This window comes from Anabrus simplex, chromosome 14, assembly GCF_040414725.1.
Source record: "Anabrus simplex isolate iqAnaSimp1 chromosome 14, ASM4041472v1, whole genome shotgun sequence".
NCBI lineage: Eukaryota > Metazoa > Arthropoda > Insecta > Orthoptera > Tettigoniidae > Anabrus > Anabrus simplex.
Window position 1 is genome coordinate 11,845,343 of NC_090278.1, and position 144,179 is coordinate 11,989,521.

The 144,179-nt window shown below is 39.7% G+C and overlaps 1 protein-coding gene across 1 annotated transcript; it reads left to right on the forward strand.

The window, feature by feature from the left end:
• The first annotated feature begins 38,524 nt into the window (after nt 1–38,524).
• On the forward strand, nt 38,525–109,508 carry LOC136886168 (uncharacterized). The gene is made up of 6 exons (XM_068230251.1): nt 38,525–38,615; nt 61,910–61,992; nt 104,444–104,562; nt 106,861–106,956; nt 107,403–107,521; nt 109,280–109,508. The coding sequence occupies exons 3-6, from the start codon at nt 104,497–104,499 to the stop codon at nt 109,506–109,508; spliced, it is 510 nt and encodes a 169-aa protein (XP_068086352.1). The 5' UTR covers nt 38,525–38,615; nt 61,910–61,992; nt 104,444–104,496.
• The last annotated feature ends 34,671 nt before the right edge of the window (nt 109,509–144,179 follow it).

Genomic DNA, 144,179 nt, shown 5'->3' on the forward strand with positions numbered 1-144,179 from the left:
TCAACGTTATAAATATAATCGAGGAATGCATGAATAATACTATCCATGAATCAACTAATCAGATACCCCGTATGATACACTTGAATGAACAACCACAAAGACCTTGGGATAAAGTTATAGGGGAAAATGATGAACCCAACCCCAGTAGCGTCGAGATCAACCAGATGGTGACAGCCAAACTCGTAGAGCAAGCAAATAAACGGTTAAAAAGGGTCCAGAATAAAAAGTTCCATCTACCCTTTAAGACTAATGACAAAGTATTGATTCGAAAAGCACCTAATTCCAATGTATCAGAACGAATATTCGCAAAATTTGTTCATTTGTATGATGGTCCATACGTAATAAGGAAAGCGTTAGGCAACAACGCATATGTAGTCGAGAACTTAACTGGAACCTACAGAAATGTATATAACGCATCTAGTCTAAAATTGTATTATGATGAAGACCAGGAATAGAATCTATATATTAAAGAAAACGCGTTATTAAGTTTATGTGGGACGATCTGAAACAAAAGGGTCAATGATAGCTCCATTTTTTATACAGAAGAAGAAACGAAATAAATATACTGCGAGCAGTACATTTATTTACCTTTTGACGGGGAAGTAAAATGTACCATTTCATTGCCCGATTTTGCGTCATGATCGGGAGTTGCATCCCTGATACTTGCCATGCATCGCGATAAAAATTACGGAGGTTATATAATGAAAGAGAAAATGCAGATATAACCAGTCAAGTAGGCCATGAGTTGATATTGCGACGATCGGACCTTAGCAATCCAAATGGCCGTGATAAAAGAATCAGATTGTTGTCCCGAGTAAAAAAAAGACGACACTTTTAAAAAAATCGTATTGATCATCGGAACGAAATTGTGAGCAAGAATTGGTATTCAAGAAAAGAAGAGGTTGAATTCACAGAAGAAATCTGCTAATAGTATAATTACGGCGGTATATAAACCATAAAGTACGAAGTAAAAGCATCGGGCGTGAAAGAAGTGAATCGCCCATAAGATTTGCCAACACGAACTCATAGCCGAAATATTAAAGAAGATTTAGAGATCGGCAGCTTATTCTTTAAGCTAGCGACAAACAAGAAATACCTAAAGTATTGGGCTAAATATTGCATCTTCACGAATAACTTACTAGATAGCTAAAATATATATTCAAAATTATTTATTCCCTAATGCTATCCTTCATTATGTTTTTACCGCACGTAATCGACGGAGATACGATGGCTGACTAAACCAGAGAATGGGATCACAATCCGGTGGGAGCCCTTGCCAGCCGTCATCACCCACACCCGAGGCCAGTCACCAGTAACCAACGATGACGTGAACCGCAACTCGAGTCGGGAGCCAAGGGAGATCCAGAATGAAGACCATCCCAGTCGAATAACGAAAGCAAGATAAGTCAAGTTCCTTATATTTAAATTTTGGTAGTTAAAATTACGTATATTTGAATGAACGATAGTAAATATTTAATTTAATATATGATTGCAATATGGTTAATGTTTAATTCTTCAAGATAAAAATTCTATGAGTAGGGTCATTAAAAAGGATTCCTTATAGCTTATTTAAGATATGGAGTTAGGTAGTCTTTGACGTTTCAAATCTATAATCAACGAGTAGGAGTGCTTGTTTATTTTATGTGAAGCTTTGAAAACCGACGTTATCGATGTAATTCTGAAGATTTATGCCTTTCATTGGGTAATTCAACTCCAGTGCAATGCAGAATGGTATTAGACCGTCTTCTAGATTAATAGAAATTCATCTGACGATAACTTGACACCAAAAGTAAGTAAGTAGAACCTGAAATTTTAACACTCGCATTGTTTTGCTGAGAATATGTGATTGCTTATGTTACGGAATACCGTAAAACCATGATAGGTGATGAGATTATGTGAATGGATTATACGTATACTGCACTACAGTTAAAGCAACGAATGATTTCGTTAGGTGGAATCGTTGTTATGATCGATAATCTTAAGAGATTATAGGCTAATATAATGGAGATAGGGAAGTGTATAAGTAATGAGGAATTGTTATTGACAAAATGCGTATTCGGTGAAATACGACTAGATTTGAGCAGTTGGTAATATTTAAGCAACATAATGCTAATGTTACGTTATAGTTGATGTTTTCGTCATGTGAATTACGTAGCAGTATATGAAGTCGGGTTATGTGGCACATGCATACGATTGTAAGAGGTTAATGAACTTACAGGCTACTTACGGTATACGGTCATCAAAAAATTATATCCTAAAACAAGGCATTCGCGATTGAAAGTTAACATTTTTTTTCGGTTGAATCACACATAATATGCTAAGCCTAAGTTGAAGTTCTGTCAAACGCATGTTTGGAGGGAGGAAACGTCTTCATGACTAAAATGACTACTGCTTGTGGACAGGTAAATTTCCGATACCATTTTCTGTTTTAATTTCGCAGAAAGATGTTTATTTACGAATGGAAGTATTGCATTCCTAGATGTTTGATTAGCTTGTTTGCACATGTATGTTATGATAGGCTACTCCTATTTATTTTCGGATGGTTTTATGACCAAATTAGTTTACCTAGTAAAAAGAATATTTTATTTTCGGTTTTATTTGAGTCGATATATTGCTGTATGGTAATTTTTGAACCATATTTATAGAACTTACTTATGTTGTTTTCATTATTACACAATGAAGACTTGAGAAAACAAAGAAAGCAAAAATCATACCTATGAATTTTGAAGGGATATTCAATGAAATTCAAATGATATTTTAATGATGTCTAGTTGATATTTGAGTGGTACTTAGTTAATATTCTTGATATTTCGACATTATTTCGCCGATATTCCAAGGTGCTTCAGTCACTTCAGTGAATTTTCAATAATTTTTAAGCAATATTTAAACATTATTTCGCCGATATTTCAAGGTGCTTCAGTCACTTCAGTGATTTTTCAATAATTTTAAGCAATATTTAAACATTATTTCGCCGATATTTCAAGGTGCTTCAGTCACTTCAGTGACTTTTCAGTAATTTTTAAGCAATATTTAAACATTATTTCGCCGATATTTCAAGGTGCTTCAGTCACTTCAGTGACTTTTCAATAATTTTTAAGCAATATATAAACATTATTTCGTCGATATTTCAAGGTGCTTCAGTCACTTCAGTGACTTTTCAATAATTTTTAAGCAATATTTAAACATTATTTCGCCGATATTTCAAGATGCTTCAGTCACTTCAGTGACTTTTCAATAATTTTTAAGCAATATTTAAACTTTATTTCGCCGATATTTCAAGGTGCTTCAGTCACTTCAGTGACTTTTCAATAATTTTTAAGCAATATTTAAACATTATTTCTCCGATATTTCAAGGTGCTTCAGTCACTTCAGTGACTTTTCAATAATTTTTAAGCAATATTTAAACATTATTTCGCAGATATTTCAAGGTGCTTCAGTCACTTCAGTGACTTTTCAATAATTTTTAAGCAATATTTAAACATTATTTCGCCGATATTTCAAGGTGCTTCAGTCACTTCAGTGACTTTCCAATAATTTTAAGCAATATTTAAACATTATTTCGCCGATATTTCAAGGTGCTTCAGTCACTTCAGTAACATTTCAATAATTTTTAAGCAATATTTAACCATTATTTCGCCGATATTTCAAGGTGCTTCAATCACTTCAGTGACTTTTCAATAATTTTTAAGCAATATTTAAACATTATTTCGCCGATATTTCAAGGTGCTTCAGTCACTTCAGTGACTTTTCAATAATTTTTAAGCAATATTTAAACATTATTTCGCCGTAATTTCAAGGTGCTTCAGTCACTTCAGTGACTTTTCAATAATTCTTAAGCAATATTTAAACATTATTTCGCCGATATTTCAAGGTGCTTCAGTCATTTCGATGACTTTTCAATAATTTTTAAGGAATATCTAAACATGTTCACCGATATTCCAAGGTATTTCAACCATTCCAACGACATCTCGACAATGTTTAGGGGATATTTTATAAGGTTTCAATAATATTTCGATGAATTATTAATATTTCAAAAATATTGAAACGAGATTGTAATGTTAATGTCAACGATTTTTTTATATGATAAGAAAATATTGAATTGTATTTCAATTTGGAATTGGAATTCCTAAGAGTGTAACAGAATATGTAATTGTAATTATACCTCACTCCAAATACAACGAACTTTCAATAAAATAGGAGATAAGGATTTCAACTGGAATTCTTGTTATTTATTCGATTCATCATTGGAAGAGATATTAGATGGAGTACTTATAAATAATCAATAGATAAAGTCAAAGATCTATTTCATTGTTGGCTACAATTAATTGGAATTGGTTTTGCGGACGGATTTGGGGAAAAGGCTGTGCATTTCTCAGTTGAGTCCACGATAAAAAAAGGTTAATTGAAATGAGTATCCCTGAAAGGTATTGTGCAGCGAACGAATATATGATTTGATGATAAAATATGGTTCTTATGTGTTATTCACCGAAATAAGCCAATATCGGTGTAGATAAATGAATGCACATGTTGGATGGGATGGAATATACAAATGATTTTTTTGCAGATACAGATGATGGTAATATGATTTGGTCGCAGACCTAAGTTGATGTAATTATTTTATTCTTACCTGCGTGTCGTCCTGAATTTTTAGGAGATGATTATATTTATTTGTCCATCCAACATTTTATATTAGATTATTAGCCGGAGTATTTGAGGCAGTGAGGGAAAAGGCACAATACGAATACGGTGCAGTATATTTAAAATTTTTATTTTAATTTGCAAAGCAATTGATATATTTTTAAATTTTCATTTATTTACTAAAACATTTTGATTTCCAAAATGCCATTACATGTAATGTTTTTGTCAGTATTACATCATTTTATAGAACACTGGTGTTATTTTTATTCTTGGTCCAGCATTTCCCGGGGATCTAAATCTCCTTTTTTTATATGGGATGTGTTTGCAGCGCAGATTTCGTTACTTCCACTTGTGTCTTGGTAAGTTATACTTCTGTGTTGCTGTGTGTAATATATTGTTTGTTGCGAACGTTGCCTTATGGCGTTTGTTGAGCGTAAGGTCATTCTTTGTCATCTCGGGTTGGCGTTGCACATTAATTCAATATAAACTGCAAACCCCGACCAAAATATGAGAATACATAGTTGCTAACTTGGCTTGTACGACTTCATATGCTTAGTACATTCTTCTTGTTTACATTAATCTAATTATATATTAAAGTAGGAACTCGCAAATTTTGAAGAAATTTCCTTCATATTATTTATGCATGAAAATGTTTAATATTAAATGCTTAGTGGAATGTTGATAGTCAAATAACAATGAAAATGTATGGAACTCTAAATGTTAGTGCTGTTCTACTTTCTCGATTTACTACAAAATGTGAGGTCTTTGTTTTTGCTTTGTTGTGTATTGAAACGGGAATGTTACTGCGGCACTCTCCGTCAAAATATATCTAACGTAATTCGTCCTAACTCACGTATGAGAATTTTGAAAAGACCGCTGTGCGCGCAGGCAGTGGAAGTGACAGGAAGGCATGCCATCACTCGCTGCAGAGAGCTAGCTAGCCAAGTACAGATGACGTCACTATCGAAACTTCCATTTCAATATCTCAAGAACGGAATGTGCTATCCAAATTCCGATCACGTCATCATGTAGCCCCTTATCACAAATGATAATGTAGCAAGTTTCATAAAATTCGGCGGTAGGATGGCCGAGTTATTAAAGGTAGAAGAATCTTGAATTTGTAACCACATGGTCCGGCCTACAGGTATAAAAGTAGCTCGCTGGCCCAGTAGAAATCAGTGCCTTCGTGTATTCCCAGATGCCACGGTGTGCGGGTCAGCTGCGGAAAGTTATATTCGAGGTCGTTACGCTGTCCGGCTGAGAGCCGATGACGGACGTATTACGAAGTACGAGTGTTCAAGCTTAAATTTCTAAGTGTCACAGGTGAGAACTCTGGAATCTAATTGTGGGGTGAAGATAGGAGGGAAATGATCACCTCACGTCGAGTTAATATTCGTGAATCAATTTATATGAACTGTGACATAAGAATAATAGAACCTGTTTCGTAATGTGTCGAACTGAACGGGCTCGAACAAATAACATTCTTCTCCAAGGGAAATGAAGTGAAGTGAAGTGACTTGCATAATATGTTTCATTTCGTAAAGACTGTGTGTTAACTTGTTTCACAAGAGTGTTTCGCATGAACTGTGCTTTAACTTATTTTCACGAAACTGCGACTTTGTAACAACGTTTAATTCGCATAAACTGTGTAATTTATTCTCGTGAGACTGTGTTTTAGAGTATTTCACAAGACTGTGCTTCAGTTAAACAATTTAATTCATGTTCGCAAGACTTTGCCTTCGTAACAGCATTTACTGTACTTTCAAATATTGCGTAAGACTGTGTCTCAGTGACATAATTTCTTTCCGTTCGTAAGATTGTGCCGAAGTAACAGTGTGTATTTTATTTTACGTAAGACTGTGCCTTAGTGTCAGGAAAGGCTCTAGACTTTGAGACCTGTGACACACCATTAATTTGAGTTTCGTCGACGAGTGTATCGGACGATTATTATTTCATATTTTTGAACTGTGTTAATTCTTCGTTCCGTTATAAACTGTGTTACTCTATTTATATGAGTTACATCGACAAGAGTAGTTAAATACAGGGATTCGGCGGCCTCCGCCTCCGCCGGGCTCCCAAGGGCCTCCTCCTTCGCCTCCGCACGGGGGCCTCCCCAGGGGCCTCTTCCATTGCTGCCAACTAAACCTAACTAGCACGAGATTTGAATTGGTAAACAAAGCCAAGTGCTTTTCTGACAGCCACGTGCTTTTTGACAGATAAAAACGCATCGCTAACCTCACTGCTGCCGTCTTAACGGGCTTAAACCTCAGTGCTGCCTGCTTAACCTCACTACCGTGAGATTTGAATCGGTAAACAAATCCGCGTGCTTTTTTGACAGCCACGTGCTTTTTGACAGACAACAACGCATCGCTAACCTCAGTGTTGCCGTCTTTATGGGCCTAAACCTCAGTGGTGCCAACTTAACCTAACTAGCACGAGATTTGAATCGGTAAACAAGGCCACGTGCTTTTTTGACAGCTGTCATCCGCCATCTTGCATCACATACCTCAGTGCTGCACTTTTTAACTACTTACCTTTGAAATGTGGTGGCGGATAATTTGAAAAATTCCACGTGCTCTTGTTTGGAAACAAACACACGTGCTTTTTTGAAAGCTGTCATCCGCCATCTTTAATCAACAGAGCACCGTGCTGCACTCTTAAGCTACATACCTTTGAAATGTTGTGGCGGCAAATTCCACATTCTCTTGTTTGGAAACAAACCCACGTGCTTTATAACAGCTGTCATCCGCCATCTTTAATCAACAGAGCACCTGCTGCTAACTTGCGAGCAATTTCGTCTGCTGTTATCCGCCATCTTTAATCACGAGAGCACCGTGCTGCCCTCTTTATAACTACTACCTTAAGCACGTAGTAGCGGGCAATTTGACAATTTCCGTTAGCTGTCATCCGCCATCTTTAATCAAGAGAGCACCGTGCTGCCATCTTTAGCTACTACCTTTAAAATGTGGTGGCGGGAAATTCCACGTGCTCTTGTTTCGAAACAAACCCACGTGCTTTTTTAACAGCTGTCATCCGCCATCCTTAATCACGAGTGCACCGTGCTGCCCTCTTTATAACTACTACCTTAAGCACGTAGTAGCGGGCAATTTGAAAATTTCCGTTAGCTGCCATCCGCCATCTTTAATCAAGAGAGCACCGTGCCGCCATATTTAGCTACTTCCTTTGAAATGTGGTGGCGGCAAATTCCACGTGATCTTGTTTCGAAACAAACCCACGTCCTTTTTGGCAGCTGTCATCCACCATCTTACATCGCAAACCTCAGTGCTGCACTCTTTAGCTACATCTTTGAAATGTGGTGGCGGATAATATAAAAAAATTCTACAGCAGCCATCTCTCGACGCTAATTGCACAAGATGGTGGCTATACATGACTCCTTAAGGGTGCTTACGCAAGATGGCTGCTATACATAGGTTCTTATGAGACGTCCTTGGGATGCTTGCGCAAGATGGCGGCTATACATGGCTCCTTATGAGACTCCCTAGAGATGCTTGCTCAAGATGGCGGCTGCTCTTATGAGACGGCTTAAGGGTGCTTGCCCAAGATGGCTTGCGACGCCCTAAGGATGCTTGCGTAAGGTGGCGGACATAAGATGGCGGCTATACACGACTCCTTATGGGACGCCTTAAGGTTGCTTGCGCAAGATGGCTGCTGCTCTTATCAAGAAAGCTAGCTTAGAGGCTAACGTGCTGTGCTAGTTCGATTCATTAAATTTGGGGCGTAAATGCAAAATGTTAAACATCTCGAAAACGGTGCATCGTAGAGCAAAACGGACAAATTTTTTCCACCTAATACGTAGGTTCGCAGTATGAGGAACATGATAGCATTAGAAAAACATAGTCTAACGATGAGATCAACGGTTCGGTTCCTACTTAGGTCCTTTGGCATGTGCTCTGTTGAAGTGTTGCCGAGTTAGCTATGCGATATGTGCACAGTGTGTTTTTGATTTTCATACTAGGCAAATCATTAAAGTTGTATCGTTTACTAAGCGAGATAGCTACGCGATATGTGCACAGTGTGTTTTTGATTTTTACACTAGGTAAATCATTGAAGTTGTACTCTTGCTCTGAACACATCAAACAATGTTCTAATCACATGTTGTATCGAGTACAGTGTTCGATTCTAGTCTTGCTATGTTTCAATCTAATGTTCTCAGAACAAAGGTATCCCCTAACATGTTGTATCGGATCACATGTTAAGGTTAACGACATCGAGTGTAGTGTTCGATTCTAGTCTTGTTATGTTTCAATCAATTTTCTTAGAACAAAGGTATCCCTTGACATGTTGTATCGAGTACAGTGTTCGGTTCTACTTGTTTAGTGATCTGAACACATCAATCAATGTTCTGATCACATGTTAAGGTTAACGACATCGAGTGCAGTGTTCGATTCTAGTCTTGTTATGTTTCAATTTGATCTTCTTAGAACAAAGTTATTCCCTGACGTGTTGTATTGAGTACAGTGTTCAATTCTAGTTGTTTAGTGATCTGAACACATCAGACAATGTTCTAATCACATGTTGAAGTTAACAACATCGAGAACAGTGTTCGATTCTAGTTGTTTAGTGATCTGAACACATCAATCAATGTTCTGAATCACTTATGTAGTGTTCTGATCACACGTTAAGGTTAACGACATCGAGTGCAGTGTTCGATTCTGGTCTTGTTATGTTCCAATTTGATCTTCTTAGAACAAAGTTATCCCCTGACGTGTTGTATTGAGTACAGTGTTCAATTCTAGTCTTGTTATGTTTCAATCTGATCTTCTTAAAACAAAGGTATCCCCTAACATGTTGTATTAAGTACAGCGTTCGATTCTAGTCTTGATCACTTATGTAGTGTCCTGAATACACCAAACAATGTTTTAATCACATGTTGAAGTTAACGACATCGAGTACAGTGTTCGATTCTAGTCTTGTTATGTTTCAATCTGATCTTCTTAGAACAAGGGTATCGCCTGACATGTTCTAAACACATGATGTATTGTGTACAGTGTTCGATTCTAGTCTTGCTCACTTATTTTGTGTTCTGAACACATCAATCAATGTTCTGATCACATGTTGTATCGAGTACAGCGTTTGATTCTACTCTTCTTATGTTTCGCAAGTCTAAACATGTACAATAATGTTATCGCTGCACACGCTTGCCTTCGCGAAACAGGTTTAAACTTGTTCGATATAAAGCTATGCCTTGACATAAGAGGCGGAGGAGGAGGAGGAGAATGATAAGGTCTTAACAGCCTATGTATAGTCGCCATTGTTTAAAGAAGACACCTGTCAAAAGAATTTTTCAAATTATCCGCCACCACATTTCAGCTAAAGAGGGCAGCAGGGTTCTCTGTTGATTAAGCACATAGAATTTCAAATTGCTCTCCACCGCATGCATAACAGCAACCGTTATCTTGCGCAGTAGCCTCTAAGCTAGCTTTCTTCATAAGAGTAGCCGCCATCTTGTGCGAGCACCCCTAGGCTGTCTCATAAGGAGCTATGTATAGTCACCATTTTGTGTCCGCCATCTTGCGTAAGCATCCCTAGGACGTCTCAAGCCATCTTGTGTCTCATAAGAGTAGCCACCATCTTGTAGAATTAGATAGCTGCCAATGCCAAAGGGGTTAAGTAGGAATCGAACCGTTGATCTCATCATTAGACTATGTTTTTCTTGTTCCTGATACTGTGACCCTACGTATTAGGCGGAAAAATTTTGTCCGTTTTGCTCTATGATGCACCAGTTTTGAGATATTTAACATTTTTCATTTAAGCCCCAAATTTAATGAATTGAACCAGCATGGTACGTTATACTTTCTACCATAGCTAGACCTGATCATGTTACGAAGACTCGCTTCAATACAAGCTAAAACAGAGCAAATGCCAAAGGGCCTAAGTAGGAACCGAACCGTTGATCCCATCATTAGACTATGTTTTTCTTGTTCCTCATACTGCGAACCTACGTATTAGGCAGAACAATTTTGTCCGTTTTGCTCTACGGTGCACCGTTTTCGAGATATTTAACATTTTGCATTTAAGCCCTGAATTTAATGAATCGAACTAGCACGACACGTTAGCCTCTAAGCTAAGAGCGGCAGCCATCTTGCGCAACCACCCTTAAAGCGTCTCATAAGGAGTCGTGTATAGCCGCCATCTTGCGTCCGCCATCTTGCGCATGCATCCTTAGGGCGTCCCTAGCCATCTTGTGAAAGGACCCTTAAGCTGCCTCATAAGAGCAACCGCCATCTTGCGCAAGCATCCCTAGGGCGTCTCATAAGGAGCCTTGTATAACCGCCATCTTGCGCAAGCATCCCAAGGGCGTCTCATAAGAACCTATGTATAGCGGCCATCTTGCATAAGCACCTTTAAGGAGTCATGTATAGCCACCATCTTGTGCAATTAGCGTCGAGGGACGGCTGCTGTAGATTTTTCTTTTTAAATTATCCGCCACCATATTTCAAAGGTATGTACCTGAAGAGTGTAGCACTGAGGTTTGCGAAGTAAGATGGCGGATGACAGTTGACAAAAAGAGCGTGAGTTTGTTTACTAAACAAGAGCACGTGGAATTTTTCAATTTGGCGCCACCACATTTTAAAGGTATCTAGCTAAAGATGGCAGCACGGTGCTCTCTTGATTTAAGATGGCGGATGACAGCTAACAGAACTTTTCAAATTGCCCGCTACTACAGAGAGCAGCACGGTGCTCTGTGGATTAACGATGGCGGATGACAGCTGACGAAATTACCCGCATGATAGCAGCAAAGTGCTCTATTGATTAAAGATGGCGGATGACAGCTGTCAAAAAGCACGTGGCTTTGTTTCCAAACAAGAGCACATAGAATTTGCCGCCACCACATTTCAAAGGTATCTAGCCAAAGAGTGCAGCACTGAGGTTTGTGATGCAAGATGGCGGATGACAGCTGTCAGAAAATAGCACGTGAGTTTGTTTCCAAACATGAGCACGTGGAATTTGCCACCGGCACAAAGAGGGCAGCACGGTGCTCAAAGATGGCTGCTGTCACGTGGAATTGCCTCCCACCACAGGTATCTTGCTAAAGAGGGCAGCACGGTGCTCAAAGATGGCTGCTGTCAAAAAGCATTTTTCAAATTATCCGCCACCACATTTCAAAGGTAAGTAGCCAAAGAGGGCAGCACCGTGCTCTATAGATTGAAGATGGCTGGTGACAGCTGCACGTGGATTTGTTTATCTCGCGCTAGTGAGGTTAAGATGGTAGCACTAAGGTTTAGGCCCGTTAAGATGACAGCACTGCGGATGACAGGTGACGAATTTGCAGCTACTGCGATAAAGAGGGCAGCACGGTGCTCTGTAGTTTAAAGATGGCGGATGACAGCTGTCAAAAAGCACGTGGATTTGTTTATCTCGCGCTAGTGAGGTTAAGTTGGTACCACTAAGGTTTAGGCCCGTCAGGATGGCAGCACTGAGGTTAGCGATGCGTTGTTGTCTGTCAAAAAGCAGGTGGCTGTCAAAAAGCACGTGAATTTGTTTACAAATTCAAATCTCGCGCTAGTTAGGTTAAGTTGGTACTACTGAGGTTTAGGCCCGTCAAGATGGCAGTACTGAGGTTAGCGATGCGTTGTTGTCTGTCAAAAAGCACGTGGCTGTCAAAAAACACGTGGATTTGTTTACCAATTCAAATCTCGCGCTAGTTAAGTTCAGTTGGTACCACTGAGGTTTAGGCCCGTCAAGATGGCAGCAGTGAGGTTAGCGATGCGTTGTTGTCGATGATAGCTGTCAAAAAGCACGTGGCTTTGTTTACAAATTCAAATCTCGCGCCAAAATTCAAATTTCCCGCTGGAGGCGGAGGCCTCTCCCGAGAGCCGGAGGCGGAGGCGGCGGACGAATCCCTGTATTATACTACTTGTATGGGTTTTCCAGTACCCGTGATTAGTACAATTGTGAGAAACACCAAGGGTCTGGGCATTGACTGTGATTAGTACCACTATATCAGCGACACCGTGAGTCTGCGTTGCCTGTAATTAGTACCCACTATATGAAGAACACCAAGGGAATACCGACGCCCGTGATTAGTACACCTAGGTGATGAAAATCGTGGATTTGCGTTGCCTATAAGTAGCGTCATAATGTGAGAAACACCAAAGGTCTGGGTTACCTCTGCGAACTAAAATACTTCTGAATAATACCATAATGTGTGAAACACCGTGAGTCTACGCTATTTTTGATTAGTACAGCAACATGACAAATACTATGATTCTACTTTACTAGCGATAAGTGTCATTATGACGGGCCGTTGACCAGCATTTTGGACCCCTTTACACAGCAAGCATCCTCGATTCAGGATTATGCTTTAGAAGCAATCCCTTGCTCAGTAATACTGTCGTTTATGATAGTTTCTGTGTCGGATCCACCGATTGTTTAAAATTCATATCCACCAAATTATTCTACAGCATCACGTTTTCATTCTGGTCAGTGGACGATTTTGAACTTTTAAATTGTCAATACATTTCGTCTCATTTCATACCATTAGGGACTGTTGACCTAGATGTTAGGCCCCTTCAAACAACAAGAATCATCATCATCATCATCAGGTTTATTATACCTACACCAATCAGACTACAGTCTACGGAAGTACCTTTTATTATAGTACATAATGCTCTTACTTATATGTATAATTGAAGAACTGAAGATCCATATACAGGTATAACTGGTATAAATCCAAACTGTGTAATTTGGGAGAGAGTAAGCCCAGGTGGTATTGCGCATCACAAGAAACTGTGTAAATTGGCTGTGCAGTTCTATCACACTGCTGTGGCGGTGGATTCGAACCCCTCAGTCGGTAGATCTGAAGTTCTTTTTTTTTTTTCAGCGGTTCCCTCACTATTAATTTTAGATGTACCTTTATTATTCATAGCCCTCCTTCCTATCCCATTCTTGCCTTACAACCTGTCTTCAATCAGTGTGATTTAAGCCAATATATAGAAATCTGTTAATTTTGTTTGACTCATTAGTGCCCATGTACATTTCCTGGGTTTCCCTAATGTGGTAAGCTTGAGATAAACCAACTTGCAAGCTAAAAATTGTTTAAAATGACCCTCCCATCCCCTACTGCTTATTGAAGGATGAAGAAGAATAAAACAACATCCAGGCAATAGGAAGACATATACTGTAGGTCCTACGTGGTAAGTCCTTGAACTTACGGAACTTGCAATAAAATACACAATCTAGATCTTTGCCTCTCTTTCTCTCTCCCTCCACCTCCCGTTGAGAATACAGTTATACTAATGCGTACATCAAAATAAATGCAGGAACTATTTAAATTTAATTTAATTTAAGCTAGTGAAGAAGAGAATGTATGACTAGCTCGGGTTCGAGAATTCTAATGTCTGCAGACCTACCGGTAAGTGAAGGAATTCTTGCGGGACGAACTTCTGGCTCCTCGTCATTTATGGAAACCCTAGAAGTAGTTAGTAGAACTGTTAACATTATTATTCTCAATTCAACAATGAGTTTGAAAGCTGACCTAATTTCCGTGCACGTTAGTTCTCCTCTATGTTCCCTGGATAAGCTTGAATATATAACCAGCATGACAACTGAAAATAAGCCGAATAATTACAGGTTACTCATTAGAGAAAAAACTGAAAATTCAAAAGGAAAGCAGCGTGATTTTTCTGGGTGATATCCGAGAAGAGAATACACTGACTGACAGAGCAAATGCAACACCAAGAAGGAGTGGTCAGAACTTTATGCCAATTGCAGGGTAGACTGACGTCACTGAGGTATGCTCATGATGTGAAATGCGCCGCTGTGCTGCGCACGTAGCGAACGATAAATGGGGCACGGCGTTGGCGAATGGCCCACTTCGTACCGTGATTTCTCAGCCGACAGTCATTGTAGAACGTGTTGTCGTGTGCCACATGACACGTGTATAGCTAAGAATGCCAGGCCGCCGTCAACGGAGGCATTTCCAGCAGACAGACGACTTTACGAGGGGTATGGTGATCGGGCTGAGAAGGGCAGGTTGGTCGCTTCGTCAAATCGCAGCCGATACCCATAGGGATGTGTCCACGGTGCAGCTCCTGTGGCGAAGATGGTTGGCGCAGGGACATGTGGCACGTGCGAGGGGTCCAGGTGCAGCCCGAGTGACGTCAGCATGCGAGGATCGGCGCATCAGCCGCCAAGCGGTGGCAGCCCCGCACGCCACGTCAACCGCCATTCTTCAGCATGTGCAAGACACCCTGACTGTTCCAATATCGACCAGAACAATTTCCCGTCGATTGGTTGAAGGAGGCCTGCACTCCCGGCGTCCGCTCAGAAGACTACCATAGACTCCACAGCATAGACGTGCACGCCTGACATGGTGCCGGGCTAGAGCGACTTGGATGAGGGAATGGCGGAACGTCCTGTTCGCCGATGAGTCACGCTTCTGTTCTGTCAGTGATAGTCACCGCAGACGAGTGTGGCGTCGGCGTGGAGAAAGGTCAAATCTGGCAGTAACTGTGGAGCGCCCTACCGCTAGACAACGCGGCATCATGGTTTGGGGCGCTATTGCGTATGATTCCACGTCACCTCTAGTGCGTATTCAAGGCACGTTAAATGCCCACCGCTACGTACAGCACGTGCTGCGGCCGGTGGCACTCCCGTACTTTCAGGGGCTGCCCAATGCTCTGTTTCAGCAGGATAATGCCCGCCCACACACTGCTCGCATCTCCCAACAGGCTCTACGAGGTGTACAGATGCTTCCGTGGCCAGCGTACTCTCCGGATTTCTCACCATTCGAACACGTGTGGGATCTCATTGGACGCCGTTTGCAAACTCTGCCACAGCCTCGTACGGACGACCAACTGTGGCAAATGGTTGACAGAGAATGGAGAACCATCCCTCAGTACACCATCCGCACTCTTATTGACTCTGTACCTCGACGTGTTTCTGCGTGCATCGCCGCTCGCGGTGGTCCTACATCCTACTGAGTCGATGCCGTGCGCATTGTATAACCTGCATATCGGTTTGAAATAAACATCAATTAATCGTCCATGCCGTCTCTGTTTTTTCCCCAACTTTCATCCCTTTCGAACCACTCCTCCTTGGTGTTGCATTGTCACTGTCAGTCAGTGTATTTAGAGTTACAAAAATGTTGCAAAGTTTGCGCTGGGAAGACTTGGCATAAAGGAGACGAGCTGCTCGACTGTTCCGAGCTGTCAGTGGAGAGATGGCGTGGAATGATATCAGTAGACGAATAAGTTTGAGTGGTGTTTTTAAAAGTAGGAAAGATTACAACATGGAGATAAAGCTGGAATTCAAGAGGATAAATTGGGGCAAATGTTCGTTTATAGAATGGGGAGTTAGGGATAGGAAAAACTTACCAAGGGCGATGTTCAATAAAATTCCAATTTCTTAATAATCATTTAAGAAAAGACTACGAGAATAACAGATAGGGAAATCGCCACCTGGGCGACTGCCCTAAATGCAGATCAGTATTGATTGATTGATTGATTGATTGATTGATTGATTGATTGATTGATTGATTGATTGATTGATTGATTGATTGATTGATTGATTGATTGACGCTCGCACAAAAGAAAGGAAAGGCACTAAGTAATTTGTGAAACTTTCGAAAATCACACTGCAAAGACTAAATAAAATGCATCGTTTAAGACACCATTCTTTTCATGGATATGGTTTTAGGAATGCATATATCAAATTAAAGGCAGAAATATGTAACATTAATTTGAGTAGGTGTGACAAAGTGTGTTTATTTCCTTAATTCCTCTCTGAGCAAGGGAATGGGCTTAATCATGAATATCTTGTATTATTTCATCTTAAATTTTATCATTTACTGCTGCAAGAGAACGTTCACTATGGATGCGCACATTGAGGTTAGTTTGCTATCATTATGTCTGGTGATTTTTAATATGTAACTAGTCATGTTGGCAGGAGTGATGCGCCTTGAGAAACGAGAATAGGGCGGTGATATTTAACTTTTAGTGTAGGGCCTTTGATTGGCGATTACTATAATTAGGGTGCTTGGTTGCGTCCAATACTTCAGGCTTCGTGCCCTTCCTCAAAATTGAGGTAACGCACTGGTTACGGCCCCTTTACATTCAGGAAGTATTGTGTCCATCATTTCGGTAGAATGGTATTCCAAGCTGAAGTAGTGTTGTGAACATCCTGAATATGTTTATTCTTCTGTAAAATGTGTTTCGGCTAACTCTTCTCCCCTAGAAATTTTCGTACTTATCCATGCAAAAATTCATCCTTCAAAATTTATGTGGATATCTAAGATAATTTTTGCTAAATATTTGCCATGCCCTGTGATATTCATAGCGGATTTCCTGTCACATTCCACTATCGTGCTCGATCCTGCGCATTCAAATTTAGGAGTAATTTTCATATACGGTACCTGTCTTGAATTGCAATTCTCTAGCATCTTCTATTATTTCGCCTCCTCAGATTGAGATGTCGTTTGACCTTATGCGTCTACCTGAGGATCAGGCTAGTTGCATGCGTGAATTATGTCAGTCATTTCCCGACGTGTTTTCGGATTTTTTTTTTTGTATTGGCTTAACGTCGCACTGACACAGACAGGTCTTGTGGAGACGATCCGGAAAATCTAGGCGTGACTGACTTAACTGAATACAAGATTGAGGTTACGGATTCGATCCCCGTAATATTTCTTCCCTACAGGTTATCTCCGCCGAAAATGAAGGTCCTCAATGAAATCATCGACCAAATGCTGAGGGGTGGTATCATTCGACCCTCCAAGTCGTCGTAATCTTCACCCTTTTTTTCTGTTGTCGGAACCTCAAGGTGGCTTCAGGCCAGTAATTGATTACAGGGCGTTAAATGGTAAGATTTTTCTACAATCAGTACCACTTCCCGACTTGCATTCGCGTTTCTCTTGGTTTCGGGAGGCTAAGTTCTTCACCGTCTTAGATCTCAGCGAAGCCTATAATGATATACGTCTCGTAGAAGAATCAAAACATCTGACTGCCTTCGCCACCGACTGGAATCTGTATGAAGACAACCGGGTGCCTTTCGGCCTCCCCCCACCGGCACGGCGGTTCTTACTAGGCTGCTAGGTAGGGTCTTCTGCGATATTAAATTTGAATATCTGTACCATTATCTAGATTATATTGATATTTCCTCTGAGACCTTTGAAGAACACTTAGCTCATCTAGATGAAGCTCTAATCGCCTTCGTAAAGCTGAATTGACGGTCAAGTTGTAAAAGGTATCTTTTGATTAACCATCTATGTCCTACTTGGGGCATACTATGTCACCTGATTGAGTTTCAGTAGATCATTCCAGAACTCATGCAATCCGTAACTTCACGCCTAGTAAGGATGTTAAGGGGGTTGCTAGATATCTTTAGGAAACTCATCCCCAACTTCGACTATATGGCGGCACCCCTAATCTGTCAAGTTTGAATAGGGGCCGTTGCAGCAAGCAGCGTTAGAGGATCTGAAATTGGCTCTGTGTAACGTCCCGGTCTTGGCTATGCCAGATTTCTCCAAGAAGTTAATTGTAAACACAGACGCCTCTCCATCCGCGGTTGCTGCGGTTCTTCTTGAGGAATCTGAACTGGAATGGCGGCCAATCGCCCATGCGTCTAGAACCTTGTCACATCAAGAGGCCAAGTACTCTACGTACGAGTTAGAAGGACTGTGCATCCCATTCCCCTTATAAATTTTCCATATTTACCTTGAGCATGTTAAATTTCAATTAGAGACTGACAATCATTCTCTGAGGTGGGTTCTTCCTAGGCCCCGTCGTACCGGGAGAATCGGATATGAGCGTTTTAGTTTGACGTGCGAGACATTGGTTGATGTGAAAATATGGTCCCAGATGGATTAAGCCGAATGTTTGCCGGCGATTCTGATGTTGTTGACTCGAAGAAAAGCCCTTTGCCTTCTATTTTCACACCTCCTATTATATGTGCCATTCTAACTGATGCCCCTTTGATATTTCATGACATAGCGAAATACCAACGTGAAGATCAGTGCTGGCTCCTATTACGGAAACCCTTTCATCTGGGTAACATGTTGTCTATTATATTTTGATGAATGAGATTCTGTGTTGCCTTTCGAGGCATGATCAGAAAATGCAAATTGTTGTTCCAGCTGTTCTAGCACCTATGATTTTCAAGTATTACCATGAGGCCCATTAGATGGACATCTAGGCGTCTTCAAAACCAGAGAAAAGATAAGGGACATGTTTATCTGGAAGAGTATAGACGGTGAGATTAGGCAACTCGTTAAAGCATGTAAGTCTTGTTTAATTAGGGATAGTAAATCGAATGCATCGGACCCTTCCCTCAATCTAAAGGGAATGGGAATAAATTCATTCTTGTATGTGTGGATGGTTCCACACGGTTCTCATTGCTGTTTCCGACTAGGATTGACACTGATCAGTCCACTGTTTCTGTCTGAATATTATTTTTCTACCTTTTGGACCCTGTCAATATATTATTTCTGATAAGGCTATTGCGTTCCCCTCTAATTTATTTCGTAAGTTCTGTTTCGATCTCTCTATTCACAATGTCACGACGTCTGCGTACCACCCACAGCCAACTCTAACCCAGAGGGTTAATCATAATCCCAGAACTGCCCTTATTGCCTTCCACCACGAAGATCATTCTCGTTTGAACACTCCTTAAACTGGTTATGATTAGCCTTTAACTGGGCCGTTCATGAGTCCCACGAGTTTTCTCCACTTTCTCTTATGTTTAAGTTTGTCCCAAATGTTCCTTTATCAAATGTGTTGTCAATCAGTGAGCTATTTCCAGAGACAATAGATCCAGAGGATATCCGGGATTTATGTGGAAAAGCTACAAATAACCTTAGGGCCTCTCATAGGAGATTAAAGATTGGGTATGACCATGGACAAAGACAAACCAATTTAGAAAACTGGAGATCAGATTATGGTTAAAAATCTTGTTCTCTCGGGCAGGCTTGCCCCCAGATTTCATGGAACTTGCATTTTATTCGATTTCCTTACTCCTGTCACCCTTTTGGTAAGTAACCCGAGAAACGAAAGGATTTTAGGGGTCCACCTGTCTCAAGTAAAACATGTGTGAAGGCCTTCGCTTTTCATTATATGCCATCAAGTGATAATATTGCTGATTTCTTCTTCTTCTTGTTTCGTATAGGCCAGCTAAGGACCACGACATTCAACTATTGCATTTTGGAATGGGCTTTGATGTTTGCCCAGTAGTTGCGCATCCTCAGGCTGTGTTGCTCCTTCCTCTCCTTTGTCCAAAGGGCGCCAGTCTTCTTTGTTGATAATCTGTCCTGGAACTTCTTACGTTTAAGCATCTTCCTGAGTGCTGTACGATCCTTTAAGATTCCTTCTGTTATTCCCAGTTCCTGTAGATCTTTATTCACTTCCATCAACCATGGTGACTTGGTCTTCCTATTTTGCCAGTAGCTGAGAATCCGGTTGGTCAACCTGGTAGGATGCATCCTGTAGACGTGCCCATAGAATGCTAGGCGTCTCTTCCTTGCTACATTCGTTATTCTTTCACAGTACTTGTAGAGCTCTTGGTTAGGCCGTCTTTTATAACTGTCCCCTTCCTTGACTGGCCCCAGTATCTTCCTCATTATCTTTCTTTCCTGGATTTCAAGTTTTTCCATGAGTCCCTTCCTGTTGAGTGTTAAACATTCTGAAGCATATAAGGCTTCAGGGCGGATGACTGTCTGGTAGTGCTTCATCTTAGTATTACGAGAGAGACACTTTTTATTATACGTATTCTTGGTCAGTTGGTAGGCCATTTCAAGCCTGTTAACTCGAGTTGACAAAGCTGTTCCTTCAGAGAGATTGGATTCCAACCATTCTCCCAAGTACTTAAACCTATTGGTTTTCCTGATCTCTCCCTGTTCCAGATGCAACGTACAAGGAGATTCACCGATGTTCGTGATGAATTGTGTTTTTTCGAGAGACACATGTAGCCCAACCTTTGCTGCTTGTTGTCTGAGAACATTTAGTTGTTTCACTGAAGTTTCTATTGAATTAGATATCAGGGCCAGATCATCGGCATACGCCAGACAGTCAACATTGAGCTCATTGCGCTTATGTCCCAAATAAATGCCACTTGGAATCTCCATTCTAGCTAACTCCTTTCGCCACTCTCTTATTACTTTCTCCAAGGCACAGTTAAAGAGGAGAGGGGACAGACCATCTCCCTGTCTCACTCCTGATTTAATTTCAAAACTTTCTGATATGACTCCTCTGAACTTTACTCGTGACCTGGTGTTGCTTAAAGTCTGTTTGATTAGGTTATGGGTCTTCTCATCAAGTCCTAGTTCCTGCAAAATCTTCATAAGAGTAGGTCTGTCTACCGAGTCATACGCCTTTGTAAAGTCGACGAAAATGACAACGTATTTCTTACCGGCCATTTTTGCTTGATGTAATACTGATTGCAGATTGAGTATCTGTTCTGTACAAGAGCGTCCTTTTCTAAATCCTGCCTGGTACTCTCCTAATTGTGGGTCTAGTTGAGGTTCGGCTCTATTTAATAAGGCTTTAGAGAAAATTTTGTATGTGACTGGTACCAATGAGATTCCTCGATAATTATTGATGTCAGTCAAGTCTCCTTTCTTGTGCAAGGGATGAATTAATGCAGTGGTCCAGTCACTAGGTAATGTTTTGGTCTCCCAGATGTTTTGTAGAATTTCTGTCAGCTTGCTTACAGTCTTGTCTCCAGCCTGCTTCCATAGTTCGGCTACTATCGAATCTTCTCCGGATGCTTTGTTGTTTTTCAGAGACTGGATGATTTGTATTACTTCTTCTTTGGATGGTGGTTGCGAGTTTGGTTGCTTGATGTTGTCTTGGTAAACAAAAAAGGTATCAGGTGATTCACAATTAACGAGATCCTCGAAGTACTTGGCGAGAAGGTGGCAATTGTCAGTGTCGTTATAGGCTATCTTCCCATCTGGTCCACGGAAATGGAGACTGGGTGGACTGTAGTGACTAACGTTCCGTTTAAAGCCTCTGTAAAAGTTTCTGGTATTGTTCTTCTTGAAGTCATCATCCAACTGTGTCAATTGGTCTTTTGTGAATTGCCGTTTCACTTGTCTGATGATATTGGCAGTTATCTTCCGTTGCTCTATGAACTTCTGTCTGTTTTCTTGTGTCTTCTGTGAGTTCCACTTTAACCAGGCCATCTGCCTCTGCATTACCGCTTCTTCACATCTAGCTGTCCACCAGGCATGCTTCTTCTGTTTTAGTAATGGCGCAGTCTCTGTTGCTACTTTTACTAGATTTTTCCTCAATTCATCCCAATCTCTGCATTCTATTCTTTCCAATTTCTCTGTAAACTGTTTGCAAGTTGCAAGTTTTTCTAAATCAAACTTAGTAAGTTTGGTTCTTTTAGTGTTCCTAGGTAGAAATTTCAGCTTTATTTTGGAGAGGTAGTGGTCGGAGTCCAAATTCGCTCCTCTTAACACTCTTACATTCTGGATCTCTCTATGGGCTTTCCTTGCAATGGCAACATGATCTATCTGAAATTCCCCTAAGAGGTTGTTGGGTGACGTCCAGGTCTTCTGTTTCCTTGGTAGTTTCTTAAAGGCCGTTGACTTCATTACCAGGTTGAAAGCTTTGCGGAGTCCCACTAGACCCTCCCCATTTCTATTTGTTCGTAAGTGAGCTGGGTATTCTCCCACAATGTCTCTAAATTTGCGCTCTTTCCCTAACTGTGCGTTGAAGTCCCCGAGTAGAATGATTGTATGACGCTCTGGGACTTTGCTGATGATGTCCTCTAGTTCTTCCCAAAATTTGTCGGTACTTTCAGGGTTACGTTGATTGTCCTCATTGATTATATTTCTTTCCTTAGTATCTTATTAGTTTAACTTTTATACAAGCAAGTTAGAATAAGGAGGCCTTCTGCCCCTGCGGGTTGTGAAATATTCTATATATTTAAGTTAATCCTAAGTAAACTTCCATTTTTTGCTTAAATACTTTTTTGAAAGCCTTGACTTCAATTATTTCATTACCATTCCACCGTTAAGGACACTGCCTCCGAACGTGTGTCAGAAAATTCGTGCATTCGTCCTACAAAGTCACCAACTTTACCTGCAACACATGTGACACTATATGTGAGTCAGTTACTGTTGCCCCAAAGTTCAATGTTACAGTGCCCTACTTTCACCTGAGGCCACGTCGTGTCAACCTGCGAGAGATGCCGGTGCGTGGTATGGCCCCGCCTCGTTCCGGCCGAGACTCAGTCTAAACTGCCTCCTTTGGGACTATCATCCTTGGGGTAGGCTTGGAAGCTGGACTTCAACCGCCCACTCTATCCTTGGCCCTAACAATGCTATTTGGTACTTTGTGACCACGCCTTGGTTGCTCCCCACAATATACGGGAGGACGGTAACTCAAGGTACCTTGGGAGTCGGGGCGACCCCATCCAGTCATCGTCAGCGGCAGCCGCTCTTGCCATCGACTCTGGGCGCAACAGCCCGAACTTCTACTACTTCGCAAACACTATCTGAACTACATTTCCTCAACAAATAAACAAGAAAGGACTCTCTGTCAAGTGATACTCCAACTTATATATATGTTCTCTCAAAAATGTGCATGGCAAGATTCAAGATTTCAAAGCTGCTCATACCGTGGTAAGAGCTAAGACGGTGGCGGTCTGTACCGAGGGTGTACCTTCTCCGTCCGGTCGAACTGCGTGCCTTCTATAAGGCCATCTATGTAATGGAACTTGAAATAATGTTATGCAAAACACTTTGATTTTCAACTGTTGGATGCCTTTACCATCGGCCTAAGTGCCCCCTCTGGCGGGATTAAGGACAATTAATTCTTATGGGAAAGCTAATTTTGAAAGGTAGATTATCTTAGTTTCGAAAATTATTTTGTTCTTGTGACAAGGTTGCCAACACATCTGCCTCACACCCCCCTCCCCTTCAATCTCCTGCATCTATCTAACAATTCGAAATTTTGTGAATATTTTCTGTAGTCGAATAATGTTTGGGGTGTGTACAAGCATCCAGCCTATCCGTAAAGTGTTCACTAACTTTCCCTCGAGATACTATAAAAGCTAGGCGCGTTAAGGCCGTATTGTCATTGGCATGGCTACAGTTTATTGTGTGCGGCGTATACTAAAGTGGCAGAGGTCGCGGATCGGCGTTCGGAAGGCCAGCCACACAAGGTAATGACAGAAATTTTTTAACATATGACAGCTCCCGGAGATAGCATGAGGGGAATGTTTCAAAGCTCTTTTATTTCGTGTACATTTCTAAACCTGTTGGTTTAAAAGTATAATTTTCGCCAATCTAAGGGCTCTGTTTTATTCCCTACTGGGAAATACGTAACATAAGGGGACAAGAGTGATTACCCTCTGTTGACTACCATTCAACTGGTATTGGGTGACTAAAGTTTCTTATCCTCCACAATCATTAACAGTTTTTGGTATTTAATGCTTATTGTTTAGTCACCCTGGCTTAGAATAGTCTTAGCCTCTGTACCTTGAGGCCATGAGCTCACTTAAGGTTTTAACAGTTTTCTAGGAGTGCAGGATTTTCGCCTACCTGCGATTTGTTTTTGGCCGATGATTATCAACTTTTTCCTGTTTACATTGTAGCGATTCAATATGGGCACTCATTTTGCCTCTTTATGTTTCCGGAAGGTGATATCAAAATAATTGAGCAGAAGTGAGTGTAAATACGTCATTTGAAGATTGCTATTGTATAACATTGTGCACTATAAGAAATGTATGCCTCTGAGAAACTGGACTGTATTAGAGTTTGGAGCTGAGACTCTTAGTGAAGCAAACCTGCTCTTATACAATAGTGTGAATGTTTCAGGGATTGTATGTTATCATGCTGATAATTCTCTCTACTTTTGGACTTTATGTCGTTGTTGTTGCTCATTATTATATTGTTATTGTTTATTCACACCTTCTATTTACCAAATTTTAAATAAGAGAAACAAGGAAGGAAAAAAATTCAAAATTTAGTGCATTAAAATATGCTCTTGTCAAATCCTTGTCCATCCATTTAGCTCAGCACCTTCTTACACCTCTGTGATCCACGATAATTCCGGAATAATAATAATATAAATAATAATAATAATAGTACCGGGAGTTACACCTCAACTCCGCTCATTCAAAATCAGCGCCTTAATAATCTCCCCTATCGATCAAAAAGTGAAACTAATAACACAACAAGTTGGAACTTAAATCAGAAGCTGTCACCACTGAAGTATTAAGTAATTGTGCTGTTGTGAAGTTTCCTAATCTGATTGAATTTCTTCTGATCTTGTTCGCCATACATCAAGAAGTTTGGACATTTTTTCCACAGATGACATTACCAAGAAACTCTGATCATGCACTCTGGTGCAAGGTGTAAGAACTTATAACTTAAAGAAGTTTCGTATTTCTAGGTTTTATAACTGAATCTATGTACATTTATTTTGCGATTGGCAATACTTCCGCTTCTTTCCGCCAGTCTTGAATCGGACCAATCATAAATTTTGGTAATTAATTTTCAACCAATCCCGCATTTCTAGTTCATTTTGAATCCACCAATAAAAATTAACAGGGTGTGTCCTGATTAGTCTTGAATTCTCTCGAACCTCCCCTGAGGGTACATAAACTGCGGCTTTTCATGTTTCCTTGTCAATTGATCATCCTCTTTCTGTGTGTGTGTTAAAGCAGGAGGCGGGGCCGCTTCTTTCTTCGGTCAGCTGAACATCTATAACGTAATGGCCACGTAAACATTATCTTTATTGCTACCTCCGCAGCTTTATTCGAGGGGAAGGACCGAGTTTTTAATTATGTAACAATACTTTACTAAAATGTAACTTTTCTTTCGGCTAATGTAAAAACTACATAAAATCTTTAATTGTAAATGGGGGATAGAGAGTGAGTTACCCTCTCGAGCTCCCGTTCTTCTTGGTTTGATGTGTCTGCGATTTAGCAACCATTTTTCTGTAATGTATTGCCGTTATTTGCATGCGCACCACCTCATGTAGCTTGGGATTAGCCCCTGTTTCATCGGCCGAGAGCCCTGTAGGTTTTAATTTTTCATTATCTAGGAGTGCACTGTACGCCTCCATTCAGTTTGTTTGAGCCGTTTATTTAACGTGTTCTTTTTCGCAAAGGGCCTGTAGGTTGGGTACTAGATACCCCTGTATAAAATTATTTTCAATTAGTAAGTTGTGCCTTGAGAGGCCAGAGACTGTAAGTTTTTGATGTTGCCTTGAGTAGGCTAGAAGAAAATGAGAGAACTGAGAGCCTGTTGCCTCTTTTTCCCAAATTTAGTAAGAGTAATGTGTACCTATGGAAGGCTAGATATTGCATTTTGGGAGCAAGCGCTCTTGAATTAGTGGATTTCTGCCCTCCAGTAAATGATTCCTTGTTTGAATTAAAATTGTAAACTGGATCCGGTATATCTAGAATTGTAACATTAGGGGCTTGAAGCCCAGAATCCCTAAAAACCTCTAAATTGGATTTTCCTAGTCCTGTTTCAAGATTGCTAATTGTACCTGTTATATAGTTATTTGTTGATTTTTGAAATTGTAAAGAAATATAACCTTCAGTTCAAGTTTTAAATTAATTTTGATACTGTAGATAGACCCATTCACCCCGGCACCATATTTAACCTCTTTCTGCTCCATGGATATCCCCGAAATAATAATAATAATAATAATAATAATAATAATAATAATAATAATAATATTAATAATAATAATAATAATAATAATAATAATAATAATAATAATAATAATAACAATTGTCGGTTCATGGTGTGGGTTACTGTAGTCACGTTCTTATTCGGGAACAATGGGCAACGGCTGAGTGGGCTAGTAAGCGATCCTGAGGGTCGGGATACCACTTGCTATGGAACGGGAATGGGTTCTCGGACATATTCTGTGCAATGGCCCTTCTTGTGCTCAGGTGGCTAAGACTACAAAATCCACCGGTGGTCCCTAACACGTTAGAGGAGAGATCCTCACTTGGACTATGTATAAGTAGGGTAGCATCCTGCTTCATGTATTTACCGAGTTCAGAACGTTTAAAGCAAACCTCGGACCTATGGGAGTAATGGAGTCCCACTCTCATTAACAGGCGATGGACACCTTGGAAACGACTTGGCGAACGAAATGGAAATCGATGGTGAACTATCAGTATTAATGGGGCTATTCGAATAAAGAAAGTAGAACTGGATGATTCAGCAAAGAGAACGCATCCGGATGTACTAGGGGTAAGTGATATTCGGGTAAGAAGGGATAACGAGGAAGAGACAGGAGATTGTAAAGGGTACTCGACTGGTGTTAAAGAGGGAAGGGCACAGTATGTGGCAGGAATGTTGATGAGGAATACTACTGCACGCAGCATGGTTTCTTTTAGGCACGTAAATGAGCGAACGATGTGGATATATTTGGCAGTTGGAGGAATTAGGACGAGAATTGTCTCAGTGTATTCACCGTGTGAAGGTGCAGATGAGGATGAAGTTCACAAGTTTTATGAAACATCGAGTGATATCGTAGTCAGGGTCAACAGCAAGGATGAGGAAGGTGCTAATGGGCGATACCAATGCGAGAGATGGAAATAGAACTGATGTATTCGAAAGGGTGATTGGTAAATGTGGGGAATACGTGGAAGCTAATGGGAATAGGAAGCGTTTGTTGGACTTCTGTGCTAGTTTGTGTTTAGCAGTTACGGATACATTCCTTAAGCATAAGGCTATTCACATGGGGGCTACGGATACCAGATCCACAAAATAGACCATATCTCAACCGACTTAAAATTCACGAAGTCTGCTGGGAATGTATGAGTTTTTCGGGGATTTTTCGGTGATACGGAGCACTATCTGATCTGTAGTGAACTAATCATCTCTAGGCTTAGGATAGAGAAAGTGAAATCTGTCTGCAAACGAATAAGAGTATAAAATCTCCAGGGGGAGGAAATTAGACAGAAGTACATGGATATGATTATTGAGAAGTTTTGAACAGTGGACAGTAAGTAGGTTCAGGACATAGAAAGAGAATAGGTGGCATACAAGGATGCTGTAGTAGAAACAGCAAGGGAATGCCTAGGAATGACTACGGTATGTGTAAAGTTGGAGAAAAGCTAACATCTTGGTGGAATGATGAGGAGGCAGCAGCTTGTAAACGTAAAAGAAGGCTTACCAGACATGGCTCCAAACAAGGCCGATGCAGACGGGGAATCCTACGTAGATGAATTAAACAGAGCGAAACAAATAATTGTTGAATCCAAAAAGAAACCATGGGAAGATTTTGGTAATAACCTGGAAAGTCTATGTCAAGCAGCAGTGAAACCTTTCTGGACAGTAATAAAGAATCATAGGAATTAAAGAAAAAAGGAAATGAGCAGTGTTTTGGGTAATACAGGTGAACTCATAATAGATCCCAGGGAACCACTGAACAGGTGGAGGGAATATTTTGAAAATCTGCCCATTGTAAAAGGAAGAAAAGTGATGTTGGTGAAATTACGCTTGAGGAAGTTGAAAGGATGGTAAATAAACTCCATTGTCATAAAGCAGCAGGAATAGATGAAATTAGACCTGAGATGGTGAAGTGTGGTGGGAAGGCAGGGTTGAAATGGCTTCCTAAAGTAGTAAGATTAGAATGGAGTGTTGGTAAGGTACCTTCAGATTGGACAAGAGCAGTAATTGCACCTATCTCTAAGCAAGGGAACAGGAAGGATTGCAACAACTATCGAGGTATCTAATTGTATACTATACCAAGCAAGGTATTCACTGGCATCTTGGAAGGGAGGGTGCGATCAGTGGTTGAGAGGATGTTGGAAGGGAACCAGTGTGTTTAGAGAGCACGGAGGGGCTGTCATGGCCCGATTTTCAGTACGCGCCAGGTAAATGTAAAATGTTACGATTTGAATGAACAGTTGTGTTTATGTTTCGTAGAGCTACAGAAAGCATATGAGGGAAATGATGTTCACTCTAGTGGGGGGATGAAATTAAAGGTACATTATTAAAATCAATCAAAGGCATTCATGGTGACAATTAGGCTGCAGTGAGAATTGATGGTAGAAAGAGGGAGTGATCCAGGCAGTTGGAAATTTAGTAAGCAGTCTGGCCTCTGCTGACGACTTCATCTTAATGGCAGATTGTGCCGGAAGCCTGCAGTCTAATGTCTTGGAACTTGAAAATAGGCGCAATGAGTATGGAATGACAATTAGCCTCTCCAAGACTAAATTTATGTCAGTAGGTAAGAAAGTCAACAGAATTGAATGTCAGATTGGTGATACAAAGCTGGAACAGGTAGAAAATTTTAAGTATTTTTGTTGTGTGTTCCCCCAGGATGGTAATATAGTAAGTGTGACTGAATCAAGGTGTAGTAAAGCTAATGTAGTGAGCTGACAGTTGCGATCAACAGTGTTCTGTAAGAAGGAAGTCAGCTCCCGGACGAAACTGTTTTGACATCGGTGTGTCTCCAGACAATCTTTGCTTTACGAGAACGAAAGCCTTGTGGACTCAGGATATCTTATTCTTAAATTAGAAGTAACAGATATGAAAGTAGCGTGAATTATATCTTCTGCAAACAGGTGAGAACAATGGCAGGAGAGTACTCGGAACAAGCAGACGAAGGCTAATTTAGGAATGAACTCGATCGATGAAGCTGTACGCGTAAAACGTCTTCGGCGGCGGGGACGTATGCGACGAACGGAGGAGGATAGGTGACGTAGGAATAATAGTCTCTATCATGGAGGGCAAGATGAGCAGAGGGAGACCAAGATGACAATGGTTTGATTCAGTTTCTAACGATTTAAAGATAAGAGGTAAAGAATTAAATGAGGCCACGCCACTACTTGCAAATCGAGGATTGTCGCGATGATAATGATAATGCATGCAGGCCCTATATATATATATTAAAAAAACGTACGATTTTATTTCCGTTAGTGTGCGAAGAATTGGATCGTAAAGTTCAGTCAGTTGATCCCCCTTTCCATGGCCGTTTCTTTCACCCGGAGAAGTTGTTTCTCTCGTATACATCCTCATTGAGCCAGACATAGCGGGATATTTCACCCAGTGCCTCAATCAATCAATCAATCAATCAATCAATCAATCAATCAATCAATCAATCAATCAATCAATCAATCAATCAATCAATCAATCAATCAATCAATCAATCAATCAATCAATCAATCCTGATCTGCATTTAGGGCAGTCGCCCAGGTGGCAGATTCCCTATCTGTTGTTTTCCTGGCCTTTTCGTAAATGATTTCAATGACATTGGAAATTTATTGAACATCTCCCTTGGTAAGCTATTCCAAGAAAACATAAAGGTCCAATAATACTGCCTTGAGGAATTCCCCTCTAAATTATTACAGGTCAGATAATGCTTCGCCTTCTCTAATTTTCTGAGATCTAATTTCTAGAAATATAGCAACCCATTCAGTCATTCTTTTGTCTAGTCCAATTGCACTCAGTTTGGCCAGTAATCTCCCATGATCCATCCTATCAAATGCTTTAGACAGGTCAATCACGATACAGTCCATTTGACCTCCAGAATCCAAAAAATCTGCTATAACTTGCTGAAATCCTACGAGGTGAGCTTCAGTGGAATAACTTTTCCTAAAACCAAATTGCCTTCTATCGATCCAGTTATTAATTTTTCACGCATGTCTACTGTAATCAGAAGGAATGCCTTCCCAAAGCTTACACGCAATGCATGCCTAACTTACGGGCCTGTAATTTTCAGGTTAATGTCTATCACCCGTTTCTTTATATTCAGGGGCTACTATAGCAACTCTCCATTCATTTGGTATAGCTCTTTCAAACAAACATTAATCTAATAAGTACTTCAGATATGGTACTATATCCCAACCCATCGTCTTTACTATATCCCCGGAAATCTCACCAATTCCATACGCTTTTCTAGTTTTCAACTTTTGTATCTTATTGTAAATATCATTTTTATCATATGTAAATTTTAATACTTCTTTAGTGTTAGTCACCTGCTCTATCTCGACATTTTTCTTATAAACAATAATCTTTACATACTGCTGACTGAATACTTCTGCCTTTTGAAGATCCTCAGATACACACTCTCCTTGTTCATTAACTATTCCCGGAATGTCCTTCTTGGAACCTGTTTCTGCCTTAAAATACCTACACATACCATTCTATTTTCCACTAAAATTTGTATGACTGCCAATTATGCTTGCCCTCATGTTATCCTTAGCTGCCTTCTTTGCTACATATAATTTCCTAGTAAGTTCCTTCAACTTCTCCTTACTTCCACGGCCATTTCTAACTCTATTTCTTTCCAGTCTCCACCTCCTTCTTAGTCTCTTTACTTCTCTGTTATAATAGTGGATCCTTACCATTCCTTACCACCTTTAAAGGAACAAACCTATTTTCACATTCCTCAACAATTGCTTTAAACCCATCCCAAATTCTGTTTACATTCTTATTTACAGTTCCCCACAATCATAAATACTTTTTTAAACTGCCTCATGCCTGCCTTATCAACCATAAAATACTGCCTAATAGTCCTACTTTTAAACCATCCTTTCTATCACATTTATTTTTAACTACAACAAAAACAGCTCCATGATCACTAATACCATCTATTACCTTCGGTCTCTCTATAGAGCTTGTCTGGTTTTATCAGCACCACGTCCAGGATATTTTTCCCTCTAGTTGGTTCCATCACTTTCTCTATCAGCTGTCCTTCCCATATTAGCTTATTTGCCATTTGTTGGTCATGCTTCCTGTTGTTCGCACTTCCTTTCAATTGATATTTGGTAAATTAAGATCTCCCACTGCAATCACAGTCCTTTCCATGTCGTTTCCCACATAGCTGATTATCTTATCAAATAATTCTGAATCCGGGTCAGCACTACCCTTTCCCAGTATGTACACTCCAAAGACATCAGGTTGCCTATTATCTTTTGAAATGAGCCTTACGCCTAGAATTTCATGTTTCTCATGTTTAACTTTTTCGTAGCTTACAAATTCTCCTATCACCAGGATAAACACTCCCCCTCCCACCATTCCTATCCTATATCTACGATACTCACTCCTGTATGTAGGATGCTAAAGGGTTTATTGTGTCACCTATTCAATAAATATACATTTTTAAACATTTAGGAATTTAATTTAATTTTAAGCCACATTAATACGTTTCCTAATTACAAAACCGGTACCGTATGTCACTACTAAACACAAACATAAATAGAAACTGCTCTTTTCAGTAAGTGCCTCCTACTCTGTAGTTGTCACTAGTAATACACCCTTTCTATCTTCAGCCTGTTCAACTGACTGTTACGAATCAAATTTGTTCTTCTAGAGTTTGAAAAAGGTTGATTTAAGTGATTAAACAACATTCAAATATCCGGTTTCGTTTCGAAGTGGCTTGTATGTTGTTATGTAAGGAGCGTATTAGCCAATCGTACAGCTTCTTCCGTTAAGTGAGTTACGGCTTTGCTTCATTGAAGAGTTGTGATTTCTATCATTTTACACTGTGTCAACAACCTCTAACATATTGCTGGTAATGTTCAAGTTCAATAATTTTCTCTTGCTAAATGTATAGATCTCAATTGAGAATAAGTTAATACTATTCTTTTTCAGTTTCAGCGTTCTGCATATTTATAATAGGCTACTTAACGTTATTAATTTTCTTAAATTTTATTTTAAATTAAGCATTAAAAATTAATTTGCATATAACTGGCTTGCTTTTTAGAAAACTCCCAGCCTTCGCGTTGAAAGTGCCTGCAAGTTGTGTCAAGTAGCAATATATCGTAGGCTATATCCTAAATTAGTGGAATGAGGATTTTTTTCTGAAGAGCAACGCAGATGAATTTTAATTATTGTTTTGCTGTGTTATTTACCTTTGTGTGCAATTTTTTAGTGACGCTGTGAATGTTAAGTTGTTCTTTACACTGTATCCTGCGACATATGGTAGTAGGGTTCAAAATCTTCAGAAGTTTCCATTTAGGATATCTGTATCTTGTTATATCAGTGTTGTTATGGAGATTCTTCTGTATCACATCATTACCCCACAACAGATATATCCGGTATTTATTCGTGATTATTTAGGTACAGTTGCCTGCCTCTCTGATTTTTTGGTTTGTAAAAGATTTTCAGGGGTGAGTGGCGGTTAGTTTGCATGGGGTTGAATCCTAGGATCTACAGCCCTGATAAACGTTTCCGTGGTTTCCCCATTTTATCATTAATCAACCTTAATTAATGCTGATGTGTCTACAATAAGAAAAGGTGTTCGTCAGGGTTTGTGCTGTCACCTCTCTTATTCAACATTTATTCTGAGGCAATATTTAAGGAGGTATTGTTGGAGGAAAACAGCGGGATAGTTATAAATGGACAGGCAGTTAACAATATCTGGTACGCAGATGATACTGTTGTCATAGCAAATGAATTACCTGTGTTCCAACGCATGATAGACAAATTAGTCCAGCGCAGTGAAGAGTTTGGCCTGTTTGTCAACGCTTCCAAGACCAAAGTTGTAGTCTTCTCTAAAAGAAAAATTCCAGCATCCCTGTCAATAAACGGCAGTAAGATTGAACAAGTATCCTCCTTCAAATACTTGGGTACTGTGCTAGATGAGGAATGTGATTCCAAGAGGGAGATAAAATCTAGAATAGAACAGGCCAGGAGGCATTTTTTTAGCATGAAACAGCTATTTACAAAATTGGACGTAAGTGTGCAATTAAGAATGCGAATGATTCGGTGCTATGTATTCTCCATTTTTCTCTTTGGATGTGAAAGCTGGACCCTTGACCAAAATCTAGAAAAAAGAATTGATGCTTTTGAAATGTATCTATATTGCCACCTACACCGAATACCGTGGGTGCTGAAAATTTCAAATGACGAAGTCCTTCATCGCATGAAGAAACAAAAAGAACTATTACTTACTGTTAAAAAAAGAAAAACCCAATATCTAGGTCACATTATGAGAGGCGAGAAGTACCAGCTATTACAACTCATCATTGAAGGTAAAATACAGGGGAAAAGGTCTGTTGGCAGGAGGAAGAATTCATGGCTGAACGACATCCGAAGATGGCACAACTGCACTTCAGAAGCTACTTTCCATGCTGCAACATCACGTCCAGAGCTGGCTATGTGGACCGCCAACCTCCGCTAGGAGAAGGCGCCTCAAGAAGAAGAATACTGATGTGTACCTAATCTTAACCCCTCTCTTGGAGTTGTTAGTGCAACATTAAACTGCTAGCTGGAATGGAAGAACAATCTTCAGGAAGAAAGTCTGGCTGTGGAAACTGTAAAAGGTAGTTGCTTGAAAGTAAAGCCAATAACATATTATTAGAATAACCTGTGATGGTCAGAACAAGTAAACATGGCACACTACAGTATTGGCAATGCGTAAGGATTGACTCAATTAGCCACGGGTACGAAGCTTGTATTACCTGTAGGAGACATTATAGTATTAATTGTTAGTGCAGTATGTTTACATTTACAGTAAAATATTACAAAGTTACTGATGAACACTGCTATTGGTTGAAATGAATTCTCTGAAGCACTACTCGAGGTATTCAACATAGACAATTTTTGTACCACCTGGGGAACAATGAAAACTGCTAAACATTTAAACCAATTGTTTGGCATGGAACTCCCTACAAGGGGCACTCTGGTAAGCTCCACTCATTTGTGACATTAGATATAACATGAACAAAAAAAAACAACACTTAAGTAAAGGTTGGTGGCATTGTTCGATGAAATGAGCTATAGCAATATTGGATAAATGTTTGTCTTCATTTCAACAGAATTTTCTTCATTTTCCATTTCCAGTCTACTGGGTTGAAATGTGAATCAAGAACCTCCTCAGTGTTTCTCTCTCAACCACTCCCTTTCTTCCTCGAATATTTTTTCTACTTTTACTCCTCTCTTCTCTGTACTCTCCTTACTGTATCCATTCACCCCTTTCTGGGCATTTCCTGATGTCTTTCTCCTATGACTTTCCCTGTATGTACTTACTTTGGAACTCCATCCCCATCCATTCTCATCATGTGTCCATACCATTTCAGCTTACAGGTCTCTATCTTGCCTTTCAGTTCAGGGTATCCAATTCTCTCCCTGATTTCTATGTTTCTGACTTTATCCCTTCATGCCCTCCCTGTTATTTCTGTAAGGAATTTCACCTTGGCCTCTTGCATTCTGCTTTCATCATGTTTTCTTGTCCATGTGCCTAATGTATAGGTCAAAATTGGTGTGCAACACATTGGGTGCAAAATTTCTTGCATTCCATTGGGACATCCAAGTTACAGACTATACATCTCACACATTGGTAAAACTCATTGGCTTGTTCAATTCTCTTTCCAATTTTGTAATTTATTTTCCCATCTTCTGCAATTATTCTCCCCGAATACTTGAAGCATTCCACAACTTATAATGGTCTTCCTTTACTTTAATATTCCCACTTCCTTCTCTATTACCTCTTGTCACCACTACTATCATACACTATTCCACAATTATTTTCATTCCATATTCCTCTATCTCCTGATTCCATACAGTATCTTGTTCTTGTGCTTCCATTTCATCTTCTCCACATATTATTATCTCATCTGCGTCCGACTCGTTGGCTGAACGGTCAGCGTACTGGCCTTCGGTTCAGAGGGTCCCAGGTTCTATTCCCGGCCGGGTCGGGGATTTTAACCTTAATTGGTTAATTCCAATGGCACAGGGGCTGGGTGTATGTGTTGTCTTCATCATAATTTCACCCTCATCATGACGCGCAGGTCGCCTACGGGAGTCAAATAGAAAGACCTGCACCTGGCGAGCCGAACCCGTTCTGGAATATCCCGGCACTAAAAGCCATACGACATTTCATTTCATGTCTCATCTGCAAAGATGCGTCCTTGGTTGCCATTTTTTATTGTATAATTTTGTGGATTTCATCTATGACCATAATGAAGATTGGAGGGGATAAACACATCCTTTTTGAAGTCCTGTTTCTACTTTGAACCAGTTTGTTCGTCCTATTATAGTATTCATAATACTTACCCTCTTTTCTTTCATGGCTTTTATACTTGTTTCTTCTGCTCTCCCGGCCTTCTTTTTTATCAATGCATCTGAGATCACTTGCCATGGTACACTGACATATGCCTTCTCAATATCGATAAATATCATCACTCAATCCAGCCTAAATTCCCATCTGTTCTCCATCACGTTCTTTAGGTTCAACGGATTGAACAGTTTAAAAATTATGTTTACACTGAGTATGGAGTACGACACCGTATGGAAGTGAAACATAGATAATAACTGGTGCCAAGAAAAACAGCGTGGAAGCCTTTGAAAGACCGTGTTATCAGAAGTTCTTGAAAATCATATTGATAATATATGTCTCAAATAAAGAGGTAGTGAATCAGCTTGATGAGAGGAGAATGGTTTGAGAGAATTTGATCCCAGGAAGGAAAATTTTAATAGAACAAATCTGACAGAACTGTGAACTTGTTCCGTTAGATTTGAAGCTTATTGCAAACAATAAAAATGATAGGATGAATCCAAGATATAAACCCAGGTGATCAGAGTGATATACCAATGGAATAGTCACTGAATTTTCAAGAAGTTTTGTGCATTTCAATCACAAGCAATGTACGTTGGATTTTAAACAAGAAAGGTCATCGTGTTGTGGTTTCGGTTCTGTATAAAACTGTATGTTATACAGCTATTTATACGATATAAGGTGTCATGTGGAATCAGAGGTCCTTTGACTATGATCTTGATATCGACAGATATGTTAACTTATATTTCCTATGGAAGTGATCACTGTTTTAGAAGTCATGTAAAACTGGAGGTCCTTAGCGTTGATCGAAGTATCAGTCATAGAAAATGGAGGTCCTATGGGTATGATCACAGTATCAAGAGTCATGTAAAATTTTGAGTTTTTTGGTATGATTAATATTGACGGTCATGTAAAAATGAAAGCTTGTTTCTTAGTCTGTTGACAAACAACATAAGTAGCAATGACATCAATAATGCTATATACTTTTCAGGCTTGTATTTCAGTGTAAGGTCATTGTAAGTGATCAACGACCCCAGTACCTTCTAAATACTTAAGTTGCAGTGCAAAATGGACCTGGAAGTAAAGATCAAAGAGGAACCAGCCTGGCTTGAAGGAACAACAACTGCATCACTTGTAAGTCTCATTCCAGATAACTTTATAGAGCTCAGAAATTAAACCTTAATAGCTGAATAAGTTTGGAAGGGGCATAGTTTTCTGTATGCTTTCTGAGTATTAACACCAGCAGTCACCAATTGCTCAATGAGCATCTAGGCGTAGTATGACTGTGTTTTGTTTCTTTGTCTGAGAATGCACCACAACACTCTACACAAAGCTGCCAACTCTGAGAAACTTAAGGTTGGGATTGAATTAGTCTGTACTTTTTAGTGTCAGTATCAAAACTACTTTGGTTTAGGGGTTGCACTTCTTCTATTTTTCTTCTCTGGTTATAATAGGGGATGGTTGGCCCATTGTACTTAAAAAAAAAAAAACTAAAATCCTCCAACACTACTGCAACACCATTAGCACCACATGTTAAAAATTATTACTCTTACCATAATTCGTGTAGAAGAAGTTAAATCACATATCTTTCGTTGGTGTTTTTGAGATTGGATACACCAGTCTGCTAAACAAAACATCAACACAGGTGTGATTATTCTGGGTTATCATCACATCCACAATGTGCTGGTAGATATTATGTGTGTTAAGGAAAGAGCAGATTTGCCTATGGCATACAAGGGTTAAAATAGCTCAAAATCTGAATGTACGTTCTCTCAAAGTAAGTATTTTGCTCAAATGTTGAAATCATTTAGAAAGGCGGAATAGTGATTAACTCATTTTATTCCTCAAATACAGGTTAGATTCTATGTTACATAGATAACTATATCTAAGGACTCTAGAATGCACGATATCTGAGAATAATTTCTTTAATACGCCCCTTCTTAGTGGGCTATGCCATGCACATTAAACAGAATATTTTCTTTCCTCTTTCTCGTTATTTCCCTGTCCTTTTTGTGCTTCCTTTTCATCCATTCATTAGTTCAGCTACTGTTCCCTTCTATACTGAATGGGTAAAGTCAGTATATTCTAGAACCCCCCCTCCCACCCTTTAGTGCTGGCAGGGTTTTATGAATCTATGTGAGAAATTTAAATGTCTCGTATATCATAAGAGATCTTCTGAAACTGCAGATGTACACTCCAACACTGCTGACTCTCCACTGACAGTGTTCTCATCCCCACAGTTCTTCAAAGAACAGTACATAAAATGCTTGTAGTAGTAAAGTATTTCATTTCTGGTTGTTTTGACTTGGGGCTATATCACAATTTTTGCTGCTATATGACTGAGACAAGCCTGCTTTTTTCATCTTTATGTTTTTTATTTTACACTTAACTGTCTTAATGCTTTATGTAGCCCCTGTGATCTCAGCAAAACCAGAGGAGAAAATGTGTTTCCATTTTTTCAAGTTATTTTTATCTGTCTGTAAACAAACTCTATGCTGAGAACAAAAAAAAATATTTAGAATAGTTTTAACTCTTCTAATTGGTTCAAACAAGGTTTAAGATTTGATTGATGTGATTGTACATATGAAAATAGTTCATACAATTTAGTGAATGCCTATGGTTGCTTCCTTCCAAATTCTGTGTGAGATGATCGCAATTCCATCCCTTGTATTATATCTTCTGATATGGCTAGAAAATGTTTCTCATTTTATATTTTGTTCTCATCCTTTCTGTGATATAAGGAGTGAGGAAGAATAGTAACACCATTCTCAGTACAGCCTTTGCTTATAAAAATCCTCTGCTGGTAGAAATCTTCCTTAAACATTAGTGAAATTCTGAGAGTAGTGTAATACTGGAAATTAATGAATGAACATGCTCATTTGTTGGTGACTATATTTGTAGGTGTGTGTTATGAGCATACTTAATATATCTTATTTTCCACAGGAAAATTTTGAACATGTATCAGAAGCTCTGAAAGATGAAGTTAAATCAGAGTTAACCGAGCCAGGGTCATCGAATGAAAACTATCTTGAGGTAATGTACATAATTCTATTAGCCATTGTCAGTTGACGGAAATGGTTAGGAAATGGCTCAACAGATACCAAGGTGTAATCCTTCATTTCAGTGCACCAGATTGAAATTCCTACAGAAAATATACTTTTCTTATGAGATTGTCTGTTTACTTACCTAATTTTCACTTTTCCTTCAAGTTGTTCCACGATCTTGCGTTATGAATTGTGCTGCAGCTAGTATTATTCCAAAGACCTTTACTCTATATCATTTTGGGAGGTGGTATCATTCCAACTAATACTTTTGAATTCAAAAATAGTTTCGAACAAAAAGTAGCTATAAGATAGATTGTTTTGTTACTGTTACAGGATATTTTACTAGTTGCTTCCAAATGTAACACTTTGTTATCTCATTGATTATATTAATTATTGATTTCTAGATAATACAGTAATTTGTTGATACAAGTTGCAAGTGATATGCTTGTTTACTACGTGCGTTCCCTTTTTATACTACACACATTTTAGCCATCTCGTGGCAAGTAATAAATATTCTTATTCTTCCTAATGTGGTCTGTGGTGTTACTAGTCCATTGTGACTTATAATATTACTTAAGGATGCAGTGAATAAACAACCCATTCCTGAGTTATCTGGCCTTTCTGTTTCATACTTCATAAGGGGTAGTGTTTGGGAATAGGCCTTGTAAATTTGCCATTACTGACCTGAACATTTGTTACATGAATGAATTCGTCATTACCTACTTACAAATTTGATCACACTAATCGTCTACTTCATAGCATGCACGTCATCACCGTTCAGTATGACTATATTGCTACGGGGTATTTCATTGCCCATTTATTGAGGTATTAATTTCACCATCTGTTCCAGTATTTCTATGTTAGCTGCTGAAAATATATCCACGTGGGCAAGGTTGTGATGATCAGAGTGTGTAGTAATTGGCTCTCCTATAAGGAAATGGGATGTAGTTAGGTAAGAAGTTTCAATAGGATCATCATTTAGCTTTGGTGAAAGGATGTGTTGTAATAATGGTCCATTCTTTGTTGGTGAAGCGATAAGAATCCATCACTTGTCTGGGGTGATTTATCAGGCTCTTGACAGCTGCTTCCCTGATTCCACCGAAGTGTGATGCTGCAGAAGGGATGAAATGCCACGTCAGTCCCTTGCCTACAGTTATGTGAAAAGTTAGTTTTCTGTGGGTTGTTTTGCAGAAAGGCCTTGATTTTTGTAGCTGCTCCAAAGAAGTTTGTGCCATTATTGCTGTAAATGTTCAGGGGTCAAATTCTATGAGAACCAAGTCGATAAAATGCAGAGAGAAATGTTGTTGTGGTAGAGTTCAGGTATCATGATTATCTTTTAACTCGCACCTTTTTCGTGGTGGATTTCTTTTTCTTCCTATTACAGGAAGAAGCTCCATCCTGGACGGGATCATTCTGCTTACTTTCATTTGAGAAGAATTCAACGACCGCGGTGTATACAGTATCTACAGTTTCCTGTGTGATGTTCACACCGCTGGCCGCCTTTCTCAGCTGACATGTTGGTTCCCGCGCTCCCGGCAGTCCCAGACCAGATTTATGGTCCCCTTCCTTAATCTGATCTAGAAGCATCTTCCGCCAAGATGCCTCTAACCAGGGGCGAGGATCCTCAACGGAGATCTGGGGCTCATCTTCAACAGGGACACTCGTCAAATCCGATAGGGGGTACAAAAGGCTCCCCTATGACAACAAAATCGTGAGAACCCTGATTCTCTTCCACCCCAGATACTTCCTCCCAGATGGTAGCTATTACTGGACCCTGCTGAGATGGTCCTTCGCCTTGATCATCCCCAATGGGGTCGCCAGGGGGAGTATGAACATCCCTCCCTCCTGGTGAAATGATAGGTTGAACGCCCATCCGGGTGCTAGCGCATGGCGACTGGCTGCGGTCGGCCGTTCCCCCCCAAGCAACTGGAGGGATGGCCTGATTCCTAAGAAGGAAATCATCCCTAGCCCTTTGATAGGCAGGCTGACCTCGCTTATCACTTATTTGTTTTTTGGTCTTAGTTCCCAACGACTCAAATATGAGTCTATTTGAATCCGGATTCCCTCTTTGATCCTGCTAGAGTGTGTACATTTTCACAAGTTCCTCAGCAGTGAACTTGCTCTCTTTCCCACTACCTGCAGCAAGGCAGGGCTTTGTGCTGGAAATGGGATCCTTACGCCTCAAGTTTCTGAGGGCCGGATGAGTATGGCACTCGTGTTGGGACAGACCTCTTTGCGTAGCAAATTCCATCGTACACGCTGAACATGCGTATGAAAGTGTCATGGGTTTGGGCGGGCCCGTGCACTTGGGAATATGAGTCTGAGCGGCATGCTTACCAACATACTTCTTCAGGCAAGACGTGCAAGGAAATAAAATCTTCAAGGAAGCATGCTTAGTTTTAAGATGAGCCACATAATCATTGATGCTCAGACCCTTATATTTTCCCTTCGTCCCGCAGAGACAAATGGGACAATCAGTTATCTTGAAGGGAACATCGACTTAGACTGGTGGATCGCCCTGGTTGTCATCGATGGTCCCCTACCGGCTTAGATGGTGCATGGGACCTGACACGACCGAATCCGACGGCCTTTGAGGACTCAATCGATTGCACGCAATCATTCTCTCTACTCTAAGGAGGGATTAGCCCCAAAGAGCCCTACCCCATGACTGGGTGTTTACCCTCCTGTTTAGTTCATCGTGAGCAATGACTGGGATTTTATCCGCGCCCGGGTTGTCTTGCTCAAGAAGTGGACCCATAGGTGGGGACTTGGGGTGATTTTCCAGCAGCAGGCTTGTGCAGATGACAAGGCACATTGTGCCTGCCCTGACCATCGACCACTTTTGTTCAACAGGTGCTGAAGACACACACCCGTTGCGGGTAACGGGTAGATACTCTTGCTGCCCCAGAGGCTTCGTCTCGGATACTAGGTCTTATACACCCGACACCTCAAACGATGAGCAAATAACGTATGCTTCATCTCGGATACTAGGACTTACATGCCCGACACCTTAAGAGAGTCATAGTTACTCCCATCGTTTACCCGCGTTTGCTTGAATTTCTTCACATTGACATTCAGAGCACTGGGCAGAAATCACATTTTGTCAACACCCGCTTGGGCCATTGCAATGCTTTATTTTAATTAGACAGTCGGATTGCCCTGGTCCATGCCAGTTCTGAGCCGACCATTGAATGGCAGCCGATGAGAATCCGTGCACCCGCGGCTGCAACCTCCGTGAGGAGACTGCGACGCCACAATGCAGACCGCAGCCTCGCAGCTTTTACTAATCGGTACATACGATGACCCCCCTCTCCATGTGGTCATCTGACAAGGAACTGCTTGGGTTGGACCAAACCAAATGCAATGGAAACTGTTATGATTATCACTGAAGACAGTAATCCTGCATGTTCTTGAAAATAGTGACTTTTAACTGTAACCTGGAGTTTCAATGATATGCTAATACAAACGGTCCACCTCTGGTTTCCCTGCGTTCACCAATTGGGTGCAGAGTAGTTTGGGGGAAATGGGAACATGACTGATTAATGAAACAAAGTACAACAGGAGACTACATTTATTTTAAAACGTAACTGCTCAAAAATCATGAGAATTACAAAAATTAAGTCTTCTTGATGTTGTTCAATATTAAAGTCTTTTTGAATTGAAAATCAACACACAGAAATGTTTTACAATAGAAGTATATAATACTTCGAAGATATTCTTCACTGTCCGTGGAAGGTATGGAACTTGGTTTAAGTAACTCTGAAGGAAGAAGATATTAGTAGATACTAGTCACAGGTTTGCCGGCCACTGCCACCATATGCCCCTGCGACACGCCTCCGCCACACAGAATGTGCTGTCTTAAGTGTGCATGCTTAACCTAACAGGGACATATTCGTCTTTATGCCTAACGTCACATGTCATCAATTACAAGTTGTCCATTTCATGACCGTATCGATGTTTAATCAAGAAGTAAGTATAAATAACCACCTAATCGATACTTTATTAATGCCTCAGGCATGGGATCCCATGGCAGAGAATCTTTTGTATCTTTCAGCATTGACGTGTTCTTGATATCTAATTGAGAAGTTCCTTCCAGATTGTCCCACGTAAGTTTTTTTACATTGAGCACAAGTCAGCTTATAAATACCCGATTCCTGGAATTCGTCATCTTTAAGTTTATTAGCTTTATTATGACTAACGAAACATAGGTTCTTTAGTCATAATAAAGCTAATAAACTTAAAGATGATGAATTCCAGGAATCGGGTATTTATAAGCTGACTTGTGCTCAATGTAAAAAAACTTACGTGGGACAATCTGGAAGGAACTTCTCAATTAGATATCAAGAACACGTCAATGCTGAAAGATACAAAAGATTCTCTGCCATGGGATCCCATGCCTGAGGCATTAATAAAGTATCGATTAGGTGGTTATTTATACTTACTTCTTGACATGTCATCAATTCAACCCTAGGCTTAACCTTGCAATGGTGTCAGCTTTACAGACTCAAGTTTGATGCCCAAGACTGCTGGCTAAACGCAACTGGCAATGTGATTGGGGTCATGAGTGCTAGTTTAAGATTACAGGCACGAATTTGATGCCCATCTTAACCTTACAAGGACATTAGAGACTCGACTTTCAGTTTCGATCCCAGGCTTAACCTATCCATACAAGTTGAGACAAGGTCCAGTGGCTTTTGGACCCGTTCTTAGAACAAGATGTCGGCTTCACACATTGTTTTATTAGGCTAGGAAAATGGCATAAAGCTTAATATATATGCTTTATTCATATGGCCATAACATTGAAAGTGGCCTTAGGTCATGGAGCTGAGAAACTGCAGAAGGGCCAAAGTGTTAAATAGCTATAAGACAAAAGGGCTAAATGGCAGAAGGGCTAAATGGAATGAAATATGGTGTACGGCTCAGAGCCAAATTGGAAGAGGATGGCTGTATGGGACTAGTGAGATGGTGAAGGATAAAATATATGTCCTTTATTTGTAGGGGCATACCTATAATAATCTACTACAAGGTCTTGAAGCTGTGCAGCTGCAGAGTCAACGATGCAGGCATGTGAGCAGAAGCGTAACTCGCTGTTGGTTTTTAGTGTTTGGAACTCTGAACTTTTTATTGTAACATTTTGAGCTTATAGATTTGAACTCTACGTGACTTATAGTAGCTTACAATATTGTTGACATCACTTAGGGTGTAAAACTTTGTGTTCAGAATCGAAAAAAAGTATTTGCGGTCCACATGACTGGAATGGAACCCAGGGCTCTTCCTTTTTTCACTGCTGAGTATCATGCTAAGGAAATAACTGTGCATTGAAAGTATCCATTTAATTCAAAACACATGATGTTTGAGCTGCGATAAATTAAATAATACCACTCCAACTGGGATTCGAATTCGACACTGTTTCTCTTGGACTGCTGACTATCATAGTAAATAAATGTTTGTGCATTAAATTCAAAGACATTCATCCTTTGAGATACAAGAAATTAAATACATCGCCGACCCAACTCGAAATCCAACCATGGGTTCTTTATATGGGAAACAAACATGCATGCTAACTAGATGACTGTACATTAAAGACCTTGTGCTCAGTCGAATCACCTCTAGTTCGACTTTCTTTCGAAGTGGGGACGATAACATTGTTCACTTTACGTCTTACTAACTACACTCCAACATCTGAAAAGTTCGCAAATAATAATAATTGTAATTTTGAAGATCCAGGTTTCTTTCATGCCTAATACTCTACATACATGCACACTAAGAAAGAAAAGAGCAGCACTTCGACTGTCTGTGTTACTCAGCTTTGCAATTAATTTGCTAAGTGCTGAAATTGCAATCCCCGCTTCAGACAGTTTTTGAAGACGCTGACGTGACAAAATTTTGTCCTGCAAGTTTCCCTTTACATGCCAGTAAATCTACTGACACTAGGCTGACATATTTGAACACCTTCAAATACCATCGGGCTGAACCAGAATTGAATCTGCCAAGTTGGGGTTAGAAGGCTAGCGCCTTAACCTTCTAAACTACTCAGCCCGACAGTCCAACTTATAAGTGCTGAAAACAAACACTAATAATAAGTAAACTCGTGTCCTTATCCTGAGTTGGTGCAGCTCTTTTCAGGCACACCCCCAATGCAGGTGAGCTGCATGCACCATTTTAACCACATACCAGCCCTCCTGCTATTCTGAAATCGAACCTGGGCGTTTGAGAACGGCAGCTAATAATACTAACCGGCGGAGGGTGACAAGCTAATAGTTATAATCATTTTGACGGTCCAACCAACCTTTGTACTGAATACTATATATGTTTACCCAAAAACAAAATGTTATCTGGTGCTGAATGTTAGTCTAGCAGGAGTTATCGTCTTATCATAATCATCTGATAAATAATAACATCCCCGTCACAGCCAGGAAAATCAGCCAGGATTACACATGCACACACACACACTCAATAATAATCATAATTTGGGGATCCAACCCACCTTCGTACTAAATACTCCATATGCTTACCCAATAAGGAAATGTAATCTGGTGCCAGAATGTAGTCCCGCTTGAGTTAGCGTTTTATCAGAATTGCTCAGTAAAGTGTAAAATCACTGACTCCGCTTAGAATTAGAAAATCTAGAATATTTAAATCAGCCTGGATTACACCTACTTGCACATTATTTCTGTAATATTCAATTGTTAAAAAGCAAAGACGTGTTCCACACTCAGTTGTCAGAGACCAAAGGGGTTTCTGTCTGTAGTTTCTAACTGCTAGGGTCACAATAATAATGCTGACAAGCTCTAACCGTTCTGATGATTTTTGCACACACCTAGCCTGCGGGGTCCAAAGAATGCAATAACACGAAACTTCCCATTTACTTTTCAGCATCATTATTGTGAGCCTAGTTGTTAGAAACTACAATAGAGTAACCCCTTTGGTCTCTGACAACTGAGTGTAGAACATGTCTATGGTTCGGGACTAGCACTTTGCTTGGTAATGATTGAATACTACAGAAATAATGTGCATGTAGGTGCAATCCACGCTGATTTTAATATTCTAGATTTTGTAGTTCCCAGTTAGGTTGGGTTTTTTCTTTATTGTTTAAGTCTGATAAGACACGAACTCCTGCTGGACTAAATCCCGGCACGAGGTTTATTTTTCTTATTAGGTAAGCGTGTAGAGTATTCCGTACAAACGTGGTTTGGTTCTTCCATATTATTATTGTTGTGTGTGTAATCCATGCCGGTTTAAATATATTTGATTGTGTAATTCCCAGCTGGGCCAGGGATTTTATTATTTATTACCAGGTAGGCAATTCTGATAAGATGCAAGCTCCTGCGGGACTCGCTTATTTGGTATGCATGTTGAGTATTCAGTACGGAGGTGGGTTGGATCCTCCAGGTTACTATTGGTATCATCATTGTTAGTGTGTGTGTGTTTTTTGAACTTAATAGTTGAATTGTCGGGCTGAGTAGCTCAGATGGTTAGGGCTCATTCTGATGGTATTTGAAGGAGTTCAGATACGTCAGCCTTGTGTCATTAGATTTACTGGAACATAAAGAAAACTTGCAGGACTAAATTCTGACATGTTGGCATCTTAAAAAGCTGTTTGGAAGGGGGATTGACATTTCTGCACTTAGCAAATTAACAAATTAATAGCAATGAATGTTGAGTACTCAGCATGAAAGCAGCTTGGATCTTCAAAATTATTATTGCGAACTTATAAAATGTTCAAGAGTAGTTAGTAAGACGTAGAGTGAGTATTATTATTGTCCCCACTTCGAAAGAAAGTCAAACTTGATGTGTTTCAATTAAACACACAAGCTTTTCATGTACAGTCATTTAGTGAGTATGCACGTTTCTTTCCCATGTTAAGAATCCACCGGTTCGATTCCTAGTCTGGTTGGTGATTTTTGAATTCCTTTTAGCTCAAAGGTTGTGTGTTTTGAATTGAATGTACAATCCTTTAGTTATTATGATAGTCAGCAGTCCAAGAGAAAGTTTGCCGAGTTTGATTCCCAGGCGGCCTGGGGATTTTTTAATTGTTCGCAGCTCTAATGTTAGGTGCCAAGTGATGTAAACATTACAGCAGGCAATTACACGTCTCCAGGGTTCAAATCTGTAGCCCAGAGCTCAATGCGGGAACAATAAACTTTGTATTCCCTGTCCTAGCAAATAAGTTACTTCCAAGTCTAGTCAACTTGTTCGTACCGCCAATATTCTTTTGCTGAAATGTGCATACTAGGCTAATTGCAAAAACAATGAACTTTATATTTCATGTCATAGCAAATATTTCCAAGTCTAATCAACATGTTCCTGCTGTCTTTTTTTTTTTTTTTTTTTTTTTTTTTCTGAGATACACATATGTCACGACCTCATTCTCTCTCCACATTCAGTTAACATAGTTTGTGCTAATCATTCACACTTACTCTTCAGTGGAAGGAGAGTTTGTCATTGATTCCTCGTCAGGTTAAGGATTTTAAACATTTTTTTCATCTTATGAACTTAATATCATTAGATCTGAGTAGAAGTGAGCTCCCGTTTTGAAACCCAAAGTCAGCGATTGTTTTCTTTGCTCAGAATTAGAAGTTTGAATTTTCGGTATTAGATATCTGAATAGCAGTTTAGCTTTCGGTCCAAGCAAGCTCCAGGTTCAAGTCCTAGTTCTGTCAGTGATTTTTAACTTTGAATCTTGTAACACTGAGCTAGGTGTTTCAAAGAAAAACAAAAGCTGTTAATATAGTCATTTAGTTTAGCATGCTTGTTTGCTTCCCAAGTAAATGAGTCCTGGGTTTGAATCCTAGTCGGGTAGGCGAAATGTTCATTTCTTATACTTCTAATTTGAGGTGTTTTTGAGTTTATTGCACAATCATTTAGTTACTATGGTAGTCAGCAGACCAAGGGAAAGAGTGCCGAGTTCTATTCCCAGTTGGTGTGGGGATCTTTTAATTTCTCGCAGCTCAAATGTTAGGTCTTTTGTATGAAAATGCACACTTTCAACGTGCACTCATTTACTTAGCTTTATAATCAGCAGACCAAAGGAATGAGCCCTGGGTTCCATTCTCAGTCACGTGTTGTGCGAACATTTCCTCAGTTCTGAACATTTAAGTTTTAATCTGCTGAGTGATATCAACAGTATTATAAGCTACTATAAGTATCCAGAATTCAAATCTCTGAGCTTGAATTGTTACAATAAGAAAATTGGGGTTCCAAGCACTAAATACCAACAGCACATTACACATCTGCTCACATGCTAGCATCTTTGAGTCTGCAGCTGCTCAGCTTAAGGACCTAGAAGGATCTTTATAAAGGTATGTCCCTGTGAATAATGCACATGTATTATACTTTTATCATCTCCGTAGTCCCGTACCACCATCTTGTTCCACGTTCAGCTCTGAGCCCTAGACCACAGCTCATTCCCTTTTGCCCTTTAGTTTTAGCCCTTTTGCCATTTTGTCCTTTAACGATTTAACAATTTTGCACATTTGTCCTTTTGCCATATTGATCTGTATCCTTTTTGTACTTTTGGCCTTTTACAGTCACTCAGCTCTACGACTTGATGTCACCTTTCAGCATTATGCCCCTAAGAATGAAGCACATGTATTAATTAAAGTATGAAGGCTTTCACGGCCGGTGTCAATATAATAAAAATCTTCCGGGCTGTTATGCCATGGTCCACTCCTCTTGCTTCTCTTGTTTCACCACAGCAGTAGTGAAAACGTCTGGGAGAAGTGAGAGGAGTGGACCACGGCATAACAGCCCGGAAGATTTTTATTATACATGTATTAATCTTTACACCATCTTCCTTGTCCTATTAAAATAATGCGAATGGCCGTCATCCAGTTCCAAGCTCAGCTCCTAAAGCCCATGGACCATATGTCATCTTGTCTAGCTAGGTTAAACCTGGGATCAAATCTCAAACTTGAGTCTATAACGCCCTTGTAAAGGTTAAACCAGGCAACAAATCCATGCCTGTTAGCTTCAGCCAGTACTCTTGGACATCAAACTTGTCTGTAAAGCTAATGACCTTGTAGGGTTAAGCCTAGGGTTGAATCCAGGGCCTGTGACGTCAGGCCCCAAGTCAAATCCGTGCCCGTTAGGTTAAGGTTGCACTCTTGGCCAAGCCCTACTTTCAAATTCTCCCCCCCCCCCCACAATGTAAGGTCATGTAAGTTTAATCATTTTAATTAGGCATACTTATTACATTATGTATCTTCATCATTTACTGAAAACTTTAACTTGATGATCACACATTGTTGAAGACAGACTAATAATGGTTTAAAATTTGCATTAATTAGATACATTTTTTTTTTTTAGACAAGCTCGGGGTTGTTGAGTGAGCACAGAGAGTGATTATTATCCTAACTGCACTTGTCGCTTCATGTGCTTAATAATATACCCTCCATAATGCAGTATTCGTTGTTACTTCCTCACTGAACATAAATATGAACTATGGTACCATTCTGTCACTTGACATGGCTAGGCTATTTCCATTGAGCACTATCTGCCTTCATAAATAGAGAATCCTAGGTCATTAAGGCCTATTATTAACACCCGATCATTTACATCCACATACATTACTTTTAACATAACTTATTTTTATATCATAAGTTTAGTCCCTAATGCACAAAAACAACATTCAGGTGACAATTTATACTTCATTGATGAAATTATGCAAGATGAGGTGTCATATTCTGTAAACATTCACAAATGAATACATCGTATCCATCCCAGTTAATCTTTTAGGTTCTAAGTTAAACAAATTGGTCTTTGATTTTTAACACTTGATTGTTAGTGCACTACGCTGTTAATGAATTTCAAATAATTAAAGACTTACAATATCAACACATTTCATCTGATAGAACTACAGTACACTCATGTTCATAAAAAGAGAATACCTTCAAAGACTGGAGACAGGAAGTTCATATTCACAGGACATGTTCATTAGTATGTTCTGCAGAAACAATTAGCATTTCAGTCACCCAGAGTCGGCATGTATCCCGTTGCCTAGTAGGCACTGTGTCCTCCAAGGGCATTGATAACTTATTCCCTATGTGATGGCATCGACACGTATAAGGCGCGAATGGTGTCCTGGGGTATAGCCATCCATGTTGCATTCACCTCGTTCCGCAGTTCATCTTTGGTGGCTGGCATTGTGTCATAGCGAAGCACCCGTCCTTTCACCATATCCCACACATTTTCAATTGGCGATGAGTCCAGTGATCAGGTGGGCCAGGGCAACAATCTGACATTGTCTCACAACAACAAAGCACGTGTTCGTGCTGCAGATGTTGATTCCCATAGGGAACCTAAAATATTTGTCCTGAATGAGTAAATTTACAATACCAATATAATGGTCCGTTATTGGACATTATAAATTTTCCAGCTAACTCATTCTTGGTTGCCTGCGTTTCGCCCTCGTGTGCCAAGCTAGGCTCGTCAGTTGGGACTTAGCACACCACGTGTTCGTGCAGCGATATGTGATCGCGCATTGTCCTCCAGAAATAAGGTGTCTGGGGTGTCGTGCAGAAAGTGTATGTCATTCACGTAGGTCAAACTGGTAACAGTGACCTGGACACGCACCAACTGTGATTTGTAGTTGTACCCAATAGCACCCCACACCATAATGCGTTGAGTTGGCGCTGTATGTCTTGTGTGAATGCAATCAGTGTAATGTCTCTCCCCCAGTCTGCGGCGAACGAAACTGCGGCCATCATTTTCAAACAGAGAGAAACTGGATTCGTCTGAAAACACTGTCTGCTGCCATTTCTGTCCGCAGAGACGTCGCTCCATACACCATTGCAGTCTAGCATGTTTATGCACATTAGTCAAAGATAGGCGGAGGAGTGGACAACGCGTTGGTAACCCAGATCGTAATAAACTGGGATGGACTCTAACTCTTGAAAGTACGATATGTTACACTGTTCCACTGTTGCGCCAGAGCCGAGGAAGACGCATATCCGTGCTGCAATGCCATTTGGATTAGGTTTCGATCTTCTTGGGGTTAGGGGTTCTGGTCGGTGCGACCAGACCATCTGGTCGTGTTCTATAGCCTTCTGTGAACGTTCTGTACACACCCGTTGCATTGCCGACACACTTCTTCATGCACGAGCTACAATTTTCCAGATAGATGTATCACATTCCCTCATGCCTCTTTCAAAATCACTCATCTGCCAGTACTTTTCTTGCGTACGTCTGCGAGGCATCCTGCATATTTGCTCAAGTCACATTGATCCAGTACCTTCGGTTTACAGCGACAATGAGAGCCACAGACACAGTTTACCAGTCAATGGTGGTGCACAGATATATTGATGTGGACCTTGTACCTGAGGTTCGATATGGTTCAAATGCTAATCACTTCTTCAGAACATACTAGTCCACATGTCTTGTGAATATGAACTTCCTATTTCTATTCTTTCAAGCTGTTCTGGATTTTAAGGACATGAGTGTATTTCAGTCACTCACAAAATTTACCAACACCAATAAGTAGATGAGAATTGGTAAGAATCTCTAACAACACTAAATAATATAAAATATTATTTCAAGAATGAAGTCCTTCCAAAAAAGAAATTAATATTAAAAAAAGGTATTTACATTTTTATGATGGAAGTTGATTCAGTCCTGGCTGGCAATGTCTCATGATTGGTCCCTTTTCCACCTATTAGGTTGTGGTGGGATGTCCCCTTTTAGTAGCACATTCCAGAAGGAATATCCCTTGCAAGGTGCACCGTGATGAATGTAGAGATTTCTGTTGCAAACAGCATGATGATTCCCCTTGTTCCTTGTCTTGCAGGCTTCCTTTCATAGTAGGCTTCCACACACACATACACATACACACCCTCACACACACTGAAACTAAAACAGCACATTAATATGTGCTCCAGCCACGCCTATTTAAATGTCAGTCGACACTTAACTTGCGGGTTCAGATGATTTATGCATACCACACGTGTTCTGGGATTAATATTGTAGTGGTTATGTCTTGCAGTAGACGAAATAAAGTGTTCCCTTTGTAAGACTTAATGGCTAGTAAACGTCCCTTTGCGTAGAATATCTTGGAGAATTATAGTGGGAAAGTGAAGCGAAGTTGTGCTCTAAAGTAGAGCAGTATGAAAGCAGTACATTAAGAGCTGAGTAAGTTGAGCGTCGATTACACACTGCCGTCAGCAGTTCTCAGCCTAGAACGTGTGATTAGTTGGAAACCAATCATAAAATTTCTTCACGTCTTCTTTAAAAATCGTGGTTCGAAACTGGTCTTGTGAAGTGTTCTGAAAACTTGCTGGGCAGAGGTAGCCTTGAAAATGTTAGCTATTCATATCTGTCGTATGCTAAGCTCCTGACCAATACGAGAAAAGGAATGGATCGCCACGCAGTTATGCAGCTATGAGCTTAAAGGGGACTTGCTCCAAGGTTATCAGATCCTGGCCTTCACCACAGCTGTTATAAATGGCCAACTGACCAAATTAAATTAGGCTTTTGCAACAGTCTCAATGTTAACTGTAATTATGCCATATTCGATTACAATATATTGTAGATGAAGAAATTATTTCCACAGTGTATACTACTGTATAAATGATACAGAAGTATTAAAAGTGTATTATTTTGATATATTGATGCGTTGTTGAATTAGTAATATATTTTGTAGAAATCCTATGTGTGGTGTGGTAATTGCATTTTCAGATTAAATTGTTGTGTAGAACTTTAGGGTGAAACTATCTGTAGATTTGTACAGTGCTTATGCAGTGTCATTCTACATTATTAACAGTTTTCTGAGATGCCTAGCTATCTTTTAGCTGTTAATTTTAATACTGTAATTGGTTTTACGGTAAAAGAGTGATGATCATTACATTTACTATTTATTGGTTGATAATAAACCCAAATGTCATTGAAATGTTTTTGATCCAACCCAAACTCTTCTCTTTGGAGATAAATTGACCGATGAGCGTTTCTCTGTGCCCAGATACCTTTGAACCATGATTCTCGTTTACAGCATATACCCTGCAATTTACTAGTGTTTTCTTACACTTCTCCATGTTCCATGGAATAATTCTGGACGTCGGTTTATCTTCAAACAAGTGTACACCTTGTTTCTTAATGTGGATAGATGTGTGGCAATATAGGACAGTGTGATAAATCTATTTCTTGATTGTTGTCTCTTTTTCTCTGTACCTCAGAGGGAGAATTTGTTTGTTGTATCGTGTGGTACTGAATGTTCACATTGTTAACAATTGTTAGTTGAAGTGAATTCTTTTTTTAGTGTTTCACTCTAACTGAAGTTCTGTTAGGTTCAACTTGCATTAGTTTTATCACCTCAAGAACAATGTCTTTGGCAGTTTTTCTGAGTAGAGTCCTTTCGCGCTGTTTTCTTTGGACTGTGCTGCAAGAATATGAGCATAAACTTGGAAGCATGTTCTGTCGTAATTACGATGCCAATATGCTTGATAAGTCTCGTAAAGGGATTCTTGGTGAATGGCATACAGAGAAGCTGCGAAGAAGTAAGGGCTGCCTCGATCCTAGAAATGAAGAACATAGGTAGCCAGCCCATCTTGACTTCAAGGGAGGAAAGCATGCTCTGTATAGAATTTTGAAATATGTGCACTTGGGGTGTTACTTTACTCTTTAGTTTTCCAAAGTAACCCCATGTATAGTAAAATTTTGGACATGTATATGAAAACTCATGTCCAAATGTGCATGTAAATATGGGGAACTGTAAACACCGATTTTTAAAAATAGAAAGTTACTTTTAACATTTTGTTTGAAATTATATAGTAAGATACACTCACAATAAGTATTGGAAGAGAAGGAATTCAAGCAATTGCTTCTTTGTGGTACTGAACAACTGGCCGTTTAGCTATCGGCCTGCATTTCGAACCCACTGTCGACAGACCTGAAGTGCATGTTTTCCATGGTTTCACATTTTACAGCAAAGAAATGGTGCGACTGTACTTTAATTAAGGCCACAGTTGCTTCCTTCCCACTCTTAGCCCTCTTTTAGTTCATTATCGCCATATGACCTATCTCTGTCGGTGTGAAAGGGAAATGGTAGAAACCATCAACTGGCCAGTGTTCTTTGACTGATAAGTACATTCAAACTTTTCACCTTTTTGTCTTTTTCATAAACCAAGGAAACTAAATGCTATGTACATAGTCAATGAAAAGTTACATTCTCATCAGTTCCATAGATTCATAGTTTAGGAATATTTGTTGCTTCAGTTAAACTATTGTAGTTAGGATACATCTAAATGTGGCTTAGAATTATTGTACAATATTTATTTTATTATTAAATATCATTCTTGCTTTATTATTACTAAATTTTTCATTGTAGGATAGATTTCTCATTAGAAATTTAGTTCTCACTAAAATTCTATTATTCCTGTTAACCTGTTGTAATTAGGATAATGTAATTCCGGTTTAGAATTGAAGAGTAGCTATGTTAATTAGGTAGTAGGTTGCTTGCTTTGGAAAGTCCAGAAATCTCATGACATCAGAGATGTCTATGAACGTATCTACCAGGTTACATCCGGCAAAAATGTTATTGACTTCATTGTGTGCACAAGCCTACAAGATCGAGTTGCTGAGGTTTAATTACACTTGACAGTGCATCCTCTCGGATTTGTGTTTACTCTGTCACAATCTGGCTGTGATGACCTGGATAAGGAACAACATTGGCAGGAACTACGAGATCATGTTGCAGTGTGTCCTGAAGATGAGTTTCCACTTCTCTGTGGTGATCTTAATGCGCACGTTGGTCATATAAGAATTTTTATAGCTGCCATGGTGGTAATACCTTCGGTATCTGATAAAGTGATGGAAATCATATTTTAGGTTTCACGTGTGGTGTCTGCAGCAACCAAATTGTCCTTATCATTGTTCAGCACCGTGATCTCGGACTAAGAAGGGATATGAATGTCATATCATCTGACTGTGTACCATGTCTGCATAAGGCAGGCATAGCCGATTTAAGGATCTCTATACATCATAGAGCTGGAGGGATAAATGGACCCGAGAAGATCAAGTGGCGGAAGCTTAAAGACTAGAAGGAGACCATAGCAGACTGCATAAATTTTCCTGTCGTTGATCTGAATGCAATTGACAACATGTGGACACATGCTACAGATATTTCACTGCAACTGTCAAAGTAAACTTGGGTGCGGCATAACCTAGTTCCTACTGTATTGAAAATCAAACGTTTTTTTGGATGATTCCTGTCCAAGAAGAGGTGTCTAAAAAGACAAAGACATACTCAATATAAATTAGCTTTCAAAAAAGACTCCAGAACACAGGGAAAGAATTGTCTTTGCCGAACGTGTGGCTAGAAATCTGTCGCTGAATCGAGGCGCACTCACTGTAGTGACGTGTGTACATGGTGTATCAGAACTGAACTGACAAAGAAATCAGGGATGCTCTTCATGTAATGTTGAGGAAGATGGTGCGGTTGGATTGACGGGGAAATGTTTCTTTTTTAGGAAATGAAGTATTTACTGTATTTGCTATACCAGAGAGTCAGCCGCTGCCCGTTGCCGTGCGTCAGAATAGGCAGTGGATGGGAAGTGAAAAGTGGGAGGCATAAGTAATGCTCGGTGCGAATGCACAAGTTTCTCGTTCATTTCGCATAGTCGCTTCCGAGCTCCGGTAGGCATTGTATAGTTTGTTCTACGCAAATTGACTACTATGTGATCCCCATAGAAAGTGAAGGCATACTTGTACCAAGAATACACGAAGCTTTTTATACCATTCGTCAAACACTACACATCCTGGACAGGGTCCAAGGGACACTCACTACTACAGTATTGTGAACTATGCACCAAAATAGGAGGGGGCCATATAGAACGTCTACTGTAATCAAACCGTTGGGCGTGTTGATTCCTTCGTTCAGTATTTCATTGAATGTACATTGTTGTGAGTGAACGAATACACAGTCGCGATGCGGCAGCTTTGCATCTTCGAGCATGTTAAATAATATAGAATATTACTGCGACAAACAAGTGAGAAGAGAAACAATCTGGCGCTTTCCTCGACTGACATGTATGTCTTAAATACAGTGTGTTCTTTATCTGTGTGTGCGGTTACGGCTATTTAATAAATGAACTGTGGATATTGCCTGTTAGAGACAATCCTACTGAAGTCGTATGAGGATTTTTTGCATACGCATGAAGCATTATCTCAGTCTGCATCATACACTCCACAACCCCTCCCTACCCTTGTCTTCCGTGAAACGCGGCGGCAGCTCGTCAGTTTGAATCGCGCACCCGGAAGTAACAGTTTAAAGCCATTTTCTCGTAAAGAATAATTTTCCCCGCCAATCTGATTGAATCATTTTTCTTAACATATACGAGGAGCATCCTTGAATATTTGTCGGTATAGTTATGATAGTCACTGTACACCACCGAACTCAAAGGAAAGAGAAGAGAACTATTTCTAGTTGACCAAAATTGACACAAGTATTGAGCACTCTGTGTACATTAGAGGCAAGGATGACCAGTAATTACAGGACAATCCAGAAAACCTCAAATATTGCCAACAACATTTGTAGATATTTCCTGCACTGAATTACCACATCACCCTATTCCTGATGATAAGTCCCATCTTATGCATCACGTCAAAGGAAGTGGAGAGTACCATTAGGATTATGAAGAACAAAAAAGCGCCAGGACCAGATGACCTTCCAGCAAACTTCTGGAAGTTGTAGCAATTTAAAGAACTAATTATCATCTGGCTGACAAGCGTGTTCAGCGTCAGAGTTGACTCTGCTTCTGTTCCCAGTCATTGCGCTGTAAACATCTTTGTGCCTATTTTAAAGCAAAATGATGATCCAGCGGAATTTGCAAATTACCATCCAAATTGCACCCAATTGTACATGAGAAGATCTTTGAGAGTATCCTTCATTATTGCCTGGGTGAAATCGTTGGCTTTGTTGCTAACCAATGCATCTTCATTAAGGGTGCTGGAACAACTCATGAAATTTTCACTCCTAGAATGCTAATTGAAAAGCACTGAGAGCACCATCAGGCAGTGTACATTGCCCTCCTTGATATTGAAATGACTTTCGACCGTGTTCCACACCATGTGTTGTGTGTGTTGCACTGTCAACGTCTCGGGGAGCTTCTCAGTGAAAGTTGGTGTGTACACCAATGTTCCATTCTGTCCCCATTGCCCTTTGTCCTCAGCATGGACACCACCACATGGGACCGCCAAAGAAGTGTTTGTAGGATGTGCTAAGGAGCGTTCCCCGGACTCTTTTATATGCAGATGATTTTGCACTTGCTGATAGACCAAGAATGGGACTGCGGCATCAAGGTGAAGATTGAGTACCTGTTTTTTTTTTTTCACAATACAACTTTAGAATAAACAAAAGGAATAGTGAATACCTGGAGTCATCCAAAACATCTAATGGCTCCGTCCAAATTGATTCAGGTACCTAGGATCTTGCCTACAGACTAATAGTTGGATAGATGTTGAGGTGAGAATTATGATAAAGACAGCATGGATGAGATGAAGGGAAGTCACAGGCACACTGTGTGATTCAAGGATAACACTACGTCTGAAGTCCAGAATATACTGCATATTATCCGTCATGTTGCTGTGTACTATGTTGAATGTCGACATACTGAGAAAAGTATGGAGTAGCAATTAAACCACATGGAAATGTGTATACGCCTTTAGTCGATGGGCAGTGCAGTCCTGCACAACGTAAAACAAGACACCGTTCACCAGCAAATGAGCATCGCAGCCTTCGCTCATGAGGCATAGGATATCTCACCAATAGTATGGTCGTGTCCTTTTGCAGTACCTGACGCAGTTGGCAATTTTATCCAATCTTTTGAAATTACTTTGCTATGTCCACATGGACCTACTATAAAAAGACATTGAAAATAATATACAAAAATTTAAATATAGTAATGCTGTTGGGATTGGTAAAATTTCTGGGCATATACGGAAGTCAATTCTTTGAGATATTGATTAGTGTATGCGTGAAGCATATATACCAGATGAATGAATAATTAGTGTAGTAGCACCCTGTGTGTAAAGAAAATGTTCTAAACATAAAGCCAATAACTACACACTAGTCGTCTTGACTGCTGTTGAATGCAAGCTCTTGGAATGCATTCTTTCTGATTATATTATACACATTTACGAAATTACCAACTGGTTCGATAGAAGGTAGTTCAGGTTTCGGAAATATTACTCCACTGAACCTCATCTTTTAGATTCCAGAAGGATATAGCAGATATATTATATTCACGTTGTCAAATGTGTCACGATTGACATAGCTAAGGATTTTCATAGGTTGATCTCAGGAAACTACTGACAAAAATGAGTGTGGTTGGGATAGATAAAATAGTGGCTGAATGGGTGACTATAAAGACATGGCCAAATTATTAAACATTAAAAAATTGAGAATTGAAAACATAAACCCCCCATGGCACTACAGCCCTTGAAGGGCCTTGGCCTACCAAGCGACCGCTGCTCAGCCTGAAGGCCTGCAGATTACGAGGTGTCGTGTGGTCAGCACGACGAATCCTCTCGGCCGTTATTCTTGGCTTTCTAGACTGGGGCCGCTATCTCACCGTCAGATAGCTCCTCAATTCTAATCACGTAGGCTGAGTAGACCTCGAACCAGCCCTCAGGTCCAGGTAAAAATCCCTGACCTGGCCGGGAATCGAACCCGGGGCCTCCGGTTAAGAGGCAGGCACGCTACTCCTACACCACGGGGCCGGCATTAAAAACATAAGTTAACAATTTTAAAGTTGATGACTTTAAGTACTTGGTATGCACCCCCTTAGCTTTCCTGAGTGACTTGATTAGACTGGGCATACCCTCAAACAGTATTTTACACTGATTCTTTAAATCATCATCATGACACCAGATCTGAACCAGCTCCTCAATGAAGCAAATTCTTGTCATTATATTCGTTTTTCGGACTTTTATTTGCTATCGCCCAATGATGTTCTATGTTGTTCATGTCTGGACTGTTTCTATGCTTTGTGGCTAGGAGGCCCATCTTGCATAAAAAATAAATTCACTTTGGCCAAACCACTCTTGCACCTGAGCTATCAAACGGGTCCTTAATGCTATATTGTTCACGTCTCATAGTTCCTTCTACAATGTGTAATCGTCCACATCTGTACCAAGAAAACACACCCCAGACCATCACTGAAGTTGGATGCTTCACTCTCTGCTTTACTCAATCTGTAATGAATGCTTCTCCTCCTTTTTTCTGATACATTGACTTGTCTCTTCTTCGACAGGACATACCGATTTGTCACTAAAACAAACCTGAAATAAATAAAACAAATAAGCCTAGCATTAAATGCAATAAGCTGTACGGTTTGAAAGAAAAATTTTATACATTTACTGTACTGTACGGTTACATCACTTAAATTGGGTTATAATGGAATAATGAATGATAATTTAGGAATTACAGTAATTGTCATGGACTTGCCTGTTTCCATTCATCAGATGACCAATTGTGGAGAGTCTTGACCCACTGGAACCTCTTTGCAGCCATAGCAGGAGTAATCTTCCCCTTTTCTTGAGGTCGTCTTGCTTTCATTCTAGCATTAAACAGCTCCCGTCTCAAAGTCCTGGCGTACCAATGACCCATACTCTTCTAATTTCATACGTAAATTGGAACTAGTACCCTTGCGATTGTTTACTGACAAATTAATCAACTTTCACTTTCTCCTAGGGGTTAGTTTCTTCTTTTGCCCACAGTTTCCAACACATTGTTGACATTTTGTCTTCCCCTTATCTTCACATTTTAAAATTCTACTAACAAATTGCTTTGACATTTGCAATCTAGAATCTATCTCTTGCTGTGTATAACGTTTCTCAACAAGTATCTCTCTGATAATGCCTATCTTTCTTTACAAAACGTAGATACATCTCCCCTTAACCTCAAAATTTTACAGTTCTCTAGAACCACTCTTAAGAAATATCAGCTGAACTGGGGAATAGTATCAATAATGCGTGTAACGGAATGCACCATCTTAGCAATAGGTCACATTATTTACTTCCATACAGCAACAATATGCAGATATAGACTATAAACAACAGAACATGTTCAGTAACAAAAATGACACAAAACCATGAGAATAATGAAATTACATTGTGGTTCTCACTGTAGCCACTATATGAACAAATACAATAGTGTAGACAGGGATATCCCAAGTGGTAACTTTACCACCAAACATGTTCAACGATTAGGCTATAAAGGTCGATAATTTACATAAAGATAGAAATATACATTTTACCATTAAAATGTGACCATGTCTGGTGTATTTGTAGAAAATAGAACTCAGAGCATTAGAGTGGGTGAAGCCTTATTTCATCCTGAAACAATTATGGGATTGGGTCCCACAGGGCAGTATTATGAGACCTTTATTTCTGATGTATATAAACAATATGAATAATGAACTGAAAAAAGTGATGAGGCTCTTTATAGTAAATAAGTTTCAGGATTGTGAGTAACTGCAAAAAGACCTTGACAATATTGTAAGATGGACATCGGGCAATGCTACATTGGTAAGTGGGGTGAAAAGTCAGGTTCTGTGTTTCACAAATAGAAAGAGTCCTCTCTAGTTTAATTATCGTGTTGATAGCGTGAACCTTCTTCATGGGGTTCTCTGTAAGTACCTAGTTATTCATAATAAGGATACATCTTCATTGTGGTAATTATATAAACATATTGAAAATAACATTTCAGGGCATATAAATCTCCAGCAAGGCCACAATGAGAGTATGAGTCCACCACCAGTATTACTTGATTAGAGAACAGGAAATAATCCACAGAAATAGCTCCATTTCTTGTGGGTGATTATTAACAGAAGAGTTGTCTTACAGAGATGTTGCAAAGTTTCAGCTGGGAAGACTTGGAGAAAGGAGACAAGCTGTTCGATTAAGCAGTATGTTCTAAGATGTCATTGGAGAGATGGCTTGGAATGACATTAGTTGATGAATACATTTAAGTCATGTTCTTTGGAAAGGTCACAACATGAAGATAATTGGAATTCAAGGGGACAAATTTATGCAAATGTTCACTTATAGGAAGATGATTTAGTGATTGAAATAATTTAACATGGGAGTTGTTTCATGTATTTGCACAATCTTCTTCTACATAAATATCCAACATCCCTAAATGCTGTTGTTTGATTGATTCATTGATTGATTCATTCACTGATTGGGACATTGACTGATTGATGTTTTCTGGTCTTAATGTGATATACAGAGAGGGATGATGGATATTTCTATGCTTGTGATTTAAGCATTGTCCACTTGTTGGAAAAGTGGTGGGAATAATGTGGGATTATTTGATATTACAGTGAAGTGTTTTCAGAAAGAAAGTATATAGGAATGTGGAAATGAAGAAAGAGGTGACAAGTCAAGTCATGTATAGAAAGATGGGAACAGCGGAATGTGAATATAAGAGGATGAAGAAAATAGCTAGTCATTGTAGTAATACGGATCAATAGAAAGAGAAACAGAAGCAAGGAATGGTATAGGCTATTGGGTAATGATTTGGAGATAGTGTTTATTATTATTTATTTTCCTTAAATTTTACATGTACACTTACACGGATGTGCCTCCATCCCCACATATATATGTACATATAGTCTGCTGAATATTCACAAATATGTAGGTAATTTTAAATTTACATATTTACAAATGTTCCTCCTTTTGTATGCTACCTTGTCTACTGCTGTGCAACAGTGTGTTTATTTTCATGTTCGTATCTATCTTATCAGTTGTCTGAAAAGCAGTGGCAACAGGGACTCGGGTTAAAATGCAGCAGGTCATTATGCAAGTTAGGTTCCAAAATAAAATAATTAAGTGCAATAAAAATTGTAATCTAATAGAAGTTGTATACTATTATTTGAAGTAGCTGCACAAGTTGTATATGTGTTGATTATGTTTGTAATACGGAAGATATTATGAGTAAAATTTTGTAAATTATATACATTTATTAAGGATGAGCTGTGTGCTTAATAGAAAAAATAGCAAAAATTGTGTAATACTGTATTTACAAAATTGTCTTCTTCTCTGTTCTTTTAATATTTAGTGCTTGATAATAATGTATTTTTGTGTACCATTTGCCACCAAGGTAGACACATCTCTTGCATTTAAAGTGATTTTGATTTTATTGTTCCATTCCATTATATAATTTTTAAATGGGAGGTAAATTAATTATACTGTTATTGTGCCACTATGAAATTTACTTTCTCAGCTGTTTCTTGTTTAGGCCTATATATTTTTTCCCTTCTTTATTCTACTTTTCTTATTTCTTACTTATAGCCTTCTGAAGATACTAAGGAGGAAATATTCATAGAAGAACATACTGATGATCAGCTCTTGCCGTACATCAAAGAAGAAATCAAGTACGTATACTACAAATCCTATACAATATGGAATATGTTGTACCTATTCACAGCTGTGTTCATTGGTGGTTGGCTTATCTCAAAAAACTGGCCATTTTCATGAGTTTAATCTTTTCTTTACAAGGTTACATTTAAACGCAAATATCTTGAAATTCTATTGGTTAAAATTATCAGAAACTTTAAGATCATATTTAATGTTCCATCAGGTAGTTTTATTGAATATATATCTACAAAAAGAATCTCTGGTAAAGCTAGATATTTTTGAAGTGTATTTGTTTGCAATACCTTTATACAACTATGAAAAAGTGTTCTTTCTTTCACTTTCTCTGCATCATTTGTTCATCACATTCATATCATCTGAAATGCCATCTGAAACTATTGCTTCCAGATATTATGAGTAATTAATGAACGTAAGTTTTCGTGGCTCATTGTATTAACATAAAGAAATAAATGAACTGGATTAATGCCACTATATATATTAATAATAAAGCCAAGCTTTCAGCCAAATTGCATTGGCCTTCATCAGGGCATGTGAACTTTTGCCTCCGGCAGTGAGCAAATAAATTATCTGAAGGAACGTGGAAGTCATGCCCGTACTATCCACGGCCTACGCCACTAACTGGACTCAAGGATCGTGGCGCTGTGCTGTGGTGGTTGGGAGGGAAGTTACTGATGCACCGCCCTCTGTCGACAGTTTGAGTGTGTCTCGCTTGGTCAAGTCCTCAGACAAGTATTGTCCGATACATCTGGCAGCAGTTTGTTTAAAATCCACTTACTTCTACTACAAAGGGGATTATTATGAACAGACAGAAGGAGCAGCAATGGGTTCACCTTTGTCACCAGTGGCTGCTAATATTTTTATGAAACACTTTGAGTCTACTGCATTAACAACAGCGCCATTGAAACCTAAGTGCTTCTATCGTTATGTGAATGACACATTTTCGGTCTGGCCACATGGAAGGGAAACTCTGAATGAATTTTTAGAGCACCTAAATTCCATTAACAGTAAGATCTTCACAATGGAAGTAGAAAATGAAGGCAAATTACCTTTTCTTGATGTGTTAGTATACAAGAAGAACGATGGTACACTAGGCCATGCAATGTACAAGAAACCTACACATTCTGAAAGATACCTTCACACCACCACCCCTCGCAAAAGGCAGCTCTCCTTCGAACGTTATATACTAGGGTGAATAATGTTGCAGACGATGTTAACCGCTCGAGTGCAATGAGAGAACTGACAACATCTATGAAGAAAAACGGCTATACATCTGGAGACATAACACGAGCTGTGAAGATCAAGGAGCCTATCTTAAATAGCACCAACCAGGACTACAGCAAAAAAAAAAGTATTCCTTCCTTACGTAGCAGGTATAACTGATAGAATAGGGCGCATTCTTAAGAAGTACAATATAATTCCAGTTTTCACTGCAGACTGGAAGCTCAAATCCCTGTTTCGAGCTGTCAAAGAGAAGCCACGTCTTGAAACACCGGGCATATATGAAATTCCATGTGGTTGTTGTTGTTCATATGTTGGCATGACAAAAATGCTTGTTAGCACCAGGGTGAAAGAGTACATCAGATCGGTAAAGAATGTCGCTCTTTCATCCTCCACGGAGAACGCTATAAGCCAGTCTGCCATAGCAGAACATTTCTACAGTACAGACCATGAAATCCTCTTTGACCGGGCGAAGGTCATCGCGCCTGTAAAAGACTTCTATGCTCGTCTTGTGAGAGAAGCCATAGAGATAGAGCTGCGCCCAAATAACATCAACAGGGAAGACGGCTTCAAGTTATCAAATACATGGAGATCTTTACTGCAGAAGTACATGCATAAAACCATCATGGCACAGCGCGATGCACTCAAACTGTCGACAGAGGGCGGTGATTCAATAACTTCCCTCCCAACCACCACAGCACAGCGCCACGATCCTTGAGTCCAGTTAGTGGCGTAGGCCGTGGATAGTACGGGCATGACTTCCACGTTCCTTCAGATAATTTCTTTGCTCACTGTCGGAGGCAAAAGTTCACGTGCCCTGATGAACCCCAATGCAATTTGGCTGAAAGCTTGGCTTTATTATTAATATATATATAGTGGCTTTAATTCAGTTCATTTATTTCTTTATGTTGATATTCTGAGTAAGTTTTTCTTACGTTCATACCAAGTGACACACGGAAAAAGCTATGTTTGTAGATTATAAATTAAATCTACAAATTCAAAATTGTTAAGTTTTATGTACATTGTAAACAATAATTATTTCAAAATAACATAATCAGTTTCATTAATCAATATAATGATGGCTGAGTTCAGTAATGTGATAACTCAAAGGATTATTTGGTTAGATTCCTTTTTTCTCATCATTTCTGTTCTCTTGTGTGTTAAGTCAGATTCCTCCATTTGTGGACACCAAAGCAGATAATGTGTTGTAGAAATGAAACGTTGAGATCATTAGTGCTATATCTTCGATATCATAGTTTTCAAATAAAACTTATACATTGTTGTAAGCGTAAAAAAATTGTGGTATTGAATTTATGTTCATTCCAGTGTTGTGGTCACACTTTCTGATTCATTTTAGTGTTCATTGTCAGTCGGGTGCTTGTAGTGTGTTGATAGCAAACATACTTACACAATTAGTATAAACTAATAAAATGGACAGGTACAAGTGGAGTTTTAAATTTGTGCAGGTTGCCTAAAAATATTAAGAATTCTTCAAGTAAGTGAATTTATTATCTTGTATAAGTAGATAAATAGGGGGTACATTATTGCTTCACGTCCGTAGGTTTACCCTCAAAGTGCCTTACATGTGACCCCTGGGTGGTGCTAAGAAAGGAATAACTGTGGCTGACGGACCTATCTTTTTAAAGATCCTCCAGCAATGGCAGAAGTATTTCATGAAAATGGCTCTTCTCAGAGCTACCAGACAAGAAACATCGGACCTTTCATCCATGTTTTCGAACATAATGTAGAAAGCATCAGCAGAGCAAAATGTGACTACCTATCCAAAGTTATCCTGGATAATAATATAGATGTTGTGGTTATTCATGAAACCTATGCAGCCAGTGAAGAAGAGTTTCGTAAAAGGGGCCTCATTAATGGTTTCACAACTCTTGGTGCAACATGTCACAGTGCACATGGTATAGCTACTTATGTTCGTAATAATAACGAAGATGCCTCACTGCTCTTTCAAAACGAAGACGAAGACATCCATTGTGTTGCTGTGCGAGTGGCAGATGTTACTGTTTTTAACATTTATAAACCCCCAAACGCACAGTGGTCAAGATCCGTTCTACCTACTGCTCAACACCCTGCAGTTTGTATAGGTGACTTCAGCAGCCATCACGAACTATGGAAGTACTCGAATAAACATGATTGTGGAAAGAAACTCGTAGAATGGACAGAAATGAACAATCTCTATCTGATTTTTGACCCAAAAGATCTTGGTACTCTCCAATCAGCTGCATGGAATAGGGATTCTAATCTTGACCTGTGTTTTGTTAGCTGCAATGAGGGAGGACAGCCCTTACATACCAGTCGTAAAGTGTTAAGACATTTTCCCCACAGTCAATATCACCCCATTATATTGGATATTGGCATCAAAATTCCTGTTGTACACTCAGTACCACATGCTCGGTGGAACTTCAGAAAAGGAAATTGGTCAACATTCACCACTGAACTGGATAAATGTGTTTGGTGGATTGCTCCCAAGCACAACAACAAGCGTTTCATAGGTGCAGTTATGATGGCGGCTAAGAAGAGTATGCCTGGAGGCCATAGAAAAGGATACATCCCTGGTTGGAATGTTGAGACTGATGCCCTCTATGACGAATATCTGCGGAGTGGTGAAAAGACATAGCTGATGAACTTCTTCCTAACATGGATACTACCCGGAGAGAACGATGGATTGAAACAGTGGAGAATATCGACCTAACTCATTCCAGTAGAAGAGCTTAGGGGCTCCTCAGAAAACTTGGAGGAAGCACACCTTTGGTGAAGCAACAGCCTGGAGTTACTCCGGATGAAGTAGCATCTCACGTCGTCAAAAGTTCCCAAACTCCATCAGATAAGAAACTAAGTACATTCGGCGACATCTCCAAACTCTGAAATCAAGAACACCACCCACATCAAGGTATTCACAACCGTTTACAGTGCAAGACATCAATGCTGCTCTCAAAGACATTAAACCAAATAAAGCTCCAGGTTTTGATGGCATTCATCCAGAATTTCTCATTCATTTAAAGGAAGAATGCAAGTAGTTGGCTGGCAAGGTTTTATACCGATCTTCTACAGAACGGACAACTCTGGGCAGAATTCAAAGGAACGAAAGTGATTTCCATCTTGAAACCAGGTAAGCCTGCCAATAACCCAAGCAGCTATAAACCAATTGCCCTTATTTTAGAGAGACTGATCTACAACTGAATCAGCGCAACTATTTTTCAGCATATTGCAGTTGATCAAGCCGTATTCAGGCCCAATCGCATCTCCTGCAAACAAGTGCTTTCACTGACTTTCGACATGGAAGTAGTTTTCCAGAAACAATTCAAGGCCTCAGCTGCATTCATTGATCTTACAGGAGCATGTGACACACTCTGGAGGGAAGGATTAATTTACAAGCTTCTCCGAATTGTACCCTGTAGGAACAACGTGCAGGTTGTAAGTAATATACTCAGTGACAGAAGATTTTGAGTGTGTTTGGGAAATAGTATGAGTAGAGAAAAGAAGCTCAAAAAATTGATTAGCTCAAGGATTGGTACTGTATCCCCTACTGTTCAATTTGTATATCTCCGATCTCCCAGAAACATCATCACGAAAATTCTGTTATGCTGATGACATAACACTATGATATAGATGTTGATTCCCATAGGGAATCTGAAATATTTGTCCTGAATGAGCAAATTTATAATACCAATATAAATGGTCCGTTATTGGACATTATAAATTTTCCAGCTAGCTCATTCTTGGTTGCCAGCGTTTCGCCCTCGTGTGCTAGGGCGGGCTCATCAGTTGGTACCTAGCACACCTACCAATACGCTGGCTAGTGCATACCGTGGAGGCCACTGCGTAGGCTAACTGGAGCCACCGGCAGTGCCAATGCACTAAGAGACTTTGTCTCATCACTAAAAATTGATGCCTGCTTGGCCATCAGATGATATAGATGTTGATTCCCATAGGGAATCTGAAATATTTGTCCTGAATGAGCAAATTTATAATACCAATATAAATGGTCCGTTATTGGACATTATAAATTTTCCAGCTAGCTCATTCTTGGTTGCCAGCGTTTCGCCCTCGTGTGCTAGGGCGGGCTCATCAGTTGGTACCTAGCACACCTACCAATACGCTGGCTAGTGCATACCGTGGAGGCCACTGCGTAGGCTAACTGGAGCCACCGGCAGTGCCAATGCACTAAGAGACTTTGTCTCATCACTAAAAATTGATGCCTGCTTGGCCATCAGATGATATAGATGTTGATTCCCATAGGGAATCTGAAATATTTGTCCTGAATGAGCAAATTTATAATACCAATATAAATGGTCCGTTATTGGACATTATAAATTTTCCAGCTAGCTCATTCTTGGTTGCCAGCGTTTCGCCCTCGTGTGCTAGGGCGGGCTCATCAGTTGGTACCTAGCACACCTACCAATACGCTGGCTAGTGCATACCGTGGAGGCCACTGCGTAGGCTAACTGGAGCCACCGGCAGTGCCAATGCACTAAGAGACTTTGTCTCATCACTAAAAATTGATGCCTGCTTGGCCATCAGATGATATAGATGTTGATTCCCATAGGGAATCTGAAATATTTGTCCTGAATGAGCAAATTTATAATACCAATATAAATGGTCCGTTATTGGACATTATAAATTTTCCAGCTAGCTCATTCTTGGTTGCCAGCATTTCGCCCTCGTGTGCTAGGGCGGGCTCATCAGTTGGTACCTAGCACACCTACCAATACGCTGGCTAGTGCATACCGTGGAGGCCACTGCGTAGGCTAACTGGAGCCACCGGCAGTGCCAATGCACTAAGAGACTTTGTCTCATCACTAAAAATTGATGCCTGCTTGGCCATCAGATGATATAGATGTTGATTCCCATAGGGAATCTGAAATATTTGTCCTGAATGAGCAAATTTATAATACCAATATAAATGGTCCGTTATTGGACATTATAAATTTTCCAGCTAGCTCATTCTTGGTTGCCAGCGTTTCGCCCTCGTGTGCTAGGGCGGGCTCATCAGTTGGTACCTAGCACACCTACCAATACGCTGGCTAGTGCATACCGTGGAGGCCACTGCGTAGGCTAACTGGAACCACCGGCAGTGCCAATGCACTAAGAGACTTTGTCTCATCACTAAAAATTGATGCCTGCTTGGCCATCAGATGATATAGATGTTGATTCCCATAGGGAATCTGAAATATTTGTCCTGAATGAGCAAATTTATAATACCAATATAAATGGTCCGTTATTGGACATTATAAATTTTCCAGCTAGCTCATTCTTGGTTGCCAGCGTTTCGCCCTCGTGTGCTAGGGCGGGCTCATCAGTTGGTACCTAGCACACCTACCAATACGCTGGCTAGTGCATACCGTGGAGGCCACTGCGTAGGCTAACTGGAGCCACCGGCAGTGCCAATGCACTAAGAGACTTTGTCTCATCACTAAAAATTGATGCCTGCTTGGCCATCAGTGGCCTCCACGGTATGCACTAGCCAGCATATTGGTAGGTGTGCTAGGTACCAACTGATGAGCCCGCCCTAGCACACGAGGGCGAAACGCTGGCAACCAAGAATGAGCTAGCTGGAAAATTTATAATGTCCAATAACGGACCATTTATATTGGTATGACATAACACTAGCCACTCAATATCGAGACCTTAGTGTGACAGAAGAAGTGCTACAAAGAGACCTGGTTTCACTTGAAAAATACTTCAAGAAATGGCAACTGAATCCTAACCCTAACAAAACAGAAGTGTCATGTTTTCACCTGAATAATCGCCAAGCTGGCATTAAACTTCACATACGTTCTTTGTCATCGTGAACTTCGGCAGATCAGGTATCCCAAATATTTGGGCATTACAATTGATCGCATACTATCTTACAAACAATATCTTATGAATTTGTCCAAGAAGCTCAAAACACGTAATATTATCCTTCAGAAATTGTATGACTCAAGTTGCGGTTCATCAGCAAATACTTTAAGATCTTCTGCTTTGGGACTGGTTTTCTCGTATGCTGAGTACTAAGCACCTATTTCGCTGGATAGACCCTATTCAAGACTCACTGATACTCAACTGAATGCTAGCATGCGGTTAATATCTGGTACTATCCAGTCCATACCCCTTTATTAGCTCCCATTTCTGTCAGGTATAATGCCACCTGATTTAAGAAGATCAAATGGTCCCATTCAAGAGTTCAAGAAGATAGAAATGAACCCTCTACTGCCTGTTTTGGATGATATTCCTGTTCTTTAGATAACGAGGCTCAAGTCACGTCATCCATCTTTGCATGATGCTGTCACATTGGCTGATGGGATTTTTCACCCTTTAGAAGAATGGAGAAGTCGCTGGAAAGTTGCCACAGACAGTTCCTTACACAACATCTTTTCTGGTGAACATCTTCCTGGTGAACATCATCTACCACGTAAGATTTGGACCACTCTGAATCGGGTGAGAACAAATCATGGACGATGCAGGGATGCCCTTTATAAGTGGAAATATATCTCATCACCAGAGTGCGACTGTGGTGCATCTCGGCAGATGATCCCCCATATTGTAAGTGAATGTACACGACGTTTCTACACAGGTAGCCCGAGTGACTTTTTGGAACCAACAGAGGAAGCCATACAGTGGATCACCCAACTGGACATTCTGCTGTAAAACATGTTTCTTGTCTGTGTATATTTGTAAATACTATATATTTGCATATATATGTATCTAACTTGTTGCCCGATCCTAATAATAATAATAATAGGTAAATAACGGAGTGATATAATATTCTTTCAAAATTGTAATTATTGTCACTGACCCTACAAAGTAGCACAAGTGTATGTCCTGTTTTAAAACATTTAATGCAGTAGTGTTTTTGAACTGTAGTTGTGACATTGCTAATTACATTTTTGCTGTCACACCTTTATTGGTTACTGTGTGAAATGATCTTTGATAATCCCTGGGAAATGATTGTATAGTCTGGGTTTGGTGCTCTTAATCTAGCCCTTGTATCGGCAGGTCATGCAATGGCTAGTCATAGCCTAAGGTTTGACTTCAAACCCGATTTGTGATGGAAACTACGAATTCTGAATGGTTTATTTGATTTTGTGTGTGGTTAGAATCTTCTCGACTCTTATGTGATGCATTGACTTGTTCCTACTGTACATTCACAACTAGTGGCAAGAAATATTCATGTCGGTCCTCAGAACTACCCAGTACCAGCTCACACTCTCTGTTTAGTCAGAGTAGAACCATGCACACAACTGAAGATCGACCAAATAGTCAATTATTCGAGGTATAAATCCTGCAGTTTCTTTGTAATTCATGTGTAACAGGACACAATAGGCTACGTTAGAGAACAATCTTGCATTATGACCACCAGTAAACATTTTGCTTATGAATGCTTTTCACATACAAAATGCATATTTCTATTTTTTGATGGAGTTTAAATTAGCTTTCTACTTTCTAAACATATTTTGTGCTGAGGCACTCTCGGACCAGCAAAGCGACTTGCGTTTTATGTGTCTTCTTTTTCCTTGGTGTATATGTCAGAGGGCAGTCCATTGTCTACGTAGCTTAGTCCATTTTACTTCATAGATTTTAGATGCGTATGAAGGATTCAGTCGACCGGATCTTACCTGCTACTTCCCACTTTGTTTTACATCTCACCTCAGGTGCTATTGTTTCCTCACTCCCATTTCAGCAGTGTACATATGTCATAGCGCAACTTAAATGACTTCCTTTAAAATGTCTAAAATATTTGCCATGCCAGTTTGGTATTGAATTAGATAAGAAAAGGTTTTAAGATTCGTAAAATTTCCTAATTGCTGACTTGTGGAAATACACGTATTTCTGAGGTTACCAATTAGTGATTTGTGGAGAGAAACATCGTCCTGAGATAAATAATTAGTGATGAGGCTTGCTTCCGTTTGTGTAGAGACACATGGTCCTGAACTAACCACTTAGTTATGTGGTTTCCATCCAGCTTTAGAGCGTCGAGTGTCACATGGCCCTGAGATGACCACCTTCTGCCACTCCTGCATGGTCTTCATATTTATCGATGTGATCGGAGTGAAAATAACAAACTGATTAGTATGATCGTCTGCTGTCTATGACGTATGTAAGCAGAAATATGAAATGCAAAATTCTATTCAGTCTAAAATACACTGACGGACTCCCCTCTTTTTGGTACTCATAGAATTTCACCGGATATTCAAACTGTCCCTCCCATTTAACACAGATATACCCATTTTTTTATTTTGTTGAGTTATATGTTTTTCTTTACAATTCATTTCTAGGAGTCACTTAAACACGAAATCCAGAAGCGTTCAGCCATTCAAACACTATTTTGTGAAAATAAGTTTTTATAGATATCGGACGTAGGCTTTACGGGAGAAAATTTGAACATGCAATAAACTAATTTGAATGATAGGATGTGTAAAATATCCATTGCATGCCATTTTTATAACAGAATAATCATCAATCTGCTTCTGGTGGCAGGGTCCGATGCTGTGATTCATTGACTCCAGTTAGTTCGGTCTCGGTCCATGTCTGTATGTAGTCTTCCAACTTTCAGGCCGTTGTGCACTTTACCAGTCTATGCTGTCTGTTTCGTCCCTAGCGCCTCTTTTCACCGACTTTCTGTGTTTACTCTGACGTTCCCAATATATCGTCCTCTGCACGCAACACATGCCCAAACCAGCGCACACGCCTTTCCCCAATTTTCTTCTGGATCGGTGCAATGCCAAAACGTTTTCTAATGACATCATTTGAAATGAGATCTAGTCTAGTTATGCCAGACTTCCACCTAAGCAACTTCGTATCCATGATGCTTAATTGGCGTTCTACCTCTAGAGCTGGCCAGCATTCGTTGCTGTAGAAAACGACAGGATGGATAGCGATAGGACATATATCAGTTCGGTAGAACTTAGTGTAGAGATGGCCCTTCGTCCAAAATTCGGAAGGGCGAATCTAATAATAATAATGTTATTTGTTTTACGTCCCACTAACTACTTTTTAAGGTCTTCGGAGACGCCGAGGTGCCGGAATTTAGTCCCGCAGGAGTTCTTTTACGTGTCAGTAAATCTACCGACACGGGACTGTCGTATTTGAGCACCTTCAAATACCACCGGACTGAGCCAGGATCGAACCTGCCAAGTTGGGGTTAGAAGGCCAGCGCCTTAACCGTCTGAGCCACTCAGCCCGGCGAAGGGCGAAGGGCGAATCTTGTCATTCTCCACTTCACTCAGGCATTGTATATCCTTAAGTTGACTTCATCAGTAAGTCAGCCATCATCATAGATTGTAGAGCCAAAATACTTAAATATCCCTCGTCCTATATTTTCAACGTCAGCATGCATGGTTCCAACTTCTCGACGATGTAATGGAATGTATTCTGTCTAGTTCTTGTTGAGGCGCGGGGCTTATTGCGCTAGTCCATTGTTCCAGCCTTCTGTTTGACGCTGCAGATCAAACTTATTCTCTTCAGCCAAAATGATATCATTTGCTTAGACAAGTGTCCATGGTATTGGATTGTGCAGGTTTGAGGCAATTGTGTCCATCACAAGAATGAACAGCACTGGTGATAAGGCGAGGCCTTGATGGACTCCTACAGTTATGCGGAAGTCATCGGACGCTCCTACGGCAGCTTCAACACTGCTCTTTTTTTCTTTGTAGAGCATTTTACCCTCTCAGCAAGGTGCTCTGGAATGCCATGTACTTGTAGGGCTGACTGATTAGGTCATGAAGTACCCGATGGAAGCCTTCTCAGGGTCCAGAAATTTGTGATGAAGCCTCTTATTCCTTTCACAGTGTCTCTCAAGTAACAGCCCGGCAGCGTGGGTTTCTCCTATTGCGCCACAATTTTACACAAATCTAGCTTGGCTTGTTGTATGTTTGGCTAAATCGCTAACCCTTTTGTCGAATATTTGTTCTGTCATTGCGTGGCTCAGAAGTATGATTGGGCCGTGATTTGAAAAATCGGCAGGGCTTCCCTTATTCCTGAATGGATACTCCGTCTCCAGTCTGTTTGTTTTTGACTTTCTTTGGTGATCTGGTTGAAAAGCTTGCTTTAGCCACACTGCTGCATCCCCCCATTGAGAGAAACAAAACTCTGCCGGAAGATAATCGGGGCAGATGGCTTTACCTGATTTCATTTCCTTCAGCATAGCCTGGACTTTAGTGACGTCATTTTCCTACATTGGACCTTCAACAGCGGAGGTGATTAGGATTGGTAGACACGGAAATTCCGTGATTGAAATTTAGTCAAAATAGTTCCGCCAGTGTACTCTTGCTTCCCGCCAGTCCAGTAGCAAATCGTCTGTTTCCTCATCGATCCCGTAAAAACTTTGGACTTCTGCCGTTTTGCGATGGCTCGATTGGACTAGCCGTTAAATATTCCGCTCTTATTCGCGCATTCAAGTTTCACATATAGACCTGACTACCGGTTTGCTTTTGTTACGGCAAAGACCTTCGTTTTACTTGTGGCTGCTTTGTAGGCATTCCAACGAGCAAGAAACTTGTGGTACAGCTGCTTCCTCAACCCTACTGCATATTTAACATCTTCATTCCTTAGCCACATGTCATGGTTAATCCTTCGTTGTCGTCGCCCTGACTTAGTTGTTCCAGAATAGAGCGAACGGCGTCTTTTAGTTTAGTCCGGCTCACTTCAACTGTGGTGATTTGTGACTAACATTTGCTATAATGTTAGTCCCCTACTTCAGGGACCACCATTTGATCCCAATTGGTCCATTTCCTTCCAAGTATTGGGCTATTGGTGACTTTATCCGCAGCTTAGATGACTGATCGTTGTTGCATCGCGAGGATTTAATAAGGGACAAGTGTTATGTCTAGAACATCTTCGAGATTTCATCCTGTCACAAGGATGTAGTTAATGCGATTTGGATGGGAGCCACTGTAGTACTGAGTAGATGAATATCACTCTTTTTGAACCGTGTGTTTGCGATGATCAGTTTCTGCATAATCGCGAATTTATTGGCCATCGTCGTTCTTTTCTCCATGTCCATGAACGCCATGAACTGTTTGTTCTTCTTTCCTCCGTCCGACACGTCCATTCAGATCATCGGCAGCGATGAGATAGTCAGCGGTCTTCTTGTCAGGCAATGCCCAAAACGCATCTTTGGTTTCAGTGTGCACGTCAGTTTGTGGAGCGTTTTGTAGAAATATTAGAATTTCCTTCTCTCGCCAATGCGGACGAGTTACATCAAGCGATTGTCAAACTTTTGCACCTCGGAGACTGAACCGTCAAATTTTGCTGATATGACAATGTCAACACAGTGAACTGTTCTTCGGCTTCTGCTGTACATCAGTTAGTAACCACACCCCTTTTCCCATGACTTTTCTCCACTCCATACTTTTTCCTGCGCCTCACAGATGCCTATATTCCTTGTCCCAAGTGCAGTGGCTTACTTGCTACTTCATCCAGCATAATTCACTGATGCGATACAGAATGGGGGTACTCGCTTGGTTAGCCGTCACGGCCTGTGCGACGGTAACCCTTGCACACTTTTCATGCTGACTGGGCCCTGCCAACGCGCGCCCCTTCCAGAGGCTGCATTACCTTGGTTCTGATACCATGAAACATATTTCTGTAATGATGTGACGGTATTATTTTACGGCCGGCTTGCCTTGAAGCATGTTAAAGCTCATGACAAAAGGTAGTAACGCAGCTCTGGACATGGGGAACAGATGCCTTTTGCAGCCGCTCCTCTAGAGAAGAAACGCTACCCTCTTTTCCGCATTAACTTCCAGAAATTTAGTGTACCTCTTCCGCCATCTGCTCCGTACTGAACGTCTCCATCTTCGCCAAAGTTGCCATTAAAGACTTTGTACATGTTTGGAACGCAAGAGCTATTATATTTTGCTCAAGTTCATTGGCAGGCCAGTGGGGAACCTGTATCCGTCACCTGGGACGCGCCACGTGTTACAGCAATATAGCTGGTTCGTGGAGAATATTTATGAATGCAAAATGAAACATTATTTTACTGAAAAACTAATTATGAACCTGATAAACCACGTGTCACAAGAATCACGTAATCGCGTAAAGAAGAACGTTACAGACTTTTGCACTTTTGCTTGGCGTGGTATGCCGCAGAATGCATGACATAAAATCCAGTGTCGTATTTTCTGCTCCCTGTTGTCTAGAAGTGTCAACACCAATATCTTGTGAGATGATCAAGTGGTCTAGCCTGTCATATCTGGAAACAATGTCCCCCTTTTATTTGTCCACTTATTTTCTCCTAAGAGTGCAGTAACAATACGTGGTCGAGCCTCCCATTATTTTGCTTGTAAGCCAGTCATGCATTAGACTGGGCCATGTGAATTCAGTGCATAGAGCATGAATTGGAAAGTGCCAGTTCATGTTATGATATATTTTAGCCTGCGTGATCGATTTTCTCATGTACCAGTTGTAAGCGGATCTCACCTTTAACCAAGAAATTTGTATTTCCCGCCCTTCTTTCATAGAATATGTAGAACTACTCTGCGGTGGGGAGACAGACACAGAATTGGATGCTATCCAACTAATGTTATCAATCCACTAAAAGTAATCACTTTGCCCGTCATCTTTTGAAATGAATGGAATATCATTCCTTCCTTTACTTAGCAGCAATATCCACTACCGTGCAATTCAACGTCTTGTCATCTCAAATTTTGGCTCAAGCCTTGATTTTTGTTACAGAGTTTTCGTGGATGTGCAGAGGTGAAAGAAGGTGCTGGGATGAACAGGTCTCAATCTACGAAATTAAAGTTAATTTAAAATTTAACAAGGTTATATTTTCTTTGCAAAATAAAGAAATAACAAGAATGGCAGGTACAGAGTAGCAAGGCAACCAATCGAAAATGTACAATTACAGTGTTACAGGATTTGGGCTCCGAGAGCCAGACACATTATTCGTGAGCAATGAGCCCAACTTTACTTATACATAAGGTTTAACAAAGGGGCCGAAAACCCCAAACATGCCCAGGAGCACTTGCTCCCTATTACTCAGACAAGCCTGCTCGAGGCACACAGAAACCAAATTTCAAAAAGAGCAATCCACTCTCAAAGTTCAAGCCTATCAAAGGCCACACCAAACTCCACTTTCAAGCTGTCCCCTAAGGACATAAACACAGGGGTAAAAATACCCGACCTACTGAGGCGTATTCACTAAAGAAACAGTACAATGACATGGCCTCAAATTATCAAATTGATAGAAGGCTTACAGCACTCCAAACACTTTATTAAAACCTACTTGGCACTAGGCCGCTAATGCAAGGGCTAATCCCATACTAAAGAGGTGACTTATGTAAGAAGACAATTTACATTACGTTAAGGAAGAAACGGTTGAGAAAATAAGTTCACCTCAATGCAATATGAGTGGGCGCTCGAGAGGGTTAAGCTACGGGGGCACTGAAACATTAAAGCTCGGCGGCAGAATTTTTGTTGGACCATAATTATTTTAGGGTACAGTCTTTGTGGTGAGGTTGAGGGGCCAGCAGCGTGGAGATATTTATTTCATTTAAAAGCCACTGTTTGTTGTTGAGCAGGAGACGGGAGCATGGTAATGGCCATGGCAAGGACAGGATGGCAGTTTAACTGGTCGGGGAAGGTTTACAAAAAAGCTTACATACAAGGAAACAGATTCCAAGGGCAGAAGGCCTTAAAAGAAACCCCCCCCCAAAAAAATATAACCTTCCTATTTCTTTCAGAATTATATGAAGCAAGTTAGCACAGAAATTACACCGGTTTCACCTGTGACAGGTGAACCCTAAATATCCTCTCGGTGGCTGGATTGCTTAGCAATAAGGTAACGGGTGTAAGGAAATCGAGAATAGTACACGGCCCATGAAATCTGGGGGCAAGCTTGCCCGCGGGAACAAAATTCTTGACCATCACCTGGTCGCCTACCTTCAAATTGGTGGGTCTCCGTCCACGATCATATCTTTCCCTAACCTTTTCATGAGACACTTTAAGATTGGCTTTAGCCTTCTTCCAACGATCTTTAATGTTATCCGGATCTATTGTCTCAGGTAGAATATCACTCAAAGACCAGAGGTTAGAGAGCGGCGAGTTGGGAACAAACTTGAACATCAACGAAGCTGGAGTAAATTTGTGTGATTCGTGAACAGCCGAGTTCAAAGCAAAAGCTAACCAATGCAGGGACGTGTCCCACCGGTAATGATCTTCATGATGATAGGCAATAAGGGCCGACCTGAGATTACGATTAACCCGTTCAGCCAGAGATGGTTGAGGATAATAAGCAGAAGTTGTCACATGAGGGATGGACAGGTCAAAACAGAATTTACGAAATAGATTAGATGTGAAAGCCTTCGCATAATCAGACACAATATATTGACACGGACCAAAAGAAGCAAAGATAGAATTTAGGCAAGTAATGGTGGACTGAGCGGTAGCCTGCTTAGTCGGAAATAACCAGGAAAATCTTGTAAAACCATCTACACATACAAAGATGAACTTGTTGGCATTTCCCTTTGACTGGGGGAAGGGTCCTATATAATCAATATACAGGCGTTCCATTGGGCGCGACGCTTGATGAGAAGACAAAAGGCCTACCTTGGTGGACATGGTTGGTTTACTAAGCAAGCAGGATTTACAAGCTTATACTAGTTCACGAATTTCACCGTCCATACTCTTCCAGATGAATCTTTCACGAATCTTTTCACGAGTTTTAAAGATGCCTAGATGCCCCCCTAATGGGGTCTCATGATAGTACTTGAAGATCATAGGTACAAGAATAGCTGGAACGACAGCTTTCATCATCTTATCATGCCTCGAAGGGCAACATTAAACACCATTCCTCAGTACATAAGGGACAACATGTTCCCCAGAAGAAAGGGTTTCCATGATCGGAGCCAGCGTCGGATCTTCACGTTGATATTTCTCAATGTCCCTAAAGAGCATGGGAGCATCTGTTAAGATGGCATTAACCTCAGACAGTATGGACTCGGGAGATGATGAACTATCGACCGGTTCATGGGTCTCCACGTTGTTGGAAAACATACGGCTGAGTCCGTCTGCGACAACATTTTCAGTACCTCTGATATGCCTGACGTCAAATTGGAAGGCAGAAATTCGGATGGCCCAACGGGCTATACGACCAGTACGACGCGGCCTACCTAAGACCCAGCTTAAGGCTTGATTATCAGTCTCCAGGTCGAATTTGACATGTTCCAGATAGAGACGGATCTTTCCTAAGGCAAATAAGACTGCCAAACCTTAGAGCTCATAGATGGAATACTTGGCTTCTTGAGCCGATAGAGTCCTAGATGCATAGGCGATGGGTCGCCTCCCTAGTTCAGTCTCTTGAAGAAGGACTGCAGTTACCGCCGACGACGACGCGTCGGTTTGGACGATGAATTTCTTGGAGAAATCGGGCATAGCAAGGACAGGGGCATTACAGAGAGCTAATTTAAGATCTTCAAAAGCGGCTTGTTGAGAAGGTCCCCACTCAAATTTGATGCCTTTCCTACGAAGAAGGTTCAAGGGCGCCGCTCTGTTAGCGAAGTTAGGAATAAACGTCCTGAAGAAATTCACCATACCAATGAACCTGGCGATACCTTTGATGTCCTTGGGAGGTTTAAAATCACGGATGGCCTGTGTTCTAGAATGATCGACAGCAACACCATCAGGTGACACAATGTGCCCTAGGAATGACATGGAGGGCTTAGCGAAGGCAACCTTGGACAACTTCACAGTTAACCCGGCCTTACGAAGGCGATTGAGAACTTCTCGCAGATGATCTAGATGTTCTTCAAAAGTCTCCAAAAATACGACATCAAGATAGTGATACAAGTACTCGAATTTGATGTCGGAAAAGATCCTATCTAGCAGACTAGTGAGTACAGCTGCTCCCGTGGGGAGACCGAAGGGCACGCGGTTGTATTCATACAGATTCCAATCCGTGGCAAACGCTGTAAGCTGTTTAGATTCCTCAGCCAGAGGAATTTGATTATAGGCCTGATTCAGATCCAAGATGGTAAAGAACTTAGCTTTACGAAGCTATGAAGGTCGGGAAGGCTTACAGATTTTAACACCACCTTCCGATTGAGAGCTCTATAATCAATGACAAGCCTGAAGCCACCTTGGGGTTTCGGGACTAGAAAAATAGGTGAAGAATACGCCGACTTAGTGGGCCGAATAATACCATCCTTTAACATTTGATCAATGATTTCTTTCAGAGCCTTCATTTTAGGTGGAGATAGCCTATAAGGTGGAAAACGGACAGGAATCGAATCCGTGACCTTAATTTTGTATTCGATCAGGTCAGTAACACCAAGAGTATCAGAGAAAACCTCTGGAAACGACTGACACGACTTGCGAATACTATCAGCCTGCTCCTCAGGTAGATGTCTAAGGTCTAACAACATCTCCTCCTGGGTAGGCAAAATAGATGAACATGATACAGAATTACACTTTAACAAAGGGATTTTACTATTAGACGCAAATTTGAACGTGCACGACCTACTCTGCAGATCGAGCGCTAGACCAGTATGGGACATGAAGTCGGCTCCCAATATAATGGGGCAAGACAAATGCTTAGCCACAAACAATTTAACCTTCCAAGTAAATTTAGAAATACGAATTTTGACATTTAAAGAGCCTAGAATTTCTAATGGAGATGAATTAGCCGAAACATATTGAACCGAAGACGAGCAATAGTCAGGAAGCTTACAAACAGATTTCAATTTCGAATACCATTCAGCCGAAATAATAGAACAAACACTGCCTGAATCTAAAAGAGCATTTATAGGCTCATTATTTAACTCAATTTTGAGAAAAGGCACAGGTGCGGGGGTATCCGCCGCAATCCTAAGATATTCTTTGGGGCATTCAAAAGATAAATTAGAAGACTGAATTTTCCCTGAATTTTCGACCTGTTTACCAGGGGCTGAGCCTCGGGAAAATGGATTAGTCGACTCAGCCGAAGACACTAGTCACTTTTTATTATTGGCATTGGTGGAAGTTGCACCACAAGTTGAGCAGGAGGGGGTGCTATTCGAATTTGGGCAATTCTTGGCGATATGTGAGAAAGCCCCACATTTAAAACAGCCTTGTGATGAACCAGCTCCATTATTTGTCCTACTCGATTTGATCATTGGACATTTATTGCGAAGATGTTCAGGCGACCCGCAAGCATAACATTTACGGAGTGTGGTGGGTCGGCGAGGTGGAGGCCGAAAACTACTAGAGGATGGAAGGGGTTCTTTCGCAACACGCAAGGTATCGGCGTATCTAACTCCTTCCGCTGAGACGGCCATAGCCTCCAGCTCGGCAAAGGTTTGCGGACGTGACGCAAAACACAAGTATGATCTGTAAGGTGGTGAGATACCTTCTACAATAGCCTGAACAATTTGATCTTCAGGAAAATGAAGAGCAAACACCCTGGTATAGAATTTAATGTCTTGTATGAAATCAGCAAGATTTTCATCCAGTCTCTGTACTCGATAATAGTACTTCTGAATCAGAGATGACCTCGCACGAGCAGGAATGAAATTTGCAAGAAGGTGTGCATGAAAATCTTCAATAGATGACTGTTCAGCTATTGCTCTAACAATTTTGTCCGAGAGAACACCAATTGCATAGGGATAAATTATCTGCAAAATTTGACACGGAGAAAGAGAAAAAACCAGAGCATGGTCCTGAAACTCAACTAAAAACCGTAAAAATGCAATTACGTCACTGGTAGAGTTAACTGAAAACTTAGAGATACCTCTAAGCATCATAGCTAATGGATGGGGTAAACTGCTGAAAACAGGAGACGTAGTAGGAAGGAGCCTAAGTGGCGGAGAAGCAGATTCAGAAGGAGCATTATTTAACACAAAGGTTGGAATGGATTTGCGACGATCTGACATAGTTTCTGATGGGGCAGATGTACGTTGGGTAGTCGCCTCAGTACTACTTCCTTCCTCTTTCGAGGAATCCTCCCCACTAACCATATTTACCACCATAGGTTGGTCGACTTTAGGGATGGCAGGTCCAGATAACAACTGACTAACCTTACTAGACATTTGGGACAAGTTTTCGGCAAGGACGCTAGCTTCCTTACCCTGAACGTCATTTCACTTCAGAGACAATAGATCACATACCCTATTATAAAAGTGGTACAGCGGTCCCAGGAATTAACCTGGGAGGAGTCCATGTGGCTTTTGTCATCACATGGCTCTGGGCAAATGGGAGTGAAACGCGTCGCTGCTTGTCATCTGCAACTATAACATATTGGGTTCAGCAAGAGAACCCAACTTAGCCTCTTTCACTCCAACTCCAGCATGTAACCTACAAGAGGTGTCCCTGTTAAACCGAGCAACCCAGTGGAAGGTTGGGTAACCAATCCCAGCGGGAAACTGGGTCGGTGAGCCGATCAGTGCTGGTGGCTTCAAGGCTTACAACCTTGATAGTTAAAAACCCGTTACCTTTTAGGTAACCACCATTACGACTCTCGTAATACTCGAAACATGGAGACAAAGAATATTCAGAAATGTACCCCAGGTGGTAAACAATCCACCCCCACACAGTCTGGGGCAAGCAGGTCATCGGATTCTGGGGAACCTGCACCTTCATGCTTCCCACTTCTATCTAATTCTGCTAAACGACAACCAAAGAGAAACATCGAGTACTTTGCTACAATAAATATTAATTCCCTACTGAAGGTAGGTAAGCTCAAACAAACGCTTGACGTGCTGGAAAAGTACAAGGTTATGATAGCAGCGCTACAAGAGACTCGGTTTACCGACGAGGATACAATAGAGTCCGGAGTGTACAGAATCTACAAGGGGAAACCTGGTGAAAGAGTTATCAAGACACTTCCACAATTTGGTACTGGGTTCGCGGTACACCACAAGATGGTTGACCATATTTTAGATTTCACTTCACCTAACGGAAGGACCTCCGCATTATCCTTCAGGTCTCGTAATAGAGCATACACAATCATAAATTTCCACTCACCCACGAATGACACAAACCGTTCAAACCTGGAAAATGTAGAACAATGCTGGACCACCTTAGAAGAAACTCTAGATATGATCCCTTCCCACCATTCCATCATACTCATGGGAGACTTCAATGCACAAGTCGGTAAGGAGTGGAAGTACCGGAAGATAGTAGGCCATTATCCAGCCCATAAGAGAACAAACAGAAATGGAGAACGTCTCATTGAACTCTGTGACAAGTACAACTTAGTCCTGAAATCAACAGCCTTCAAACATCTACCTAGAAAGGCCAAAACATGGAGGAGTCCAAATTCTATGCTTGGTGAATTCCAGTTAGACCATGTTGCTATAGCACGGCAACATCATACAGACATACAGAACGTCAAGGTATTACGAGGAGCCAACATAGATTCTGATCACTACCTTTCACTTGTAAAGATTAATATGCAACCCTTTAGAAAAACACCAACTCTCCAAAGTAGTCGTAAGATACCCAAGTTCAACACTCTGCGACTGCACGATGAGGATTGTGATTTTCAGGATACCCTCAGGAAGAATACAGAGAAAGAAGGATGGCCTGCCTTACAAAAGGCGTTGCTGGATGCCGCTCAAGAAACTATCCCTGCCTCATCAACCAAAGGCAAACACCCATGGTGGAGTTCAAAGTGTGATGAGGCTATAGAAGAAAGGCGTAAAGCCTGGACTAGGTGGAACCAACATAAAACTGAAGCCAATTATGAAGCCTTCCTCATGCAAAGAAAAGCTACAGCTAACACCATCCGCAGTGCCAAGAGAAATTACCTCAGGAGCCTAATGCAAGAGGCTGAAAATAATTTTCTGAGAAACAACTCAAGAGACCTGTACAAAGGACTTAAGAAGCAAACGACCCAGTACACAGCTCCTACCCTCATCCTCCACGGGCCAGATGGAAAACTTCAACTGAACAATAAAGACTGCACCAAAACTCTTGCAGATTATTTCCAGAAGCTACTAAACGCAGAGGAACCTAAAGAAAAACTTATTTTCCATGAGCCTTCACACAGGAACCCTGATTCTCAACCACCTACGAGAGAAGAAATAAAGGACATCATCGCTGGTCTCAAGAACAACAAGGCTTCAGGTGAAGACGGCATAGCTGCCGAGATGTGGAAACATGCAGATGACCAGTCTTTGGAGAGCATCCATCAAATCATAAAGGACATATGGACAACAGAGTCCCTACCCGAAGGATGGACGTCTGCCGTGATTCACCCCCTCCACAAGAAGGGAAGTAAGACAGATCTCAACAATTATAGAGGTATTTCCTTGTTACAAATTACCTACAAGATCCTCTCTGTAGCTCTGCTTAATAGAGTCACCACACAGCTAGACTCACAGTTAGGTGAATACCAAGCTGGTTTCCGTAAGACTAGATCTTGTCCAGAACAGATACACAATCTTAAGACAGTTCTCAATTACAAAAGCCGAGGTGGACATCCCTGGGTGGTGGTCCTAGTAGATTTTCAGAAAGCTTATGACTCTGTGGACAGAGACACCCTTTTCTCCATACTATGGGAACTTGGTCTGGATGGGAAGACCCTACGATTGATTCAAGCCACTCTGAGGAACACGACGTCCAAGGTCAGGTTCAGAGGTGAACTATCTGAAAGCTTTCCAATCAGAACAGGAGTTAGACAGGGTGATGGTCTCTCCTGCATTCTCTTCAACTGTGTCCTGGAAAAGATCATTAGAGAATGGAGAACTATGCTACCACCGGGAGCTGGACTGAAGCTTGGGTACAAGAGAGACAACCTCATTGTCCCGTGCCTAGCCTTTGCCGATGACCTCATTCTACTGGCAAACAATATAGAGGAGGCTACCTATAACTTACAGAGTCTTTATTGTGTAGCAGTTAAGACTGGTCTGAAAATCAGCATCCAGAAGACTGAATTTATGACCAATATCAAGGAGGCCCCTTCTACAATTCCTCTCACAGACGCTACCATACGAAAAGTACCTGCGGTTAAGTACTTGGGAGAATGGATCTCTGCGAATCAGAGCGAGAACCCAGCCATAGATGCCAGATGTACCAAGTTTGAAAGGGCTTATCACTCGTGTCGTAGTATCTATTCATCTAAGTGCCTCTCCAAGAACCTCAAGCTCAGACACTACAACTCGGTAGTCAAACCATCTGTTCTGTATGCATCTGAGTGCCTTGTAATGGCTAGGAAGGGCCCACTCAGAAAGCTGGAGTTAAAAGAGAGGAAGATCCTGAGGAGGATATTAGGACCAATCAGAGAGGAAGGAGGCACTTACAGAATCCGCCATAATAATGAACTGTATGAACACCAGGAGGACATCGTCACGTCTATAAGGAAAAGGCGCCTGACCTTTTATGGACACTTGGCCCGCCTGGATTCCGAAAGACTCACCAAAAGGATATTCACAGTAACAGGAAGAGGCAAGGCTTCTAAGAACAAATGGATCACGTCAGTTAAGTCAGATATGGAACAACTAGATATCCCACCGGGACAAACTCATGACCGACTACTGTTCCGTCAAGCCATCCGACACGGAGTTTTCCCAACGTCCCTTACAAGTAAGAAGACTACAGGAACTAAGTGGACCGAGGAGAGAAAGCTGGCTCATAGTCAGCAAATGAAGGAGTATTGGAAGAAGAAGAAAGCAACAGCTTTACCCAAGAGTAGATACGAGCCCCGTGGTCCTCAGTAGGCCTAAACGACAAAGAACAAGAAGAAAAGTGGTACAGCCTAGCCTGTACTCTTTTGAGTTGATTAGGAGATGGATCACTTACTTCAAAAAAACTAACTACAGATGCTAGCTCAGTAGTATTGTTATTGATCGTGGAGAGAGCATCGTCAATCTCTTTTTCTCCCAAAATCGGGATGGTAATAGGTAAATCAAGGGAATCTTTTAGCTTATTGGAGTCGACTGCAACCGTGCCTCCAGATTGAACGTTTCTGAGAGATAATTCATAACTTAATTCCCCTTTACGCAAATAGAATGGATGGAGAACCTCGCGAGGGCCGGACATGATGACAGAACAATTTTGAAAAAGGAAAAATCAAAAACTTCCAGCAACTGAGAAAATTGTTAGAGTTCGAAAACTAGGCAATGTTTAGCCGTCAAAAGGGGCTAAATTAGTTTAGTTTGGTTTAGTAATGTTTTATTTTACCTGGCAAGATTAAGGCCTTCAGGCCTTCTCTTCCATCTAACCAGGAACTGAAATATACATATATTGCATTGTATTACAATAACTAAATCTAATACAAATTAAATTAATAATAATACAAGAATGGTGAGATTACATTAAGATGAAATGAATTAAGATTAAATTAATAAATTAAGATTAAATAAATCAGATATAAAAAGGATCAATTCTTAAAACTAATATCCTCCATGTAAAAAAAGGCAGTACATAACATTTGATTTTAAAGACAAATCGGATAAAAATGTTAGACTCTCTACCAGGACATCCATAACAATAGAATGGTTGTAAGTAGCAGCATCAAGTTTACAGATGATCCTTACTGGTGCATAAAATGTCTCCAAAGTGCTTCCTTGAAAGTGTGAATAGCGCTTAACCCCCTGATATTTTCGGGAAGGAGGTTCCACTCACGGCAGGCAATTACTGTGAATGATTTATCATAGATGGCAGTTCTGTGGGTAGGTAAAGCAAGGATGGAATTATCAGTGGATCTGGTGTTAAGACTGTGATAAGAGGATAAGTATTTGAAATATGAAGTAAGGTAAAATGGTTGTGAAGAATGAAGGATTTTATGGAGATGGCATAGGGAATGCACAGTGCGACGGATCTCTAATCTGGGCCAAGATAGATGGTTATATGAAGGAGTTACGTGGTCATAGTACCGTAGGTTACAGACGTATCTCACACAAGCATTTTGACCACGTTGTAATCTGCTCAATAACTTGCCTCGAGCGTCTCTATAAATCGCGTCACAATAGTCGAAATGAGGGAAAACCAGACTTTCTACCAACATTTTTTTGAGTTTTTCAGGAAATAAGTATTTATACCCGCGCAGCATGTGCAATGCAGAGAATATTTTCTGGGTGATGTTCGTGATATGCGTTTTCCATGACATGTCATCATCGAAAGTAATGCCTAGGACTTTTACTGATGACGTGAATGGTATGTTAGTATTACACAACCTTATAGATGGAATCTCTGGTCGATTGACCTTCGTGAGTAGTTTTGGGTATCCAAGGATGATGGCTTGCGTTTTAGCTGGGTTTAACCTAAGCCCACATCTCAAAGACCAAGAAGAAAATGATGTTAGATCCTGATTGATTTTGTCTATGGCCGAAAGTATTAGATTTGGAGATGTATGGAGGTACATTTGTACATCATCAGCATAAATATGGTATTTGCAATGCGTTAGGTTTTGGGAGACATCATTAATGTAAATAGAAAAAAGAAGGGGTCCTAACACTGACCCTTGGGGCACACCACACTGCACAGACCGCCAAGTTGATTTGTTTATTCTATCTGTAACACACTGCCGACGGCCATGCAGGTAGGAATGCAACCAAAGGAGGGCGCTGTCCGAGAAATGGAGGGAATACAATTTCGAGAGCAAAATGTCAATGTCAACAGAGTCAAAAGCTTTGCTCAAATCTAGGAGTATTAAAACTGTCACTTTCTTGTTGTCCATAGCTTCTCGGATGTCTTCTGTGACCTTCAGTAGTGCCGTTGTAGTACTGTGTGCTTGACGAAAACCAGATTGTAGTGGGTCAAGTAAGTTGTAAGTCGTCATGTAGTCTGTTATTTGTCTATGAGCGATGAACTCTAGCGCTTTGGATAAAGCAGAAAGTATGCAGATGGCTCTGTAGTCAGATGGTTCAGAAGGGGAAGCTACTTTTTTTAGAGGACGTATAATGCCCGCTTTCCATATTTCGGGAAATGTGCTGTCTACAAGGGAAGAGTTAAATATGTTAATTAGTGCAGGTAATATCACATCCAGAATAATTTTTATCATCTCTATTCCTATCCTGTCATTTCCTTTTGCCGTTGATGTTATCCGATTTATAGCAAACCTGACTTGTGAGTGGGTTGCTGGACGGAAGTAGAAGTTTTCTCTATCTGTTCGCGTCTTTGCATAATTCCCGTCTAGAACTTCCTGTTTCAGCGCTGCATTTAATGTGCAGTTAGATGAAAAATGATCGTTCAGTTTTTCCAAGGGTATATTTATTTCGTCATCGTCTCGTCCTTTGGTAATTCCAAAGCTCTTTATGGATTTCCACAACACAGCTGTTGAAACATTTGGTTGAATTAAACTGTGAGCGTGTCGTAGTTTGGTATTTCTAATCTGTTGGGTCGTAGCGTTTCTCAGTCTCTTATAGTTCAGTAGATTGTCAGGAGTGCAATGTTTCTTAACTCGTCTATAAGTAGCATCGCGTTCAGCCATTAGTGCTCTAATCTCATCTGAGAGCCAGGGAGCTGGCTTCCGCGTAACTCGAGCCTTTTTTTCAGGGGCGTGTCTATCATACAGTTCAGTCATATGTTGATTGAAGAGAGTCACTTTGTCATTTATGTCTTTAAGTTTAAATATGTCATGCCATGGCACTGCAACTGCGTCTTGTAAAAGTTTAATCTTATCAATTCTTTGTAGATCTCTATATGAAATTATTTTCGATTTGAACTTGGGACTTTTAATAGAATAGGCCATAAATATAGCATCATGTCGCGATATACCCGGGACACTAGTTTGACCGTGATGAAGAACTAATTCAGGTTGGTTAGTGACAATGAGATCAATTAAGGTGTGTGATGTGTCTGTGTGATGTGTAGCGCTGAGAGGGAGAAACGTTAAATTGCAAGCTTTAAATGAAGTTAAAAGTTGGGTTGTCTGAGGAGAGTTAGGTTCAAGAAGGTTTATGTTAAAGTCGCCCATTATAATTATATTTGAGTAATCAGTGACTAAATCTTGTATTTGAGTCTCTAGATCGCATAAAAAACCCGCTTTCGGTGGCTTATATACTACACCCAGAAGACATTTAACTTCACTCACAGTTATTTCCAGGAACATGAACTCAGGTTTTCGCTCGTACGGACCTGGAGACCTACAGATTATTTTAGGGCGTAAGCTGGTCATAACATACGCAGCGGTACCCCCGGAGGGCTTATTTAATCTGTCGGATTTAAGAAATGTATAACCCGCCAGCTGCAGTCTTTCTATTGCGTGATGTGGTTTTAACCAAGATTCAGAGATTAATATTGCGTGGAAACTGGGAGGCATAAATAGGGCTTTTATTTCGTCCATTCGCGCCTCCGCAAGGAGGCTTTGAGCGTTTATATGGCAAATCTTTAAAGCATTACTGTACGGAGAAAGCTGGTGGTTAATGATGTCCCTTGTCGACTGGGAATGGCAAGAAAGCTCAGATGACAATAGGTGTATGTTGCCTGCACAGCTGGTTCCAGCGACATTGGGGGAGGGTGGAGTAAGTGAAAGGTTTTGAGGAATGTTTGTAAGGAAGAGGGGAGCCTGTTCGTTTGTCTCAAGTTCGTTATCAGGGGGACTGTAAATTACGTTGTTCTCCGTTATGTTGGAGATGATTATGACAATAATGGGAATGAAATGGAAATAACAATTTACAGCGATTGACACCCATTCAACCACGCTCTGCTACCACTTGTTACGGAGTTTTCGTGGATGTGCAGAGGTGAAAGAAGGTGCTGGGATGAACAGGTCTCAATCTACGAAATTAAAGTTAATTTAAAATTTAACAAGGTTATATTTTCTTTGCAAAATAAAGAAATAACAAGAATGGCAGGTACAGAGTAGCAAGGCAACCAATCGAAAATGTACAATTACAGTGTTACAGGATTTGGGCTCCGAGAGCCAGACACATTATTCGTGAGCAATGAGCCCTTCTTTACTTATACATAAGGTTTAACAAAGGGGCCGAAAACCCCAAACATGCCCAGGAGCACTTGCTCCCTATTACTCAGACAAGCCTGCTCGAGGCACACAGAAACCAAATTTCAAAAAGAGCAATCCGCTCTCAAAGATCAAGCCTATCAAAGGCCACACCAAACTCCACTTTCAAGCTGTCCTCTAAAGACATAAACACAGGGGTAAAAATACCCGACCTACTGAGGCGTATTCACTAAAGAAACAGTACAATGACATGGCCTCAAATTATCAATTTGATAGGAGGCTTACAGCACTCCAAACACTTTATTAAAACCTACTTGGCACTAGGCCGCTAATGCAAGGGCTAATCCCATACTAAAGAGGTGACTTATGTAAGAAGACAATTTACATTACGTTAAGGAAGAAACGGTTGAGAAAATAAGTTCACCTCAATGCTATATGAGTGGGAGCTCGAGAGGGTTAAGCACTCTCTATCCCAATTTGTAGTTTAATCAGATAGAATTGATACCGAGTGTCTTTACAATTTAAGGGAAAGTTACATGGTAGAAGGCTTCGGACCTGCCCCGAGAGTTAAACTGCTGAGCTAGCAAGAAAAGAAGTTATTAACAGGCCATTAACTGGTGGTTGAACTGCTGCCCGAAGAAAGAGGCGCTTCCCGCCCCCCTGCTACATAATTTACACACTGATAGCTGTTACTGAAGTGGCGCAGAGACCCGAAAATCAGCAGTTTATATACCCTCGCGGAACATTCGAGGCTTTCATGAATGAGAACACCCGCCCACAATCATTTTATTGGCTAACAAAGAAAACCCCTACACCAGATAAAGAAGAAACACATTATTGGTGGAAAATTCATTAGAGAAATTCGGGATTGGTAAATTCAAAACAAGGGGAAAGGGCATGGTTATACAGCCAACCTAAACAATGACAGAAAGAAATGTAACAAAGAACAAACTTTTGAACACAAATTTTCTCCAAAAACACAGTTCTTTCACTTCGCACTAGGGCGCACAATTGTAGTTCTTCAGTAGTGTCCTCTAGAAGAGAATGTTCACACTTCTTACTACAGGCAAAACAAAAATACATCGAAAACGACCCAGTTCAGAAACTTCAAAATTTACAAGTAGGGACATCATCTGAGAAACTTGAAAATTAACACTGTAGATAAAGTTCAGGTTTCCTCCAGTAGAGGAGTTCCAACTGGCGCAATGTTTGAATTAGCGGAGCGGAGGTGTACCGCCCGGTACAATTTTCATGCTCCGTCTAGCCGTATTGTTAAAGTAATACTTGTAAGAATATTCAAGGGCATGATAGGTTGCGTTTGGTTTCAAATTCAGGATATCAAAACATTGTAATTAAACGCTACCACCAAAGCCATATTCTGTGTGGCCTTCATAATGTCTATAACAGCAGTATCTGGAGGAGAAAAGACAGTATCATTGCTAGGGAGAGAGCCATCGTATACTTGTCATATTTCAGCTTTTCCAGGATTTCATCAGGATTAGTGGTTTCGGTGTTGCATACGGCTTGTGTTAAATACAGTAATTAAGACGTAGACTCGTGTAGTACATGGTAGTAAATATGAACGTCCTTGTGTAAACCTACCGTCCTATAAATAGGTTGGACCGGGCGAGTTGGCCGTGCGCGTAGAGGTGCGCGGCTGTGAGCTTGCATCCGGGAGATAGTAGGTTCGAATCCCACTATCGGCAGCCCTGAAGATGGTTTTCGTGGTTTCGCATTTTCACACCAGGCAAATGCTGGGGCTGTACCTTAATTAAGGCCACGGCCGCTTCCTTCCACCTCCTAGGCCTTTCCTATCCCATCGTCGCCATAAGACCTATCTGTGTCGTGCGACGTAAAGCCCCTAGCAAAAAAAAATAGGTTGGCTCTGTTTGATTGCACATCAAAGATACATATTATGAAAAGCGACACAGTGACATAATAAAATGCTATAGTGATATGATAACAAAGTACAATACATATGTATATTTGTGTGACAAAATAACATTCATAAAAGATTAGCCATGGTTTAGCAGATCTTGATGACGTAAACGATGTTCTTAACTTTATTAATATCTGCAACACTGACATTCTCTCAAACAAACTCAACAAGAAGGTGCTTTACAAAAATTATTGCTTGCCTCCCACAAAGCGCAGAGTGGTTCAACAAGATCAAAACTCCAAAGCATATGCCGGCCTTTATGTAGGAGAAGAGACTACGGCTTTGAGTAGAATAATGTGTGCTGGATTAAAGAGCTTGTATTTCTCCTTTTGGGCTGGATCACTTCTCATGCATTCTTTAAATGAGGCTGTCTACTAACTCGTACATTTCTAAATCGTGACAAGTTTCTTGCGCGTGATATCGTAATTAAGAAAAGACGCAACACATCGTCGTAACAAGTGAGGGCTTTTTGAAATTTAACTGTACACACTGAATTTGATCTCAGATGATGTTTGCTCTCAGGAATGTAATGTTTATGAGTAACGAGCTCTCTGCACTTGATATCAGTGATTGGAATGTCCAGTAGCCAATCACTTTTGTGAGAGTTGTAGCGGAGTTGGCTGTTGAACTATTGGTCACATGGTTTTAATTTGTCATTGTAGATCGAGACCCGAGGTTATCTGTAGAGATCATCAACCTCCGAATGGCGGATCATCTAGTTTTAGGTGTAGTGTGTGCTGTGAATTTCCGGCTGGGAAGGTGGGCCCCTTGCGACATCTGAAGAGACAAAAGGATGATCGTCCCTTCAAGTGCGATCACTGCGGAAAGGTGTTTGGTTGCCGAAGCAGCTTGTTGGAACACCTCAGGATCCACCCGCTCCTGGTATGTGGATTTTCTGATAAATGCTTTACAAAGAGGAAAATGCTGACAGAGGACACGCGAATGCATACAGGTGGGATTGTAAACGAGTCCTCAGTATGTCACGATAAGTTCAGGAAAAGTTCAGACGTAATGTGGTCTCACACGGGCGAGACGCCATACTGGTGCAATGTCTGTGGAAAATCCTTCAGGCGGAAAAGGAATCTAACCGGTCACATGCACATTCACACAGGCGTTAAGCCATATTGTTGCAATCTCTGTGGCAAATCATTCATCCAGAAAAGCGGTCTATCTTATCACATAAAAACTCACACAGCAGCGAAGCCACACAGATGCAATGTATGTGGTAAATCATTCAGCTCGAAAACCTACAATGCTGTTCACATGCTTTCTCACACGGATGACAATCAAAACTGTTGCAAAGTCTGTGGCAAGTCATTTGTCCACAAACGCTCCTTAGCAGATCACATGCTAAAACACACAGGCGAGAAGCCGTATGGATGCAACGTCTGTGGGAAATCCTTCAGTCAGAAGGTCCATCTAATAGATCACATGTGTACTCACACAGGTGAAAAGCCAAACTGTTGTAAATTCTGTGGCAAATCATTCATCCAAAGAGCCACTCTATCTTATCATATACGGACTCATACAGGCGAGAAGCCATACAGTTGCAACGTTTGTGGCAAATCCTTCAGCAGGAAAGCTCTCCAAGCTATTCACGTGCGGACTCACAATGATGCAAACCTATAAAGGGGCAATGCCTGTGGCAAGTAATTCAGCAGTAAATCCGTCCATGCAAGTAACGTACGAACAGACACATATGAGAAGCCATACTGCTGGAACTTCTGTGGGAAGTCCTTCAGGCAGAAAGTCCATCCAACAGGCCGCAAGCGTACTTACACAGGCGATAAGCCACGCTGTGGCAATGTGTTCGGTAAATTATTCATCCAGAAATGCAAATTGGGGGATTACACGCTGACGCACATAGGCGAGAAGCCATACTGTGGCAATACCTGTGGCATGTTCTTCAGTCTCAATGTCAGCCAATTAGTTCTCATGCTGACTCACACAGGCAAGAAGCCAATCTTATGCAATGTCTGATGCAGGGTATTCAGGAGGAGATCCCACCTAGCTCGTCATATGGGGACTCATGCGGGGGTAAGGCGCACTGCTCAGTATATTTTGCAAATCCCCCATTCAGAAAAGTGACTTACCAGTTCATATACAGACTCACACAAGCGAGATGCTTTACAGGTGTAATGTCTGTGGCAAGTATTCAGCCAAGAAAGTCACTCTAGCAGTTCAGATCACAACAAACAGTAGTGCGATAAAATGTTCAGAGAATCATGTAAGTTAACCATGCACATGTGAACCACACTGGAGGGATGCCGCACTGCCTCATGTTTCTTGGCAAACCGTTCGCACGCAGCACCACTCTGTCGGTTCGCACGGGCGAGACTGCGCACGAGCGTTATGTTACGCCGTGATCAAGCCGCACGTGATTTAATAATAATGTTATTTTGCTTAACGTCCCACTAACTACTACACAAGTGTCCGGATTCCACAAGACCTTCTCCAATTCCGGAGATGTAGCGAGGCACATGCGATCGCACACAGTAGAAAAGTAATAAGTTCTTCAGCTAGAACGGCACCTTTTCTGCACACCTCATAATGTACACCAGAGAGCGGTCCATCACTTTGTGCCATTTTCTCTGAGAGAATATCTTCAGGTAAGAATGCCAGGTCCGTGTGCGAAAAGAGCAAAGGACATTTCATCAATTACTGCTTTCTCTCAAACATGGATGACCCTTTTTCTGTTTTCGGACTAAGGTAGAAGTGTGCTCATTAACAATCGTTGGGTAGCCGTCTAGATGCGACGATAAGAAGTAATCCGGATGAACACAGAACAATCATATGGCAAAGAAAAGTGATAAAAGACTAGAAGCGCAGGGAAGAAGTATTCAAGCTTTTGAATAAGCAATTCAAGGGAATAAGTAAGTGCCGAATCAAGTCATAATAGGACGCAATTGAAGACATTGTTGCTGAAACCTGAGCACACCTGTGCTGCCCCTTCCTACGTGTTGTGTGTTCCTTTAATTATGAATAGACCAGTTGCTCAAAACTGTGCATGCTCCCTCGGCACTTGTACGATAGCATTGTGTCTGTTAGCCGGTTCTGAATTCAAATTGAAGGTTCTACCTCAGTGTCCATAGATATTAATGAAGATCACATAATTCTCGAGGGGCGTCTTTAATTAGGGACTCGTATATCGACAACTGCAGTGTACTTTTCTCCATTTTTGTTTAACTGCTGGCAGAGAACTGGCCTCTCTCTTTTCTCTAATGGAGCCACAAGGAAGTCACTAAAAATCTCTTATATCTCAACGTTGCATGTGTTGAAGAGACACACTGAGTACTGAACCCTTTTCCTCATGTCAAACTGATGTTTGCCTGTTCCAGGTTTTCAGCATGAATTGTTAACTCTTGTGTCTCAGGGTGTCTTAATGGCTCTTCGTCACTTCCAAACATGACTATTTGGTATCAAGGAAGGCCTACATAATTCAAAGCTTACATAATCTGACGATGTTTATTCAATAAAAGGCAATGAAATATGATGGCGGGTGTGTATACAAATATGGCAATAAACAGTGGTCTGTGGTCAGTGACATTAATATAACGCTGCGGCTGGACGATTTGGGGTTGAAATTAATATCCACCACAAAAGAAAGCCTGAAGGGCTATTTACAGAAAACCAGTTTATGGTTCACTAGAAAACAACATGAGATTCAACCTGCTCAGCTTCATAAACAATGTGCGTTCTATCCACTCTATCATTTGCCTATGCAGTAGAATTAAAATTCAAACTACTCCCCAATTATTTTTACATCAATAATATTGCACGGCTCTCTATTTCCAAAGAGGTTCCGCCTCATATAAATTTGAACACCTGTTATCTCGTCCAACAGGTTTATACCTGCCGCTCTCCACTGGCTTACAAGTGAGCAAACAAATCTCGGCATGGATGGCCTTTTACTACAGCACAAATCTTCGTCCAAATCCTTGTATTATCAGAATATATCGGTCAACGTTATTGCCATCACGAATGATTTCAAGTCTAATGGGATCTGTGGAATTTGATATGCATTTCACTGGTACTAATGGAGTTATTGGATGAACAAAGAATCCTATGGATATAGGATCCTATTCAATGTTCAAACAATGTACCGTACCATATTTCAAAACAATCTGTCCTGATGATTTTCCCTCGAGCATTTTTACAAAGAAACCTCGGCATTATCTACACTATTACCTCTGGAGTATCGACTAGAAGCGTGTCGCACAAACTGAGTCGCATGGTTTCATAACAACTTGGACAAATAGAACTTATCTACCACCGACAGTTATGGACAGTTACAAAGTTTCTCACTTCACTTGGAAATACAATACTCCAGACGCATATGACACTGACTTCAACATAGACCTCAAACCCCGAGCTATCACCTCCTGATAAATGTATCGCAGACTGACCCTTCACGAAAATAGCATACCATGTGTGTGGTAACTATTACTCATTCCATTACTTTATTATTATTTCAAAATATTTTGCCCAACCAAGGAGCGCGATTGTACTTATTTTGCAGATGGTTGTGCTTTCTTCTCCTGCCAGAGTTTCTTCCCTGTTTATGTTTATCATCTGTTCTTCCTTTTCTGTAATTCTGTTCTCATCTTGGGTTTTCAGCAAAATGATGTTTGTTCTCCAACGTTCTAAAGCTAGGCGTGTCTCACATAATTTCATCTGGTATATTGATTTCTTGAAGGTCCTTTTCAAGTGCGATTATCCAGTTATTCTGACTTTTAGCGAGGAGGCATTATTAAATATATTCGTAGTGAGTCTTTCATCATCTATTCTTTGAATATGGCAAACAAACTTCAATCACCTTTTGCAAATATTGTATCTGATAGTTTCTCAGTATGGTGATATAATTCTGGAGACCTATTCATCCACACTCCTATGCATACTGGGCCATGTTTTCCATGAGGACTTCTCTTTCTTGTTTTTCGTTCATTTTAAATAATGATCTTTCTCCACTGATCAAGGTTTCTGACGTGTGTAATGTTTGAGGCTTAATTACGGTGTTATAATGTTTAATTTAGCTTTCTGGGATATTGATTTTTTGTCATATCTTTTCTGTATGATTCTATGACCTACTTATAATATATAAATCTCTCTCTGTTTGCTTCACGATTTAATGCAGATGGTTGGATGACTTCTCCAAGTATTTGAAATTATTTACCTGAGTAAATTTGCCAAACTGCGTTACCAGATTTCGTTTGTGTAATTATCGAGTAGATCCTTCCATGTATTGGGTTTTCCAATATGAGTCATAGGTTTGTTTCAGATGCAATTGCATGAAGTTTTTCAAGGACTGAATTCATTCCTGCCTATTGTTGGATAAAATAATAAGACCTTTTGTGAAGGCCGAGCATTTGATATGAATTTTATGATTAACTAGCTTCACAGAAAATCCCTTGAGGCAACCTCAGATGCTAAATATCTTAGTTATACTGCTGAGGTAGATTAAAATTGAACTCTCCCCTGTCTTCAACTTATTTGCATAATGAAATCAATTATTGTTATTAGTATGAGATAATATTTGTAAATATTATTTGTTTTAATGATGTAGCCACATGCCAAATCTCATAAATAAAGTTGTTTGAGTCTGTTTGTCTGTTTGTTTGTTTGTCTCACCATCACGTCGAAACGGCTGGATATATCTCAACCAAACTTCATATTTAGAGTATACTCATCCCGGGGAAGGTATCGATATGCATATCATTTTAAAATCTTTGAAAAGGCGGGGGTTTTTATAGGAAAACCACAACGGTTTTCCTCAATTTTTTCTTATACTATTGATTTTCTGTAAACTCTGTGGACCGTATGTGAAAGGTCTCTTCATTATAAACAACTTTCGTTATGTTCATAATTTACCTTACTCTTCAAATGACGGAGAAATTTACTATTTTCTGCCGATACCATGCTCTGCATTGAGTGACCGACAGACCGATAACGAATATATAGGTTACCATGGCAACGTCTCTGACTGCTTGCCAGCAGGGAAGTAACGTATTGCCATTTTCCTCATCATTCCTTTAAATTCGTGGTTGTTCATTGGGTAGAAAGCAAGAGAGTCGTCAATCGGCCATCCTGCGGGATATTGGCGGAATATCATTGGAGGTTATAACCGTCCTCGAATAGCTTAAGTAATAGCACAAATATTCATCTTCTTATCTGATTACCTAAGAATCCCTGCGCCTAAATTTATCTGCGATTACCGCTTTCTTATATCCATAACTCACACCGGCATAATTTATTGATGAGCATTTGATTTTCCAATACATTCACTTCGTATTTACGTATTTGTCGTCATCCGGATGTCCTCAGTTATAATCCATTTTCTATTAATTTCAACTTACTAAACTGTATTATTTTCTTCCTTAATTACCACGTATGTATGCGACTGATAATCCCGAATGCTGGACACTCTTTCCTTTGAGGAAATATTCTAGGCTGTGCAAATGTATAACATTTTGCCCAGGAAAATTCCGAAATATGGATGCAATTTTAACGGTGGTGGAGACCTTCGTTTCGGGGTAATTGGTGGCTAATCAGTAAGTCGTATCACAAGTCACAACGCAAATGGCGTTTCATTTTGGAGAGATCTACAACTTTTGTCCTATGACTTTTCGTCGTATTTCTATCCCTAATACATTAAATACAGCTGTATTTCTCGATTTCAAGTTGGTTTTGTACTTTTACACTATATGTTATCATTTGGCACACTTATAGGAAAGGTGGAATCATGACATTCGGCACGCACATTCACATGATCATTGGCAATGTTATAGCCAAATTTTATGATTCTAGCTGTCACATGAGAATCAAAAATATAAAGTAGCATCCAAAAACTGTACAAAATTTCACCCCATTCAATGACTCTAACTCAATTTAACCCATGAATATAGGAGATACGAGAAGATGTCATAGGACCAGCCATGTAGAACACTGAAACAGGCGTCTGATGGTGAAGTCCGTTTGTAGATACGTCGTACAGTTACAAAGCAGTAACTATCGAAATAAAGGTCTGCACTTCTAGAGTGTCTGTTTGTCTATAACTTGGAAACTACTGCATGTATTTCCACCAAACTTGATATTTAGAATCCACCTGTCCTTTGGTGGGTTTTAGGGCAAATATTGTTTCTAAATCCCTGAATTGACTGGGGAATTATACGAAACCGAAACCGTCATTTTGCATCCCCACAAAATATAGACAACCAAACTTAATGTAAATTTACCTGCCTTAATGGAAATGCATTTCTAAGCCTTTTTCCTCATGTGCATAATTTCTATACGAGGATTAATAAAGGAGATATCATTAACGGACCGTTTTCCGGTACAAGTGCCACCGGACTTAACTCCAGAGCGGGTGCGTGTGAAGCGTATTTTTTACAACTTGAAAACTACTGAAGATATTTGAGTCAAACTTTACATTAACATCCACCTGTCAAACGCTACGTGTTAATCGTCAATAACATTTCATGTTCCCGGAATGGATTGGCGGTTTATAGGGAACCGAAATGGTGATTTTACTCTTACACACTATATACAGTACAAGACCAACCTGACTGGAAATCGACCAAACGTGATGGAGTTCCATCTCTAAAACTTTTTTCATGTGCATTTTTGTGACAGGAGGATTAATAAGGGAGATATCATAAACGATCCGTTTTTCCGGTTAAGTCCAGCGGATATAGCCCAAAAGGTGTTGTACGTGGAGCAGGTTCCTTATCTATCTATGTAAATAAAATCGTAACGACTGTGTGCCTGTACATTGACTATTTTGGCGAAATATTCGTACAGCTACACGTTTAAGGGGTAATAATGACCATCTGCATACTTTTGGTTTAGTTTTTTGAAATTCCTAATTTTCATACTCCTCACCGAAAACCCAGATTGCGGCATATTCTGCCAGTCGAAGAAGGATATTGAAATTTGGCAAAATTATACGTTTTAGCCTGTAACGGACATAAAACCTCCAAGATCGTTAAATTTTTCCCTTTCTATCCCGAAGAATATCGAAATATGGAGGCAATTATAATGATGGTGCAGACCTTCGGGAAGTATTATCACATAACGGATGGCACAATCCCCGTTCAATTTGGAGTGATCTACAACCTTGGTCTTACGACTTTTTGTCGTATTTATATCCATTTTACGTTTGATTTTTCTCTATTTCTCGATGTTAAGTACATTTTTACTTTTCACGTACATAATTCATACCTTCCATCACTTAGAGGAAAAATAGAATCATCATACTCTACACGAAAATTGGTCCACCCAGTAGTATGCCTTATTTTTGAGTTGCGACCTTTTCCAGCATATCTGTCTTACGTTTTTGGAGTATTACCTGAGTATTCACATATTTAAATATTGCTCCGGCCACTAAATTCTAAGCATCGGGTCGCAAGTCATACAAAGATTCCAAACTGGAATAGTATTTATGGACTTAAGTTCCGACATATGGCATATAATCATTTTCCCAGGGTAAAAATTCGCTTCGTTGTTCCTATATGCATTAAATAAACCGTGGATTCCGTTGAAGAGTTGCCGACCGTTGAAATATTCATACCATATCCTAATGTTAAAAGAAATTATCCGATCCTCACCTAATACTCAGCGTAAACTAACTCAATAATTCCGTAAACTATCTTACTACTACCTACTTAAAGAATATAAATGCAAAATCAAATCTAAATCTAATTTATTAGCATGCTAATGTATAGTAAAATTGAATAATATATATTCATTGGCAATAAGGAAAGGAAAATCATAGAATTATAAGTATCATTCTCAAAGTGCATGGTTTCCGGGATAAACATATTTGAAAGAACTTTAAATCTTTAACATATTTGCTTACATATCTGTTAATAACCAAATTATACCATATCTTCCATGATCAAATTCATATAAAGGGAAAAATAGGGATCAGAACTTTATTAAATCAAGGAGGAGTGGAATATCTTTCATTTAATGTTGTTTGGGCTTTTCATTGGGGCATAAGTTAAGTTTCATTTTGGATTTCGGTCTATTTGACCAAAAATTTATCCAAACACATGTTTGTATTCTTGTTTGTGACTCTCCACGTTACGAGATAAGCATTAGCATGTTTAATTATGGGTTCAAAACACCCATATAGTTACCAATATTCCTATCATAACCCAAATGAATAAATTAAATCAGTACATTACCATCTGTACAACATAAACCAAATAAATCTAGTACGGAGTGCCATAGATTTGTCGGTCCATCATCCTAATCTGCGAAAATCGTGCCATACAATCCTATTCATGTGCCAACATATTTTCATACTTCCAAATATTTCCTCGCTGTACCATAGTTTCGATAAAGCAAACCGTACTCCGTATAAGCGCTAACGTGCTGACCTTCAAATACGTAAATGTGTGAGATTTCATTCTATTCCCAATAATATATATATCGTAATGCATAACAGACACGTAACCTCTCCATATCCTCTTCCGAAAGTTACAACGAAACACAAACAGCATGGATCGAGACATGCATTCAACTCAACATGGCCTATATTCATTACTTGCAGTGCTAACCCAAATCTAAATATAATATGTAACACAGGAATCCGCATGGTATTTCACTTATCTATCCCATTCTTCAATAACGAACCGAAACATATCTCCTCATTCTACTTATAACATGCCACATTAACATTTCATTTCCTCTGTATATATATATTCCGCCATATTTAAAATATCTCATCACTTAATTCCACTAAAATAACCTCTGTGTTACGGACGCAATATTCACTATCCTGATTATTCTTTATACACTGCAACTTCGTAATATTTCGAACACCTCTTTACCATATTATTATCATACTGGCCATGATTGGTATACATATTGACCTGAAGTTCTAGGTTACGTCTTAAATCTCGCTTATATTTATTCATGCATAACTGGTTAAACGCTTCACGGTCTATGCGTATTAATGGGCGCAAACATGCATAAATACTCAGTCAGATCTAGATTCTAATAACCTTAAAATTATCACATTAGCACCGTAGTTATATAGCACAAAACTGCACATTTCATCGGCTAATAATTGGCATATATATTCATATATCCTTTCACTGGCACTTGATCTCTTATATCTAGCACTCCTGTACACCTATAAATATTTTTCATTAATTGATTTGAAATTCATTACGATGCAACTCGTAATACTTATCTCGTAACTGGATTTCTGCTGGATCTCAGCTGGACTACGGCATCATGGAGTATGCAACCACTGCGATCCGAAGACTACGTCATCTGCGGCTTCATCTTGGGTCTTGGCTTGAGCTAATCAGTCTTGAGCAAAACATTTCCTCTGTTTAAGCTGAGTCCATGTCACCAGTCATCATGCAATCATAAAAGAACAAATACATAGTAGAGTACATAGTATACTGGTGAAAAATAGGCAATTCAATTCCCAATACTTGTTTTTGGAAACTCGTGTTAGACGAAAATATTCTTTTCTTTAAATTTATAATTTTCTCTAATTTGGCCTATTCCTTGCTCTTTCTTTTGCTTAAACAGATATTGCCTCCCTCCTGGAAACAATAAATTATGCCGCTATGGTACTGTTTTCGGCAATGTGTATTTCAGCTGAAGCTTCTTTCCCGTTTCTGACTTCAGATCTTACAGTGACGAATATTTCTGTCAAATCTCGTCTTCTTCCGTATTATGTTCTTGCTGATATATTCTTCTATTCTGTTAATTTACCAATATTTTCGTATTCGACGTTGATTTGATACTTTTTATAATCTTTCTATAAGCCGTGCAACTTCTCTTCAACTTGTAGCTTTTTCTTCACAAAGTAGTCAAGAATCGTTCTCTTTAAAATTTTTCCGTCCGTCATTATTTAACTCTTGAGATTCTTTTCCCTTGCGGCCGGGCGATATCGATTTATTAGATCACTACTCTGTGTACTTGCACCTGAAGTTATTGTCCGCCATCTTTGTCCACTGTATTCATTACATTGACGGCCGCTAATGTAACGTAATGGTACAGTAGCCATATGTGAGCCAAATGCTATGTATGTAGCTGTTATTTAATTATCCGAAAATCAATGCAGTGTGAGATAATCTTGCACAAATTTTACCCTATTCCAAGTTTCTAACTCAATGTGACCCATGAATAGATGAGATTTAGGCCGCTAAATCCGGCGTCTTATGGTACAATCTTTCTCGATATGATGTACCGTTTAGCAGCAGTTAATCTGTAAATGAAGGTCTGCAATATTGTAAACAAGCACATACTTTCGTATGTCGAACTATATATATTCACTGATGTCGATTTTGTAGCGATCGAGAAAGGGTGTGTCTGCTATTGTAATCAGTACTCCGCACACCGACTTTGACTGGCAGTAGGAATGGAGTCCTTCTCCAATTCCTGTGTAACTGGCATTAATAAGGCAAGCCTACCATTGTAATGAATAATTCACTTCTCGATTTGACTTTCAGAAGGGAGCATGCAGCATACAGTCTTTGGCTGTAGGCAAGCGTTCCCGCAGTTATAAACAGATGTACCAATCTAAAATGTGACTGGCATTAGGCATACTGGCCTGCTATTTTGATGGAAACTCACCAACTTGGTGTGACTGGCAGTAAGCTGGCTGGCAGTTGGAAAAGGGGCCTATCATTATAATGATAACTGCACAACTCAATTTTAACTCTTTGTAGGGAAGTTTCCTGCCTTTATAATAAAAACTCCTCAATTTGTAACATGTCTGGAAGTAGGAAAGGGGGCTGCCATTGTAACGGAAACTCCCCAAATCGATTGTGACCGCGCAGTAGGCAATGAGGCCTGCAATTATAATATAAACTTCCCAACTCGATTGTGAATGGCAGTAGGCAGGTGAGCCTGTCGTTATCATCACAAATCCGTAACAAGCACTTTACACTGGAAACAACGTATGGGGACCTCTCCATGCTGTTTCTCGGATAACGCTAAGAGACATGCTATTTTAAAACAATCTTATTTACTGCATGTACAGTACATTGGGTGCAAAATTTCCTAGCATTCCATTGGGACGTTCCATTTACCAACTATAGGCCTACATCTCACACATTAGTAAAACTCATTGGCTTGTCCAATTCTCTTTCCAAGTTCTTAATTTATTTTCCCATCTTCTGTAATTATTCTCCCTGAATACTTGAAGCTTTCCACAACTTCTAATGGTCTTCCATTTACTCCAATATTCCCACTTCCTTCGCTATTACTTCTCGTCACGACTACTATCATACATTTTTCTACACTTATTTCCATTCCATTTCATCTTCTCCACATATTATTGTGTCATCTGCCTTCTTGGTTCCCATTTTTGGTTGTATACTTTTGTGGATTTCATCCATGACTGTAATGAAGATTTGAGGAGATAAAACACATCCTTTTCGAAGTCCTGTTTCTACTTTGAACCAGTTTGTTTGTCCTATTGTAGTATTCATACTACTTACTCACTTTTCGTTCGTGGCTTTTTTAAGTGGTTCTTTACCTCTACTTGCCTTCTTTTTTATCAATAAATCCGAGACCACTTGCGATGAAACACTGACATATGCCGTCTCAATATCGATAAATATCATCACTAAGTCCAGCCTAAATTCCCATCTGTTCTCCATCATATTCTTTAGGTCCAACGGAATGAAAATATAAAAATTATGTTTACACTGAGTATGGAGTATGACATCATATGGATGTGAAACATAGATAATAAATAGTGCCGAGAAAACAGAGTTGAAGCCTTTTAAAGGCCGCGTTACCAGAAGGTCTTGAATATCTGATTGATAGAACATGTCTGAAATTAAAAGATAGTGAATCAGCTTGATGAGAGGAGAATTGTTTGAGAGAATTTGATCCTCAGAAGGAAAATTATGATAGAACAAATCTCAAAGAACTGTGAACTTGTTCAGTTAGTTTTGAAGCTAATTGTAAAGTATGAAAATGGTAGGAAGATTCCAAGATATGGACCCAGGCGATCGGAGTGAAATGCAAATGGAATAGTCTTTGAATTTTCAAGAAGTTTTGTGAATTTCATTCACAAGTTATGTATGTTGGATATTTAACAAGAAAGGTCATTTTTTGTGGTTTGAGTTCCATATAAAACTGTGTTATATAGCTATTAATACGATGTAAGGTGTCATGTACAACTAGGAGTCCTTTGACTATGATCTTCATATCGACTCACATGTTAACTTATATTTCCTATGGAAGTGATCACTGTTTTAGAAGTCATGTAAAACTGGAAGGCCTTACCTATGATCGTAGTGTCAGTCATAGAAAACTTGATGTCATATAGGTATGTTCATAATATCAACAGTCATGTTAAATTCTGATTCCTTTTGGTATGATCATAAAATTGGCATTCATGTATAATTACAAGCTTGTTGCTTAGTCTGTTGACAAATAATGTAAGTAGCAATGACAGAAATAAGGTAGTATATTTTTCTGGCTTGTGTTTCAGTGTAAGGTCATTGGAAGAAATCGACAATCCCAGTACTTCAGTTGCAGTGCAAAATGGAGTTGGAAGTAAAGATCAAAGAGGAACCAGCCTGGCTTGAAGGAACAACAACTGCATCACTTGTAAGTCTCATTCCAGATAACTTCATACAGATCAGAAATTAACCCTTAATAGCTGAATAAGTTTGGTAGGGGCATAATTTTGTATGTGCTTCTTCCGTATGAACACCAGGAGTCACCAATTGCTGAATGAGCATCTATGCGTAGTACGACCCTGTTTTGTTTCTTTGTCTGCGAATACACCACAAAGTGCTGCACAAAGCTGCCCACTCTTAGGAACTTAAGGTTGGGGTTGGAATTTTACTGTCAGTATCAAAATGACTTTGGTTTAGGGGTTGCACATCTTCTATATTTCCCCTCTGATTACAATACATGACTGTTGGCCCATTATGTTTTTTTAAAAACTGATATCCTTTCGTGTGGAGCATGGCATTGTTGGAAGTGAAACATGGTCGATAACTGGTTCAGAAAGAAAAAGGATAGGAGCTTTTGAAATGTGGTGTTACAGAAGAATGCTGAAGGTGAGATGGATAGATTGAATTACGAATGAAGAGATAGTAAATCATATGGGTGAGAGGAGATTGATTTAGCTAAATTTGACGAGAAGAAGAGATAGAATGATAGGACACATCTTAAGACACCTAGGACATGTTTGAATTGTAGGTGGTAAGAATGGAAGGTGTAGAGCAAGGTATGCATATGACAAGCAGATTAGAGCAGATGTAGGATGCTAAGTTATAGTTACATAGAAATGGAAAGGTTAGCACAGGATAGGGTGGCATAGAGGGCTGCATCAAACCAGTCTATGGACTCCAACACTACTGCACCACCCTTAGCACCACATGTTAAAAGTTATTACTCCTACCATAATTAGTGTAGAAGAATTTAAGTCACAAAACTTTTGTTAGTGTTTTTGAGACTGGGTACACCAGTTTGCTAAACAAAATGTCAACACAGGTGTGATTATTCTGGGTTACCCTCACATCCACAATGTGCTGAAAGATATTATGTGTGTTAAGGAAAGAGCAGATTTGCCTATGGCATACAAGGGATAAAATAGCTCAAAATCAGAATGTACGTTCTCTCAAAATAATTATTTTGCTCAGACGTTGAGTTCATTTAGAAAGGCAGAATAGCGATTTGCTTATTTTATTCCTCAAATACAGGTCAGATTCTATGTTATATCTGGAACCATGTCTAAGGGCTCTAGTATGCACGATTTCTGTGAATAATTTCTGTAATATACCCCTTCTTAGTTGGCTCTGACACTATAAGGACTTAAGGCACATTAAACAGAATTTTTTATTTCCTCTTTGTCATTATTTCCCAGTCCTTTTTGTGCATCCTTTTCATTCATTCCGTAGTTCAGCTACTGTTCTCTTCTATATTGAATGGCTTAAGTTGGTATATTCTAGAACTTGACACTTTAATTCACTTTTATTAGTAAGTTAACGTATATTAGAACATAAGCCTTTGATCTCAGTCTCTCCCCCGTTTAGTCCCGACAAAGTTTTATGAATCCAACTGAGAAATTTAAATGTCTCATAGTAGATCTTGAAAGATCTTCTGGAACTGCAGATGTACACTCCAACACTGCAGACTCTCCACGGACAGTGATTATCCCTACAGTTCTTTACAGAACATTAGATAGCATGCTTGCAGTAGTAACATATTTCATTTCTAGTTGCTTTGACTTTGGGCACACATCTTTTGCTGGTATATGACTGTGATAAGCCTGCTTCTTTCATGACTATGTTTTTTATTTTACACTTGGAAGCATTGAAATGTGCTGTTTGAAACAGAACTGTCTTGATGCCTTATGTAGCCTCTGTGATCTCAGCAAAACAAGAGTAGAGAATGTGATTCCGTTATTTCATCTTATTTTAATCTGTCTGTAAACAAACTCTATGCTGAGAACAAGGAATTATTTAGAACAGTTGTATCACTTCCAATTGCTTCAAACAACTTTTAAGATTACCTACATTGATATGATTGTACATATGAAAACAGTTCATACAATTTAGTGTTTATGCCTAAGGCTGCTTCCTTCCAAATTCTGTGTGAGATAGCCTCAATTCCATCCCTGGTAGTATATCTTCTGATATGGGTAGAAAATGTTTTGCATTTTATATTTTGTTCTCAGTCTTGTTCTTCTCTGACATAAGGAGTGAGCAAGAACACCATTCTCAGTACAGCCTTTGGTTATAACCTCCTCCTGATGGTAGAAATCTTCCTTAAACTTTAGTGAAATTCTGAAAGTAACAGTAATACTGGAAATGAATGTATTAACATGCTCATTTGTTTGTGACTATATTTGTAAATGTGTGTTATGAGCATACCTATTATATCTATTTTCCACAGGAAAATTTTGAACATGTATCAGAAGTGATAGCTCTGAAAGAAGAAGTTAAATCAGATTTAACAGAGCCAGGGTCATCGCTGGAAAACTCTCTTGAGGTAATGTACATAATTTGATAAGCTATCGTCATGTAATTGTGGAAATGGTTAAAAAATGGCTTAAAAATACATGGTTTGATCCTTCATTTCAGTGCACATGATTGATAGTCCTACAGAAAATATACTTTTTTTATAAGATTGACTGGTGACTTAAGTAATTTTTACTTTTCCTTCAAGTTGTTCCACAATTTTGTGTTATTATTATTCCAAAGACCTATACTTTATATCCCTTGGGAGCTGGTATCATTCTTAATATTATTTTTGAATTCGTAAATAGTTTCGAAAACAAAGTGGCTATAAGATACATTGTTTTGTTACTGTTACAGGATATTTTACTAGTTGCTTCCAAATGAAACACCTTTGTTATCTTATTGGTTATATTAATTACTGATAATATTAATTATTGATTTCTAGATAATACAGTAATTTGCTGATACATGTTTCAGGTGATATGCGTGTTTACTGTGAGCGTTCGCTTATATACTACACACATTGTAGGCATCTCGTGGCAAGTGAAAAATTTTCGTATTCTTCCTAATGTGGTCTGTGGTGATACTAGTCCATTGTTACTTATAATATTACTTAAACATGCAATGAATAAATAAGCCATTCAAGAGTTTTCTTACCTTTCTGTTTCATTCTTCGTAAGTGATAGTGATCGTGAATATACCTTGTAAGTTCACCGTTACTCACATGAACATTCGTTACATGAATGAATTCATCATTACCAGGATACACATTTGATCACTGTCATTGTCCACTGTTTTCAGTATGACTGTGTTGCTAGGGGGTATTTCATTGCCCTTTTATTGAGTTATTCATTTCACCATCTCCTCCAGGAGTTCTGGGTTAGCAGCTGAAAATATAGCCATGTGGGCAAGGTTGTGATGAGAGAGGAAGTATACTTATGATCAGAGAGTGTAGTAATTGGCTCTCCTATAAGGAAATGGGATGTAGTTGGGTAAGAAGTTTCAAAAGGGTCATCATTTAGCTTTGGTGAGAGGATGTGTTGTAATAATGGTCCATTCTCTTGACAGCTGCTTCCCAGATTCCACCAAAGTGTGGTGCTGCAGAAGGGATGAAATGCCATGTCAGTCCCATGCCTGCAGTTGTGTGAAAAGTTGGTTTTCTGAGGGTTGTTTTGCAGAAAGGCCTCGATTTCTGTAGCTGCTCCGAAGTAGTTTGTTCCGTTTTTGCTGTAAATTTTCAGTTGGTGACCTCTGTGAGAACTAAGTCGATAAAGTGCGGAGAGAAATCTTGTTGTGGTGAGATCAAGTATCATGTCTGTTTAGACAGCCTTGGTAGCTTGGCAGTCTGGTCTTGTACAATTACACATGTTTTTTTACTAGATTTGGGCCAGCATAGTCTATGCTAGTTTTAAAGGAATGGGTATATCTGGGTCACAGGCACCATTTGTGTATTTCGCATTAATTGTTCTGAGGTATCTGCATTCAACTTAGAACACTTGAGACGTGTATCAGTGTGGCTTCTTTCCATCCCCCTTGCTGATGAGTCCTAAACTTGTCTCTCAGAGAGTTGAGTGCCAGGGTGAAGTAGTTGAAGGTGTTCTGCCATCATAATTATATTTGTGAGATGATACAGAATTTCTAATGTTACCACTCCACTAGTATTAGAGTATTGTGCAGTCTTCCTCCGCCTTCTTTATCTATGATTGAATTTATAGTCTTTATATGATTTGATAGTTTCCTACACAATATTAATCTAACATTTGTGTAGACGGTTCAACTCCGATACGTACAGTGGACTTTAATTTCACTCCGTGGGTTGTTTACGACAATCTCAGATAATTATATGTTACAAATCTACATTAATTCAACAACTTTACAAAAGTTTATTGAAATCCACGTATTCAATACATATTGGATTCTTAAAATGAAGATTTACATCTTGTCGTACTAATTTAAGGGGATATGTTTCGCCCATTGCATGGTTATCATCAGCTGTGATCTCATGGCTAAGGGAAAAATCAGTTTCCGGATTACTCTAGTCAAAGTGTTATATAGAGGAACATATGTTATAAAAATGAGAAAACTTGTTGTAAGTTCACAAATGACAATTTACACAATTAAGACACATCTAAATAATATTTTGTGAGAGGATGTGAGTATGTGTTATAAGAGTGTTCCATTCTTTGTTGGTGAAGTGATAAGAATTCATCAATTTTCTGAGGTGATATATCAGTCTCTTGACACCTGCTTCCAAGATTCCACCAAAGTGTGGTGCTGCAGGGGGGATGAACTCCCAAGTTATTCCCATGCCTGCAGTTCTGTGAATAGTTGGTTTTCTGATGGTTGTTTTGCAGAAAGTCCTTGATTTCTTTAGCTGCTCTGAAGAAGTTTGTTGCGTTATCAGTGTATATGTTCGGCCTACAGCCAACAGCGCATAAGCTCAATGCTCCGCTCATCTCCTCTCCTCCGCCACACCCCCTTCTCTCAATATCACAGAGATACAACACAAGAAGTGAAAGTGTCATTCATTCTGATGCTGCAAAGGCAACTAGTTCACACCCTAAAGGTCGATGGGGTAAATAAATGTATACACAGTGTTTTATTTATCAAATTTAACCCTTTTTTCTATCATCTTAAAAATCCTTCTACCCTCCTCTCATTATAGATTCTTCACGACACATCCCTCAATAGTCGATTTCAACATTGAAGTTGTAGCCAACTTCAAGCATGAGCGTCCCCGTTTGACTAATAAGACAAGAGGAGGCTATCACATCAGCTAGTAAAAACACACACGGCAACACACAGTCGTGAACCTTTTTTCACTTCCTCAACAAAAATAAGAAGACTGTGGACTCACCATACAAATACAGGTTTAACAGGATGTCCACCCTTATGGAAAACTGGAAACTGGGAAATGTTAGGGAATGTGATAAATGGCAGGAAAACCAGGAAATGTCAGAGAATTCAGTAAAAATCTGGAAATTTGTTCTTCTGCCAGATAAAATGGACATACCATATTTATCCGTTAACAGAAACACATTTTTCAATTTTTATAAGATTAATCTCGGGCATATCTTTTATGCCAGAAATAAGTTGTAAAGAAAACTGAATAAACATTAACAAAATCAAGTGTGATCTCGAATGTGAAGTAACCAACAGTATCAATAGCTATATGGGTAGCCTATAGCAAGCAGAAGCGACTATGATTGATCAATTGATTGATCGAATTTTCAATGTTTTGATCTGCTTTCTGTTGTATATTCTGTGTTCTTAGGGAATGACAAGGCCTATATTGTGTTCTCAATTTTCTAAATGCTTAAATATATGGCTTCCACAGCTAAATATGCATATAGACAAAATTCCACAACCCAATGGATGACTGTGTTTGTTTACTATGTAATGACATGTGTGATAGTCACTACCTCGTAAAATGTAAAAAGGGACAAAAAACACCAACTGAATGCAGGAAGGTGCGAAATTCGCTTAAACTTAATACTCATTTGAGTGCTCATTATTATTATCATCATTATTATTACAATTATTAAATGTTCTGATGTAGGTAAACCTTGTGTAAATGTGTAATGCATCGTGACAACATTCGGGCCCTGCCATTTTGAGTTTCTAACCAATCTGACGAAATGGTTGGTGACGGACGTGAGTGAATGAGGCTCCACAGTAATTAAGTGATTTGAAGGTGTTATGCAGCAGTGGAAGTGATAAAAACTTGTGGAAGTGTTACATTTGTATATACAAACGATGTACCCACAAGTTTTGTCGGTATTGATCTTTCTCTCCAGATTTGCATTCTAAAGAAAATGGGCCACTGAAACAGTGGAGTTGGAAGCCCTGCCACTACCACTGCTGCCAATGTAGACCACCTCGTGAAGTGCGTGCTGGAGTACTTCATCAACTCTGACAGCTTCCTTGAGGAAATTGTGCAGGCCATATAGATCTGCATAACAGAAGTGGTTATAAAAGAACTTGAAAAAAGGTTAAAATTTAATATTGAAGCATTTTCAGAGTTAACTGAAAAACTTGGTAAGAAGGAGGCAGAAACCACAAACTGAAGGAGGATATGGACTCCAAGTGTTATTAATTGGAGCAATACAGCAGGGGAAATTATGTAAGAATATTCGGCATCCCTTAATGTTCAAACAAAAACTGTGATGAACTAGTGCTCAACATGTGCAAATCAGTAGGTGCAGATGTTAGACTTAATGACATTGATAGGTGTCACTGATTAGGACCTCGATCACCAGGGAAAACAAGACCTATCCTAGTGAAATTTGTGTGTTATCGCTCACGGCAGGATGTCTTCACTATGGAAAGGAAACTGAAAGGCTTACCCACAACAATCCACGAAGATGTTATGGCTATCAGAATGTCCATCTTGAAGACAGCAATCCAGCATTTTGGTCTTGCAAACACTTGGACTGATTAAGGATACATCGTAATCAAGGAGGCTGATGGGATGAAATGAAGAGTGTGCCAGTTAAAGGAACTTCCTATGGCATAAGCTTCTGTTGCTGTGCTGCCTCATCACCTGACAATGTGAGGCCACTCCCATCCTTTACTGTAAGTCACAGCTGAGAAGCTAGCTATGTAATTTTTTTTTCAAGTAACTTTATCTAGCTATGTATCTATACAGGGTGAACCAAAATTCGAGCACTCGGGCATCGCAGCGTGACTCCTCACATGCCAGCAATAAAAAAATGTATCTCACAAAAGTTCCTCCTGCGAGTATATCCGGGAGAAAAAGGACGTTGAAGAGTGGCAATCTGGCAACATTGTAACCACATGTAGGGTAACTACCTCTGTCAGCACATATCAGTCGTGCTGTATAGTTGGTGCAGTGGATAGAGTTTTGGGTTACCATGCAGGAGGTCGAGGGGTCGATCCTGGGTTAAGGCGTATGTTTCTTATTTCGTAAATGTAGTCTAGGTGGTATGGTATCTGGCATCTTAATCGTCAACAGAGATTGCAGCGGGTCCTCTAGAAACCATTTACACTTACATACTACGATCCTAGAAATGGACGAACATTCGTTTTCTTTGGTCAGCTTTGAAAGACGCCCTTTCCACGTCACTGGCGTGAATTTATTCGCATCACTTCATCTACTAGATGTGTTACTACCTGTTCAGCGTTACTAAATTTTGTAAATGTAGGATACATGTAACCTAAGAAACGGTGTCTTACCGTATTACAATATGTAATCTCTGATGGACATTAGCAAATAAAAAGATGAGCATCAACCCAGGATCGAGCCCTCAACCTGCATGCCAACCCAAAACTCTATCCACTGCAACAATTGTACAGCACGATTAATACGTGCTGACAAAGGTAGTTACCCTACATGTGGTTACAGTGTTGCCAGATTGTCACTATTCAACGTTCTCTTCCTGCTGGATATACTCGCAGGACGAACTTTCGTGAGAGACTTTTTTTATTGCTGGCATGTGAGGAGTCGCGCTGCGACGCCCGAGTGCGCGAATTTCGCTTCACCCTGTATATCATCTATATACCTATCTATCCCTTTACCATATTAATATATCTTTTTAATTAAATATCTGTTTGCTTATTTGTCTTCTTATCCTACCACTTGTGATTTACTTACTCTTTAATAACATTTTCCCAACTGGTTCTAATTTAAGTCAGGCCTCTGTTTTATGTTTACTTAGATCTAACATCAACACTACGTGGAATAAGCTGCTACTTGAGTATTCTGTATGCCTAATCTGCTGTTGCACGTTATCACTATTAATATTATTATTGTTATTATTATTATTATTATTATTAGTATTATTATTACTGACAATTTAACTATCTAAAATACGTTAATTGATGACCATTCATAGGATGTAGTCGCATGCTGTGTTCTAGTTAGTTTCATTTTAGCAATTGGCACTGCATACCACAAACAGCCGTAATCCCTCTGACCATAGCAATACTTTCCCTTTTCACACTTCCCCTACCCCACCCATCCCTTCACCCTGTCTACCTGCTAGTCGATTGACCAGAACCCCACCCCTTGAAGCTACAACACACATTCTCCAGTCAGCCCTAAATATACATAAAAGCGCACTTTGCATAAGTCACCTTAATGCCCAAAGTTTAGTTTCTCAAACCCGTATACATGATATAAAAGCGATTTTCATACCACTGTCCTTTGATATAATCTTATGCAGTGAAAGTTGGTTGAAAGTCAAACGTCAGGCTAGGAATCTGGAATTACCTGGCTACTGCTTTCCGAGGAATGACAGACTTGGCAAAGGGGGAGGTGGGGTCTGTGCTTTTGTCTCCTCGTGCTTGAAACCTCAAATTATCTGTCAGTCTCCTCAACAGTATGAGCGAAAACCTGAGTACATATTCATAGAGATACAGGTGTCTACTAGCTGCCTCTGTGGATCAGCGGTAGAGTGTCGGCCTCCGGATCCCAAGATAGCGGGTTCAAACCCGGCAGAGGTAGTCGGATTTTTGAAGGGCGGAAAAAAGTCCATTCGACACTCCATGTCGTACGATGTCGGCATGTAAAAGATCTCTGGTGACACATTTGGTGTTTACCCGACAAAATTCATTACAAATCTCAGCCATAGACGCCCAAGAGAGTTTCGGTTTACTCGGTCTGCCATCTAGTGGTGGCCTAGAGTAAAACGGAACGTCGAAATTGACGAGCAGACAGCCAGATGGCGTCAAATTGAAATGTCTGCACACGGTAGCTGAGGCCATACGATTATTATTATTATTATTATTATTATTATTATTATTATTATTATTATTATTATCATTATTAGGTGTCTACTGTGAAATGCTTGGTAGGTGCTGTATACAAGCTGCCTAAAACTCGCCGTCTGAATGACTGACTGATCTTAACAGACTGTTACCTGTGTACGAACATGTTATAATTTTGGTAGACTTCAATACAAACCTTCTAGATCCAGATTCTTCCAAAACCACCCATCTATTGAATACGTTTTAGACATGCGGTATAACGATCCTCCCACTTTCTCCCACTCACTACACTAAAACTTCACACACACTACTGGACCTAATAGTAACTAACAACCCTGACAGAGGATTACATCACGGCCAGACAACTGCTCCTGGACTGTCAGCCCATGACATTATCTTTATGTCTCACACACTGCAATGCCCCAAAGATAAACCTAAGTACGTGACTTGCAGAGACTCTAGCCATTTTGGCAATGAAAAATTATTGGAAGACGCTTTTTCGATGCTGTGGCAGGAGATAACTCATAAAATTAACATTGATGACATGGTGACCACTTTCAGTAATATGATACTACGTATTTTTTACAAAAACGCCCCTCTATGAAGAGCACACATCTTTAAAAGACTCTCCGCGTGGCTAAAAAATGTTAGAAGTAATGATGGCCAAGCGGGATGCAGCTCATAGGAAATATAAACATTACCCGACAGAGGAAAACTTCACCTATTACAAATGACTACGTAATAAAACGACTCAAACAGTAAGAAACGCTCGACTATCGTACACCCATGACCTTATGAAACCTGACGTAAGACCCGGTACCTTATGGAAGTCAATCCGACAATTTGGACTAAATAAACCGGGCAAGGTAGACGATTTGGTGCTTTCTCTTGATGAATTCAATAATGAATTAGTGTCCTCCCATCTTTAATTAAACGAAGAAGCAAAAGAAAATCTTTTGCGGGCAAATTACAAAACACCACCCATAGGCAGAGACAAATTTTATTGTTGTTACGTCTCACCCCTGCAAGTGAAAGCGGCTATCTTGCTAATTAAAACTAAATCCACAGGAGTGGACAATAAATGTATTATAATGCTAAAGAAAATTATCGACAGTATTATTCCAGTATTGACATTCATATAAAATTTCTCCCTTCAAACCAGTGTATTTCCAAATGTCTGGTAAATGGCTCTGGTATATCCTTTACCGAAAACAAAATCTCCTAGTCTAAACAGTGATGACAGACCTATTAATATACTGTCTATAATAGCCAAGGGACTTAAACACATTGTGCTTAATCAAATCATGAACTATCTCAATGACCACGACATACTAGACCCACGCCAGTCAGGTTTCTGATGAAACCACAGTACATGTACTACAATACTATGCGTGACTGACGATATAAGAAAGGCTATTGATGAGCAAAAAATGACAATTCTGGTATTATTGGACTTGAGCAAAGCATTTGACTTTGTAGAGCATGAGTTGCCCCTATCCAAAACTTTATCACCTAGGGTTCTCCAACAGTACTCTGAGATGGATGGGAGCCTCTTTACACGAACATCAACAACATTTCGTCAACCAAGGTACCTTTTCTTCGTGGCAATATGTGATATCAGGTGTCCCAGACGGGTCAACCCTAGCTCCGTTGCTATTTTCTGTCTGTATCAATGACTTAGCTAAACAGCTGACACATTGTAAATGTCTCACTTATAGTGACAATGTACAATTGTACATCCATGCAAAACCAGCAGACGTTTTGAAATCAATCGAGCAAATGGATCTAGAGACCATAAGCAAATGGTCTTCCCAGCATGGACTTATTTTAAACCCCAAAAAATCCCAAACCATAGCAGTTGCCCAACTAAGACTAATTTCCAGTAATTATTGCATGTCCATCCCAGACGTACTAGTTCAAAACCAAGCTTAACCCTTTACCAAAAGCGTAAAAATCTCGAAGTGGTCATTGGCCAGCTCTGATAATATCTGTGAGTAGACGAGTTTTCACGATGCTGTGTATATTAAACAGTTTCAAATTTACTTTCCCATTCAGTTTAAAAAATAAATTATTTGAAACCCTCGTTCTTCCAAAATTCCATTAACGTGGCGTAATTTACAAAGACGCGGAAACCGAGCTTCGAGATAAATTACAACGTGCACAGAATACCTGTGTAAGATTTATATGTAATCTGAAATTTTCAGATCATGTTACCCAGTCTTACATCAACCTCGGATGGCTACGCCTTGAAGACAGACGCAAGCTGCATACCCTGACTTCATTGCACCGAATCTTTCCTTTACAATCCTCATCTTACCTGTATGAACAATTTCATAGCCTTTCTGAACACCATGATATAAACACCAGAGCACTGAGCTCGACATTGCTCACTATTCCTAAACATAAATCCTCAGTCTACAACAATTCCTTCACTGTTGTGGCCAGCCCTGATTAGAACTTCCTTCCGCAGGAGGTCAGGGGGATATCAAACCACGGAAGATTTCAAAGTATGTGCCAAAAATATCTCTATGAAACAAGCTCATAGTGCGACAGATTTCTTTTTCTTCGTCTCCTTCTTCTTCTTCCCCTGCTTCTCATCTTGGCCTTTCTTTGTCTTCTTCTTCCTATTATTATTTTTATTGTTATTATTATCATATCATTCATCAATAGAGTTGGAGGGTACTCAGCTGTGGTTCCCTGCATAGTTAACTTTATCCCGATCCCCATTTTGTAATGTTTTTCGCCGACAATAAAAAACAAAAACTGTAACATTTGTTAGTGTGATATATTTCCGGAATTGGACAAATTAATTGCAAATATTAGGTTTGTCTATATTATTATTGTACTGGGCGGTACACCTCTACGACGCAAGTTCAAATCTTGCGCCAATTGAAAGTCCTCTACAGGAGAAGCTCTGAACTTAACAACTGAACTAATTCTACGGGTTATCAGAAGATGTCACTGAGGCCCGGTTGTATAAAACATTTGATCTGAGTTTAACGAGGAAAAATGGCTGCAAGTCAAGTTGAACTTCGATTTTCCGTTGTATAAACGCTAATCTAAGGTCATCTCGTCTCGATCTAAGTTCAGATTTGACTGGCGAATATTCGTCGGTTAATCTCCTTGAACCTAGATCATTATCATTCATATTAAACACTGAACTAGCCCTGAAGACTTGAGAAGTGTTTCCTTGTATCGCATCTGCGTAAGAATACCGCACCTTAATAATATCGAGATAAGTTATAAATATCTTGAATGCTAGTAGTTAAATAATATTGCTAAAGATCGCTCGATTTTTCAGAAGTGAGGTTATGTGAATATCATATAAACAATAGCCTACTGCCATACCAACACGTTGATGTTACTTAGTTTTATGATACTGCTTCAATAATGAATTATTTTAAATTATGTTTCAAGTTTACAAAACAAAGCAACTGTGTAATATATATATTCTTTAGCAGGGATGTCAGATTATTCCGACTTTTCGTCTGATGAAGAAGAGTTGATTTTATGATGAGCTCCTCGCGTCTTTCGGTACAGACGGACTCCGATGATTGAAATGGGTGATCAAATGTTCAAAATGAGATTTCGTTTCTCGAAAGATATTGAGGAACGACTGGAACTGAAGTTAAGGGACACACTACAAAAACCTACTGAAAGAAATTATCCCCTGTCACCCATGTGTAGGTTTTATGCTACAAAAAGTTTCCAATGGTTGTTGGAGATCTCTTTAAATTGACAAGTCAACGGCTTTCTCTTTCAACTTTGATGTCACCATATCGGTTCTTTTATTTTCTATTATATGTTTGTATTGTACCTTGATAGTACAATATCCACCACATCGTCCTTTTATTTCGGTGTGAAATTCGCAGAATGCTCCTTTGAAGTTCCTTCCATGTTTACTTCGCGAGATTTCAATATTGTCTTCTTCACCTTCTTCGACAGTCACGGCAGTTTCGTATTTCATTTGTTTACAGTCACGGCCAGGTCAATCTCGTCATTTATGTATTATCCAAAGGGCCGAGCTATTTCGTATTTCATTTGTTTTGCGGTGCTGCCACGTCCACTTTTTTGAACTCCGATTACATTTGAACTACATATGTGTAAACCGAGTTCAGTTTTATAAACGCGATGAAGTCGTAATCTCAGTTCATTTTCAGAACTAAGTTCTTAATTGATCTCCAGTCAGTTGTCTTTATACAACCGGGCCTGAGTGTTCTTGATTTGCTTTTGTTTTTCATGGATCAAGAAGTGTGGACATTCTCTAACAGATGTCTCTACCAAAAACTATGGTAAAACCCCAATGGAATGTACTCTCCTGAAGAATTTTTGTATTCCTGAGTTTTGTTTTTACTAAATTTTGTTCTGTGGTTTGTGGGTTGGCAACATTAATCCTTTCTTTCCGCCTGTTTTGAATTTAACCAATCACTAACTTCTGTAATTAATTTTCCTCCAATCATTGCTTTCTTCTTCGAATTTCCATGTGTAATTATTTGTCTACCAATAAAATTGGGGGGGGGGTCTACTCATTCCTGAAAGATCTCGAATTTTCCACGAGAGTATAAAAACTGCTGATTTTCTGGTCTCGGTACCACTTCAGTAACATCTAGCTTAGTGTGTGGATATGTAGCAGTGGGCGGGAAGCGCCTCGTTCTTCAGACAGCAGTTCTTCTAAAAGGTAATGGCCTTTTAACATCTTTATTTCTTGCTAGCTCAGCAGTCTAACTCTCGGGGAGGGTTCGAATCCTTTAATATGTAACCCATCTTTTTAAAATGTAAATTCCTTTTCTGTCTATGTAAAATCTACAAATCTCTTTTACTGTAAAGCGGTGATAGAGAGTGCTTTCCCTCTCGAGCTCTCCTTCATTTTGAAATTGAGGTGACTACGTTTTCATAACCGTTTCTTCTCTTCCTTAATGTATTAAAGTTTTCTCATACGAGTCACCTCCCTAGCTTGGGATTAGCCCCTGTATTATCGGCCTAGCGCCACATAGGTTTTAAAAAACTTTAGTATAGGAGTGCAAGTATCGGCTCCATTCAATTTTGTATTTGGGGCCATTTATTTAACTCGTTTTGTTTTCCTTCCTGAGAAGGCCCAGTAGATTGGGTATGAGGTACCCCTGTACTGTTATATGTGTGCCTTGAGGGCAGTTAGTGTGAAGTCTGCTTATGGCCCCTCGATAGGCTTGAATTTTGAGAGCGTGTCTGCTCTTTCCTAACTTTGATCTCTGTGTGCCTCTAGGAGGCTTAACATTTTAATTAGGAGCAGTGCTCCTTGGCATGATGGGGTTTTCTGCCCCTTTGTTCAATTTTGTACCTTGGTAAAGTTGGGCTAATAGCTCAAGGATTGTGATTGTGGGGCTCGAAGCCCAGACCTTGTAATAATCCCCTAACACTTGTAATTTCTTTGTATCTGATTTTGGCTTGTTGTTGACTTGTTAAGTTTTCAAATTCTATGTCACCATTGTTAACTTTTGAAAATATAACCTTTGTTGAAATTTTAATTCATCTTTCGAACTTGTAGTTAGACCCATTCCAGCCCGCACCTTCTTTCACCTCTGCCTTCCACGGATAACTCTGTAACAAGTGGTAGCAGAGCGTGGTTGAATGGGTCTCAATTGTGCCCATTTTGACGGCGAAATATTGCTTTTGATTCGAACTCTAACAATTTTCTCCGTCGCTGGAATTTTTCGATTTTTCTACATTTTTAAAGTTGTGTCATCATGCCCGGCCCTCGCGATGTCCTCCATCCCGGCTATTTGCGCAAGGAGAAATTGATTTATGAATTAACAATTAGAAATGTGCAATCTGGAGGCACGGTTGCAGTAGATACCAACAAGCTTAAACAGTCCCTTGATTTGCCTATTTCCATCCCCACTTTGAGAGAGAAAGAGATTGACGACGCTCTCTCCACGATCACTGATAATACTACTGAGCTAGCATCTGTAGTTAGTTAGAAAATGATCCCTCTCCAAATCAACTTAAACGTGTGCATGCTAGATTGTTTCATTTTTACAATAGGGCCACTGATCTATTTTCTCTTAAGTTAAATGGCAGTCCAAGGAGGAAGCTAGTGCAGTTCTCGAAAACCTTTCTGAATTGTCCAGTAGGGTTAGCCTATTGTTAACTGGGGCAGTCCCCCCCCCCCAAACCGACCAACCCTATCAGGTAAACGTTGTAAACGAGGAGCATTCTCCTACGGGGGAAGAAAGTAGGAAAACTGTAGAAGTCCGACAAACTTCTGTTCCATTAGAAACCGAGTCCGTTCGTCGCACATCCGTTCCACCCTTTCTTTTGAATAATGCACCTTCTGAATCTGCTTCTCCGTCACTTAGGCCTCTACCTACTGTGTCACCTGGCTTCAGCAGTTTGCCCCATCCTTTAGCAATGTTGCTCAGAGGTATTTCTAAGTTCTCCGTCAATTCCACTAGTGATGTTATTGCATTTCTAAGATTTTTCGTTGAGTTTCAGGATCATGCCCTTGTTTTTTCTCTTTCTCCATGTCAAGGTTTGCAGATCATTTACCCCTATTCAATTGGTGTTCTATCTGACAAGATAGTTAGGGCAATTGCCGACCAATCAACTATTGAGGAGTTTCATCCACACCTTCTGGCTAATTTTATTCCGGCTCGAGGTAAGTCATCACTAATTCAGAAGTACTATTACCGTGTACAGCGGCTGGATGAAAATCTTGCCGATTTAATCCAAGACATCAAATTCTACACCAGGGTATTTGCTCTTCATTTTCCTGAAGACCAGATTGTGCAAGCCATTGTGGAAGGTATTTCCCCATCATACAGGTCATATTTGTGCTTTGCGTCGCGTCCTCAAACTTTTGCCGAATTAGAGGCTATGGCTGTCTCAGCGGAAGGAGTTAGATACGCCGACACCTTCCGGGTCGCGAAAGAACCCCCTCCATCCTCTAGTAATTTTCGGCCTCCACATCGCCGAACCGTAACACCCCGCAATTGTTATGCTTCTGAGTCATCCGACCATCTTCGGAACGAGTGCCCTTGATTAAATCCAATGGGACAAACAAGGGAGCAGAGTCATCCCAAGGCTGTTTTAAATGCGGCGCTTTCTCCCATATTGCCAAAAATTGCCCGAATTCGAATAGCACTCCCTCCTGCTCAACTTCGGGTGCAACTTCCATCAACAATCATAAGTGACTAGTGGCTCCGGCTGAGTCGGTAGATTCATCTTTTCAAGGTTCAGCCCAGGTTAAATCCGACGAAAATTCAGGGAAAAGTCAGAACTGTTCTACATTACCATTTGAATGTCCCAAAGAATGTCTTAGGATTGCGGCGGATTCACCCGCACCTGTCCCCTTTCTCAAAATTGAATTGAATAATGAGCCTATTACAGCTCTATTAGATTCTGGTAGTGTGTGTTCCATAATTTCGGCGGAGTTGTACTCCAAATTAAAATTTGTTTGTAAACTTCCTGATTATTGTTCGTCTTTGGTTCAATGCGTTTCGGCAAACTTCTCTCCATTAGAAATTTTAGGGTTTCTGTATGCCAAAGTTAGAATTGCCAAATTTACTTGGAAATTTAAATTGTTTGTGGCTAAGCACTTGTCTAGCCCCATTATACTAGGAGCGGATTTCATGTCACACACCGATCATGTGCTCGACATTCAGAGCAAGTCGTGCACTTTCAAATTCGCTAGTAAATTCAAAATCCCTTTATTAATGTAGTTCTGTGTCATGTTCGTCTATTTCGCCTACCCAGTATGAGATGCTGTTAGATGTTAGACATCTACCTGAGGAGCAGGCTGATAGTATTCTTAAGTTGTGTCAATCGTTTCCAGAAGTTTTTTCTGATACTCTTGGTGTTACTGACCTTATCAAATACAAGATCGAGGTTACGGATTCGATTCCTGTCCGCTTTCCACCTTAAAGGCTATCTCCACCTAAAATGAAGGCTTTGAAGGAAATCATAGATCAGATGTTGAAGGATGGTATTATTCGACCCTCTAAGTCGGCATACTCTTCGCCTATCTTTCTTGTCCCGAAACCCCAAGGTGGCTTCAGGCCTGTGATTGATTACAGGGCTCTCAATCGGAAGGTGGTGTTACAATCTGTGCCCCTTCCCGACCTTCACTCTTGTTTTTCATGTTTCGAAAGGCTAAATTCTTCACCATCTTAGACCTCAATCAGGCTTATAACCAGATCGCTCTAGCGGAAGAATCCAAACATCTTACAGTGTTTGCCACTGATTGGAACTTGTATGAATACAACCGCGTGCCGTTCGTGCTCCCCACGGGAGCAGCCGTGCTTACAAAACTGCTAGATAGGGTCTTCTCCGACATCAAATTCGAGTACTTATATCATTATCTGGATGATGTCGTCGTATTTTCTGAGTCCTTTGAAGAACACGTAGATCATCTGAAAGAGGTCCTGAGTCGCCTTCGTAAGGCAGGGTTAACGGTGAAGTTATCCAAGGTTGCCTTCGCTAAACCTTCCATGTCATTCCTAGGGCATATTGTGTCGCCCGATGGTGTCGCTGTAGATCATTCTAGAACACAGGCCATCCGGGATTTCAAGCCTCCTAAGGACGTCAAAGGTATTGTCAGGTTCATTGGCATTGTGAACTTCTTCAGGAAATTTATTCCAAATTTCGCCAATAGAGCGGCGCCCTTGAACCTTCTTCGTAGGGAAGGCGTCAAATTTGAGTGGGGACCTTCTCAACAAGCCGCTTTCGAAGACCTCAAATTAGCCCTTTGTAATGCCCCTGTCCTCGCTATGCCCGATTTCTCTAAGAAATTCATCGTCCTAACCGACGCGTCGTCGTCGGCGGTAGCTGCAGTCCTTCTTCAAGAGACTGAACTAGGGAGGCGACCCATCGCCTATGCCTCTAGGACATTATCTGTCCAAGAATCCAAGTATTCCATCTACGAACTTGAAGGGTTAGCAGTTTTGTTTGCTCTAGAAAAGTTCCGCCTCTATCTGGAACATGTCAAGTTCGACTTGGAGACAGATAACCAAGCTTTAAGTTGGGTCTTAGGTAGGCCGCGTCGTACAGGTCGCATAGCCCGCTGAGCCATCAGAATTTCTGCCTTCCAATTTGATGTGAGGCATATTACAGGAACTGAAAATGTTGTGGCAGATGGTCTAAGCCGTATGTTCTCTATTGACATAGAGCCCCTTGATCAGGAAGACTGTTCTTCACTTCCCGAGTCCACACCTTCTGGCGTAAATGCCATACTAACGGATGCTCCCATGTTGTTTAGGGATCTTGAGAAATACCAACGTGAAGATCCGATGCTGGCTCCTATCATGGAAACCCTTTCTTCTGGGGAACATGTCGTCCCTTACATATTGAGGAATGGTGTTTTATGTTGCCCGTCGGGGCATGATTCGAAGATAAAAGTTGTGGTTCCAGCTGTTCTCGTGCCCATGATCTTCAAGTACTATCATGAGACCCCATTACGGGGGCATTTAGGTATCTTCAAAACTAGAGAAAAGATCCGAGAAATGTTCATTTGGAAGGGTATGGACGGAGAAATCCGTGAATTAGTAAAAGCTTGTAAGTCTTGTTGGCTTAGTAAACCCACCATGTCCACTAAGCAAGGGCTTTTGTCTCCTCATCAAGCGTCGCGCCCTATGGAACGTCTTTACATCGACTACGTAGGACCCTTCCCCCAGTCAAAGGGGAATGCCAACAAGTTCATCCATGTGTGTGTAGATGGCTTCACTAGATTCTCATGGTTATTTTCTACTAAGCTGGCTACCGCTCAGTCCAACATTTCTTGTTTAAATTCCATCTTCGCTTCTTTTGGTCCGTGTCAATATATTGTTTCAGATAATGCTAATGCTTTCACATGCAATCATTTTCGTAAATTGTGTTTTGATCTGTCCATCTCTCATGTGACTACTTCTGCTTACTATCCTCAACCATCTCTTGCTGAACGGGTCAATCGTAATCTGAGGTCGGCTCTTATTGCCTATCATCATGAAGATCATTCTAGGTGGCACATGTCCCTGCGTTGGTTAGCTTTTGCTTTGAATTCGGCGGTTCACGAATCTCATAAATTCACTCCAGCTTCTTTGATGTTTAGGTTTGTACCCAACAGGCCGCTCTCTAACCTTTGGTCTCTTAATGATATTCTACCTGAGACAATAGATCCAGATAATATTAAAGATCTTTGGAAGAAGGCTAAGTCAAATCTTAAAGTGTCTCATGAAAAGGTTAGGGAAAGATATGATCGTGGACGGAGGCCCACCAATTTAAAGGTAGGAGACCAAGTAATGGTCAACAATTTTGTTCCCGCGGGCAAGCTTGCCCCCTGATTTCATGGACCGTGCACCGTCTTGGATTTTCTTACGCCGGTCACTTTGTTAGTGAGTAATCCAGCCACCGAGAGAATCTTTAGGGTTCACCTATCTCAGGTGAAACCGGTGTAAATTACTTGCTCTTTGGATCTTTAACATTTTGTAAGAACCCCAAAGGTTATATTTTGGGGGGGAGTTATTTTTAGGCCTTCTGCTCTTGTGTTTGTTCATTCACCTTGTAAAACCTTCCCCATAGTTACTCTGTTATTCTGCCAATTCGGCCATTACCACGCTCCCGTCTCCTGCTAAACCACACCAGTGGCATTTAAATAAATTAAAAGTTCCATGCCGCTGGCCCCTCAACCTCACCACCAAGACAGTACCCTAAAAACATTAATGTACAACACAATTATGTCGCCGAGATCTTACTGTTTCAGTGCCCCCGCAGCCGTGCGGCGCCGTACCGCCACTGAGGTGGGGTACGGGCCCACTCCACTCCAGTGAGGTCAACCAGTGTACGGCGAGCCGGAGCCCTCCTTCCGGCCAAGGCTGATGTGCGGCGCACCTCCCGCAAACTGCTCCAGGTCTGTAAACAATCGTCGCGTCTGCGGCGTGCTTCACCACGACTACCCCTCCCATAGCAGCGGGAGTGGTGTATCTTAGGGTACTTGAGGGGTCCGGGCGACCTCGACTGAACTTTGGCAACGGCGACTGGTCTTGCCGTCAAAGGTAATCGGCAACTCATGTACTTCTTCTGCTACATGGACGCTTTATTTCTGCAATTAATAACTGCTTCAAATCTACCTTTGGTGCACAGAGAAAAAAATTTTCTTCCGTGAATTAATAACTTGTTTCGCAATTCTACAACTACAAAGAAATTCTAAAAGTGGATTTAATCTAAGTCGCACCCATCTATATCAAACCAATTAAGGAACCTCCGACTACTGAAAAATTGTATTTTCTCTGCTAAATTATTCTTCAACTAATCAGCAACAAACTTGGACTTTGCCTTGGAAAAAAAATATTTTGTTTTCTTCTGTGTCACCCCTTGGAAGGACTTTTTTTGGGGGGGGGGAGGGCTGTACCGGGCGGTACACCTCTACGATGCAAGTTCAAATCTTGCGCCAATTGAAAGTCCTCTACAGGAGAAGCTCAGAACTTAACAACTGAACTAATTCTGCGGGTTATCAGAAGATGCCACTGAGTGTTCTTGATTTGCTTTTGTTTTTCATGGATCAAGAAGAGTGGACATTCTCTAACAGATGTCTCTACCAAAAACTATGGTAATACACTCTGGTGTAATGGAGTGTACTCTCCTGAAGAAATTTGGTATTCCTGAGTTTTGTTTTTACTAAATTTTGTTCTGTGGTTTGTGGGTTGGCAACATTAATCCTTTCTTTTCGCCTGTTTTGAATTTAACCAATCACTAATTTCTGTAATTAATTTTCCTCCAATCATTGCTTTCTTCTTCGAATTTCCATGTGTAATTATTTCTCTACCAATAAAATTGGGGGGATCTACTCATTCCTGAAAGATCTCGAATTTTCCACGAGAGTATAAAAACTGCTGATTTTCTGGTCTCGGTGCCACTTCAGTAACATCTAGCTTAGTGTGTGGATATGTAGCAGGGGGCGGGAAGCGCCTCGTTCTTCAGACAGCAGTTCTTCTACAAGGTAATGGCCTTTTAACATCTTTATTTCTTGCTAGCTCAGCAGTCTAACTCTCGGGGAGGGTTCGAAACCTTTAATATGTAACCCATCTTTTTAAAATGTAAATTCCTTTTCTGTCTATGTAAAATCTACAAATCTCTTTTACTGTAAAGCGGTGATAGAGAGTGCTTTCCCTCTCGAGCTCCCCTTCATTTTGAAATTGAGGTGACTACGTTTTCATAACCGTTTCTTCTCTTCCTTAATGTATTAAAGTTTTCTCATATGAGTCACCTCCCTAGCTTGGGATTAGCCCCTGTATTATCGGCCTAGCGCCACATAGGTTTAAAAAAACTTTAGTGTAGGAGTGCAAGTAATCGCCTCCATTCAATTTTGTATTTGGGGCCATTTATTTAACTCGTTTTGTTTTCCTTCCTGAGAAGGCCCAGTAGATTGGGTACGAGGTACCCCTGTACCATTATATGTGTGCCTTGAGGGCAGTTAATGTGGAGTCTGCTTATGGCCCCTTGATAGGCTTGAACTTTGAGAACGGGTCTGCTCTTTCCTAAATTTGATCTCTGTGTGCCTCTAGGAGGCTTAACATTTTAATTAGGAGCAAGTGCTCCTTGGCATGATGGGGTTTTCTGCCCCTTTGTTCAATTTTGTACCTTGGTAAAGTTGGGCTAATAGCTCAAGGATTGTGATTGTGGGGCTCGAAGCCCCGACCTTGTAATAATCCCCTAACACTTGTAATTTCTTTGTATCTGATTTTGGCTTGTTGTTGACTTGTTAAGTTTTCAAATTCTATGTCACCATTGTTAAGTTTTGAAATATAACCCTTGTTGAAATTTTAATTCATCTTTCGAACTTGTAGTTAGACCCATTCCAGCCCGCACCTTCTTTCACCTCTGCCTTCCACGGATAACTCCGTAACAATTATTATTATTATTATTATTATTATTATTATTATTATTATTATTATTATTATTATTATTATTATTATTAATGGTAAAAAATGGTTTGGAGCACGAAATGGAAATTATTGAGTACGATGACTTTAAATTTCTCAGAGTAGTAATTAACTATGACAACAAGAAAGTAGCTATTACAGGAGTATATCGGTCACATGAATATCACAAACAGCGGTTTCTCAGTGCGTTAGATCATTATATCCAAGATAGATGCCATGTTGAAACCGAACTGATAATAGGGGACACAAATATAGACCTTTTAAATGAACACGACTGTGACGAATATCTCAACATGGTACAAGAAAGAAATTTTCAGTCCTTAATAAACAATCCTACTAGAGTATCTGGTACAAGTAAATCCTGTATTGATCATGCTTTGATTAAAAGTTGGTTGAGAAATGACGACATTCTGTCTATCATCTCTCAAAGTAAAATTTCAGATCATTATCCTATAATAGTAAGTCTCAACATTCAAAATGCCTCGGTCCCTAATAATATACCAAATTTTCGACGTAACTGTTTTAAAATAGATCATTTTGAGCTTAAAAATCATTTAAGTAAAATAAATTGGGGAGACATCTTAAACAGCAGTGATTTAGATATCAAACTTGATAAATTCGTGAATACAATTAAAAGCTGCATGAGCCTGTCCACTGTTAAATTGAAATCAAAGGAAGTCAAAAGAACAGAATGGATTTCTTACGGTTTGGTGAAATCTATTCACACAAGAGACCGACTTTATCAACAATATTTAAAAAATAAGGATAACTTGGAAATTAAAGAACAGTACAGGAAATATAGGAACAAACTAAATGATCTAATTATGAAAACGAAAACTGAGTACTATAGGAATCTGATCAATCGCAATTCAAATAACCGGGGTAAGGTCTGGGGCATAGTCAATGAAATAACACAAAGGTCGGTTAGAAAAGAAGAGATCAACTAAATCAGATATAAAGGTGAAATCTGGAAAGATGACATAAATATCTCTAATAAATTTAACAATTATTTCATTAACGAAACCACTGAGAAAGCAAAGCATCACAGACAGATTTCCGACTCCACATTAAATATCGCTCGCAACCCTCATATTTGCTTCCTTGCACCGGTACCAGAATACGATCTGAAGAGGTGTTTGAGTGAAGTACATGAAAACAAAGCTGTAGGAAAAGACAATATTTCGGCTCGAATTATTAACGAAAATATAGAGTCATTAAAGGAACCGTTGCTGAATATTATGAATGATTCCTTCACCTTAGGTTACTTTCCAAAACAGCTTAAAACAACAATAGTAAAACCTCTTCACAAGTCTGGAAATATTTATGACATTAGAAATTACAGACCCATTTCGATAACTACAACAATATCAAAAATATTCGAGAAATGCTTAAAGAACAATATTTACCAATTTTTAGAAAAACACCAAATACTTTCGCCCATACAGTTTGGATTCATTAAAAATCTCGGAACGACTGATGCTATATCCGCCTTAACAAATAGAATATACGAAACTCTTAATTCTTCTCTGCTCTCCACAGGGATATTTCTCGACCTTGAAAAGGCATTCGATAGTGTGTCACACCGCTTGCTCCTCCAGAAATTGGAAAAATACGGCTTTAGGGGTAATGTGCTGGATTTGCTTGAGAGTTACTTGACAGATCGAGTACAGTATGTCAAAATTAATCAACATCTAAGCACACCAATGAGGATAATAAAGGGTGTCCCACAAGGCACAGTATTAGGTCCTTTATTGTTTATTCTATTTATTAATGATCTAGAGAAAACAATAGCAAATGCCGAACATACGCACGTCGTAACATATGCAGATGATACAGTCATTTATGTTGAGGTTGATAGCTGGAATCTCGTCAGACAGAGAGCAACTCGAGCACTGCTTAAAGTTAAAGCATGGTTAGATAATAATGAATTATTTCTAAACATTAAAAAGACAAAATTTATGAATTTTTCTGTAACAGATACACGAAACGATTTTAATGAATTAATTGTACACAACATCAACTGTAAATTTAATTGTAACTGCTACAAAATTTATAAAGTAAATAATGTTAAGTATTTGGGATTATTAATTGATTCGAACATGAAATGGAAAAGTCACATTACCGATTTAAGAAAGAAAATCAGAAGAACTGTTTATATATTTCATAATTTAAAATACATATCCAGTATAAAATTGTTAAGAGAGGTTTATTACGCTTTAGTTCAGTCTATTCTTAGCTACGGAATTTTGGCATGGGGAGGAGCCTACAAAAATGTAATCAATAAAATACAGGTTGTTCAAAACCTTATATTACGAATAATGTACCAGAAAGGAAGATTATACCCAAGTAGTCAATTATATGCTGAAGCAAATATATTTAATGTAAAACAGCTCTATGCCCTTGAAATATACAAATATATTAACAAAAACAAAAATATAATTGAGAAGATTAAACATGAATATTCAACACGCAGTAAGATGAACCACCGTTGTATGTTATACAAACCCAAACTTAGCATAACAAAGCGCAATTTCTTGTACTTCATTCCAAAATTCTTTAATGTCCTTCCCGGTTCTTTACAAACTACTTTATTAGGTCAGAAAATGAGTCTGAAGTGTCTTAAATCCTTTGTCAGGGATAATAAAACTGTTATGGAAGAAATAACTAAATGAGAATATCACGTCACCATATCCAATTTCTATTCAATGCTCCACCATGTGCTGTTGATCATATCCGTCATTCACTCATACCCATACTCGTATTTCAGGCATCATTTAAAATATATTTCTCACTATGTAATTAATATTCTAAATTACCACACACAAGGTTTCACCTTACGTGGTATTTTACTGATATCTACTCGACTCTGATGAGGTTGGTGTGATTTTGTATAATAATAATAATAATAATAATAATAATAATAATAATAATAATAATAATAATAATTTATTTAATGTGTGCAAGAGATAGTTAGTAGTTCAATTTATTTTAAGTATTAATATGTTGATAATATGTCCTACTACTTCTGTAATATATGTGGTTTAGTTATAAGATTAATATTTCTCAAGTAATAATGTTATTAGAAGAGTTATGTATATATAAAACAGAGTCCTGTAAATATGTAAACGACATGATGAATGACTAATACTACTACTACTATTATTATTATTATTATTATTATTATTATTTTATCATTATTATATTTTTGCAATTCGTTGTATGTTTATTTTTTTGCAGGTATTATATTATTATACTTAGGAAATGCAATGTTAATTTATATTGTGTTTTAAAATATATATTTTATGTACAGTAGGATAGCACAGTAGCATAGTAATTTGTTTGTCTTTTTTAAAATTCGGTATTCAAATATTTTTATTTTATCTTGTTAAGTGGTTAAGTGTAAGACAGGGAAACGTGTCCCTAACTTTGCCACTTAAAATAAACCATATCTATCTATCTTCCATGCGACGAATAGTAGCTTATAATATCACTTGTAATATTGTGAATAATACCACGTGGTTAAGTTACCTGGCTCGGCATTTGTGGTATAGGTGTAATAGTCTTCAGTATAGATCTAATTTTATTTACATGTTGGTTAGTCTGTGTACCATACCTCAGTATTGTTTGTGAAAGACAAGTAGCAAGAATGTGACTCTGCAAAAATTGGCACCATGGTCTCAATCAGCCAAAACATCCTCTCTATGCCAGTCATTAGCCGCAAATAATTTCTTTTATTCGTAATAGTAATGTACGTATTGTTGTTTTAGTGTCGGATATTGTTAGGAAGTGCATGCACACTCTTAGTGGTAGTGAAGTAGATACTATTTTGAAGCTGTTACTGTTTGGATTTTCTTGCCTCTGTTTATCCCTTCCACATATTTGTCAACATTAGGTAGGTTATCTAGAGTACGTTCAAAGACTTTCAAATTTTCAAGCCATCTTATAGCAAATATTTCAAAGGAAATACGTTTGAACCTAAATAATGTCTTGCAGGACAGTAGCAAAACAAGAAGTGAAGAGCATGAAGAAATTTTGCAATATTCCACTGGGTTTCTTTTACAGGCATTTTACATGAATTGTGCACAGTATGCAAGCCACGAGGTCCAATGTTCACCAAAATAGGAGCATCTGGATCATCATTTTATAAATTACCAATTTCGTGAAAGAACATTTTATTAGCATTTGGACCATCCATTGCAATTTGTTATAGTTTTTTAGATTGAGTCCTTGCAGTGCTTACAAAAAACCATTTAACCTATCCTAGGAGGTAGAGTGACCAAGAAACACGGAATCAAAATAAGAAGTGCATACCTCATTAGGATCAGGATTGAAACAACGGACTACAAGATTCATTTGGTCCATCTGAGAAACTTTCTTCAGTGACTCGTCAAAACCAATGGTGAAATGTATGCACTTACTACACATCTCTAGAACTTGTTTATGAAAATAGGGAGCCAAACTATGAGTGATTGTATATGCAACTTTTGTTCTGTGCAGTTCAGCTTTCAGAGCGTTTTCAAAGTCTGGAACTTTACTGCAAACAAATGTACACTAGCTTCACTCCCTCGTAAATAATGGTGTTGCATGACAGTATGCATGCACCATATAATCTCAGGTTTGGTTACTTGCTCTCTTGAAAGGTAATTCTGTAGACATCTGGCCTCTGGTGAACCACCTTTAAAGGAAGTAGAAGAAGAAGAAGCAGCAGCAGAGGAGTCATATGTGATAGATTTCGTTGTGGTAACTGTGGTAGGCAGAGGAAATTTTGTGTTTGTGGCTAGGTTATTAAGGCCGTTTTGTTGCTGAAAGAATTAGAAGATCAGAAGTGCAGGGTGATTGCAGAAGCTCGAGAGTCGTAGATGTCTATGGACAAAGAAATTTCTTCACTGCAGCAATAATGGTAATCAGTTTTTAAGATACCTTAAACTAAATTTAAGTATACGAAATTTAAATTCCTAGTTTTGAAATTGAATATGCACATTAATTGCTCATTTATTTTTAGGGAGTAAAGCTTTCAAAATATATTTTAATATTACTGTCTTACCTGGAAACTTCCTTAAAAATTTTACTTTTTGTCATTGTTTGTCAGGGGGAAAACTGGTTATTATGTGTAGAAAACAGGGAAATGTCAGGGAATTTCAAAATCTGGATTTTGTGGAAGCCGTGTTTAATAACAATAACAACTCCATCATTCACACAGCTGTACACTCTTTGATACCACTACAAGCTTCCTACAAGAATATCCAATGTCGTCTTTCAATGATAAAACTACCTAAGGTTCACAGTAACTATTCTACGACTTCATATTTGAGTTGCCTTAAACCAGATTCCATTCATACTTCGAACTTGTAACTTGAGGCCATAATTTTAGCCATAGACATTCTTATCGTTCATGTAAATATAGACAGATTGGCTATTTTTAAAAACATTTTAAAATATCAATGTAAAACTGCGCCAACATTAACCATTATTGTCACACATTTTTATAGACATGTATTCATTATGTAAATTGTTTTTGTGAACTTACAACAAGTTTTCTCATTTTTATAACGCATGTTTCTCTATGTTACACTTTGACTAGAGTATTCAGGATCCTGATTTTTATTCTTTAGGCATGAGATCACGGGTGATGATTCCCATGCAACGGACGAAACATTTCCCCTTAAATTAGTATGGAAAGATGTAAATCTTAATTTTAAGAACCCAATGTGTATTGAATACGTGGATCTAAATAAACTTTTGTACCATTGTTGAATTAATATCAGATAATTCGCAAACAATATGCAGCTACTTCCTATACCTTGTTTAATCTTGCAACTTTTATTATAAACAGATCACCATGCATGACTGTAACAAGCATTAGTGTCATTTTTTGAATCGGGCGATTACTTCGAACGTGCGTTTCCATTTTGGGCTACTCAAGGGATCTTGATTCAACCATCTAGGACCATGGCAACAAACTGTGTTGTTGATGATTATGTTCATTTGTAGTCGTCTCGACACTAAGTCATTTTTTTCCTATTTTTTTACTAATGTTTCTTATTTCTCATTGTACAGTTGGTTAATGAGTCTAATTGTAGGTGTTAGTGTCACTCTCACTGACATTTGTAATATTTCCTTTTGTGATTAGTTTTAAAATACATTTCAATATTTTTTGAGCAGTACTATTTGTAACTTGTTGTGTCTTGTGTTTCATTACATCCAAAGCAGCCAATTCTTGTTCATACTGTAGTGTCCTTTTATTTGTGTGTCTGCTTGTGTATTATTTATACCTTTCCCCTGTGTACCATCCATAGTGTACCCCTGGTTGGTCGGCACTTCTCTTCGACAATCATCTTCCATCTTTCATAAGTAATTATACTAAACTATCCATCACAGTATCACCTCAATTTTTTTTGTTTTGGAGAACTGGTTAGGTTTCATGAGTTTTCTGATCCATTATTAAATGCTGAATGAAAACTTGAGTGCCTGTGAGCCTAGTTTTTAGAAACTACAGACTCTGACAACTGAATGTGGAACATGTCTATGGTTCAGAGTAAGCACTTTGCTTGGTAATGATTGAATACTACAGGAATAATTTTCATGTAGGTGTAATCCAGGATAATTTAAATATTCTAGAGCTAACTCCTGGGGGTCTAAATTCTGGCACTAGATTTCTTTTTTTATTAGGTATGCATGTAGAGTATTCAGTACAAAGGTAGGTTGGATCCTCCAAATTATTATTGCTGTGTGTGTGAGAGTGTGTAATGCAGGCAGATTTACATTTATTAGATTTGGTAATTCCCAGCTAAGTGAGGGATTTTATTATTTATTATCAGGTAGGTGATTCCGATAAGACGCAAACTCTTGCAGGACCAAATTTCATTACCAGCTAATTTTTTTCTTTTTGGGTATGCACGTTGAGTATTCAGTATGAAGGTGGGTTGGATACTCCAGATTGTTATTATTATTGTTACTGAGTTTTTGTGCATCACAGAGAGATGAAAGAAGGTGCTGGTTTGAGTGGGTCTATCTAGGATAGTCAAAGACTAATTTAAAACTTTAAAATAAAGGTTATATTTCTTTTCAGATATTAAATTATAACAAACAACAAGATTTCAGGTTCAGAGGTAGTTTGCACAAAGTAGAAAAACTGAAAACCTAGAAAAGGTTAATTATAAAATTCGAGCTTCCAGCTCCATATTTACAAAGTCCCTATGTTACTACTCTTGCGTTTAGTTAGATCGGCAAGGAGACAAATCTCCCAATTTGTTTTACAGGAAATTTTAAATCAACATTTTCAAGAGCACTTTGCTCCAAGGTTACAAGTTATGGCCTTCCATAGGCAACATTCAATATCAGACAAATATATTTTACATTTGAAGAAAAGAGCCTCAATGCTGTACAGTTCTACCAAGGGGACTACGCTCCCAAACCCTTAGAGCCTCTAACTTTTACGCTAGTGATTAGTGCGTCTTGTTCAATCAAATTTACACTTTCTCTCCTCTCTTGGCATAATATATATTTAACAATACCAAATCAATTGATTTTTAAGTTTACACTGGGGTATCGTGTACCCATTCTCCCGGGCCTTTGTGAAAAATTACAGGTTCAATTACTCAACCAAAAATCTAAAAGTATTGTACCAGGAAAAGTTCTTGGGTAAAGGGCATGAGTAGGACCTCAGGGAGTGGAACTTGGTTTTGGAGCCGATACAGAGTAGGATAGACTCGCAGAGCGAATAATAGATGGTTAAAAGAATTTTTTAAACAACTTATTAATTCTTCACCCTGCAATATGATTATTGGACTTAAATCTGGCATTGAAATTAAAAGTTTGAACGTAATCTTCCTGAATTCTGTTTATGAAAATTAAATGAATATCACTGATTCCAAAGTCTTTCATATGTGAGAATACGAGGTATTAGATTTCCACCTAAAGTCTTTCTAAATATGAGCACACACTTGTAATTGCAAATTGACATGAGAATTTAAATTTCTGTTGAAATTTTTACAGTTTTTTACTTTGTAAACCTTGATATATAGCACACTTGAAAAGCCTAAAGTTCTTCCATGAGATATGAAAATTAAATTGATCACAAGAGATGAACTTCTGAGAAATTATGAGAACTCTGAAACATTTGTTCACACGCGGCACTGAAGTTTCCACTTTTCAAAATTAATGAGAAAATTTTAGTCAGTTTGTTACTACTCACTTAATGAAAGACATGTTGCTACAAATGTTGAAGAATGGACGTCTGGAATATTCCGTGCAGAATCAGGATCGGCGATGTTCCCTTAACACACCATGTTGACGTCCCCCGATGAGGTGATGATAGATGGAACTGGATCGTGTAGAATTGCAGCTCGTTAAGGTGATTTTTCGCACATGGAAAATTCACTTGGTGCGAGTAGTTATCACCGACACTGTCATTTACTGTTGAACACAGTTTATGGCGTAATTGAACTTTAAGACGTTAAATGAATAATCACATTCCTTCCTGTATGAAATACTATTTAAAGTCGTTAATGAAAATGTCCATAATTACACAGTTCACACTTAAAAAGGCAAATCATAGTCTACAATCACAGTCTTTGAACACGGTCATTAAGTCACTAAGGATTATTTCTGATTATCTTGTTATAATAACGTCATATTACCTCAGAAATAGTTCTTAGTATTCACCCAGATTACTACTGTAAGTCGTATACTAATATGGCATGAACACTACGTGAATAAAGAAACACAGTTCAATACTCGAAAAGAAATGAGTTCTGGTAATTCTACACATTCGTTTCTGTTCATTGTAGAAGTTCAGTATCATGTGAAGTAAACTAAGTCTACACGTAATGATATATTCTGTGAACGTTAAATATTTGGTATTTGCACTTCAATAAGTTCACTCGTATTATATTCTCAAATGTCTTTAGAATTAGACTGTAGTCGCGACGCGATGTACTAACTACAGTGCGACTTCTTTCATAATTTTGTCGGCGATATAACTTCGTATTCCGGAAACGCGACGGCAAGTACTTTCACCGTGAGTGCGCGGACATACTGTACGAGGGTCGGTCTCTCCTCTGTCTCACTCACACACATCTGTGTACTCGTCCTTGTACTGCGCTGCTCTGCTTGTTAGCCTTGACATATATACCGGTGCTGGGAGGGGTGGTTCTCTTGGCCATGTGACCGTGAGTGCATAATTTTCTTAGACTTTAAATTATTATAACTCAAGAACCATGGGATGGATTAATTCGAAATTCACAGGGATTAACTTTTATGACGTCCGCTACAATTCAGCGTTTGTCCCGTTGAAATTGGTTAAGGCGTTGAAAAGCTTGCGAAAACAGAATTCTTTTCGAGAAATATCTCTAGGGGAGGTGAGCTTCGAGCGACAGGTGACGTCACTTAACTTCGCCTAGTGTGCTCGTGGAGTCTGGCACATGCTGGAACATTCCTTTGCTTAGAGGTTCGTACGTCGGACGGATATTATATGCTGGAATAACGTTTCTTTCGATTGATATGGGCCAGGACCTAGGCTTTCCTGGTACAGATGGAGGCGGAAACTTGCGCTCCTTAAAATCAGGCTAGTGGCCTGACGATGCGTAGGCTAATCCCACACTACTGCAGTAACTAGATGGAGGAAGTATAAGTTACAAGTCTACAGATAGAAAACTGTTACAAAAACTTAGTCACCTCAGAAACAAGTTGATAGGGAAATCAAGAGGGTGTTACACTCTCTATTCCCGAAATTAAGTTAAGTACACTTGATTTACTCGAACTTTTACATGAGAAGAAATAGAAGTTTACATTTTAGGAAATGGACTGTTACATAGTTAAAGATGGAAATTTTCCCTCGAATCAGCTTGCGGCGATAACTACTGAGATAGAAAAATGGTGGCCATTACCTTAGCTGATAGTCTGCCGGCCGATGATTGAGGCCCCCGCCTCCTGTCTTAGCATACACACGCAATAGCACGACGATCACTAATACAAGTTAACTCGAAAATGCGTCAACCTACCCGAGAGGAAGAGCTAATACTAGACACACACCCTCATTTTTATTGGACAGTCGAAATGTTACAGGAAGCCTATGATTGTCAGAAAAATTAATATACAAAATATTTGATTGTCCAGACTCCAAAGATGGCGAGATGAGTAAAAAGTGTTGAAAACCTAGAATATCAAATACAAAGAAAGTCCGTTCAATTCGGAAAACCTATAATCACAAAATTTCTTTTTTTATTTGTTCCACTTTTCTCCAGAGTGCATGACATCATTCTTTTAATAAAGACATCTGTAGAGAAAAGTCCGATCTTCTGGAAGTAGCTGTTGCCAACTGCGATACACCAAAGAACAAAAGAAATCCAGTCAGGACACCTAAAAATAACATATTACACTATCACATAAATAGGGACATCTGTTGACCAACGTTGCACTAGTTGTTTCAATTTTTATGGGATAAATGGCGTTCTTCAAGGCGCTTCGTTTAAATGCACGGGGTTGAGGTTCACCTCCCGGTACAGTTATCATCATTATTAGTATGTTTGTTTTTGGCACTTAATAGTTTAATTGCCCAGATAGCTCAGGCGGTTAAAGTGCTTGCCTTATCTTTCTTATTGTATTAATGTTGAGTACTCAGCATGAAAGCAGCTTGGATCTTCAACATTATTATTTCAAACTTTTCAAATGTTCGAGTGAAGTCGAACTTGATGTGTTTAAATTAAACACAAATTTTTTAATGTACAGTCACTTAGTTAGCATGCCCGTTTCTCGCCCATGTAAAGAAGCCACTGGTTCGATTCCTAGTCTGGTCGGTGATTTTTTAATTTCTTTTACCTCGAAGGTTATGCGTTTTGAATCCTTTAGCAGTCCCAGTCAGCAGTCCAAGGGAAAGTGCGCCGAGTTCGATTCCCAGGCGGCCTGGGGATTTTTAATTGCTCGCTTATATAATGTTAGGGACCAAGTTATGTAAATATTACAGAAGGCAATTACACGTCCCCAGGGTTCAAATCTGCGGCCCAGAGCTCAATGCGCGAACAATAAACTTTGTATTCCCTGTCTTAGCAAATAAGTTACTTCGAAGTCTGGTCAACTTCCTCGTATCGCCAATGTTATTTTGCTGAGATGTGCATACTACGCTAATTGCAGAAACAATGAACTTGGTATTTCATGTCACAGCTACTATTTTCAAGTCTAATCAGAATGTTCCTGGAATCAACCTTTTTTTGCTGAGACGCACATATATCATGAATTCACTTAATACAATATTTGTTGCTTCATCTTTCCACATGCAATTAACCTAGTTTGTGCTAATCGTTCACACTTACTCTTCAGTGAAGGAAAAGCTCGTCATCGATTCCGGGTTGGGTTGAGAACTTTAATATTTTTTTCTTCTTATGAACTTAAGACCTTTAGTTCTGAGTCGAAGTTAGCTCCGGGTTTGAGAACCCAAATCAGCGATTGTTTTCTTTGCTCAGAATTAGAAGTTTGAATTTCAGGAGTTAGTATTTGAATAGCACTTCAACTTTGGGTCCAAGCGTGCTCCATGTTCAAATCCTAGTTTTGTTGGTGATTTTTCCTTTGAATCTTGTGACACTAAAGCTAGGTGTTTCAGTGAAACACGTAAGCTGTTAATGTAAAGTCATTTAGTTAGCACGCTTGTTAACTTCCCAAGTAAATGAGTCCCGGGTTCGAATCCTAGTCGGGTCGGCGTATTTTTTATTTCATACGGCTCAAAAGTTGGGTATTTTCCAATTTAACACACAATCATTTAGTTACTATGGTAGTCAGCAGTCCAAGGGAAAAATTGCCTAGTTAGATTCCCAGTCGGTGTGGGGATTTTTAATTTCTTGCAGCTCAAACGTTGATTATTTTGACTTAAATGTACACTTTCAGCATGTAGTCATTTACTTAGCATGATACTGAGCAATCCAAAGGGATGAGCTCGTGTTCTATTCCCAGTCACATGTAGTGCGAACTTTTTGTTTGCAGTTCTGAACACTTACGTTTCAATCTCCTAAGTGATATCAACAGTATTAGAATTCTAGAATAACTCTCGACTTCAAGTTTCTGAGCTCGAATTGCTACAATAAAAATTTGGGGTTCCAAACCCTAAAAATCAATAGCACATTACTCATCAACTCACGTGCTAGCATCTTTGACTCTGCAGCCGCTCAGCTTAAGGACTTTGAAGTAGCTCTATAAAGGTATGTCCCTATGAATAATGCACATGAGTTAAACCTTTCACCAACTTCGTCTTCCCATACCACCATCTTGTTGCACGTTCAGCTCTGACCCATATACCATACCTCATTCCCTTTTTCCCTTTAGGTCTTAGCCCTTTTGCCACTTAGCTTTTTTCTATTTTGTCCTTTAGCTATTTTACACTTTTGCACATTCGTCCTTTTGCCATGTTAAACTTTAGCCCTTTTGTGCTTTTGCCCTTTTGCAGTCACTCAACTCCATGTCCTCATGTCACCTTTCAGCGTTACGCCCGTATGAATAAAACACATGTATTAAGCTTTACACCGTCTCCCTAGTCCTATTAACATTATGTGTATGGCCGCCATCCACTTCCAAGCTCAGCTCCTAAAGCCCATGTACCATGTCTCATCGTGTCTAGTTAGGTTAAGCCTGGGACTGGTTCTCAAACTCGAGTCTGTAACGCCCTTGTAAGATTAAGTCGGGCAACAAATCCGTGCCTGTTAGCTTAAGTCAACACTCTTGGACATCGAACTTGAGTCTGTAAAGTTAATGACCTTGTAAGGTTAAGCCTAGGGTTGAGTCCATGGCCTGTGATGTTTGGCCTCGAGTCGAATCCTTGCCTGTAAGGTTAAGCTTGCACTTTTGGCCAAGCCCTACTTTTCAAATCCCCCTCCCCCGAAAAGTTAGGTCATGTGAGGTTAATCATTTTATTTAGGCATGATTATTACATTGCGTATGTTCTTCATCATTTATTGAAAACCCTAACTTCATGAACATTCTAGTAGTTATGTCACCCTCATTGTATGAATCATGATCGGATAACTAGAAGAATTATCACTTAGGATATTAAGAGGATTTGTCAATCTATCTTCACACAGTATAGAAGACAGCCTAATAATGGTTTAAAATTTGCATTAATTAGATAGGTTTCTTTAATTAGACAAGCTTGGGGTTGTTGATTGAGCACAGAGAGTGACTATTACCTTAAACTGAGCCGGTCGCCTCATGTGCTCAGTAATACTCCATAATGCAATATACGTTGCTATTTCCACACTGTTCATAAATATGAGCCATCATTCCATGCTGTCACTTAAGAAGGCTAGGCTATTCCCATTGAGCACTATCTGCCTTCTTAAATAGAGCATCCTATGTCATTAAAGCTTATTATTACCGAGCTCGATAGCAGCAGTCGCTTAAGTGCGGCCAGTATCCAGTATTCGGGAGACAGTTGGTTCGAACCCCACTGTCTGCAGCCCTGAAAATGGTTTTCCGTGGTTTCCCATTTTCACACCAGGCAAATGCTGAGGCCATGGCCGCTTCCTCCCACTCCTAGCCCTTTCCTGTTCCATCGTCGCCATAAGACCTATCTGTGTCGGTACGACGTAAAGCAACTAGCAAAAAAAACGCTTAACACTCAGTCATTTATATCCACGTTCATTACTTTTGACATGACTTCTTTTATATCATAAGTCTATTAATGTTATTTGCTTTACGTCCCACTAACTACTTTTACGGTCTTCGGTGTCGCCGAGGTGCCGAAAGTTAGTGCCGCAGGAGATCTTTTACCTCCCAGTAAATCTACCGACACGAGGCTGTCGTATTTGAGCACCTTCAAATACCACCGGACTGAGCCAGGATCGAACCTGCCAAGTTGGGGTTAGAAGGCCAGTGCCTTAACCGTGTGAGTCATTCAGCCCGGCGATATCATAAGTTTAGTCCGTAATGTACATGAATAATATTTGGGGGACAATTTATACTTCATTGATGAAATTATGCAAGATGAGGTATCATATTATATAAAAAATGTACAAAGGAGTGCATCATATCCATCCCAGGCAGTCTTTTAGGTTTAAGTTAAACAAATTGTTCTAAGATTTTTAACACTTGATTGTTAGTGCACTACGCTGTTAATAAAATTCAAATAATTGAAAACTTACAATATCAACACATTTCAACTGATAGAAGTACACTCATGTTCTATAAACAGAACACCTTGAAAGACTAGAGATAGGAAGTTCATATTCTCAGGACATGTTCAGTAGTATGTTCTGCAGAAAGGATTAGCATTTCAGTCACCCAGGTTCGGCATGTGTCCTGTTGCCTAGCAGGCACTGCGCCGTCGCGGGGCACTGATAACTTATTCCATGTGTGATGGCATCGACATGTATAAGGCGAGAATGGCATCCTTTGGTATAGCCATCCATGCTGCATTCACCTGGTTCCAAAGTTCATCTTTGGTGGTTGGCATTGGGTCACTGCGCCGCACCCATCCTTTTACCATTTCCCACGCATTTTCGATTAGCGACAAATCCGGTGATCAGGTGGGCCAAGGCAACAATCTGACATCCTGTGACAACGAGAAGGCACGTGTTCATGCAGCAGCATGTGGTCGCGCATTTTCATGTTGAAATATGGCGTCTGGAGTATCGTGCAGAAAGGGTATGGTTACGGGTCGCAGGATATCGTTCACATAGGTCAAACTGTTGACAGTGACCTTGACGTGCACCAACTGTGATTTGTGTTTGTACCCAATAGCGCCCGACACCATAAAGCCTTGATTTGGCGCTGTATGTCTTGTACGAGTGTAATCAGTGTGATGACGCCCCCCTCCCCCATCTGCGGCGAACAAAAATTCGACAATCATTTACAAACGAAAAGAAACTGGATTCCTCCGAAAACACTATGCTGCCATTCCTGACCCCGGTGACATGGTTTCATGCACCGTTGCAATCTACCAATTTATGCACATTAGTCAAAAATAGGCGGAGAAGTGTATGACGCGCCGGTAACCAGATCATAATAAACAGTGATGGACTCTCGCTCCTGATAGCTGTACGACGTGTTACACTGTTCCACTGTTGCCCCAGAGCCGAGGAGGACGCAGATCTCTGCTGCAATGCCATTCGGATGAGGTGTCGATCTTCTCATGGTGTGGTGGGGGTGGGGTGTTCCATGGCCTTCTGTGAACGTTCTTTACACACCCGTTGCACTGCCGACACACTTCTTCGCACACGATCAGCAATTTCCCAGATGGATGCATCACGTTCTCCCATGCTAATAATGCGCCCTCTTTCAAACTCACTGACAGTGCTTTTCTTGCATACGTCTGCGAGGCATCCTGCCGGTCTGCTGTCATTATCTTCGGTTTAAAGCGACAACCGCAGGCACAATTTACCAGTCGTTGGAGGTGCGCAGAGATATCGATATGGACCTTGAACCTGAGGGTCGACATGGTTCAAATGCTAATCATTTCTTTAGAACATACTAGAGCACATGTCCTGTGAATATTAACTTGCTATCTCGAGTCTCTCAAGGTATTCTAGATTTTATCGACATGAATGTATTTCAATCATTCACAAAATTTACCAACACCAATAAGTAGGTCAGGAGCTATAAGAATCACAAGGTAATAGAAAATACTATTTCAAGAATGAAGTCCATCTGAAAAGGAAAGTCATATTTAAAAAGGGTACTTAAATTTTTATGTTGGAATTTGATTCAGTCCTGGCTGGCAACGACTCACGATTGGTCCCTTTAGCACCCTGTATAGGGTTTGATGGGATCTCCCCTTTTAGTAGCACATTCCGGAAGGAATATCCCTTGCAAGGTGCACCATGATGGAAGTGGAGATTCCTCCTGAAAGCAGCATGATGATTCCCCTTGTTTCTTGTCTTGCAGGCTTCTTGTAACAGTAGGCTTCCTCACACACGTACACACACCTCACACACACTGTAACTAAAACGGCACATTAATTTGTGCTCCAACCGTACCTATTTAAATGTCAGTCGACACTTAACTTGCAAGTTCAGATGATTTATGCATACCACACGTGTTCTGGAAATAATATTGTACTGGTTATGTCTTGCAGAAAACAAACTAAAGTGTTCCCTTTGTAAGACAGCACGGCTAATAAACATCGCTTGCCGTAGAATATCTTGTAGAATTGTAGTGGGAACAAAATTAAATATAAATAAGGCAGATAATGGTTCAAATTTGTCAATACAATTAGAATTGAAATGTAATGTTACATTGCTAGTTGATTACAAGCGGTACTGGTTTCAACCACTGTTCCGGGTCATCATCAGCCGATCACTTAGAATATAATAAACAATGCACAAGAAAACAATAGTTGATTTATAAGTATTTCACCAGTTGCAGTTCATGAAGCACTATAACACTTTAGGGATTAGCACTGTGTGTTGAAAGTTCCCAAAATCCTGAAGAAGTCGAGGGTCATTCACACAAATGAAGCCAGACGAAAGTTCTTGGAGAGCCGCAAAACATATGTGCTAACCGACACTGAGCTTCCGAATGATTTTGAAACTCGATGAAAAATTAAATTAAATAGTTCAAGGAAAAGAAAGAAGTTAAAAAGCGCAATATTAGAACAATTGAGAAACGCATTTACACAGCGTGTGATTTCTTTGTAATGATGTGAACCGTAAGTGATATTGTAATACGCAGATCAATGCGGAAAAGGAAAAGGGAGATAAACAAAGATGTTAATGCAAGATAATTATGTGTGTGGATCAGAATATAAATAATGACTAAAACAGGTAAAAGCATTATATATATAGAGAGAGGGGATGAATTAGATAAGGTAAGGGTGTATTCTGGCGTCCACTATGACCATTGTACGAAGAGCTACAGTTGTTACATTTGAATCTGTACACTCCAGATTTAGACAAGCATTAGATTTATTTAATGAATTACAGTTGTGTAATATATCAAGATTTCTGTTTTTGGTTCGATTTGGTTGTATTTTTCAAGAATATTTGTGACTTTATAAGCGTCTTAAGTGGAAGTGAATGCAGTCACCACTGCATGTTCTTCTTTCACCACAGTTGTTATAAGTGACCCACTGACCGAATTAAATTAGGCTTTTGCGGCAATCTAAATTTTAACTCCAGTTATGCCAAAATATACAGGTGCAATATGTTGTAGATGAAGGATTTCTTTCAACACTATATACTGCTGTATAAATGATACAAAAGTATTAAAAGTGTAATATTTTGATATATTGATGTGTTGTTGAATTAGCAAAATTTGATCGTAGAAATCCCATGTGTGGTGTGAAAATCTCATTTTCAGTATAAATTGTTGTGTAGAACTTTAAATTTAAACTACCTGTAGACTTTACCGTGCTTACGCAGTGTCATTCTACATTATTAACAGTTAACTTTTCTGAGATGCCCAGCTATCTTTTAGCTGTTAATTTTAAAACTGTAATTGGTTTTACAGTAAAATAATGATAATCATTAAATTTACTATTTGTTAATTCACCCAAGTGTCATTGACATATGTTTGATAAACCCAATTATTTCCCTTTCAAGATAAATTGACTCATGAGCGCTTCTCTATGTCCAGATACCTTTGATCCTTGATTCCCTTTTACAGCATACACCCTGCAGTTTGCTAGTGTTTCCTTACATTTCTCTGAGTATTAGCT

What these genes read in the sequence shown, in the direction of transcription:
- LOC136886168 (XM_068230251.1), top strand. Translation starts at nt 104,497, where the DNA reads ATGGAGTTGGAAGTAAAGATCAAAGAGGAACCAGCCTGGCTTGAAGGA. An exon ending in GAACAACAACTGCATCACTT is followed by an intron (nt 104,563 to 106,860) that starts GTAAGTCTCATT and finishes TATTTTCCACAG; the next exon opens with GAAAATTTTGAACATGTATC. An exon ending in CGCTGGAAAACTCTCTTGAG is followed by an intron (nt 106,957 to 107,402) that starts GTAATGTACATA and finishes TACATGTTTCAG; the next exon opens with GTGATATGCGTGTTTACTGT.